General features: G+C 33.1%; 2 protein-coding genes, 1 long non-coding RNA gene and 5 other non-coding genes across 9 annotated transcripts; 4 read left to right on the forward strand and 4 right to left on the reverse strand.

Annotated features, from left to right (window-relative positions):
* Positions 1–1,858: 1,858 nt before the first annotated feature.
* LOC103576589 (uncharacterized) lies at positions 1,859–2,585 on the reverse strand. Its single transcript, XR_549377.3, has 3 exons — positions 2,487–2,585; positions 2,258–2,365; positions 1,859–2,182 (listed from the first exon to the last, which is right to left on the reverse strand). It is a non-coding gene; the product is annotated as an uncharacterized LOC103576589 (long non-coding RNA).
* Positions 2,586–49,344: 46,759 nt separating this feature from the next.
* Positions 49,345–68,585, forward strand: LOC103576590 (uncharacterized). Of its 2 annotated transcripts, none has more exons than XM_008556881.2 (4): positions 49,345–49,404; positions 67,595–67,831; positions 67,911–68,259; positions 68,341–68,585. In XM_008556881.2, the coding sequence occupies exons 2-4, from the start codon at positions 67,620–67,622 to the stop codon at positions 68,515–68,517; spliced, it is 738 nt and encodes a 245-aa protein (XP_008555103.1). In that variant the 5' UTR covers positions 49,345–49,404; positions 67,595–67,619; the 3' UTR covers positions 68,518–68,585. The 2 variants fall into 2 exon arrangements, with proteins under 2 accessions (XP_008555103.1, XP_008555102.1); XM_008556880.3 differs by lacking the exon at positions 49,345–49,404 and adding an exon at positions 67,441–67,530.
* Positions 68,586–74,851: 6,266 nt separating this feature from the next.
* Trnal-uaa (transfer RNA leucine (anticodon UAA)) lies at positions 74,852–74,935 on the forward strand. The gene has a single exon. It is a non-coding gene; the product is annotated as a tRNA-Leu (tRNA).
* Positions 74,936–80,620: 5,685 nt separating this feature from the next.
* Positions 80,621–80,692, reverse strand: Trnaa-ugc (transfer RNA alanine (anticodon UGC)). Its single transcript has one exon. It is a non-coding gene; the product is annotated as a tRNA-Ala (tRNA).
* A 459-nt stretch (positions 80,693–81,151) lies between these two features.
* On the forward strand, positions 81,152–81,223 carry Trnaq-cug (transfer RNA glutamine (anticodon CUG)). The gene has a single exon. It is a non-coding gene; the product is annotated as a tRNA-Gln (tRNA).
* Positions 81,224–81,983: 760 nt separating this feature from the next.
* On the reverse strand, positions 81,984–82,063 carry Trnal-uag (transfer RNA leucine (anticodon UAG)). The gene has a single exon. It is a non-coding gene; the product is annotated as a tRNA-Leu (tRNA).
* A 2,261-nt stretch (positions 82,064–84,324) lies between these two features.
* LOC103576621 (uncharacterized) lies at positions 84,325–86,721 on the forward strand. Its single transcript, XM_008556925.1, has one exon. It carries the CDS (start codon positions 84,325–84,327, stop codon positions 86,719–86,721), a length of 2,397 nt encoding a protein of 798 aa, XP_008555147.1.
* A 9,707-nt stretch (positions 86,722–96,428) lies between these two features.
* Positions 96,429–96,500, reverse strand: Trnaa-ugc (transfer RNA alanine (anticodon UGC)). The gene has a single exon. It is a non-coding gene; the product is annotated as a tRNA-Ala (tRNA).
* Between the last annotated feature and the right edge of the window lie 7,776 nt (positions 96,501–104,276).

Genomic DNA, 104,276 nt, shown 5'->3' on the forward strand with positions numbered 1-104,276 from the left:
ACCGACAAAAATTTTTGATGATTTGTTTGCTGGAAACAAATTTAAAATTTTATGATTCAATTTTTAGTTGGGAATAAATAGAATTAAAATATTTGAATTACTGTTTGAATTAGGCAGACATTTACCGGCATAACCATAAAGTATCTGGTGATTTGCTGCCGCAACAACCAAAAGTATCTGGTTTTCGTCAAAGCATTAAAGTGAAATATAATACATAAAATATACCCTCGTATTCTTATCTTGACGTCTCACAAGTTTCATCATATCCTACCTAACGTACACCAACTACTATTTGAGTAGTCTTCACGTCGTCACGATATATAAAGCATCCGCAAGTCTCCGTCTAACTTAAGCGTGACAACTCGGCATCATTTTTTATCCCTCCGAGTGTCACGCGAAAAAGCAAATTAACTTCAGTAGGATACCTCGAGTATTAAAAAAGTAAAAAAATATTTTTTCATTTTTTTAGTGATACGAGAACCCTCGACGGAGGAGTCTAATGACGTTGAACGACTTTAATACGAGGGGGTGGGCCCGAACAAAAAATGTTTTTCCCTTTCAGTGAAAAAAGAGTGTGGAGGCGTATGTGGAGACACACGAGCCACTAAAGATATTCTAGCGAAATGGGAAAGCATCCTAAATAAAAGCAAAAGGGAATGGGGATTGGTTGAAAAAAAATTGTAAAAAACGAAAGAGCAGCAGTAGCAGTGATTCTATATGCTTTATGGTTTTATAATGTGAAAGGTTGACCAAAGGGTCCGACAACTCGACTCCTATTTTACTCTACTCTTTTGGTACACATGGCAATAGCCACGGTCAGTACATTCCCTATTATTATGTATACTGAATATACATTCAACATTCTCCCGGAATATTCTACATAGAAGGGGTCACATCACTCATCTCTATCTCTGTATATTACTAGATTTTTTTTTGTCCACCACGAAACTGGGTAATGATCCGTCACGGTACTGGGTTTACCCTATCAATAAAATCTATATTACGATTCCGAGGGTTCAAATTTACGTTTTTACACTAGTTTTTTTTTTTATTATTTTTCCCTGTCAGCTAAATATATATATTTATTTTGTAATATTTTATCTTCTACTATATTTAATTGAAAAACAAAAAATGATATCTCAATTTCAAAAAAAAAATTTACCTATAATATTTGTTTTTTTTTTTTTAATAGTTTTTGAAATTCTCTCCAACTATTTTTGACAGTAAAAAATTGTTATTATCAAAATATAAATTTTTTGGACATTGAGATTTTATATGTACTTAAATTTACAGTAAGCAGATGATAAATTTTCATGATCAAAAATAAATAGGAGCATGAATTCGTACAAATACGTAAAATTTTTGAAATTAAAAAACTTTTGAAATAATAAAACATGTAATTTATGGTTTCTTTTGAAGAAAGATTTATAAGCGTACTCCAAGATAGAGCAAAAAAAAAAGTGGACAGATGACCACTTGAAATTGAAAAACACACTAAACCGTAAAAGCTCGTATCATATTACACTTTGAAATATAAATTATTGTAAGTGAAAATCCGTGGGCTGTTTGTATCATCATTTCATTTCATACTTTTTAAACTTTTTAAGGGAAATGAAGAAGGGTTTGCAATGTCATTTAGTCACCCCTGATGTTAAGGCTATATAATATATCCGTATCCACAAAGAAAAATAAACTAAAATAAAAAAATGTGCATCTGTCATTTTTTAAACAAGGGGTAAAAACATTTTACCTTCTTCTTATTCATTTTTTTTGGTTGTTTTTACTTACACTATCTGCCATTTACAATCCACACAAAAGTTAAACTATTTTTAAAAGCTATTAATGTTTTGACAATAAATAAGTTTTGCGTTGCCAGGTTTTTATTATGATTGATTCTGTCGTGATACGACAATCATTTTTTTTATTTTTTCAACATATACATTAACCAAATAACACTTGTCAAATATAATATTTATTTAGTATCTACTAGCTTATTTTTCACGTAAACGTACCGGATATTTATTGAATTAAATTTTTGTAAATTAAGATTTCATATTTTTCTCACTTATTTCTAGAAAACGCCTTTGACCTCACCAGGACGCAATACTATGGAGGGGCCAGTGTCACAATAAGCGTGACGATCATGACAAAAACCTGAGCAACAATCGTAATCCCTGGAACACTTGAACAAAAAGCAGTTTTTACAATTAAATTTCATCATTGATGCACTATCGATAAATAACTGTTTTGTACTTACGAAAGTCCAGATTCCTGAGCAACCAGCCCTTGAAGATACTTCTACTGTGAAGATGGCAACCATCGTAACGATGAACAAAAGTATAATTTTTGACATCTTTAACGTCAACTAGTAAAAATGAAAATTAACATCAATAATTATATTAAATAAGGTAAGGCTATTTTCTATTTATTGAGTATTGAATCTCTAAATTATTAAGGTATTGAAATAGATAAATTGGTTTACTTACGATTTAAGATTATTATTAAGTTGATTGCACACTTGTTAATGACTTACTAATCAGAGAACAATAACAGCGTACTTATATACCAAAAAAATGAGACGTAGTAAATACTTACCCCTCCTACTTACTTGGGAATCCCAAATTCCATTAATTGATTTTTATTGAACACAGATTATAAGAAAATAACCACAATAAAAAAATAATGTATACTTATTTTCGAAGAATTTCTATCGGAACATATCAATTTTTGAAATAGTTTTCATGATGAAACTAAAAAAAATGCAACAGTATTTCTTATTTCTGGCAATTATTTTTTTTCGCGATACTTCCAAGTCTCTGCTTATTTTTACGTCTTTCGGTATTTTCAAATTATTTATTAAAAAATATTCTATAGCTTGATATTTTTAAATGTATGATAAATAAATAAATAATTTATTTTACAGTAAATTTTACCGAATTTTTTTTTTTGTTATTTTAATTTTCACATTTAGAAAAAAACTTTATAGATGCTTTGTTATTTTCGAGATAAAAAAACTATTGCTTCATAACAGAGATAAAAAATGTAAAATCGATATCTGAAGAATTTCAGTATTTATCTAAACTGTTAAAAAAATTACATGATAATGGCATTAATGTCATTAAAGACTCTATTAAGTGAAGGTTATACGAGGATTTATAATATTAATAAAAGCAAACATTAAGTTTTAATGATACCCTGATGGGAAAAACAAAGTCGTTAGTGACTGAACAAAGATATGTATTTCGATAATTTTTAAAAAAACTTCTAGTTCATATCTTATTTTTTAATAATAATGATAATGGAGTTATAAAACTATATCTTGAATAATTGGGAAATCTAATAAATAAAGAGGTTTAAATTTATAAAGACACAACAAACTACGTGGGAGAGAATGTTATTTTTGTATGACATACGTATTATTCTCTTTTTAACTGTATACACTCCATGAGAAATTAAATTTAGCCATCTTGTAACTTGCAACTCTTTCATTTCCATGGCTCTTAACTATACTTTACACTTTTCTTCACCATCTTAACTGTGCTATTTTAAATCTTTTTTTCGAAAAAAAAATAAATAAATTATCTTGGACACTAATTTTCAATTTTATTTTGAGAATTTAAAATAAAATTTTGATCATTATGATTTTCAATATATTTCTCAAAAAATTTCTTAATTTCGCAGATCGATTTAATAAAAAAAAAATCTCATTTTTTCATGAGTGGAAAAAAATTGCGATTTTACCAGAATATGAAAAAATTTTTTAATAAATCACAAAAAAATATTCCTATATTTTTAAAAAAATTTGCATCCCACTCATGAAATTTTTTGCGATATTTTGAATAAAAAGTGATTTCAAAATCCTGAAAAACTAAAAACAACATCTGCCTATTTGTGTTTGTAATTCAAAATAAAAAAGAAGTAAATCGAGTGATGTGGACTTGTTTCAACAGGTGCTCTGTACGTTTACAAAGACAGTATTCTTATATATACATGTTTATATGTATATATGCAATGCAAGTATGCATTGGGCACAAGAGAACCAGAAGCAAGCACTCGTGAGCTTCAAGACCTCTTCTGCCATGCACAATCCACTCATTTTACAAAAGCGTACCCGTATATTTCGCCTTTCCTCATCTCAAGCATCATAACTGCTCTCTATTTTTCTCTTTCTACATCCAGTCTTAGCATCTCTAAACTCCAGAGATTGAATCTCTATACTAAAATATATACACGTATGTACTATTGTCATTGTTATCTTGCAAATAGAACAGAAGTGGTCGAAGAAGCGTGCGCGAGTAGTGTCTACGGTAACGTTCTCTACACATCACAATGTGAGCGTTCTTTTGACCATATATCCACTTGAACCGGTCTATTGTCTCGTCTTACTTTAAATCTAAAGGTGTTCTAGTGCGCGTTGAACCAGCCCTCTTTGTGGCTAATTCTGTTGGGCAAATATGCTGGTCATTAGACAAAATATTTTTACGCTTATGAATTTGTGATTCTTGAGGTTCTTAAGTACATCCTTGTGGTTTAATATGTTTTTTTTTTACCTGCACTTATTTACACATTATCACTTTCGAATACTACATAAAAACTTGAGTGTTATGCTGGTCATTAATTTTTGTTTTTTATCGACGAAAAAATTTATAATGAACGTCTATAAATTTTTATGAATAAAAAATATTTTAAGGAAATATAAAAAAATTTATTTTCCAGTATAATTTTGTTTAAAAAGTGAACATATCAATGAAACGACTTGGAAAAGAAGTACTTGAATTTTTTAACTCTGAAAATTTCAGTCAGGCCATGAAATGACAAAAGTAAAGTTAAGTGTCGAGTGGGTAGGTAGGCAGCCAGAGAGTAAGTCAGTTGCCGAATACACAAGAATGAAATAGAAGTTGAAGTGTAATTGGCACTGAAGAGTGCCACTCGTCTTTTGGTTCATTAGAGAAAATATCTTCCCTATTGTTGAGGGCTTATACCTAACCCGTGTTACTGTTATACACCGAGGACAGAATTATTTTTGTTTCGAGTGGATACGGTCACTCGATGCCCTGGCTCGTCAACAACATAACCAGGGGAAACAGAGTCGAAAGAAATAAAATGAAAAAAAAAAAAAAATAAAATAAAAAAAAAAAAAAACTAAATCAAGTTGAAAAAGAGTAGAATAGAAAAAGAGGGACCGAAAGTTCTTTCATTTCGTTTCTTTCACTCACAACCACGCGTTTGCCCGCGGCTTACTTCGAAATGTGGAAACGTAGGAAAGCTTGTGACAGTCTAATCTTCTCGAGTATCCAACAGAATAGACCTTGATTCTCGAGCGTACACGACGTCAGAGAAAATTGACCCCAGTACATAACGATTTTTTTTTTATTTTTACCCCTTGTCACTTCAATGGTTGATTGTCTCAAGCTTTGTTTTCACTTTTAATTAATTAATTAATTAAATTACCAAATAAATTAATTCTACCATAGAGTTACCGTTAGTGAAAACATTTGTCAATAATGAATTTAATTTGGGAAAAAAAAGCATCCAATTAACAAAATGGATGCAATGATATAGGCGTAAGAGAAATGATAACGAGCGGTTCGGCACTCCGGTATTCGGTTCGTCTTAATTTACCGTAGATTACGCAGATCACAATAAACCAACATGATAGGGTCACTCTCTGTACGTAAGCCTTGATTAACGGATTTAATTATAGGATTGCACGTGTATTGGTGTATACTCGAGGATACAGAGCTAGCAGGACGATAACCAACGCAGTGGTCAAGTCCAAGGGTGCATGAGAGACACTAAATCCGGTCATGAGAACCAACACGAGTAAGATGGAACACTACTGAGATGGAGGGTTTCGTGGTCATTATGGTAAGGGACTCCAGCAGATTCTGTCCACACTCTGCATGTCCACATCTACATTAACTCAACCTTACCATGCACACACTTGATCTACACACACACACGTACACACACACAGTAGAAGTTGGAAATACGGTACAGATTGTAGAGATCCAGATTCATAACGGGCAATCCACCGCGGAGAGTATTATAACCCGATTCGGATTCAAGTCTACTGGGAGTATGGCTTTAAATTTGAGGATCAAGTTTGTTTCTGTCCATACCCTTTTACAAACTTTGCCTGCTCTAATATGATAATAATTGATACATTTAATTAAATAGCTATTCCATGTATATGTTGGTTAATCCGATGGAAAATGTATTTACCTTTTATCTTAGTCATTAAAATTAGTGATGAAAAAACAATTAATAATAAAAAAGTTTTTGAATCACATACTGAAGATTAAGTGACAAAAGCAATCGGTCAAAAGAACACAAACCTGTGAGCACGGAATGCGGATTCGAGTATCAGAGAAAAGTGATGGAGAAGCTCACGAAAACCATTAAGGTCTCGACATCATTTGTTATATGAGGACACGTATGAAGGGGCCAATATATTTGTAAAAGACGGGAAATCTAAGTTAATACTAACGATTTACAGAGCCAGGATACTCGATCCGCCCGAAAAGTAAGCGTATTAGCGAATATAAGAGAATCAGTAGAGTGTTACCGAGGGTATGGAATATCCAGAAAAAAGCAAAATGTTTATCTGAAAGATTAAGCAACAATCTCATTCCGTCTTTTTTACTCTCTGATGTCAGGGCAAATTAAATTGTCAATTTAATTCACCCTAATTATTAATAGTGCTGTATAATGCCATGATTAATTGATTTTCATGAAAGTTTTAACGAAAGTTGTTAACGAAACAACGTGAAATTGCGTAAACATTGATGGTAAATTACATTCATTGTTACATAGCTGGGTAGTGGTGCTAAAGATTTAACGATACAGAAATGGGAGGTAAGGGGGACAGATGGACAGACGAAAGTGAAAAGGAAGAAGGAAATATCTCAGACGAAATTCAAGGCACTCACGTTATAGTGTCCCTTGAGACGAATAAGAAGGACAAAATCACGGTAAATCTAACGTTATGTAAATTTAGTGGTCACTATCCGGTTGAATTTAGCATATGAATGCAAGAGAAATGCGTCCACGACAACTTACGATGGATATATAAAGCCCTCAAGATGATGCTAATCGAGAACTTGGCTCTATTCTGGCTCTCCGGGTCCCTGAGATGTTGATAGCCGAAATGTGGACATGCTTCGTTTGATTTAGTGCACGAAAGGTCCTTTATTACTCAACATCTAACAGCCATCTTAAAGCCACTGCTCAAAATTAAATTGAGTTAATAAATTTTTGAGACTATATACAAAAGTCGTGATTCTAAATAATTGTAAATAGTCTTTTTGCTGCCGGAAGATATTTATTAGGATTTACGAGGATATAAATATATTAAGTCTAATGACAACAAGCGTCTTTGATGATACTCGAGGGGTGTAATCTAACAGAATGACACCTAATGTAATATGCTAGTGAGATTCTGTACCCGCAAGTCCTAGTGAGTCTTGGTTTTTAACGAGGCAAAAATATTGTCCTGTCGCTTTATTAATATATTAATGAATTACTGTAGAATGAAGGTGACAATTGTTGTTCGCATTGGTGTATTGTAGTTGAATTGAGACTCTCTAAAAGTGTAGAGGAAGAGGATACTGGTGATAAGGGTGAAGAAATAAGAGAGATGCTACAGAGCTATTGCTGCTGATGCTGGTATTACTACTGCTCTAAAGGGGTGCGCACCCTCTGATTAAAAATTCTCGCGTGGTTAAGCCTCTGATAATGATCTTCCCCAACCCCTTGGTAAGAATCCCCGTCGGCCCGTGGGGTTTAATACAGTATGGACTAAAAACGATTGTACTTATTCAGTCACCGTGTACCACAGAGCGACGAGTAAAGAGGAAATGGCTCGCAGGGTCATCGTTGCCAAGAGTTAACGATTGAACAAGTTATTTCTACAGTAACTTTAAATAATTTTATGTAAAAAGTGTTCTTTTTAGGAAGTATCATCATTTTGAATAGACGAACGCTTCGAAGCTCCAAGTAGAGATGCTTTTCAAAAGATTAAAGTCAAATTTAACATCAAGGCATACTCGGTATTTTTTAATTTATGGCGCGCAGATATTAATTAACAGGACAAAGAAGACGATATTAATATTGGATGAGATTAATAGAATTCCGAGGCACTTTGAAGGTTATAATCCGTCACGTGATCGCGGTCCATGAAAACCGGATGGCTATGAAATTTGTAATAAACCTAACGACCCTCAAAATGAAAAGTTACGTTTCACTGGTAGTAATAGAGCAGGAGGATGAGAATGCTGATGATCATATTCCCTTACACTTTTGGTGTTCTTGCTGGCGTCAAATCTGACACCCCAATAATTCAAATAATTACACGAGATTCATCATACGCCTGATAAATTAAAATATTTCATATTATAAATTAAATTATTTATATATTTTTTCTAGATTTTTTATGATAAAAAAATTGTTTTAAAAATTGAATTTTTTATTTAATAATAAATTCTATTAATAGAATATTCAATAAAAAATTTCATTAATCCCTCGTTTGCCTGATGCAGTATTTTTTATCCAGACCGACGAATCTGCACGGTTTAAAATGCCCGGCTTAGGCAAATGAAAGCACCGTGGTAACCCCCATGCAAATACAATTTTATGAGAATCCATCGTACGCCTAATAAATATTTCCACGCTTCCACACGTCCATAAAAACACACATAAGCTCAAATACACATTTACATAAATATATACACATATACACACATAATAAGTACACCGCATATAATATGAATATTAAATATTTTGCATACGAAAATATGACGTGTGACTAACTGAACAATATGGCATTCCACGCATGATTCATTAAAAATACCTGGTAAGATCGTCAGTTAACAGACTTTTTTTTACGATAAATCAACATGAGTCTAAAAAAACCATCAAAATTATACCTACACCACAATATATACTAACTAAAATGAAAATCATCAAAAAACGTTTAAAAAAATTTTCGACGCGTCACTTTTTCATCATGACGAATCGCAAAAATGATCAATCAAACTGACAAACCAAACAGAAAAAAAGAACAAAAGTTAAAAAAAAATTGTGTATAGGGTTAATATCTACCTGTTTTCAAAGCTCGTTCAAATCCCCATTGACATTCAAATACGAAGTTAACGAACAAGGTGGTTTCGTAATAAATGACACGGGCAAAAAGTCGTATGCAAGCGTTCTCCCTTCCAGTTAATTATTCAAACTAAGAGGGTTGTAAGCAGATTGGTTGCTCCCTAAGCCCTATCTCGGATACAACAAGGGTGGTGTCATTGGGTCCGTGGTACGCTAGACGTGTTGCATTTTAGTATATATATACATGTATAGAGTCGCTGGTAAGACTTGGAGAAGCTTTTGAAAGGGAGAAAGAAAGACAGGCGAAATGTTGAGCCGTAGCAAGTTTAACATTTGAAAAAAAGACTTTAAACCACCCTTACTTGCCGACTGGTGTCTGTGATTAGAACCAGAAATATGTTAAGCACCCTTTCCAATTATCGTGCCCACGGGATACAAGCAGTAGCAGCATCAGTCTTACTATTTCTTTCGTGGTTGTGATAATATCCCCGAGGTCTTTTTCGCAACCCCTTTCGTTGATCATTTTACTCTGATCCATTTGGTAATTATTTATAAGTTAATCTTGCCAGATTAAATCATACAGTAGTAATACTTTGTTTTACGTTTATGCTGATGAAGTATTAATTTAACTGAAAAATCCCTAAAGCCTTTTTAGAGATACCTTGTTTAATACTAATAATAAAAGCAATGCAATTTATTAAGTAACAAATAAGTTTTAAATTCAGCAATTTGCTAATAAAACTCAATGGAAATTGTTATTTTTGAGAAGACTCCCAAATGGCGTTCAATAAACTTATCGGATATCCGATACAATCACTCGGAATGTGGTTTTGCCGGCTTATAAAGATCCGCCAGACAAATCCACGGGGTGAAAGTTTATGTATTAAGTATAAGAGTATGTAGTAGAAATAGTAGCAGTAGCAGTAGTAGTAGTAGTGTTGGTATTAGTAGCGAGTAATGTCTGCGAAATTAATTCCACGTCCGAGAGCCACTAATTTAGGACGCGAGCGTGGTCTTTCAACGACGCCAGTCCGGGGGTCGAGTCAAAGGGGACGAACTCGGGTTTGTATAGGGGGTTAAGTTGAACGGCCAAACCGTCAGGATTCTCTATACAGCTATATAGGTGCCTCGAAAATCGTGGGTGGAACATTGTCGTTAACTTTTACGATGCCATTAACGTGCACGTCTTCCGCGATTCTAGAAAACTCATACTAGATCTGCTACGTAGACTACTGGACATCCTGACGTCAGAGCTACTACTGGTACAGCTACTAGACTGCTATTGCTGTGAAAAAGGAGAAAAGAATCGAGAAAAATTACCCTGAGGTTTTCCCTTAAAAAAACGAATTAGCTCTCGGAATGCGATGGTGACCCAAACCCAACCTTTTACAATCCTTCTCGCTTTCTGCGATAGATATTTTCTTTTTCATTCAGATAAAAAGAGAATTGCTGTCTAAATAAATTCTTACTACGCCAACATTTCAATGAAAAGGAAATAAAATGGAGAAAATTCTAGTTTTAAAAGTTTTCAAGTTAAAGTCTCCATCAGACTTATTTACATTCACATACGTCAACACTTGAGCTGTTCTTTGTTCAGGATGTCTTAGAGAAAAATATGTCGAATCCTTCGGGAATATAAAAAGTGGCTTTGGGCATTAAAAGTGCCTTTTAAATTCAATATTTGTAATAACAAAAAAAAAATATCAGTTAGTTACTGGAGTATATGCGTTATTTCGGGATCCCTAATACTTTGTATAAAGATGATGGTATTAAAAAAAATTAAAAAGAATAGACTTTGGCCAAGGCAGAATATACGACGGAAAAAAAAACAAAGAAGCTCAAACGGGTACGGGTTTTAAGGGAATAAAAATCGTTTAGGGATTCGCCACGCGTATCTAAAAATGCGTCGTGAGGGTCACGTGTCATCATCTAACGCATCACGCCTAGAGGTTGCGCGCACAGAGCCTAGCTGTCAAGACACGTGATCATGTGAAAGGGTTGAGATTTTCCGATGGATGCCAACTAACGACAACTGAATCCTGCTACCCTTATATGGGTTTTCTTTTCGGGTTACGATCTCTATATACATCAACCCTTCGTATTACCGTCGATATATACGCATATAAATCTATAGGTTACTACTCCAGCATACCGCGGTTGACGGATCGCCGCCACGCTAAGTCTGACTGATACCCCTAGTGTATCCCAACGATCCCGTTGTCCGCCACGGGCTTCGCATTGATTATGAGATATTATTTTCAACATACACGCCCATATAATCATCACCAAATGTAATGGCTTTTTAAAAGCACGAACGTACGTGTGTGATCGTGTCAGATAGATTATAATTCGTCGTGGATTTTACACAGGACGACATCTACGAAAAGTATGTATAATTATCCAGACTTAAAATCTTACAATGGTTACCCGTTGACTCGTGCATCAATTATTCAAAGTCAATCTTAATTGATGAATGCTAAATATTGTCGTTTATACATCAAAGGGTTACGTTAAAACGTAAATCCAAGATTAATAGTTCGCTTAATTATTCGTAAAGTTACTCAACGATTAAAAATATTCAGTGTGTTTAGAGATTGTATTTTATGTAAAGCTAAAAATTTTGGGCGGAAAAATTGCGATAAAAAACGTAGATTTTGTAAGGGTAAGTGATCAATCGAGGTGATCGGTCACCCGAGGTTATCCAAGCTTACAATGGCAGTCTACGTCTTAGCCAACGAATCCTGTTCCTTAAAATCAACCCCGTCGAAATAACACTTGGTAACAATACAATGAACGACGAAGCAACCCCGATTGTGCACGGCTGGATGCCGGTACTTTACCCAGACTTTCCCTTCTCTCTTATTTTCGGTGGCTGCTGCCGGTGACTGGAAAGAAAACGGGTGATGGATGCCCGCGGTAATCCGTGCTAACTTCCTACGGGATTTGCCGTGTCGTACACTGCCAACCAAGAGCTACACAAGCTTGCGCAACGTCTCTACATTTGCGTATCCTCTCTCGGTAGGTTGTAGTGGAAAGCTACTACGTCTTACCTACCCTAATTCAAATCTCGTACTAAAACCTCGAAATCAAGTCAAGTCACTAAGTCTCCCCAGATGCTTGCTGGGTTAAGGTGATGGAAATGGTTAAAACAGTGTGCGCTCGAAGACTCTGCTCTAATTAACATCGTGTCGGACGGCTTAAAATTCGACAGGGTGGTTAGCATCTTCCAAAAATCATTATATACCAGAGCTTATTTTCAGTGCCTAAGAACAGCAAAAGACGCATGCGGAGAAGCATTTACTTGGAACAAAATCGGAAAACAAGGTGAGAAAGAGTAAGAGAAGAGGCAGATGAAAGAAAAGGAGTATAGCGTATTGGGGTGGGGTAAATGAGGGTGGAAACAATTTCACTGGAAGCACTGTTGAGGATTCAAATTTTCGCGAATCGTTTTGTGCGGGGTTGGTAACCCCTTCTGCTGGATTAGTGTCGTGCCCCATGTGGCCGAGCATGCTGATGGCTCGTTACCAAACGACAAGTTCTGCATGGCGACCGACAGATATTACTATTTATGGCTACTGCTAAGCGATTCTACAGTTCTCTACGTGGGATCAGCCCTCGTCTGTCGATGCTCAATGCTTGTCAAAATGGACGTGCCTTTTTTTCTCCTTTTTTGAAAGAGGGAAGAATTACCATGTGCTCATACCAGCTGAAGCCGTTTCATTTATTTGGATTCTCTGCACGTAAGGGTTCACAACTTGCTTGATGTTTTCAGCTGATACATTTACATTTGATTATTATGAAAATAAAATAAAATTATATAATTCTAGTATTAAATTTCACATGTTTATTTGTAGCTTTGCAATTAGACTTGACATCTTGAATGTGTCTAATTTAAGTTCCGTGTTACAAATATCAATAAACCCTATTACGGAATTAAGTTAAGCAACCCTAATTATCGCAATAGCTACCGAGTCTCATTGGATGAATGGTTTTGAAGATGACCCAAACATTAACCGAGACAATTCTATTCTCTTAAAGAACGACTCCGTGTTAAGCTAGGGTGAAATAGTGGTGGTAGCAGAAAATCGCGTCACCCCTATCGGGGAGAAATAACTGATGTCCAGCTTAAGTCAACATGGCGCCTTGGTAGCAGACACAAGGACCACCAACGTCGCATTAAGATATTTGTCACTTCATTGTTCACATTCTCCTTCGCGTAAGCAGCAATCCAAAGTCTAAGTTTCATCGCGAAGTTTAATGTTACGCAATTCCTGGCAAGCGAAATAGCGCAAGACTACGCGATGATGATTATTCTTACTAAAACGGATGTCCTGTGATATATATCTTATTGTCAAATGCAATAGTAGTAGTAGCTGTAGCAGTACTTTCCTCAGCAGCTGAGTGTAGAGGAGCTCATTCGTAGAATGTTCAGGCACTTAGTTTACTCGCCAAGTTTCCAGTTATGTCATGAATTGAGAGAAATTCTCAACTGATGTGAATTACCCAGAATATGGCGAAACGTCTTAATTAGTTCGGGACGCTAAAATGACTCTAGCAAGCGAAAGATGACCACCAAGACGAGAATCATCTTCTTCCTCTATCTACCTATCCACCTAGTAACTCCTTATTCACCATCTCAATTTCCTTTGCTCATCGTGGCATTTCAATGACATTATTCTCTTCACCAACAACGATTCAACCAGTTTCACTTTGAGGCTATTGCACGGCGAAGACGACAGCAGTATGCTTCACAAGACACGAAATACATCCGGGATAATTTCATATCCCCAGACTATATGTCTCGAGAGATGCTACCACCCGATAGTCAACCAAGGGTAGCCCATAAGTCCTGATGAGAAGCCGAGCAATAACTGTTAGTCTTGCCGATGCAAATCCTCCGAAATATATATAATGTCTTTTGGTACTTCTGCTTCTGCTGTTACTGCGTTAAGAGAATGGAAATTTAGCTCAGTTTACATTCGTAAATTTATAAGTCTACATACATCTGTCTCGTTTAGGTGGCAGACAAATTTAACAGCCAAAAAATACCATACTGTGAAAAACCATGTACATAAATATAGGTATATAAGTAATGGATTATAATATGAAAAACTCCAAATGGGTAGTTGTTTATAATCTCTTGAAATTTAGGGAGAGTACTCTCGAAATAGGTAGAGTTTATCACTGAAATTATTATGTAGTCGAAAATATTCTTACATCCCTAATTTTCAAACTTTCGGAAAGTATCGTTAATTTTGTAAATTTACGGAGCTAAAGTGAAATAGTGGATTGTGCTGAAGGGAGAGAAAATGATGATGATGATGATGAGGAAGAGGAAGAAGAAAAGCCGAAGTAATGTGTGGAGTGGGAAAGAGAAATGTCGATCAAACATAGCGAGGTTGGTAACGAGCGCAGAGTTATCTACTAAACTATTTGTCTTCTGGAGCATGAGCGCTGACTACACTCCGACTAATGCCAACTCTGAGAGGGGTTGAAAGAGTATATCGCGGCGGTACGACAACGACGAAAATGTATCGAATAGAATAGGGGCAGAGGAGTGGGAAAAGAAATGTCCCGGTGGGACGTCATCAGGGAAATTGGATGCGGCATTTTTCAAACTCTGTCTTCAACAAAAGTATATTGCACGTCCCGTTTCGCAAAGCAAAAAAATCGAGAGACTCGATCTCTGGTAGCATTTTTATTTGTCTATTTATTACAGAGCAGTATTCATTATTATTCAGAAATAGAGAGGAAAGTAGAAGAATATTCACAATGAAATACGTAGAATAAAGAAAAGAGCAAAATTTAAATATTCGTATCAATGAATATAAACACAGACGCCTTAGTTTATTTATTAATTTTTAAAAGCTTTTTTTATATATTTTTTTTGTTGATGTAATAAATAGAGATGGTTGTAAAATGGATTGATCAAAATACAGTAGAGATTTTTATTCATGATAAAGGGAATACAAAAAGTAACAACGAATTGGATTAACTTTTTTTGTGTCTTAAAAGTACTTGTATATTTTTTTCCCCGAATTCATTTTTGTCAGAATTAAAAGTGTAAGACTATAAAATGAAACAAAAAACATTAAACAAATCCGTGGAACCAAGATCTATTAATCACTGAGTATAAATGGTAAGACCCTAAATGAGAAACCGGAACTGAACAAAGGACTCGAGAAATGAACAACAGGGAGGATTGTTATCCGAATCAACGGTGACATCGACTAAAAGACCAGATAGAGAGAGTAGGAGCGATTGAATGAGTGAAAAAGAGCAGACAAGAACAACCGCCAACACACATATACACACAAACTACTGCGGGGTTTCGTTTTCTCATGGAATGATTTTCCTTAGATGGCGACCCTGTGAACTCCAAGTGATCACTCACTTGGCGGTAGCACTCTGAGATTGAGATCTACCCTTGAGACTCGTGCCACAAGTTATACAGTCGTGTGGATAAAACTGATGCCATGTGCTTTAAAAGGTACAGAAGGTGCTGGTAATGGTGATGGTTATGGTAGCAGTAGTGGTAAAAGTGGTCGTCGTTTGATTTATATCTGATACTGACTTCCTCACAGCAATTATTCATATTTGCAACTCGATTCATTTGTGATATCGAGATACCCACCACTGGGAATTAAAACGAATTGGTATAAAACAGCTTTTGTCAAGATAAAACTTTTTGACAGAAACTTTTGAAAATACTTGACGAGGAAGCAGTATCCAATTAAAATGACAATCTTGATAGTTGTCTCAGTAAACGATACACAAGACCGCTCCAAGTTTCGGTATATCAGCAGCATGAGAGATAATCCGACACGTTAACAAAGCAACTGAACAACAACAGCATCAACATCAATGCATTAACTGTGTTCATGTATATATTGGATGTATTGCCTAAGGCAAGGAGTTTGGATTCTCTATCAAAGCAAAACTCCTTGTGAAATTCCACAAAGTTTGCTTTACTTAAACTCGACACAACAATTTTGTCTTATGAATTGGACCCGTGAGCACTATCTTGTTTCAATCTTAAACATTTTAAAGAGTTGATAACTTTTAAGAAGTTTATACTCTACAACTCGTTAACAAATTTTCTACAGCGATCCTGATTAAATGAAAGAGCTGGAGGTCGAGACAGTAGAGGTAGTTTTGGGATCAATTATAATAGCATGTCGAGGGAGTTTGAAAGTTGAATTTAACGGGAACTAGCTATATCGGTGATTAGTTTACTCAGAAGCCAGCAAGTTTCGTCCAGACTAAAGCTGTCTTACTAATATAGCCGTGGTTAGCTCACGGTTCTGTTGTTGTTTGGAAACTGAGGCGCGACCAAATTGCAAATGAAGATTAGCTTATAAGGGGATCGTGCAAGATTCGTTGAGACCCAGGCTTGGCAGAAAGATCCCTTGCTTACGTTCGTTTACGAGAATATGCTGGATGTTTACTAGAGCAAGGTCTTTTGTGCCTCGTAAAACGTAATGTAAGATATTTTCAAGTGTGAAATATTTTCCGTCTAATCCAAGGCAATATCGTAAAGAATTGTACATTGAGCCACCGCCTCGTAACCTGGTATTAGGGTGATGTTTACAAAAGAACAGATCCTTCGACGCGCTTTCGTCCATCGCTTTAGGTAAATTGTCCAACCACCTGCTACTATTCACACACCCTCGTATTTTATTTACAATCGTAAAATACATCAGTAAAAATTTATTCATTTTTTGATTCAATTATTTATTTTATTTATTTTTATTCTCGACATAAATATTATTAGTGATAAGAGGTAATAAAATTTTTTTTAAACATTTTTTCAAAATAAAAAAATTATCAGATGATTTATCACCGAAAGATAAATGATATAAAATCCGAAAGCTGAGTAAAATCATGTGGGCAAGGATATTGAAATGTTTGCTGGTATCTATTCAATCTCATGTTTCTGTCAAACTGACAAGATAAATGTTGTACAAGAAATTTCTCAATTCTCGCATAACAGAAAAGTCAAGTCAATTATCAAAAAAATTGGGCCACCAGTGAATACAAAAAAAGTAATTTGATTGAGAAAATAAGTACGAGTTAAAGAAACACAAGTTTAGTTTTGAGATAAGTGAGATAAGATGCCAGTCATCCCCTACTAATTAATCAAGGGTAGCTCCGAGTCTCCTGTGAGATAAACAAAGAAAAATAAAGCAAGCGAAAGTGTGTGTTAGAGAGCTTAAGCCCTTAAGATCCGACGATATCAGGAAAAACTTTGGTGTCACCTACCAGATTTGATTGATTAACCTCCGGCGAGCTTGTCACGATTGTTTCTACGTTAGGGTTAGGGTTCCCTTTCACTTTTGTGTATTATATACACTCGAATTAATTTGGGCATTTATTATTTGTGTATTTCAATTATTTTTCATTACTTCAATAGTCATCATTGTGACAAATAAATGGGGATCAACCAATATATAGGTCAATCAGTAAAATGAAAGTTATTGATTTCGCTAACTCTTTTCAAAAATAGTTCATTTTCTCAAAATATATAATTTAATTAAGAAATGCAAGTAAATGATTCAAAAAATGAGTAATGTGTTGATTTTGGAAAAAAATTATTGGTAAATTGAAGTATTAGTTGAATAATATTTTAGTTATTATGAGATAGGTTTAAGTGGAGCGTGACGAAACAGAAGGGGGAACTAGGCGTTTCCAAACTACAGAATTTTAGTTATCGTTATGCCGCACACTGGGATGATGAATGAATGGATTGGCATTGCCGGACTGTAATGCTACACACCTACCACCCTATTTTACTTTGGACCTTCCTCTCCACCTCCGGAGCATTCATAGCGACACTTGGTTTCTCCAAGTTAATCAATCAAATCACAGAGAAGATAGACGTAAAAGTTTTTCCTCAATTGCCTCGTCAGACTGACTTTCGCTTGACTGGTACCAATGCACGGTTATTATTGTAGTAAGCTGTATTTAGGGGATTATATTCGTAACTACTATCAATCTTATTCATCATTTTTAGTTGCTTCAATCAAGATATTACATTTATTTTAAATTGTTTTCTTAATTATCTTGATGATTTTTTTTTCATGTTCGTTGATTAGAACAACTCATTACGATAATAATTATTTTTATTACTTCTATTTAATAGCAGAGTAAATCAAATGAAACTATTTGAAATCCTATTAAACCCTTTTCAACGAAAGTCAAAGGTTAACATTTTAAGAGTGTTTGGGATAGTATCTCAAATAGTTTGACGCTTACCCTAGTTTATTGTGTTCATTGATAATACTGAAGGTGAAATGTCAAGAGAGTCTAGAAGTAGAGACAACAGGCAGGCAGACGAATGACTGAATGGTTCGAACCTATGTCATCGGAAGTCGGACGTGTGACATTTCGTGGTGTATTCGTGGCCAATGCAATGTCGGATTACCTATGTACGATAGACACTCGGTTTAACCGGAATGCGTAGGCGCTTGAGTACACTGTACGAACGAGGAGGACTAGACGATACGCGAGATGTACTATTGGATATAGTGTAGTGTTTAGTATTACGTAGACATATATGTTATGTAATCTAGCAGTGCAGAGTGTAGGATGTAGTGAGGAGACTGAGTACGATATTGGACTCTCGGACACTGGTCATTTGTCACTGTCAACCCCCCAGTCAGAATACCGTCGCAAGAAGAACGCCAGAGGGTGGATCGAACCCGACCCCTTTGCTCTACTATAGCACGTGCCGATGTCCATGTCTATGGCTATGTATTCGCGTATATGTAATACATATATATACATCTATACGTTATGTACATCTATTTACATATAAGCTTTTCGTATGTGTTATATAACGTAATCCTCATGTACATAAATGTCTCGCGATGGACGTGACTCCTGTTTGACAACTGGTATTGTACCAGTTTAACGTTCACGGTTAATGGTATTTTTTATCTTTTTTTTTTTTGTTTGTTTGTTTGTTTATTCAGGCAGCGACTGTGTTCTGTACTTTTATGATTAATTTATTTAACGTTTTCTATCTCATGATAAATTAAACATTTTACTGAAAAAATTGCGATAATCAATCGGCTTTGCAGATCAACTTATGCTGTTTTTGAGCTTAGAGATGTTAGTATAACAAATATTCTCAAACCTTCGGGTTGGAATCATTATTCCATTAAAAACTTCTATAATAACGCTGGTACATAAAATGAAAAATTTCTCAAAGTTTTCTCTAGGATTGCTCTAGAATTTGTCTAGAATTTCGAAAATCTGAGCGAAACCCATAACTTCACGAATTTTCGAAAATTTTAAATTTTCATAGCGGGAAGTTAAAAAAATCAGATAAAAATATCAATATTTTATGAAAGAATGAATTCCTCGAATTTCTTTTAATTAAATTTAAGAAATAACTTTTTTTTCTTCTAACAATAATAATAATAATAATAATGATATAGATGATAATTGAAATGGAATGATATTTAACAAGAAAAAATATTTTACGCGTTAAAGTCAACTGAAATAAAATAAAAGTATAAAAGGAGCAAATGGCCTTTTGGTTTTGTCGCAACAATATTTTACAATCTAACGTATTTTATGAGCAATTCACTGGGGTATTGTCAGAGCTCTTCAATCTTCCTCAACGCGTCTATGAATATAAACCCGCGAAGGCGGTAGTGATTTATACTAACCAGAAAATAAAAGAGAAAAAAAAGTTTTAAAGTGTATAAGAGGAAGAAGAATAAGGTTAAGAAGGAGAGAAAATAAAGATCAGAATATAAGTAACAAAAAAAGTAGTTTGAAGAGGGACGATTTGATACTTAGGTTTCATTTTTACGTCGCGGTCAGTGTTTATGCTCCCGATTTTAGCACCGTCTTGAGGCCACTCGAGTGCCTTATATACACTCTTATTTTTTTTTTGTTTGAGGACTTACCGATTTTTACGACACCTTCGGCCCATCTTTCATTCTTACACGCCCTCCTACGACCCCTTGATCATTTTATCGCCTTAAAACTTGTATGGAATGTTTAACTGAATTATACAGTCCGGCAGTTTAAAAACCAATCTTTTTAAAATATTATGCTCTTTAAATAGATCAGTTTTAAAAATATACTTTAGAATAATAGCAATCACTTAATTCATTGAAACAAAATTTTTAATAAATCTAAAAGCTTGAAACACATTAATCATGAAACATTAATATCTCTTGCCGTCACCGCATAATTTCATGAGAATTACTCTCAAAATCTCTCTTGTGTATTGTAGTACATCTAGAAGGGTTAAGCTTCCGAGAGACTCTCGTACTTTCCCATACAAAGCCACCAACTAAAGTAGATAAAGTCTTTGTATACACAGTACTCGATGATGAGCATTTGCACATATCAACAGCCGACTAAAATCCAGAATGAGCAGTAGAGAAACAAGCGATGAATTTTCGACTCTTGATAACATCCCAAAACACCGAAAACTCGATAATAACATCCATTATTAAGTTTTGATCCTGTATCAGGATTTTGCGGTGTGTAGTATGTTCCAAGCTTGGTTCTATTGTTCCAACAAAATCCAGCGCTAACATCGATCAACATAAGTATACGTACTTTTTTTTCTTTGATCGACAGGTAATGGGAGTTATAGCAGAGTTTAGAGACGTTACCGCAGTGCCGCTTTATATGCGTTCAAAAGTAAGAGTAAATATCCTGTCCCATGGCGACAAATATTTCAGTGGTTTTAACGTCAGTACTTTTTCCATCTAAATTTTTTTTCTGACGTAGCACACGAGTTGAGAGGAATAGAACCGGAGGAGGATATTAATCCTTTACGCATACAGTTTGTAATCCGTGTATACTTACTGCGATTTAACGGTGTATGTATAGATCTACATATACATGCACATTTCTGTTTCAAGGGGCAATGCGTAATGCAGTTGATCCGCGTTAAAACGCATTCGGTTGTATAGTTCCACGTTCATGTGCTTAAATGTCCTTTCTCTTGGCATAAAAAAAGAAAATAAAATTCGATGAGTTTTTTTTTTTCATCTTTACTCACTCGATGTATTTTTCTGTTTCTCTGTGGTTTTACCGAACTACATGAGAACAAAACTCTCACGGTTTAATGTGAGAGTTAAAAACTTGAATAAAAGAGGTACGAATAAAAGTAAAAATAATAGAAAAAAAAAAATCTTCTGAAATATGGATAAATTTATTTTTACTTTGAATTTTTCATTTTTCAATTCAGTCATTTTTTAAATTTTGGTTATTGCCAAGTTATTTCCATGGTATACATATTAAATAAAAAATGTATATTAATATTTGAAAAGTGTAAAAAAGATAAATAATATCGTTTGAGAATAGCAGGACCCTAACCAATGCGGTGTGTCTGGATATATGTTGCTACCCTCGTAACACTCCTACGCACATTGAAGAGAAGAGATCGATCCTAGCTGACGAGCCACACGCTTAATACAAATTGTATGTGAAAACCAGAAGCGAGGATCTCACAACCGTGCGACAGGTTTTGATAAATGACACACCAAGAGAGAGTTTATTTCGCATGCAGACCATCAGAGAAAGAGACAGAGTGAAAACTCGATGTAATCAACCGTTGTATTATATATACAACAGGGTGACTTTGGCATTATACGCCAAGGGGTGCGCGCAACCTCTATATGAGTTTCAATCATTTGAACATCGTTTATGTTCATCACTCTCCTCGCCACATTTAAAACCCACTAAATATAAATATTTTTAAAATAAAATTCAAATTTAAGTATAACTATGAGTATCATTCAATGAAACGCAGCTTCTTTATTTAAATTTCAAGTAATAATCTTTAAATAAGCAGCGAAAAATCTGCATTTTAATATTCTTTAAAATTTTAAAATAGTAATTAAGAGTAAAAAAAAGGCATAATATCCATGTTTATGGAGGTAGAGAAGTCTGGCCGACAGTGCTTATAATATAAAGTCCAGTACCAAAATCCTAGCAATGAAACCCGACTATTCTCTCTTGTGCCGAGATTAGGCGATTCGAGAAAAGTTAATCTTAATAAACGAGGGTAATCAACAGAGTTTCAGCTCTATATATTTATATACACATAGACACACACATATACACAGCAGGATGGCAGAAGCAGGCATTCTTGGTCGGAAATGTTGAGTCTATGCAAATGCGCAAATTCACCATCACTAGCTCCTCACCATCTTTACCAGCCGGTATAATTTGCATACTACTCACTCGATTTCGTGGCCTTTTGTCCGCTGTAAAGAGTGAATGTCCATCAACTTTTTGTCGAAGCTTGAGAGCGAAGAGCCCAGTCTACAATTAAATAGAAGAGTCAAATGACCAGCGGGGTTTAAGGCCAGTGTAAATCCTAGTGGTAGTAGTAATGCCTGAGTGAACAGGGTATGTCCCTTTTATTTGCTGATTGCGTTCGGATTGTTTCGTGATTTAGCATAAATGTTTGATTAGATTACTCCAAGTTCCACTGGCACCGGTAGGACCATCGCCACCCTACATATTCTCTACACTCTATCTGGCTTTACTCTATCTGGCTTTCGGTCTATCGCTTTTGTTTGTCCAAAGTGTGTCCACTGTGCGCGTTGAATTGAACCTAACCCCGTGTAATTATTTATCTTACAAACATTTCGTAACACACTGGCATTTCATCAGCAAATTCATCAGTTTTGTCATTAAGTAAAATATTTATTTTTAATGTTTGTCAGCACAACAATCGACGATTGTTTTCTGATCAATGTTATACTTTGAATAATACGTATATATGTATCTTGATAAACCCATTAACAAAAGGATAATTGAAATGAAAATTAAACTGAGTTTAAGTCTACAGAAATAGCTATTGGAAACATCAGTTTTCGCTGACAATGTGGAGCTTAAACGTTTAAGGTAATCCCTCGGTGAATGTGATGGCACTTAATACATTGTCTCGAGTCCTTTACAATCCAGCAAACCCAATCCGCATTGAACGGTAACAAGACGGAGTGCATTAACACCTAATGTCCTAGGACCTAGTAGTGGACGGATGATAGTTGAGCTAGAGTTAGATAGAGAGAACCTGCGGAAACTGAAGCTGAAGCAGGAGGAGTTGAACCCCCGGGCGTTGTAGTGTTTACTCAGTAGGAACCATTGCTAATGCATCAACGTTATTAATGGCTAACGTTTGATTATTTAGCTTTCCGATCGGTTATTTGCTTGTCCATTGCAACTGTTATTTGTTTTACTTTATGCTGGGCAAATATTTACGTTAGCAATCATTATCAACAGGACCGAATCATAATTGAAAAAGATCAATTGGAAAGTGATGACAGTGAATTAAATCTAGTCACTAATCACTAACTAAATTTGATTCTATTTCGGTAAAGGATTCGGTCATCACTCATTATTAATTTCTGTTACATATGTTACTTCCTTAAATCCAAGAATAGGATCACTAAATAAATTTATTTATATGTGAACATAAAGATTGTTCAGTAAAAATTTATAAGCGAGGAAAAAAAATAGTTCAAGTATTGATATATAAGTATTAGAAGAAGTCACAAGAAGTCTCGAGGGTACGATATACTATGGACAAATGACTGGTCAAGAGAGAGCAGAAAAATAAGTAGGAAATCAGCCCTCTAAGTAAATTCGTATCAATCCCCAGACGCTGGGGGTGATCGATCATGATTGTCGCGGTCAATATGAATGAGTATATACATCCTAACATATATACTGGACAAAGCATTGGAACTAGGGAAACTTTTTATTTTTTTACATTAGATTATAAGCAAATTTATAAAACGATTATCCTTTCGATCATTCACGCTTGTTATTTTTCTTTTTAATGCACGTGTAATTTTTTTCAAACGAAAATACTGTCAGCCCACGAGTAAGGCCTTTGTTGAATTTTTTATATACTGAGAAAAAAAAATACGTGACCCCGTATCGACGAAATGCTTATCACAATTTCACGGAGACGGAGACAGAGAACAGTAGAGTAGCATTGATATTAGGAAAGTCGAGGGAGTAAAGTCTTTCCGGTTGAGTTGCTTGAAGGATTAGATAGATTACCGGGTCTATTATCCCAAAGGCCGGAAAAGACGACTGCGTTATTCTTTGATGCTCGAAAAATAAACCCCCTGTCGCGAAAGTCTACAATTCTGATGCTATTAAACGACTTGTAGTTTATTTTTGTCAACATTGAATTGCTACTGCCATTACGCTAACAAATAATAATAGATCGAGCTACTTTGTTATGAATATTTATAAGTTAATTAATGATTAATGGTTATGGTTACGACTCCAAGGAAAATAACTCACCGCAATTTAATTACAAGTATCTAAATGAACAAAAAGCAAAAGCGTACCAATCAGTCAAATAAAGCTTCGGTAGAAAAAAAGTCATCAATTTCACTAATTAAAAATATGAAATTAATGCAAATGCGTGTGGAAATATACCGTGGGTGATATTAAATTCGTTTTATTTAACTTCATGATACACGAGCACGACTTAAATTCATCATAGTCAATGCGAGTATTTGTAAACATGTTTGTTAATTATGGATTAAACAAAATTAAAAATTTAATGCAACTATAGTTATTATTATCGAACATACAAATTGAGGAATGGTCAACTCAAAATTATAACTCGATTGCATATTAAATAAATAACCGATATTGATAAATAAATTAGCTCGCATAATATAATATAGTGTGGATATACAAATATATGTATATATACATAACTCAACTTATATAATTTATCATGATGTATTATTGACGATGATACAGTAGATTTTAGTACGATTATAATGCAGTAAATAATTCATTTATGTAAAAGTCCAGTGACAATTCGCAAGATTGATTGAGTAAATGAGTTTTTTTTCTTTATTTTTTTTTTTGTCGATGAACGTCGCATTTATCCACGTTTTCAAAGTAATAAACTATTCCAAAGCTCTTCCTCCTCTTTTATTTCAGTCCATCTCACCACGAATAAGCATTTCAATGGGCCAATCAATCACACAACTACAGTTTTATTCTCTCTTACTCTTCATCTCCATCTCTATATATACATACATATATATTTTTTTTTCGTTTCCATGTTGATAGTGACGTCAGTGTAGTCATTCCCCTATTAGTGGGGTGTGATACTGCGGGGTTCGCGAATCGCTCGATGGAAAACCGGGAACACTGTCGTAGTTGTAGTTGTCGGTTTAGGAGTAGCAACCTTCGAGGGTTGGTAATTATATATTCTAAGGGCGTCTCGCCGATCAGTCAATGCTTCCGCTGCAGCGCACTCGACTACAACAGACTATATAGTGAAAAAGCTTATCTGTCAACCGTAAAACAAAGTTTTTAGCCAACTGACTGGTCGATGGAGTGAGAACCTGATTAACTATCAATTCTCAATACAGTTATATATACATTTGATCACGAAAACTTCAAAATAATTCCAACAAGATAAAAATATTTTCGAATTTCCGGTGTAATAATTTATCATCAGTTGACTGGACGTTTATAATTGAAAACGGTTTATATAAATTTAATTGACGAGTAAGGTAAACGTCAAGATGAAAAAGAGCCAACAATTTAACGCATCCCATTACTATATTCTGTACAAACGATCAGTAATGGTATTTGACGTGGAGCACAAGCCTTTGAGCAGTACCGATTCCAAGAGAGGATGTCGCGCATGAACGAGTTGATTAAATTCAAACACCTCAGCACACAGATTCCAGAATGTAATGCACGGCAGGCCAATGCGATGAGTAGAGAACCAGATGAGAAATACGTACGGGGGAAGAGTAACGTGAGCTCAAATATGTTCATATAGAGATCGGCTTTGCTCAAAGGACAGACGGCAAGCGACACAGGAGACTCACAGTTCCCGACAATGGTCACGCATCATAATAACATCCCTACAACTATTCTCTGTCTTTATCGTCTCAATCTCTCCACTGTCCATCCTTTGATTAAACAACCGTTTAGTAATTTTGACGACAAAAAAAATTTAATATAAAATTTATCGGTGTAAGAACACAATATCTAGGAAAAATAAAGTTAATTTAACTACCCGTTTAAATTTAAACCTTGTAGAGGCTTCGAATTTTTTATCATGCAAAGATAGTCGATATCGAAAGCTTGACAAAAATATAAAATGAAATAAAAAGATTTAGCTTTTAAAGCCAATCTAAAATCTGTCAACCGTTTGATGGATGTGTTAGCGCACTACACGATGTTTTAGTGCTTTTACTTTCACCAATATATAATGTAAGAGTGTTTTGTTGCTGCTGTTGCTGTTGGTAGAGAGTCTGAGTAAGAGTGAGGGCAACTTTTACGGAAGATAAAGAGAAATGTAGATATATTTTAGTAGTAGTGGGGGTGAACGAGAAGTTAACGCCCTTGGGTTAGATTTCTCACCCTCATCAAAATGTGATCATCCCTCGTCAATATTGAGGAATTCAAAACTTTGCATCGTGTGAAAATGTTTAAAATTACATTGGGCAACTGACTAGACAGGCGCGTGTATATTGATGATCACGCAATCTACGAACCACCTAGCAATTCACCTACCCTTACAGTCATTATCGATGATCGTTATCACATATTATATATCTATAGACAGTCTAGTGTCTAGTCATCATCACTTTTCTAATAATGTATTTAAGAATGAGTGTGTAATCGATTTTTAAATTTAATTTTTAGATCTATTATCGACACGTGTTATATATAAATATATTTTTTTTGTATTGGTTTAATGGAGATGCCTTTTTAAGTAAAAATTATATAAATAACGATGAGTGATAAATTTTCAAATCAATATTTTAAGTCTATTGTTCAATGCTTATTCAATTACTTTGATCAAATATTAGACGTTTTGTGGGAAAATTTGACTATTTAATGATAACTAGTGTTTCTAAAAATGATTCACACGAAATCCCTATTATAATTGTAATTAAAAAAATTTCTGAATTATAGTTCTTTAATACAATTTATGAACTGCTATTTAATATCAAAATCATTTTTTACTTCTCCGCGATAGAATTTATAAATTTAAAAAACTACTCGTTGATATTTGCTAATGTCGTTGACATTTAAAAAGTCATAACTCTATTCTGACTATTTGAACTCTAATCAATCTCATGGTTTTTCCCATACGTATTAGAATTATAAATACTTATATGAGCGCTTGAGATTTTCAATTGGACGCAAATGGTTGAGTAGGGGTAAAAACAATTCATGATATCAATAGGAGAATTTAGTTTCGAAACATCATTAACAACACAAAATGAAGTCGCGTCTTAATCATCTACTGCCATTATTTTTTCATCGAGTTTAGTTTCTTTTTCGATATTTATTTAAAGTAATATCAATTAAGAAGAGTTCAGATAATTTTCAAATTAACTTATTTCAACGATGGTGAAAACTGCGTTTTTTACTGTAACACGATTCTTTGTCGTCATTATGCTAATGCTTTGTTTCATAACCACTACATATTGTTATTACTGTGTTCACAACGGAAAAAAAGTATACATCAATATTTTTTTTTTTTGCTTATTTGTTCGAATTTTACAAAAGTACTAATTCAATTTTTTAATTTTTCCGGTTTTAGTGTTCCATAAACATGGATTGCTGTTCATTAAAATGTAATGCGACGAATTATTGTAAATAACAAAACTGCTATTATAAAAAAAAAAAAATTTCTATGTAATTGAATTTAGTTTACAATGAAGTAAAGTGTTCACGTATCAAACTCTGTTTTGTTTTTTTCAAACCAATAATTAGATTTTTATGAGTGTAGATAAGAAAATAAAGCTATTAAAAAATTAATTACCAGTATACCAATAAAAAAATGACACAATTAATATTTGTAAAAATTAATGGTCGGCGTTAAAAAATATGATAAATAAAAACTACACTAAAAAAATTGATGCAATAATGACTTTGAAAATTATCTCTACGCATATTTTGTTGTGAAATTAAATTATTGTAACAAAATTTCGAAAAAAAAAAAAAATTAGCTGGTTTATTTTATTATAATGGCAATGGATTCCAATTACTACAACACGATTATTCGATTTGTTGGACACCGTTCAGCACGTGATATAAATCCACGAGCAAGGGTATCGGTTGTGTTTCTATCATATATGTATCAGTAATCGGAAAAATATTATGATAACCCAATTGAACAATCTGACCAACCACTATAGGGTCTATCGAATCATCGTTATCGGAAATGGGATTTACGATGGCGCAAAAAAATATTTTTTTCCTCAATTCCATGTGGACTGAGTGTTATAGCGCCGCCTAATCCTGTAACTGAATTTATAAAAGACTTTTCCATTATTCGATAAATCTATAGCACCTTCATTTTATCCACTCATATAAATATACATGTACATATATTTGTATAAATGGATGTATGTATAATGATGCTTTCATTTTAACGTGGATTAAAGTAGAAAAGCCGTGTATATTTTAAGCTTTGGAAAAAAAAAAACATGAAATGAAATAAATGCTAAATAATAAGGGTTTTAATGTGTACGTATATAAATATCCATATAAATGTCCGTATATATGAATGATTAATTATCCCGTGTCATACATAAAATTGCATCTATTGCTGTCACCGATTGCCTATAAAATATTCCGCATCATCATTTATTTATAATGGCAATGGCATAATATTTTTCCACGGATGCGTAAACAAAGTAATGATAAATAATGATAATAATGAAATATATTCTTTTAATCAAATGAAAAATACGACAATAAATAGTTTGTTTAAAAATTTACAGGGAAAATTAACACAAACGTAGAGAATTTAATTTATATTAATTTTTATTTATAATTACTAATTACTAATGAACTTTTGTATATATATTTATCAACTTTGAAGGAAAGTTTTTGAGTAAAATTGAACAAGTAAAAAAATATAAAGGATAATAGAAAAAAAAAATTGATAAAAGTTGTGAATATTGTGGAAATGTTTTTAAAAATACTAAGGATCTGTGAGGATGAAAGTGAGTTGCAAAAAGAGGAAAAAAGAGAGGGTCGTGAAAAGCAAGTCAAACCCTCAGGCGTACTTTTGATGCGTTAGTCGTGAAAATTTCACCCTCTATATTTCTAAATGTGAAATTCCACATAAACAGAGACCCGATGCGAATAAGTTAAATATATATAATATATATGTGTACACATATACATATACATATTTTTAATGTATATAAATGTGTAGAATACGGAAGACTAGAAAATACAAGTTTAAATATTTTGAAACATGAGAAAACGTTTTAGCCGTAATGTCTAAAATAAATAACGAGCTATGAATTTATAAACCAAAAATACTGAGTAAAAACATCCATTATTTTTTTTAAGAATCTGTTGGAAAAAAACTAGTAATAGCCTCGGGTTAAAAATTAAAATTTAATTAACGATAAATAAAAGACTTACTTTTCATAACAAAAAAATTATTTCATCTAAAATATCTGTAGAGTAAAATTAAATATAAAAAAAAAAAATATGACCCGGAAGTTAAAAGTGTCGCGACTATGATCATTTGTAATGTCACCCTGCTCATCACAAATATTATTTTTATTTCTTTTTGGTTTCACGCTACACATTAATTGTCCCTAAACTTATGAACTTATGTGAGTGCCAAGAAGATTGATACACATTAGTATCCGGAGACTGTACCAGATTGCGTCTATTGTTATGATAAAAGTAGACAAAGAGTGTGTACTATATTTATATGATTGTCTTAAGCTATTAATCAACTCTGACACTATTTTTCCTCATGATATGATCTCTTACTTCATTAACTGATCTTTTACTGTCCATTAATTTGATTCATACATCTAATATCTATTTTATAAGATATGAGATAATTAATTTATTTAAAAGGATTTGATCAGTACTTGGCCAAATAGTGGTTCTAAATAAAAAAAAAAAAATTTAATTACAAAACGATAAATGTATATGTCATATTGATCTGAGTAATCATATACTCATTGCAAACATACTCTCCGAAGTTTATTAAATTATTCAAGCGCGGAAATGGCAATTAACTCGAGTACTGGTGACAGAAGCAGACTGCTGGCCGACGGGCAGACGCGAGTCCACTCGCGCGTATATACAGAAGCATGTCGGAAAAGCCTCAGGCATCTGTGTATGTACATAGACATTGCCTGTACTGATGCTTAACAGTCTATATACTATTTTATGTATTGCAAGTATATATATATATATATATATATATATATATATATAATAGTAATACTAGATCCTAACCACCCCACCCCTAAAACAGGATCCCACGTCGAACTAGCGCTCGATCAAACACGCACGTTTGTAATTTACTCTGAGGTAAAATTATTCATGAGAAAATATTTAAAAGAGATGTCTGTTTGTGACAATCGATAATATATTTACGTTTGGATAAAAGTTAAATACACGTGATCAATTTATTGACACATACGAATACCTTATTTTTTTTTTTAATTGCGTAATCCATGTAAAATAAAATAAATATTTTTTTTTATCAGCAGAAACTTACGGACCATTAGATTAAACAAATAGTGGAGCATAATTTCGACAATCTAATCAGTCGGTGGCTCTGTAAAACGAGTTGAGGCTGGCACGATGAGCCGATTTTACTTCCAGTTGGGTTGGCGAATTAACAACATTGTTAACAAGTACAGCCCTCGCCGATAGTTGAGGAAAATCACCCCGTTAATTTCCACCCGATTTTGTCACTGAGTAGTGTCAAATAGGGACACGAGAGTCGTGACTGTGACGCGTGAGAGTAGACGACGAGAGAGTCTAAAATCCCCCCGTAGAGATAAGTGTGACGACCTGTCCAACGACTCTGGGCAAGGGTTGACTCGCTGGCAATCAACGTAAAACGTAACGCCAACGGTAAAGGGGATTAGTTTATCTTCAAGCGAAAGCTCGTCACATCACAACTAACACTCTCTCTCTTTCTCTATCTCCACCCCCAAGCCTATAGTCCTTCAACGTCTAAGCCTTCAATTTAATATTAAATTCCCAAGCACAGTATCGAAATAATAAAAAAAAATTTATAAAGTAAAAATATAAAAATTAAACGGAGCATATTCAAAGGGTCGAGTTTTTTGTCTGTAACAATAAATAAATACAAGGAGCAAAATAAAAATAAATAAGTTGAACTTGAGATTTACGGACTAGACTGTGTACACTTTTATACGAAGCGTTAATCCCTTTAATTTGAGCTGGAGCTCGTCGGAGCGTGCAAAAACCACAGACTACTGTCTACCGTAGACGTATAATACTGCGGTATGTATTACAGTGTCCTTAGTCCCTTTGACGTATAAGCATACTGAGTATTACACCCGTATCCTATATATTCCAAGCAATATTCATTCATCCGTCCATCCATATCCAGCGAAAGCTCGTTCGCCAGTGTCCACTTCGGCGTGACGTTCTCCCGCGCGTATCAGAGCATCTCTCACTCATCGTCGCACATAGATATATGTGCGTATATATTTAGTGTACTTGTATGTACCGCACATTACACGAATTCCATTCATGTCCAACATGGAGTGGCGGCGGATAAGTACCCGAGAATTATACTGGACAGTGTAATAAATAATGGACGCAAAATTGCTTTTGTATTCATATTAAGATACCTCGAGCACTCATTTTATCTGTCGAGTGAGAACCGAATATTTTCCTTCTATTCAGGATTAATGGCTTGGATGGATTTTATACAGGGAGTTTGAGTTCAAGGGTCTCTTCATAGATATACGTACATATATATATATTTTTGTAACATGGATGTATACAAATAAATATGCACCGAGAGAAACTGACCGTTGACTATCGACATGATTAATCGTTTTCTCCGGAAGTTTAAAAGAGTACGATGGAAGCGGCAACGAAAAAAATAAAACGAATGGTCAAGTTCCACTTTATTCAGTCTGATCTATCTCCCGGGTCTTTTGGGACATTTAAATTTTAAAATTTGACATTTCACGTACGTTTAATGTACGAGAAATAAATAATAGCTGAGGAAGCGTAAGGAAAAAAGTAAAAAGAAAAATGGAGATTAAATGTCTTGGACGACGGGTACAGCTTATCGACACTTGAGTAATACGATTACGTCCAGTCTGAAAGATGAACTGATGGACTCTTAAGATCGACAAATAAGGGGGTTTGAATGGATGGATGGTGGATTTTTTGTGCTTTATAAAAGAAAAAGTTTTTCTATTCCCGTAAACTCCCATGACGACTATTTATCTTGGATTAATTTTCTACGGTGTATTTATTTTATTTTTTTTTTCAGCGAGTCAACTACCTGCGTGAATTTATTTACGTTTTACGTGTGATTTTTCATGAGTCTTTGAGACTAAAAAATTAATTTTAGTAAAATTTTACTTTTATTTTGAAAATGATAATCAGTGGGTGGGCTTTTAATTTAACGAATAAAAACCTATAATAAGAGTACAAGGTCCTTCGAGCCAGCAGTCACCACTAGCAATAGCAGGAACATCACCACCCGGGGCGCAAGATGCCACCGACAATAATCCCGTTGTAAACAGCTCGTAACAACATAATTGCTTGTTCAGAGTCAGAGAGCCTCGTGCCGCGGAAATCGTCCTCGTTGGTCCAACGTTGATTCAACGAGCGAGCAAGTAAGAGCCGGACCGGTTAGACCGGGTAGCAAGAATGAGATAAGACGAGGGTGGAAAAAAAATAAATAACGCCGGGGGTCCTTTTAAATTGGCGACTTTTCGGTCAACAATCGACCCTTCCGGAGCTCGGTTGCCAACCGCCTCGTGTTACTCTCTTTCTCAGTTTTTTATTTTTTGTTACTTGGCTCGCTCTGGTTCCAGTAGCCTGTGAACAGAGTAAAGCCCCACGTAACACCCTACGGCTACGCTATAATGGTCACGGGGGTTGAAAAGAAACCGCCTTAAAATACGTTCCGACATTATAGTATAGATATAAACCTTCTATTCTGCTCTGACTTGCGCGAATATCTTCAAAGGCATCCTGACACTCTACTCATTCTCTTTCTACTTCCTTCCTCTTCGTGTTAGCGAAAATAAACTCAACCGTGTTCCAAAGTGAGACACTTTGGTGCGAATAAAATTCTTTTATCTTTGTATTTCTAACACTATTTCTATTTTATTTTACACCCGTTTTATTGAACTTGTTATAGATTTGTTAGAGTTTACATTTAAAATATTAATTGAAAAATAAAAATAAATTAGTTTGAGAACCAACATATGTGCAGCTTAACGCGAGCAATCGGTGGCCGAGGTGATTGAAAGCAAAAATAAAAAGCAAAATCGTGAGAATAAAATACAGGCAAATAAGTCAAACCAGACACATTACAATCATTGACACTTGACATTTTTTTCCACCAGTAATTTACTTATGATTTTTTTAACCCGTACTTTAGTTTTAATAAAACATGTCACCCTTATTTTTTTGATAAGTCACGAGATCGTGAACGACTCACGTCAGTTACACTACTAAAACTTTGGTTGTACAAATAAAAATACAAGTTTGCGTGTCTTTTTTTTCACCCCAGACCCAGACACGAGGGAATCACGGAAAAATATAAAATAATTACTATGTTTAATGTTTATTTTACTAACTGCCAATTTAAATGCTCATTTAAACAGAACATAAATTTATTTTTCAATGGCAAAATATTTTTAAATTAAAATTAATAGCGAAAAAAAATTTTAATCATTTTTGTGGTCATATGTGTGAATTGAATGTGACGTAGATAAATAATAATGCTTGGTACGGTAAGTTAAATTTGCAACGTCAAAGGTCCAAGTATTTGATTGCCTTTTCGCTCTTTTCATACACGTTTAAATGTATACTTCCACGTATACATACATGTATTTAATATATATGAACATGTAAGCACAATGAAAAGTGAGGAGTGTTGGGTGGGTTTGTAAAAGAGGTAATAAGCGGTATAGTAGCATGAAGCAGAAGCTCATTCATTGTCATGAAGCAAGTCAAAAGGAATTGCTCGACGAAATTTTTGCGGGAATTAATTTTGCGGTTGCGCCCCCGTGTCTTTCGCTGACGTTCTTACGGCTACTACTGTATATTACTGAACAGTACAAGAGTACTCTAGTGTGTAGTGCTGATGATGCACACAGCTACCGCACACTTAAACTTTTAATACTCATCTTTCAGAAGAGTCATAAGTACAGGGATTAATTAATACTTCTACTCACCCTTACACGTGTTCTGCTCACTTTTTCTTCTCATCTCAAATCATTTCACTTCGCTTATCCTCTTATTTTACTTCATACTCTTTATTTATCATCTTCCAGCCTTTCTCGGCTTCTTAGTCCGTGTTCTGTGTTCTCTTGATGAGTACTGCGGCATCTCGGACAAAGGGTAAATCGCATTAAGACTGTGGCCAACGAACGACGGGAAGCTAAACTCTGATTTCACGCACTTGGTTTACTTGAAATCTACTGGAATAAATAAAAAGTTTATTCATTTATATGTTAATGACTTCTTTTTTTTTTTTTTTTTTTTTTTTTTCAAATTAAAAATATTTTTTTTTTTTTTAATAGATAATAAATTTTTTATATATTTTTTTAGGTATAATATTGATTTATTGACATATGTCTGACCCACTAGGAAGTATTTAGTGGGATTATTTTATTAACACATCTATAAATATTGAGTACAAAATTAAAGAAAAAATCGAATTCTCTAAAAATATATTTTTCATTTTTAACTGAATTAATTTTTTTTTAAGACCATGTCAGTCTACGTTTTGAATATTTTTCAATGACTGGTTACTTGATCAAATTGTATGAACTATCTAATTATTACAAAAAAAAGTATTAAAAATTTTTAATCTATAAAAATGATAAAAAGTTCAAAGCAAAGTTAAAAACAAAAAATCATCCATTTAATTTAAAATGGAGTAGATTTTTGTAATAAAGAGAAATAAACAATAGCAAAGATACCCTCAAGCGATTTAGGTCTCAAGAGTGTCTCGATCCTGTTTCCTATACATTATATTCATAAGAAATACGAAAAATGACTGTGTGGCATCCCTTGATCTCTTTCTTTAATTTACAGCGCTCAAAGTGTCGACCCTTGTCCGTTAGTAAATAAAAAGAAATAAAGAGCAACAAGGGAAGGGAGAAAGAAAGTAATAAAACCAAATGATCTCAAAAAATAAAGAAAGTTGGTGATATGAGTAGAGGCTTTTTCTTCAAGCTTGATTCTGAAGTGCTGGTAGTTGATACCTAAGAGAGCCGAATGGCTGAGAACATTGTGCGTGGATGACGCGGTACTGAGGACATCAGCGAGTGAGGATGCACTAAACTTAAAGTAATATTTGCTTTGATACACCGCCGGGCTCTTTTGTGCTCACCCAAGTTGAGGTTCATCCTCTTACGTATGACGACCAGATAATGTCTGTCGGGGTACACTCATCATACATACATGTATATGCATACATACATTTAATAATGTATATCCTACTGCTACACAATACGCCACTCTACATATATATTTAATACTTTTAAAAAAGTTTGCGTCGTTATAGAAACGACGACGATGAAAATTATTATCATTCTGCGGGTATTCTCGTGTGTGTAATACTCTCAGCTCGAGCCATAAGCATCGAAAAGATATTTATGACTAAAAAAATATAAATATATATATATGTTATATGCATACCTATGCAGCATATATGTATTATAAAAAATAAAATAAAATAGTAGACACAATTCGCAACGGTCACATTCCAATTTACATGACATCATGACAAAAGTGTATGATGTTTTTTCCATGACATTTTACTTATAATAAAAAAATATCGTAAAATGTAAATAAATTTTTGTTTTTTATAAATAAATTTAAAAAGTCATTTTTATTATTAATACTTTTGTATATATTACTTAAAATGTTTAACAGACGGTTAAACATAAATGTCGTTATTTATTTTTTAAACAGTAATTTATATTTATCTCAAAAAATATTTAACAGGTAATTGAATTTTTTTGAGTTATTTAATGGATAAATAAATAGTTGTTTGCTTAGAGATTGTTGAGTATTTTTATAATGAAAAAGTATGTGAGGATGTTTTTTATTTTAAAAAAAAGTGTATGTACTGAGCATTCCAAACGCCAAGTTCAATTACGGTGATACGTTGACAAACGTCCTCGGTAATGCCTCAAGGCAAGGGGTTTAAAAGCAATGCGGTAAGCGTTTAACGTTCAACGAGCAAACCGAAGAAGAAGAAACCGCGATAAACCCACGAAAATTATTGCCTCACTTGGCGGTGACCGCTTGCGATGGTTTTGCGCGCACGTTTGCAATTTGTTACGTAGCGCAACAACCCCCTGTGACACCCACGACCTTACCAAGGCGACTTGACTCGGCAACTCAAACTTCAGTCTTGGCCTCACTCACTTTTTTGCCAACACATGTATGATATGGGTGAGTGTGTGTGAGTGTGTATTATATATAATACGACTATAACTATAACTGTAAGGCATGTGGCATAACGTAAAAGCAACTCGAGAATTCAATGAGACGTTTGTCGTTCTCGACGCTCGTATATGCACCACATGACCACCACGAGCCAAACCGCAAAATCACCCGCCGTGAACGAAAAAAATTTAAAAAAAAAAAAGAAAAAAGAAAAAAAACAAATGAAAAAAGAGTTATTCAATCGTTCGCGCTTTACGATCCTCGAGGTGTTCGGTGTCGAGAATTTTATATTTTTTTTATCCTTCATGGAGGTCTTAGGAGTTTCTTATTGTCACGTATTACACCCTTTGTGGCATCATTTTACAATAATTCATACATTGAAATACTAATTTCCAATAAAAATATAAAATAATAATCAATAAACAAGTCAAGGAAAAAATTTGTCTCAATAATTTGTAAGCTTAAAAAAATATAAAATTTTGTTCGAATAAAAACACTTTGGCTTTTAGCTTCCCCGTTGAGTGTTGAGGTGACAAAAGTGTCGAGATCCAGAGTATAAGTCATTGAGATTGATGCTCGGGTCATCTCAGCATCTTTTGTCAAGTCACCGAGCATTAGAGGGTTATATTTGATACTAGACTGCCACGAAAGAGTATATAAGTAAAGAGAGTAGCGAGAGCCCCTAAGGTGGATCTCAGAGTAAACGGGGTGTAAAATGCATTTAATTCGCACGACAATCTATAGGAGTAAAAAACCCCGAGTTTTCTCGTCCACAAATAACGATAAGAAGAGAGAAACGACACGTGATATTGCCCTCGTGAAATTGGACGACTTTAGGGTGGACCGTGAATGGCTTGATGGAGATCGTGACGTCGAATTTAAGATAAAGAGCTATCATTAAGAAGTATATATTCCATGAGAATTTATATACGTGCCATTGCAAAATATATATACATACATACTAGTCAGCAATGACGATAATAAACGTCAAAAAAGATTGTCAGGTTGATTCGTCTTTAACTGTTTTGATGTGACGAGAATATATGTTCGTCAAACTGCATGGCTACTGTAATAAACTAAACGTTCCGATTGGTTTTACAATCGACGGGCAAATGGATCGATCAATCTCTATTTCAACATCGCACTGTTTAAAGTCAATCATCATTACTATTATCATTGTCACAATAAAATTGGAAAATAAAAAAAAAAAAGGAACCATTTCATATTGTATAGAAGCTTTCTCATTAATACAGAAATGAACATTATATCGATACTTTTATTAGCGAGGTTTCAGTATCAATTTGTCAATTTACGATAGATGTTCTGGGCATATATTCATTATTACTAGGGACAAGATTTTTGCCTCAATTTCAAAGTTATAGGAAATTTAATTTTATAAAAAAAAATGTCTCTTATGATTTTTTCATACGACCCATATTTCCATCGCTATTCCAAAATTAAGATTCTTAATGAACGATTTAAATTTTTGCTAATTATGAAAATCTTAATTTTGAAATGACGGCTTTTTTATTAGTCCGATGAAAAAATTATAAGAGACACTTTTCTCATAAAATTGAATTTCCTACGACTTTTGTATGAAAAATTTTTTTATACGACCAATATTTTCGTTGCAATATTAAAAATTTGACAGCATTAATTATTAATTGTTATTTTTAAATCAAAGCAAAAATCCTGGCTCTATTTATTACACATAAGAATTAAATATAAAAATATTGTTAACAAAGAAAATGTTTTGCAGAATAGATTTCCTTTTAAATGAATCATTTAGAGGTTGATAAAATTTTGAGACAGAATATCTGGAACATCCGCGCGAGCATTGTTAATAAACGGCATCTGTCACCGAATATGTCGAGCGTTGCGTTGCATTTCACATTTTATGTTTTATGTCGAACGGATGTGAGTTGGGTTTATAGACCTTGGGGTTTATGTTTCACACCACGCGTGCACTGGTCACGCATGTGCATAATGTCGAGTAAACGGTTTTACTTTTTTACTAATAGGTAATCATATTTTTTCAAGGTTCCATTATACATTCGTACATAAATAAGTATTTTATATTGACATATATGGATGAATTAATTTTATTCGCCCTATTTTCTTGGTATCTGAGCATTTGTGTCCCCTAGTAGACATACAGATATCACGTAGTAGTAAGAAATGACTGTGATTTTTAGTACCAGAGATTAAATTCGAACAAGATCAATCACTGAGCTCAGTTGACCAATTCATTTTTCAAAAATATCTTATCTGATGCAGCTAAACCAAATCCATCGGTCATATGTTTCTCATATATATAAATATATACAAGTTTTTTTGGTATTGTTGTTGTTATTAATATTGTTGTGGCGATAAGGGAGGTGAGTAATAGAGCACAGTAGAAAAAAAATAAAAGAAAAAGGATGACTTTTGTCACTAAATGATGGACGATCTTGTACTAAACTGAAATATAGTAAAAATGTAATCCGTTCGACCGTAACAACTGTCTAAGAAGTTTTACAAAAAGAATAATTACATCGATAAACTTATTTTTTTATGATAAATATTTTGTATTACTATATAATCGTATTTTAATTAAAAATTAATTTTTTAATTGTATAAAATTAAAAAGCCCGAAAATATATAAAGTCGCCGGCTAAAATCGATGGTTGAAAAAAAATAACGACGAAAAATACTTGAGGGATTAAAAAGAGGCTTCTGAGAGGTTCGTTAAAAATCAAGGGCATCTCTTAAGAAATATCAGGAATTTTAAATTTAAGAACGTGCTGTGAAACAAAAGAAAATTCCTTCTCTATTACAGAGTGGGCACAGTATATTTTATACTGTATGTTATAAGAATGCGAAAAAATAAAAATAAAATGGAATGGTTAGAGGAAAAAAATACAAGTGACCGTAATCGACTTCAAGTATACGAAGCGTATAAGTAACCTTAACGAGGCTTTGCTAAATTTAAACTAAAATATTTTTTCCAGCCAGCTGTCGATCCAACTCGGGTGAACTGGCTCGTGAAATCCATTCGCGTATACTTGCTTGTCGTCATATTATAATCGTAGTTGTTGTAGTAGTAGTGATTCTCGGACCACTTCACAAACCTCCCTTCGTGATCTCTTGCCACGTCTCTCATCGTCCACCCTCAAAATCCTACCAAGCTGACTCGTGTTACTCATTCTGTCTCGCCATTGATAACTTATAGACAACCTTTAGACTTTTTAGACTCACCCCAATGTAGACTAATAGATCTCCGTGCGATATAATCCGTAGCCTCCCTTAGGAAAAATTCAACGAATTAAAGAGCATATGAACACCTGATCGTGACCCTTAGATCTGGATATAAAAATCGGGGTTACCAGATTATCAATTTTAGTAAAAAGATAAAATTCGTCCAGATGTTTCTAGACGATTTAATTTAATTAATCTTAATATCTTTATTGTTTACTAACTATCTGATTTTTTGCCAGACATAGCTTTCAATTGAATAAAAATCCAAGGGGTAAATTTAATCACTAAAATTTTTTCGAATTTTTAGTTCTATTTTATATATATATATATATATATATATATATATATATATATATATATATATATACAACAGATGATATTTAAAATAGTGCAGTGGAGTCACTCTGATAGCATAATTTCCTCAGGGACCGATTAAAACCTCTTTTCTCTATTTAAGTTGGGATTGAAATAAAAAAAAAAAGATGTTAAACCGTTGATTTATATTGGAAGGTACAAGTAATCCATGCGAAAGCACGTCACTGTCTGGAATCAATCTAGTTGATGCGTAAAGAAGACCGAAAAAAAAAAAATAAGATACGAAAATAGAGTGAAATTTGTGTCAAGACAGACAAAGCGGCAAAAAGTTATGCAGGTGTAAGGCACTAAATCTATTCATATAATTCAAATACGTGACCACGCATCCGATTGTACGATAATCCGGGCCTTTCAATCCCGAAGTATTGAAAGGCGAATATAAAGTACAACGTGAACCAAAGATATAGACCCACTGAGACAGACAACTGAGCCCATATGCACTCGACCGTAATATCTAAACAGCAGAGGGATAATATCCGCATTATTGCTGTCGTTAAATTTAAATCAATTAACATTTCGATTTTCCCGTCTGTCATATTTAACATCACCACATATTTTACATATTATTATTATTAATAATTTATGTTGGGAAGTGTGTAACCTCATTATAGAACATCATTATCATAGGAAACTCACTATATTGACCATAACTCAACGATCAACGAGATAATTATATGAAAAAGCAATTAGCGAGTCATTAATTTGAGTAAAAAAAAAATTTCATGTCGTCGATTGACTCACTTTTAAATCAACATAATCCTAATATTAATAATTATTCTAAAACTCGTTTGTAACGATCAACCATATGCTCTCGTCAGTTTTATCACCGATACAAATAACCGATTAACGGATTGTAAAAAAAAAAAAAAAAAACACATAAATTTAAATAAATTAACGCATTAATTTTTTCCGTGAAAAAGTTATTTCTGTAGAAAATAGAATTAGGTCAATAGTTTGAAGAAAATCCAATCGTACGTTGAATCATGCTTTAAAAAATATTAAGTTATGACAGTGACGTAATCGAATAACGTGGGAATGTGCAGCGCAATCTTGAAAAGTACAATCCAATACACTTGGGATATGTGTCTTGACAAATAGCTCATCTCATTCAAAAACTTTTATACCTAAGCATATAAAATCTGACCTCACTTATCCTTTTATTATTATTATTGTCATTATTATTCTATGATTTTTTTATTGACGAGAATCATCAGTATTATATTATATAGATCTCTATAAGGAGTAGAGGGCTTAAAAAAATTTTAAAAGCTTTTAAAATCTTAAGCCTTTTAAATTTAAATTCTGAAATGAAGCATTTATGGAGGTTATTATAAGTTTGTGTGTATGAGATTGCCGTAGAAAGATGAGAGACTAGATGCCGAGCCATTTTAATGGATACAGAAGTGACTACGATTTTCTATGAGGTGCAATAACACCACGCTGATTTATCACCGGTTTAACCCTAACTTGGGGTTACACAGCAATGAACAGTACACCGATATGCAGTAATATACAGTAATACCAGGGAATATATATGTGTATACCTATGAAATGGGAATATATATATCGTTTAACCTGAGCATTGTTGAGGGCAAACGTATGTAAAGTCACCGTGACGATCGTGACGTTGGTGCAGAGTAATATTGACTGGAAGGTTCGCCATTCAAAGGTCGAGTTTCCTTATTGTCGTGTCAGGGTTGATTTCGAGTCTTCAATATACTCTTTCTTTAACGTAACGTGCTCACAAAAGAAGGACTTTTTTAAATTTCTTTAGATAAAAATTTAAAATGACAAAACAGTAAAAATGTTTGTGAAAATAAATACGTTGGCAAATTTTATTGGAGAAAAAATAAAAAAATTTAAGAATATGACGAAAGAGAATAGAAAATGAATATGAGAGAGTAAGAGAGAAAGAAGGGTAAGCGAAATCTGGTAATAAACTAGAGCTTTTTAAATAGCCTTGGATCATAAACTTGGTATCTCTTGAATAAGAATGACATTGTCTGTCTTTGTTATTTTATATCATTGCGACTGGGTTTTTTTTCTTTCAACCCCATGGTCTTTTTTTCTGGTTTAATGACGGTAATTAAAAATGCCACAACGCCTGGACGAAACTAATTTTCGAGAAGCTTTTTTTTATTAGCTTATCACTCGTCTGCACTGCTGACTTTTTTTGTGGTTCATTCGTAAAATTTTATTACATATATTTAATATAATTTATTGTTTAATTATCATATTAATTAAGATATTTCAGAATATACAATATTATTAGATCGTCGGATATAGAAATTAATAAAAATATCCATCAAATCAGTGTTGAAAAACAATTAACGGAGTGACAGAAATTTTATTTTATTGAGAAACCCCATAAGCCAATGATTTATGGGGTTTTTCAAATAAACATATGCAGTTTTAGTTTTATGGAAATAATTTTTGCTTTTTTATTCAAAAGTCACGCTTTTTTCGGAAAAGAAAAAAATAATATGACTCATTAAAATACTTAAATTAATTACTATTTTTTGAATTTCTGAGTCTCAGAATTTAAATACGTTTTATATACTTCATTTTATTAGTCTACTAAATTATTTAAGTGGAAAAAATAAAAAAAACAATGATTTTATAACTTTTTTTCCCGTTTGATTGAGAAACCTCATGTCAATCAACTTTAAATAATTTTTTTAAGCAGTATCAATTAAAAAATTGAATTTTTCTTGTTTGAATATTAAATATTTTTGGGAAACGCTAACATTATTCTCTTCAATTATTTATTTATTATTTCAATGGCAATTTTTTCCAGAAAAATATTTTTTGTGTTTTCTGAGAAATTTTGTTTTCTCGACTTATGGGGTTTCTCAAATGAACGATCAAATATTATCATCATAAATTGATCAATACTGTGTAACTTTTGTGATAAATAATTAATAAATGCATTGCTGTGATAAATAATAACATTGAATTAAAAAATATTTTTCCTGTGATTTAACTATTTTTCAATTAAATAAATACTCAGAATCTGCGTTAATTAAAAAATATAACTGAAACCTAAAACTCATACTTTCCTTATTTGTAAAAAAAAATAAATTTTCTACACCGGAAATTAAAAATAAATATAATTAATAAACTTACTGAAGTTTAATTTAAATAAAACTCTCGTTAAAATATTAAATGATAAATCATGAGTAAATTTAACCACTGCCATCAATACTAAGACTCAATTTCACACACTAGTTTATAATTAAAAAGCATTTGCCTCATTAGCATATTATCTTGCTGTTGGTAATGATAATATAGTGTAGCGTAGTATAGCTGTATATATGAAACACGCACATCAGGATGTAACGTACAGCACACACGACTAACTCATCCGATAAAGTCTGTCTCTTTCTCATTATCTATTTATGTCTATCTTTTAAATCCACTAATACTAATGCTAATACTATACATGTACATAAATATATACATCTATCCTATTATATACGATGTGTGCAACACGAATAAAATATATACGCTACTCATCACGTTCACCAATGTGGGAAATACACGATTAGCCATCGCTCAAAATTAATTAGTACTGGCATCCGATTAAAATGCTTCATCAAATAAACGTGATACCAGAGGATATAAAAGTATATAGGGGAGCCTGGGGCACGAAGGCCCCCTTAAGCCGGTTTTTTCTTTTTGTGGCTTTTAACCATAAAATTCATTTATTTTCCGTCGATATCGAAAGAATAAGTAGAAATTTTGCAAAAAATCGAAAAAAAAATTTGTTTTTTTTCTGGGGCACGAAGGCCTCCTCTCCAAAAAATTATCAACAAAATTTTTTTTTTTATTTTCCGTTAAGTTATGACCTTTATAATGTTTTTATGACGTTTTAGGCCAGTATGTGATGTATGAGGTAAAATAGACCATTAAAAAAAAAAATTGTCACGAAAAAATTAACTTGACGGAAAATAAAAAAAAAAATAATTTTTTCTTTATAATTTTTTTTTCGAGTTGTCCGTTTTGCCCCTCATATCACGTATTGACTTAAAATATACTAAAAACATTATGAAGGTCATACTTTGACGGAAAATAAAAAAAAAAATTTTACCTAATTTTTGAAGAGGGCCTTTATGCCCCAGGGGGGCCTTCGTGCCCCAGGCTCCCCTATACATATATATTATTCACCCAGTATAACATATATCCTCGCTGTAAATTGACGTGATCCTTTTGGAAACTATCTGTCCATAATCATCATCCATTTAAGCTCGCTTCAATCGACTTTACATATTTATGTATGTATATATATATATATACATTAATTTTTGTTAAATATAACACTAAAAAAAGGCCATTTAATTTTTCGCGGTTGTGTATTGATATTAAATAATTGACATAATAATTGACAATATCCATTGAAAATTATTCAGCTAAAGTTAACATTATAGATATTTTATTAAAAACCTTTTTAACATTCTATTGACACTTTTATTAATAACTTTAGAGCACAACGTGATGTACGTGAATATTTAAATAAATTAAGTATTCAATTTTCATAAATAAATTCATATACGTCATTGTCGTCACATCAATTCATTTTTGTCATGCAAGAATAAAACTTTGATTTAATTAAAATTTTAATTAATAATAAATAATTTACATTCATTTATTATATGAGCGTATTAATATTTAGTGTTTCTCTAAAGTCTAATGACCAGATAGTTTAATAAAAAATTAATTTGCGCCCGTTATAACAAGTTCTGTATGTATTAGACGTGTTAGTATTCATTTGTAGTTCCCCTACAATAGGTACTTGGTTGAATGGGCGAACGCCCCTAAAAACAGAAAATAGAATTCTCTAGTAGTGTAACCACACAGTGGACTTGTACATCTGTAAGAAGGATACTCAACTACTCTTGCCCTTTATTCTTGCCTATTCCAGGACTTATATGGAAGCATTTAGAGACTGATAGAACTCAGGACCTCACACGGTATCAGATGTGATCTGTCGTCGGTGCAAAATGAAATCTCAGGAATGTAACGACCTCAAGACATCCCCAATAGAAAAAAATAAAAGGAATCTGAATCTCTTGGGTAAAACAAATTTGACGGTTGACTATACATGTAAGGGTAAATCTTATTTTTTCCGTCCTCATTCGTCTGGTCCCAAGTATCATTTCGACTAAAGAAAAGAGAAAGAAACTATTTTCTTTTTACGCCCTCATTGTATCTAGTCTCGCCTTTTTCTTTTCTCAGTCTCAGATAAACTATCAGTCACACCCTGCGACTTTTATTTCTCGCAATCATCCTTGCTTTGTGTTTATACACTATATGTATATATACATATATCTATACGTAAATACATATAAACACTGGTGCTTCGATAGAAATCTATACTGACAAAAGTCACTTTATACTTGACGAATATACTGAAAGGAGCAGAACGTTTGATGGCAGTCGGCTTTTATTGCGTTGTCTAAACGAGCCTTACTAACATCACCGTTGATTGAAAAGGCATTCCAAATTTTCTTTTTGTCTTCAATAACACAAAAAAATTGTCTATGAACAATTGTTAATTTTTTTTCCAAAAATCTATTAATCAGTAATTCAAAAAACTTTCTATCATTTTATGATAAATAAAAAAATTCCATCTATTATGACTCTATTAGAATTTCAATGGCCTAGATGACCGGAAATGGCGGAAAAAAATATATTCAAGACCAATTTCATCCCTTTATTTATATAGTTTTTTGTGAATATTAAGCACTTTGCTCTTTTTCAAGACCGTAGATCCTAGATGAGGGTTATTGTAGCAGGACAGAATAAAAAATTGAGCGATATCCTGGCACGGGTTTTACAGTATCGTGTGGTGGCGGCGTCGACGGACATGCATATAATACATACGAAAAAATACAGTGGACAGAAAACTATGGACTTTTTTTATTATAAGGCATTTGCGTGATGTAGTCTCTCTGTCTGAGTATTGCTGTTTCTATCGCCATAGGAAAATGAAACCGGTAATGCTTGGGCATTGATGGATTCGTTGAATGGGGGGATTATGCGCAGCATAAATACGCAATTTCGTCACGAATGTGAGAGCGAACGGCTTTAGTCCGTATACGCTTGTTTTCCTCCTGTTATATTCTGTTTTCCTATTCCAATTTATATATATACATTTCTATATATATAATAGATATATGTAGAAATATCTATATATATACATACAGCATATAAATATATACATATATATAAATATAAATATATATATAATATATACATATGTGTACATATATATATATGTATATATATATACATTCAAACAGCCGCAGGCATCCACCGCAACAAATTAACACATCGCTCTTTAGAAGTAAAACTAAAGCTCAATAATTCTATGATTGCAATGGATTTAATGATTTAAATTTATATTTAAGTATCATCCAACTATAGTTTAAAAACAATTTTTTATATCCTTATTAGCTTTTGATATAATATATGTACACATATATATAATAGCCTTTCTTTGCTATGCAAACAACTCATTGGATTTTTTACGAGTTACTAGTCACGGAATGTGTACCCAAATTACTGATTGTTTAGAAAATATATTCTCAAAAGATTTTTTCGATAACACTAGCTAATCCAAATAAACCCAACAAAAAAAGGTATCCTGAGTCTCAAGTTAAACATGGTATGAATTAAAAAGAAACTTAATATAATATATGAAAAAAAAACGTATGATCACTGGAGGCATTGTGAGCGTTGTTTGGTTAACCTAGCTCTCGAGTTGGTGCATCATTCAGTCCCAAAGCCCTTTTGTAAAATACCTCCGTTCCGGCTATTAGACGAAGCGAGCGTCTGAACCTGGTAGGGGTTCCCGGGCCATTATCTCTTTCACGCTGGTGTTCATTTTTTTACTCTATTCACTCACCCTCGGATTCCATCTAGCGTGACCTCATTTCCATACTTGAGGATATCGTTGGTATAATGCACGAGTGGAGGTCTTATGTGTTACAAAACACGAGTGTACTGTCACTAGTATCGGAATCCAACTTCCGGTGGGACGTGCGACCACCTGGTCGATTATGACCAACGGTGCGTAATACTCTCATCTAGAGGGTTTGTCTTTTATTTCATTTTTTTAATTTTTCGATGCCAGTGACGGAAAACACGTGATATCTGGTCACTGGGCTTTTATTACTTGGTTATGTGGATTTAATTGACCAACTGATGCTACTTTTCGTTATGGTGTGACACCAGGGGGTTGGGGTTTAAGACCTCGTACGAAAGGGTTTTTGTTCATGTCATAAATTGGTTTGTTTAGATTTTTTGCAGATAAGAGCGATAAAAGTTTTACGTATTTTATTTTTGTACAGGGTTAAAAATCCGTTTATTCGTTCACTATCCGATTTAAATTTGGATAGTAATACGTCGTCTTCGAGTTTTATTGAGGGGAATCAAGAAGATGGCGGGAAAATTCAAAAATATGATGAGCAAAATTAGGAAAAACTTTTCTTTTAATTAGATGAGAAGTATTAGAAAACCTGCATTCTAAATTTCCGTCCGAAATTTAAACGAATCAGACTCCAAAATTTTTTATTGCTTTATATAAAAAAAAATAATTCTAATAACTGATTTTTATTTTGATTTATAAACTCATAAATCTAGTTTATATTTTTTATGTTCGTTATGATGATAGGGTTATAAAATTTGTCATTTATATATACGCGTGCCTTGATTCGAATTGTGAAGATTTATTCATACATCATCCACCGACTGGTGTAGTATAGCCGTAGTTTTCGCAAGTGGTGATAAAGATCAAGGGACATTATACAGATTTGTCGGTCGGATTGGTTTTATGATTTTTCCGCCGGCGTCGAACGTCATCTCCACGTGTTTTCTTCCTTGTTTATTTTTTATTATTTTCCTATATATATCTCTCTATACTATATTTTGTCACACCCAAAAGCTTCTTTGCAGCTTTATTTTTTCGTACTTTTATTTCTTCCTTTTTATTTCCATAATTTAATTATCTTCTTTGAGTTTATGGCTCGCGGGCTTCCGACACCATCCTTCTAACCAGGGTCAGACCGTACACTATTTTCTTCTTCGCATAAATTCCATGAGATATCAAAATATCACATTTGCTTTCGCTAACACACAAATTCACTTTATTTATGAATTTATATATGTATATATAGTCATATTTTTATTATATTTAAATCAAATCTACACTTATTTCCTCTCTATTTTATTGCGACAAAATAACAGTAATATAATAATTTAATAATTATCATCATGACTTTGATGAAAAGGATAAAATTTATCAACTGTCAAGTAATTTCATCTAATGCCTGATTATTAAGTTTTGAAAATACGTGAATAGTGATCATAATTTCGTCTCCGTGAAATAATCTAGTGTTCAAGTCTAGTGTGTACGTGTAGACGATGTATTACATACAAATTCAAAGTTAAGTATGAAAGAGAAAGTGATATGAGCAAAGGAGATTGCAGTAAAATAGAAGAGGGATTTAAAGCGCGGCGAAATGACACACCCCATTATATATTATATAACATATACTACATTTAAATGCATATACATTTAGCAACAAACAGGTACATGTACAGATATAGCTCTGTATTTGTATACAGGCTAAATATATAGAGCTATAAAATCGTATACTACTGCGATGGAAGGGTTAAATCTTGCGCGTTAAATGGGACAGGACAAACTTCCGCGGAAACTTGGAAAATCGTAACATTTCATAGCCATCTACATTCTGCTTATAAAGCTGTACAGAATATATAATATATAAAGTAGTATATGTATATATATATATATATATATTGTTAAATGTTAGAGTCCATTGTTCTTGTAGTACCATACATCTCTTATTCTTTAGTAAAGAAACTAAGAGCATTTTACGATGATGCATAAGAGAAGACGAGCTACTAATTCTGGAAAAGGAATTAACGCCAGTACATTTGCATCCTTAAGAGTTTTCCAAGGAGTTATGGAAGATACTATACTATTGTAAAAATTATTATTATTATATAATAGACACTAGAGTCCTGAGACCAGTTATTTTCCATAGAAATGCAAATAAGTTCATCTGCAAATAGAAATATTATTATTATTGTGAAAAATTAACGTTACTGCTAAACTTTGATCTTTCTTTTATACTATTGTTGTTTTTCTTTCAGCGATTTGCAGAAATAAGACTACAATTGTTCAAGAATTGTCATCATTTTCAAAGTTTTAACGTAAGTCAAGTTTTCTGTGTTTAAGAAAAATTAGTCGCACTTATCATAAAAAAAAATTAAAAAATAAGTAATGAATATATATATTTTTTTTTTTTTTGTTGAAAATATATTTGTTCGAATAACCTAGTTTTTAGATGATTTATTACTGAAATATATATTTTAGACTTATGGCATAAAAAAATAATAATTCCATTATCTAATTTTCTATGGTCAGTTGTTACTATATAGAACATAAGGGTACTCATTTATTATATCACGTGTATTAGTTCTATTAAAAAAATAGATTTTTTTTCTATATGAATAATATTTTTAAAATGTCATAAGATCATTAGTTAGAAATTTCATTTTCTACGTATGTTTAATCGACTAGAATGAATAATTGATTTTCAGAAGTCAATAAAAACCCACCATCAATATTATTATCTTTTATATTGGCTTTAATTCTTTGACTTTTATTTTTTACACCGGAACGAACCCTTTCATGGCGTTTTTTTTTCTACTACTAACAATATCTGTTACGCGCGATCGACTCGTAATAATTGCCACCATGTTTTAAAAGTATATAGAGACAGATAGATAGTTTCTAATATTGAAGTAAAACTCTCTTTTTCATTGGTTACAGTAGCATCCGTACTCTCAACTTGACAGGGTTATTTTAGCCCCCTTCAACTTGTTAGCCAGTAAGTTCCGCCACTGACTTTAAATTCATTCGCGCGCGTTGATTGTTGAAGCAGTAGCTGTACAGTAGCACAAGCAGAAGCAACTGAGAAGGATTCGTGCACGCACATTGTCCTCGCATCTGTTAGACGATCTGTCCGTTTAAGAGGGTCTATGAGGGGAATTCAAAGACAGAAGAGCAAGGGGAGTAAGCCAAAAAATATGAGACTAAGAGGATGAGGGGTGAAGTGCTAGTTCAATTTCATTATCGGGTATAATTTTAAAGTGGCTGTTAAACCCAAGGGGTGATGTCTAACATTTTGAAACTTTACTTTCTCTCATGAGTGACTGACAGGCTCAGATGAATCCGCGACGAATCACACGCTGAGTTGAATCATCATTTATGGTGTATGTGTTTTGTTATCCTTCGATCGACTCTTTTATCACGGCCAGTATAACAAAGGGTCTATGTTTAATTAATTGAAAATATTTTTTGATTCATTCATCTTAAATCCTATTCTTTTGTATATTGGACTCAAATGTGTCATATTAGTATTTAGAATTTAAATTTAATTTCATAAAATATCAAGTTATAAAAACTTTTTTCAAAAATTTTTTAATTTTTCATTGTTTGAGAAAAAAATTTTTAACCACGAGCAAAAATTATTTATCAAAATGTAGTTTTTATCACTCCCATAAAAATTGGCTTATTGTAGTCAAATAAAGATCAAATAATTATTGTACACTAGGTCAACTTACACATACTCTGTATGAATATTAAATCAATGTAACAGCCTAACAGGTGGCGAATAATTTACCCGGATGAAATGTAATTATAAGGTACATTAATATATATATGTGTGTAATTATATCATGAAATTGAATATTATTTATCGAAATTAGTAACAATGGACATAATGTCGCATCGCTGTAAGCTATAATGAAAACAATAACCATTTCAATCAATTGATAATTAATATACTATCTCATACAATTAATAATCCATTGAAAAACCATATGGTACAGATAGATAATACGTACTAACAAAATTATTAACATCAAACGACAATTGACCCTTGTAATGGGATTTAACAGCTTTTCGTGGCATACAACAGATAATATTTATTTTAATAAACGTATTATTAAAAAACGTACGCGAAAAAAATTACTCAAGTGTATTTGGCATAAATAAATTTGAAAAGGAAAAAAAAATTTGACATTGACAACGAGCTTGTTATTTTCACACTCACTGAGAACCGCACATAGAAAGATCAGAGCTTGCGGGAGAAGAAAAAAATAAAAGAAAAAATAAATAAAAGCGAACGAGTCGAGCAAGGAATCCATTGAGTTACCCCATGCTGACATAACAAGGGGGTGTCGTGAATTGGTCGTAGCAATTTTCCTTTGAGGTTTGTCGTTTTGAGAAACGGTAGATCGGAGATCGCGAACGATGACACGTCAGAGTGAACTGACACAAAAGTGACCATCAAATGGTAACTGATATAAGCAGTCTTGAATTCGACTTATCTTGGGAACCTACTGAATCAGCTTCTATTATCTATTATCTATTTTCTCACAATAACGTTATTTATATTTTATTTATGTGTGTTTCCAGTTGTCATAAAGATAAAAGATAAAAGGAAGTTAAGTTAAATGCTAAATTCTAATGTCGCGACAATATTTGTCTTGAGACAATCCGAGAAAATAATAAATGAAATTGGGGTGGAACATAACGGTGTTATGGAGCGTAAGAAGGTAGTTAAAGTTTTTGAATTACACTGCTATCTAAAAATATTATTTCTATTCAGTTGAGTATTATAATACCTTGACTCCTTTATTTATTGTGTTTAAATTAAATTTTTATTTATTTATTTATTCTTTTTTTGGTTATTGTATTTTTATTGCGTTTTTTAAATTCTCAAGTCTACTTTTACTTTACTGAAAATCTATTACTGTATATACGGTACATAAACGCCCAAGGGAGTTTGTCGTAAATCCAAGTTTCAAGCTAAATTGCCGTTGGCACTCCATCATCGGTATCGTCGCCACATTATATTGCACCATCGCGAGTAATATAATAATCATGAAAATAATAATTGCCCGAATGGATGAGCTAGTTTTGTCGGTTTGGTAATAAAATAGTCGTGATTTATTAATAATAACAATTAAGAAACAGGAATAATTAAAGAAACGACCCCAGCGATGGATTATATTTTTAATTTGTTTTTTTAAGGTTGTACACAAATAACAAAAATTATTATTGTGTGATGATTTAGCGAAAATAAAGCCAATTTAATACGACGCAATCTTTTGTGTAAGAAGGCATCATAAGCCGTAGTATATACAGGGGAGAAATGGACAGAGACAAAATCATTAGGGCGAAATGTTGTCTTTGATCCCGTCACGATTCGCGTATCACGATGCTTTTAGGATCATGTCCAAGATGAAACTGAGGATGAATCAAAGAGAATAAGCTCTGTGAATTGATATTGGAAGGTTTGTCTCTACTCGTTTGTGCCCCGATCGTAATTATAATCATAATAGTTAAGAAAGTAGTAGAACGCTATGATATCACACAGGAAATGTTGCGGTGAAATTCTTAGCCCGCATATTGTGGCACAACAACAGCCTTCTTCATAGCCCATCTTTCCTCAGCTCACGAAGAAAAGCTAAGAAAATAGAAATGTAGGGCAGCTTGAAGCAGCAATGATGGAAAAAAATACGAGAAAAGAAACTGCGAATTATGGATAGGGGCTGAAGGACTATCGTAGTATTATCATTAGTGGATTCTCGAGGCTGTTAAAAAGAAGCGGGAAAAATCTTGTAGAGCACGTTATATACCCTTGTTAAAAATAATCCTCATTGACCTATATCTACCTAACAATATTAATAATTACTTATTTTACCAGTGTAAAAAAAAGTCATGACTCATGACCAATTCCTCGGGCTTTAATTACATTTTATAATTTTTTTAAAATTCAAATTAATTATCATTTCATTTAAATACCGTATAATTCTATGTATAGATAATACATAATTAGATGGATTGACATGAATATGACAGAAAATAAATGAAAAATAAATTAGAATATTTTTGTCTAAGACCATGTAGTCCATTACTCAAATTTTATGCGAAAGAAGAACAAAATAGTGAAATAATTATTCAACGAATTTCCTAAAATATCAGACTGAAGTTAAGAATGAATTGATGACATGTTCCTCCGAAAATTCCCGAAAAGTAAATCATAATTTTTTAACATCCAGGACATTTCAGATTATAAAAGACATATATTTGAATTTATGTGCAATGTGTTTTATGAGGAATGCAACACATGATTCGAGTATTCAATTAACAAAGTTGGCTGCTGGACACACTGTTGACTAAAAAGAAATTTTAAAATGCGCGTGCAACGTTGCAGAGTAACAAATGTCGCGGTTAATACTGCGGTTTGTGATAACGCAAACGAAAATTCCAGAATATATGTTACTCTGGAATATAGAAGTGGTGATAGTGATGGTGATGATGATTCGGTGAGTACCACCAACACTCTGGTAGGTGGCTGGTGAAAATAAACGTACCAACGAACGCACCGATGAACGCACTAACCAACAATTAATCTAACTGTCACAGGAAGTTAATTTATACGACGGTTAGACCGTTCATCACGTCGCACTATCTTCTTCGGTATATTCTCTGGGGATGCAAGGATACAACAGAACGATTTCCCGTTAAACATAACCTACACAGTAGGAAAGGGTAGTAGTGGGATTTTGCTAGTGTTGTAGTAGTGGAAGTAAAAGTGGGAGTGGGAGTGGTGGTGAATGAGGCTTTATCAACCCTTCACCACCAAGGCTTTCATATCGTCGAGACGCATTTCATGCAATCTAAATCAGACGCTAACTTGATAAATTATTGCCGCTGAGTATCTCGCTTTTGTCTCTCTAGATATTTTTTTTCATCCTTTTTGTTACACATTTTAATTTATCATTAACATTTTATTCAGTATCTTAATCATTTAAACTGACAACTTAATTTAGTATTAAATCAAGGAAAAATAAAATTTATTCATTGCGAGTTTAATAAATATGTTAGTGTCAATAAATAAAAGTTTAGTGTTTTTTTTTTGTTTGCGTTCTTTGAATCTATAAAATAAAAGTTTGGCATAATTTTGGGTAAAGACATGTTATTTCATGCAACGTTAAATTTCCATGTCTTTAAAAAATAAAAACAGAGAGTAGAGAAAAAAAAATCGTAATAGTATGCTATTTGATCGATTCACCGCGATAAAACAGAGCCATAAAACCGATCGGAATCACATCCGGATAAGTTTTAAGTTAACTGAGAGAGAAGAATCTTTAGAGCTTGCATGGCGCAGTCAAAAAGTCGTTGAATTGGACGCAAATATACACACTTTGCTTTAGTCTGCGAAATTCTCGATTACATTGTAAGGCAACAAAACTATTGTTAACTTCCGGAATACTAGCAAGAGAAAACGCGTTTTCCAATTCGCGTACATTGTGTAGAAAAGCTAAGGGACAAACAAGAATGAAGTCGTAATTTTAACGGTTACACTGCTCGTATTTTAACAGCAAGCTTGTCTTTTTCATCAATTTGTTTGACTAAAAAAAGGCCGGGTCTGATATAGATTTTTTTTACAGAAAGATACAAAGAACGATAAAAACGTCAGGGTTAAATGAAGATATTAACTGTCCCCTGAGCAAATATTTCTAATTGCCACGCCGCATGTCCTTTCATAAAAATGTTTATGTCCTAATACGAAGCTTCTTTGTACAAGAAATAATAAATTTATTTATTTTTTCGGGTGTCATATTGAAATAGTTATACCATAAAAGAAAGTTTCAGTTAATCGTAACAAACGAGTAAAAGTTATATCTGTTATTAAAACAATTATTAATTACGGATAGATATATTTATATATATATATGAATTTTTATTATCTTTGTGGATTTACCAAAAAACCTTTTATGTACGTTTCATAAAATTCAATACTAACAGAGAGTTATTCAATGTGAAAGTTATGTGACGAACATTAAATTATAAGTATGAAAAAATAAGTACAGACGGGAAATAGTCTTGGTCTTACTTATCGTTTAGTCAGACGATAAGATACAATAAAAATATTTAATAGCCTCGAGCTCAGTTTAAATGTGTATTACTCGCTCTTATGTTATTCTAATAACTGTTTTTTGTTTCAGTACTATATAGTTTTTTATATTAAATTTCGGATTTTCAAAAATTCCTAATTTTATTTGACAGACTAACAATGTGCGGATTGTTTTGCAAATCTTAACCGCAGAATTTCTCAGAAAAAAAAAATTTCACAAAATAAAAATAGTTTATAGTATTCTTGTACTATCTTTTGGTTCAAATCAAATTCCGTGATGAGAAATAAAAATTATTTAGCTACTTCATTAAAGTCTATTCCAACTGTACAAGAAATTAATGCCAAAACTCAAGATTATTTTAATGCCTACTCGAGAGTTTAAAAATACAAGAAAACTAAATAAATGTATGATAAAAAAAAAAAAAGTTAAAAATAATCTAAAGTCATTGATGTTTACGAGCGATTATTAAATTGTCCATTAAAGTAATTACTCACCTATTAACGTTTTTCCTGTGGCAACGCTGGTGGATCTTGATCCGAGTTATCTGTAACAACGAAAAATAAAAAATCATAAATGTGTAATATAATAAAATATAAGATAAGAGAAGAGAAGCACCCGAGGTTATGATCGTAAATAGTCGAGTATTAGTCATGGTGTGTCTTATGTTTAGAGATCGAAAAATCGTGTTGTAGCATTGGTCGGTTAAAGTTGCTGAGTGGAATTCATAGCAGTAAAATCTATATATATATATTTAATATAACAGCAGTAGCAAAAGAAGTAAAGCAGCAGCAACAGAGCACCAGTGTAGTATCAGTCTGACGGAACAGAAGTGTCAGCTGTAACTTTTATTGGTTATAAAGCTCGCGATATTATGCTGAGCCGGAGTAAATACGTTTATGCGTTCTCTTATCCTACTTGTATCCTTTCAACCTTGTTGGGGGATCGTCTTAACTTATTCTTTCTTTAGGAGATGAGTGGATCGAGTTGAGGATATCCACGATATGCCGCGATGGAGAAGAATATTTTTCATCGTATCGTGCGCCCACTTTACTTGCATTCTGTTTTGTTCAAGAACCCAAGGAACCCAAGAGCTACGAGAAAATCGAGGAGAAATATTTTAGTGAATGCATGGGCAAGGAGAACGAAGAGGAGGTGAATATGGTAAAATACACAAAAGAGATAGTGAGTAAAGAATAGAGGGAAAAAAGAGAACAAAAGTCTTATCAATCTAATACATTTCATATTTTATGGATGGGCGACTGTCTGACCCGCTCCAAAGATGTATTTATGGCTTCCAGACTATGCACCTTGTGCTGCTTTGCATTCTTTAACATACATATAGATATAGATGTATATAAATGTGTGTATATAGCACATAAAAAGGTAAAGAGGGTACACTATACTGTTACTGTTAGTAGAGTGAGAAAAAAAATATAAGGATAAGAAACTCTGGAGAAACGTAAATTGAATCACGCGAACTAACCAGTCGATGAATCACACACACACACACGCGGTTTCTTTCCCTGGCATTCGTGGTCAATGATCTTTTTCTCTAGAAGTGCCCTGTTCTTAGGTGTTTATTATGGTTTTTCTTTGTCATGTCAAAAATACATATTTTAAAAAATTTAATTTAAGAGCTTAAAAAATCAGTCGCTAATAAAATGAAAATAATTTAAAGTTTTTAGTGTTATTATGGTCTTAGCACGGAAAAAATAGACAATAATTGGAAAGCTATAAATGTCGATAAAAATATACATGAATATCAATAAATCATAATTTTAATGACGCAAATAATTCAAGTGGAATATAGCAATGATCGGAATGACATTAGTAACAATTAAAATATCCGTTATATTAACGATACGAGCCAGACAAACAGTAGCCATAGTCTAGCGTAGTGAACGTCATCAGCATAACGCGAGCGAAATTTGGCCTCGTTTCGCCGTCTATACGGCAATACGAGCATTCAAGTATATCGCCCCGTCATATATGTATATATATATATATATATGCATATATGTGATAATACTATAGTATTCATATTATATATGTTATGTAGTGCAGTATAGTTGCACGGTATAGTATGAAATTTTAGCCTGTAAATTTGGTCTGGTCGTCTGGTAGTTCCGGCGACCGATCGGCGCTGCAGACGAGCAATAAATCGAATGACAGGTTTCGTCGCTTCAATACGGGCAATTGCCTCCAGGTGCTCATGCCGTTATGACGTAATAACCCCAAAGCAAGCGCGGTCACTAATTCACAGATGTGTACGTGTGAGATAACTCCCATCATGAAACGCCGTTGGAATACATCAATACCATAGTCTTACTCGGTCTTCACTAAATATATGTACTACTCAAGGAGATGTGCATCTTGTAATCCGGATCTATACTCAGACACTGCCACGTCTTTCTATTCATGTACCGTACACTGTCATAAGAGAGAGACAGATAGCGAGAATGAGAGTTTTCTCTCTTCTCAATAGTATTTAGTGTCATGTGGGTGTATCCCATAACCTGGACAACGATCTACAGTTGATGGTTCATCCCCGATACACCTGACGCCTGTTAACGCGCACTAGACATGTCTAGCTGAGTTACCAACTACAACTTTCTGTTCTCCTAATACAGATATACATATATATTTATATATATTTATATATTATATATATAGAAATGTATATCTATATATGGATTTATATGTGTATTTATATATATATATATGTATTAATATATCTATATGATCACATGTATCTATCTATATATATATATTTATATATATGCATATATAGATATACATGAATACAATGGTTGATTCTAACTGTAATCCCGCAGGCTAGAGGTTGCTCGGAATAAGCTCCTTCACTCAACTAAACTCTGTTCTCCTCTCCACTCCATTCTACCAACAGTGTCTCATATGTTCTACTACTACTGCTCTGCTACTGATTTGTCGTAACGATCATGACTAGGCTACCGTTCGGGCGATTCACTCAATCCTGATTAGCTTGTCGGAATGATGACGCTTTCAACTTGATCTAATCTCGTGAATTAAGCTTATCAGTAGTGAAGCCGATTGTCTGACATTTTAGTATGATTAAACAGGTGACTATTTTTTTTTAAGAAAATTAAATCAAATTAATTAACTATAAATCGTTTATAGTCTGATTTAAAAACTTTTACCGAAGAAACATATTTTTCAGCTGAGTTAAATTATTATTATTTTTTTTTTTTTTTTTTTTTTTTTTTTTTTTTTTGTAAGTTCTTTATAATTAAATCAGTGATACTGTATCACATATACCATAATACCCTAACAAAGTGTATCTTTTACCAGACTTCCGTCATTTGATTCACGTAATAATTCATTTTAGCAACTCTCAAGACAAAGGTAATTCAATTTTCATAATAAAATTTAAAAGTTTTCTCTCTCAAATAATTGATTCAATTTTTATTTCTTACTTACGGCAAGAAAAATAATAAAATATTACATCCTGTTTTCGCATATAACGGCATTACTATTGATCTGAATGTATAAAACGTAAGAAATAAAAAAAAAAAATGTATAATCAAAATGATCTAGTTATTTATTTCCTTTGAATAGAGCAACAAACGTAAATACAAGAGTACTTTTAACGACAAAGTATTTTTTGCTCGTTGATCTTGCAAACAGCGGCATCGCCTTGTAAACTTGAGCCAACGCGACTGGTACCAAGGCCAGTGAACTTGCCACTTGAACCTTTAGCATCATTACTATCGTGGCAAGTTGCTGTTGTTATTTAAAATATAAAATTAAATTAGTTAGTGGTACTACTGGTAATATTGATGATACTGCTGCTGGTTTTGTTCTGTGCTACCGCTAACCACTTTTCTGTGGTTTTTGTGGCCAGTTTAGATTTTATAACGCTACACTGGCTTTTGCTCTTATTAACACGGGACACGCCATAATAGAGTAACATTGGATAGAGAGTAACACGCCATCATCCACCAACTGGGTATAATCTTTTAGATATATACAAGTAATGATAGCTCTGTGTTTATTTCCTGGTGCGGTTTGCCACGGCACGAGCCGTCATGTCTACCGCGTGCGTATGCACACACTCACATACAATAAAAAGTGCTGGTGCTAGTAAATACTCAGTCCGACACCAACTATATGTAATATCGAAGAATATAAGTACAAAATACTCAATAAAAAAATAATTATTTATAAAAAATGTGTGTAGCTGTTCCATGGCATTCGCGATTTCTCCAGTCACGCCCTTAGCTGGCGGGCAAAATCTTCCGGGAAACGATTATAATTATAGATGAAACGCGATGCAAAATGTGGAAGCTCTCTTATGCTCCGCCTTCTTCGTAATAGACAAGCGGCTCTGTTGCTGCTGATGCTGATGCTGTATAGCTGCGAGTATTAATGTCGAAGAAATAACTGGAAAAATATTTACTATACTACCAGATTATAGCTCAAGTGACTTTAACTGATTACAGTTTATTCAAGTGTATTATTATTTAATTCATTATTACCAATCTAACTGACTACTTCAAAACAAACCAATGTTTATTATGCATTTATTTTAATCATATATATTTTTACTCATTTATTTATTTATTTTATTTTTTCGACTGATTTCCAGGTTATCAACCTTTTGACAATATATATATATATATATATATATATACTTTCGCCAATCGCGATATGTTTTTGTTGCGATACATTAAGATAAGATATTTTATTGGCTGCACAGAAAATTTGCTGCAAAAAATTGTAGGAATAAAAATTAATTCGGGACGCTACCGTTGGCGCTAGTTGGCTTGTTACAATTTTTCAAAATCAATATATTTATTTGTCGAAAAAAAAAAATTCAGTTTTAAAAAATAAAACGCAACCTTATTATACTCGAAACCTTAAATGTGGCGGGGAAAAAATGTACGGTACATAGAACAGAAATCGGCCGTCAACTTAAGGAAGCATCCTTCAAGATCATCTCCGGCTTGTTTATAAGTCACGTCTTTTCTATCTCTTATCCTCATTGAATGTCCGTTGGCGCATGCGAATATTTAACCCCTCACGACTATCGTCACCGATCCCCGAGCCAACTCTCGAGATCTCAATTCGTTTCTCGCGCGCTTCATTTACTCTAACGTAAAGTGCAACCACCCCACGTGACATAAAAAAAAAGTTTTTTCAACACACGTCGAAGGGTGAGAGGGAAATTTTCGCGGAATTTTTCGACGCCTCATTTGACGCTTTCCATCTCTTTTTTTATTTTTAAGGGATTTATACACAAAAGTATCCAAACTTGGTATATATTATTACAGTTGGCAATGGTAATGGATATTGCTTTCAATGTACTGCCAGTACGTGATGAGTCCGTTTGTCGTTTTTTACAATCACTTTGTGACTCTCACCCACTTTCCGAAATATCATTTCTTCCACTCGATTGTTATGACAAAATGAAAAAATTCATTTCACAGACTCGCCTATTCTTTACTCTTCCATTGACATTTGTCAGATCATCTGAGTCAGTAAAATTTTATATATCCAACATTCTGTATCCAAATATTGTCTTGACGGCCTTTATAAGAAATTGATAAAGGAAATAATAAAAGAAACCAGCAGCCCTGACGGTAGCGTCCTTAATTAATTTCAACGGCGGGCTTTTTAAAAAAAATTAAAATGTTTTCGTACAAAAAGGAATGCTATAGCTGCACTTTGACGTTCAAAATAGTCAAACAACTACGAAATAATTAAAAAATATCATTGAAAGACCGAAAAGCGAAATGCATCATAGCAAAAGAGAATTTGAAGACTAATAGACCGGAACTCGTGGTTCTGCTCAAGCAGGTTGGAGCCCAAAAGAATAGGATAAGCATCAGCGAGTGAAAGAGCAAAGATACATTTTATCATCGAACAAATGCCGCCGTAGGTAAAATGCAAGTCAACCCTGTCCTTTTAGTTACAATATACCTCTCAACTCTTTTTATATTTTTATTATTATTCATTCATTTTCTATAGTCTGAGTGTATATATTTGTCATCGTATATATCTCTGTAGCCTGCTTAGTACTCTTTTCGATGATCCCACTCCAGTGGGCACGCGGATCGTAATGCCAAAGAGCCCGCGTTCATTTTCAAAGCAGCCGAGGAGCGCTTGTAATTAACGATTACAAAGTATTTCGTTCAGATGATTATCAGTCTGCGCCGGATGCACGGAGTTCGCCATCCCCCATAACTTCCGGCACTTTGATGTGCAGGCCTTCCCTTGTTTTCTGCCCCATTGTACAACCCACGGTCTTCTCTATCGTTGCAATAGCATATCCAAAAGGATGATAAACCAGGGGGAGAAGGAGAAACTGGCGGTATAGGTATATGTTTACAGAGCTAGAGGTAGAGGTATATTATAGAGAGATCTGATAGAAAAAGTAAAGAAGGAAGAGGACAACGGGAATATATTTTAGCATACACTTGAATCCCTCTTACTCTGTGTACAATCATGAGAAATCTCCGACTGCATTGCAGTATTTTAAATCGCACTCAGGGATGAAAAGCCGGTGTGGGTATAGATTGTATACACATGCATAATAGTTGTCGATGTACATTTATAATACACATATAGGAATACATGTAACTGAAAGAGAGAAAAATAAAAGTAAGTGCACGTGCAGAATCGACAAACGTCGAACGTTAATTGGCGCCTCGGGTGAAGTTTCCGCTTCTCATTTCTTTTTCTCTTATTCTCATAGTTTTTTTTCTCCTCTTACTTTTTATTTCTATTTATTATTTTTTATTTTTTTTATATATATCAACCTCGAGTGCAAGCAAAGAGCTGACAAAGAAATAAAGTCTTTGCTAGTTGTTTCTTTCTCCCAGTCTTTTTCTCATTTCGTTGGGTTAAAGCGAAGAAAACCGTGTTTCCGTGAAGGGATACAGCCCCGAGGCAAGTTGTTACTTTCTTGACACGAAGTGTAGTGCAATTAGTTTACTGTCAAGGCTACTATCCAACGATCAAACGGTTTCTCGAGCGAGATAAAAAAGATAAGCGCGCGGTAAATTTATGTAATTGGGATTATTGTGTTTAAAATGAATGAAAATTTTGGGTGGCGCCCGTTAGGAGTGTGAAGAATAATTTCTCTTCTTGTAATCAACCAGCTCTGTTGTTTAATTTATAAAAGGAAATACTAATGATGAAATTTGTATAAAATCTTTGGACAAGCTATTAGTTAATTTATATAAAACAAAATAATAAAAACCGTTGACTCGGCGCAAGTCATAAGTTAACTGTTTCTCATCAACTATAAGTCCAATAAATAAAGCAATAATATTTTTTTCCCCGTGTAGTTTTAACGGTTGGCTGTTTTTAATGTTGTGACATGAAGAAGAAAGGGTTTCCAACAACGAATTATATGATCCTGAGGAGGATTTTATCGCTTAAGCAGTGCAGCAGATAGCGATGGTTGAGCCAGTAAGTATAAGTCTCCGTCGACGGGGTCGTCCAGTTTATAAGCATTATAGTGGGTTTTCAGTTTAGGACTTTCGTTTAACGTTTAAAGTCTCGATATAACGTGTACCAAGTGAACCTCTCGTTCCACGTTTAGTTAATGACGTGTCAGGATAATAATAGTCGTATCATCGTTTTGCACCAACGACAAACGACGATCACATCCCAGGCTGACGGTACACAGATCTCGCCGTCATTCCATGCATGATACTGACGGTGACGGTTTAGCTTATATTGCTAGCTTTTGCTTTATAGTTTATGTGTGGATACGTCTCTCTTCCTCTACTTAATATGCCCTTACAGGCATATGTTTTAAAGCTCACGAGTAATTGTCTATTAAAAGTACGCAGCCGGATCCTGAATACGAAAGACCGAGCCGCGTCACAATGGACAACGAAGTCGTTAAAGGGGTGAGCTCGATTAAATTTCATTATCAAATTTTACGATTATTTGGGGCGCGATAGGTAGTAAGTATATATTGTTTGCTGAGTAAAGAATAGTAATGCTGTTATATATTTTTAGATATATGTAGATATATAGTGAGTAGAGTTAGAGATTGGCTGGGATGAAAAAAAATTCATTTGAATTTTTCACGCTAGTTCTACACCCATAAACCCATCAACGTCATAACGTCATGCTCACTGACTACTCTTGTCGCCAGTTCAAAGTGCGATGGAATACATGAATTGAATATTTTTTTTTACTCGAATAAATATTATACAGAATTTTCACATTTATATTTTATAAAAAATAGTCTTTTTCCTTTAACTTTTTCCAGTTAAATTAAATTGCTGAAAAACTAATTTTAATTGATATAAATTGTAAAAAACTTTGTTATTTTTATCTACATTTTATTTTTTGTGAAATTGTCGAAAGCATTAAAAATTTTAAGGTAAACAAAAAAAATTTATCACCGCTTTAAATTAACAAAAAGATAATGAATAAATAACAGAATAAAAACGCATCGAAACTCAATGCAATGTAAATAAATATACATATATACACTCAGTTGATGTAAATGTTTAATGAGTGCAGGTGAATTTTTCGCCGGATGATAGCAAGCAATGTACCGTAAACGACTCAATAAAGCACGAGAATTCAAAATATCCCGGGTATTTCGAATTAAACGAGTGACCTTTTTACGAGCGTTTGTGTCCACTGGACTCTGTTCATCCTGCTATATACCAGAGGGGACACTCGCCAACGAGAAAAATAAAAATAAAATGAAAAAAAAAAAAAAAAAAAAGAAATATATATATTTAACGAACGCTATTTGAAACATGCTACGATTCCTCGGAGGCTCTCTCGCACTGGCAATAAAGCTGCCTCGAACTTTATTGTCCAGCCATAGAAGCGAAAAGACTTATTGTCACACACATTTATACAGATACATTTATATACATATACAACAATATATTCCCTAAAGTAGTTATACAAAATGTACGATTCGAACATAGCATGTACATCTGAATGTCTACCTTTGAATTTCCGGGGTTTATAAGCGTCATGAACCAGTGTTACGTTTGCAGTTAACGATTAACGATTCATTTAAGAACATTTAGATTTACTGCTAAGGTTATAGTATACGTCTTAGACATTATTCACTAGCTCCATCTAACTGGCGTTCTGCTACAACTTGACGACTCGACTACTACGTTCGCTTTCCGCTTTTCTTCCCTGCAACTTATGTGATCCTACTCACTGATAAGAAATCTTTATCTTTGTCGCTTGGCATTCTGGTGCTTATTGGTACTTGCCGAGCTACGATTTAAGATATAGAGGAAATAGACGGGGCAAAGCGAAATAGGTTAGAGCGAAATTTTCACGACAAAGTAGAGTACTAAAACACAAAACGTTTTCTTTAAACATTTCTTCATATATATATATTTTCATATTATTTAGCGAGAATAAATTTTAAAAAATTTCGCTGTTCTCTTCATGTCTTCAAGTTTTTTTCACTAGATCTTGGACTTCACTAGGGATTTCTTTAACGTCGTCAATACATTTGTCTTGAGCTAATTTCTTGTCATCCATGAACGCTGTACCAAGAGTGTAATTATCGTAATTCGTTGTAGCTGTTAGTAGGACATTAAAACTCCCGAAATGCTTATACTTGACGTCCTGCTACTTGGAGAGTTAAGCCGATGTCGAGGACTCGACGAGCCGATAATGTTCACTTGCGAGGCCATAACGACCAGCCTACTTTACTGTATCCTATAGACTGTATATATTTATATAGAATGCTATATAATATATACTACAACTATAACACCCTACACCCTATACTTGTTATACAACAATAAGAGTTGAGTGTAAAGAGCATTTCGCAGAGCAACAATGAAACTTGATGGTAAATAAAAAATAAGTCAGACCACTTGGCGATTTTCATGATCATGAAAATCGTTAAGTGACCAACGAGAAATATCGCTTCGTCAAGGTAATAAAATTCCAATCGATAATAACTTAACGCTGGTTTTTTATACATACTAAAAGTAAAAAAAAAAAAAAAAAAAAAAAAAAAATATTTTTTTTCCGTATACTAAAAGCAGTGAGTGTGCTTTTTTAAGTATATTGAAATATCCTCCACGTAAAATAAATTTTAAAATATCAATAAATCACAACCAATATATGCAGGCATATCTTTAATAAATTAAAAATATTTCTATCTAAATAAAATATATTATTGGTAATTTTTAAGTTAACTTTGAAAGGATAGAGCTTAATAAATCTTGCAAGTTAGTAGATTTAACATTCCTCATATTTAAAAGTAAAAAATATATATCCTTGTGCACTTAATGCTTAAGTCTTTACCTCCCAACGCTAATCATATCTCGCAGTAATATAAATATATATAACTGCAAGTCAAGATGGAGCTAATGTCTCTCAGGCTGTTCTATTAGTACTTCTTCCATGCGTGCACTCTAACATTCGCGTATCCACATGTCTTGATATTATAAAAATATATCTGTATATAAAAGTTGTTTTTATTTTTCAAACATTCAATAATCACATACAGGTATATGGGCGTTATGAGGCTTTTATCGCGAATAGACCGTCGAGTCACTTGACACCTATCAGCATGCTACTGATGCACATGTACAGTCTGTGTATCCCACCTTATATTACCTCTTAAAAGATTCCAGATGAGTACTTTGTCTAAGTACACTCTTATGGGTTATAAGTGCTTGTGATATCACATTGACTTTGTAAAGATGCGACAACCCATAGTCCATAATATCTATTAGGTATATTACTTGCTTAACTGCTTGTTCGTTCGCTACTTTTGATATTTTTATTTTATATTTACATCCTTCCTACTGCTTTCTTGCAACTTACAACTGATTTAACCATTTACCAGTTTTCAATCCCACTTTATAAGAAATTTACTTCCAGTTTTATCGCTTATGACCTTTGATATTTTCATTTTTTAAATTTTAAGCATCTTCTTTTTTTAATATAAATATGTTACTTATTATCGTGTGTATTTTTTTACTTAGTTCTGGTGGATTTTGTTCTTTATTATTGTTATTTTTTTTTATAGTTGATGTTGCAAATCCCCTGAGAGGTAGTAGAAGAGTAACTGAGCCATAAACATCCAGTAGGATAATTAACCCTTTGAGAACTTCAAGGCCCGGACGGATTTTAATAATCTTAAAAGACACCGGGGGTTTTGATTAGTACTTCAACGTTGATGTTGACAATGCGACGCTCGCATCCAGTCACCAGCAATGAGACACGCGTACAGCACACATTTGCGTGCATTCCTTTTTTTTTACTTTTGTCTTTTTGTTACTCTTTTGCGTTTATTTTTATTTCCCTCGACAAAATATGCACCGTGTACAAAATGACAAACGCGGTAGTACGAGTACGTGGGTACATTTAAATGAACACAAGAGGAAAGAACGAGGGGGAAAGGGAGGGAAAAACAAACGCGATTACATTCAAGTTTTGATGCTATTGCTGCCTTTTTTTCAGACCACACTGCGAACTTGGAAATTTCTTTTTTATAAATTTTTTTGTTATTAATGCCATAATTTTTTTTTTATGCTTGTCTAGAAATATTGAAAAGGGTGGAAAATATATGAGTACATGTAAAATAAATAATAAAATAATTAGCTCAATGAAGATTTGAAATAAAAAAATTTTTTTACAAACAAACTTGCAATGTAATGTACGGTACATACGTTCAATGTTGTTTATGTATGGCACTTTGAAGTATTGAAATAAAGGGCAGTCCCAAAGGGCACGGTTACAACAATGAGCGGAGAACATGAAACACAGAGCCCTTAATGGCTAATAACACACGTGGATTATTTCAAAAAAATAATTTTTTTTGTTTTACGTTTACAAAGTCAAAGGATCGCGCAGGTCTTTGGCTTCTTTTTTTATGACTAGTTGCAGCTAATTTTTTTTCTTTTTGTGGTTAAGACCGACATATTGTGTAATGTCGCGGTTTTTAATTAAAACTATGGCTTCAGATATTTTTTAAATAATTTATTTCATTATTTTTATAATAGTCATTATCACTAAAAGACATTAAATTTTTTATGGAATATAAAAAAATATAAATTACTAAAAAAAAACTTGCTTTTTAAATGAAATATTTTTAGTTGACGTATCAAGCTGATTGTAGCTAATTAAAGCAATTAAAGTTAATGATGTAATAACTTATTATTATCCGTATTTAATTAATGTATAATCACTTTTAAATACATCAATTATCGCTTTCAAAATTTTGATAGTGACTCTTGGACATTGTGTATTTTATAGCTCGAACTAAAAATATAATTTATCACTCTAGTTATCGTAATAATACAGAACTTGAAAGACTATCCCGGAAGATCGTTAGAAGCAAGTCTATAATAATTTTAAAAATTTATATAATTAACTATTAATTCATTGGACTTTTTTTTAGATTTGTTGAAACTGAAGGCAAAGAAATGGTTATAAATATAGCAAAACAATTTTTTTTAGTATTTTCTACTGGATTTATAAGTGATTATGTATTGGCTGGAGTGATAATAAATGGAAATAATAATATACATGGATGGAATGTACTGATTGGTAAAAAATATTTTCAAATATTTGGCGAGTGTGGTGGTTTATTTATTAACCGACATGTTTTTATTACCGATGCCGAATGTTTTAACTAGTAATTATATTTAAAAAATTAATTATTCATGATTTATAAATATTTCGATAAGTATAAAAGAAAAAAATTACTATTGCAGTATGATAAGAGAGGGAGATATTGAATGTATATATTTTTCACATCAAAACTCTAAGAACACACTTTACAAAGTAGACAAAGATAACATTTATTATAATGAAGATTTGAGTAAAACCTATGACAGTAATAAACGTCAAATTGTTGTATTAATGTCTAAGATTCCGATAACTGAAGATTACTTTGATCTACATAATGATATCAGTGATATTAATAGTCATAAATGTTACGTGTTTAACAATCAAGATTCTCAGTTGGATCTTAGTCCTTGCACGACAGCAACATTACATTATATATCGAACGATAATATTCATGACCCAACGTTTCTATGTTCTTGGACAGATTTTACTGTGGTATGTTAAGAAAATGTGTTCTAAGATTTTTTTCCTATACATCAAATATAGAGATTGGTAAATTGTTTTAATTTATTACAGATTTCTGGAAATGCAGTGATTTGTGATTCGAAAAAAAACCCTCAAAAGAAAATTGTTCTTGGATTATTGTCAGTACATAGGAATTTGAATGATGATGAAGCTTCATCGATTGGAGTAGAAAATGTAACTGATTTGCGAGATAAAATTAACGAAAAACTGAAACAACTTTTGCAGTAATTTTTTGTTTGCGTTCATGAATATCTAATTAGTATTTACTAATAATGAATCTGCTATGCAATTTAATTAAATTGACGTCAAATATAAAATGTCTTTGTCACATAATAAATGGCTATTAATTTATATAAATTTTCCTATACCTCGAAAATGCATCTAAAATTTTTTGGCTTCATTTACTATCATTAATATTTTTTTTCAATAGATTATATTTTGCTATGAAAATATTAATCGAGTGTGTATTGATTTTAAACAAAATTTCAGATCTGAACACCATAAATATCATGTACGTTATTTTTTATTAATATGTAATAAAGAAAAACGTAATGAGACTAACAATCGTGAAAAATAATGGGATCCTATGTTAAAAAATAAAATATTACATTATAAATGAAATCGTGCGATGTAACACGCGAAATGGATAATAAATTTTCAGTATCATGGGATTTATCGGACAATTTGTTTGTAAACAGGGCTTAATTATCAATTAAATTTAATCGCTTGTAAATGTAATATAGAGAACGAATGAAAGAAAAAGTGAAATGTTAAGAGAAAATGTATGAAGAGAAGAGAGAAAAAGAGTAAAGGTTATCGCATCACTGGCCTTTGAAAACAGTCCCTTCATTGTGCGCGATCATAACCCAATATAATTTTTTTTCATCCCTTATCTCGACTGCGGTCTCAAGTATAGTGTAAACATGAGGCAATTAGGATGAGAGACGTAACGGAGATCGTAGATCCGTCGACGATTCGACGGGGCAAATACTAGAGAAATAAGCGAACAGTATTATAAATTGGAGTTGAGTAGTAAGAGTACACTCCCATTATATTTTATTGTATTATATATATATATATATATACATATATGTGTGCTTGGGTTATATAAATCGAGTATAGAGACCGTCGTATTTTATTTGTGGCTATTAGTCACGAGTACGATTAATGTTTAGTCGTGAAGAACAGGGATTCATGAATTCAATATTATAAGAACGTTTTCAACATTTATCTACGTCCTTATATTGATTTCTTGTATGCTCACTTCTTTGTTTTATCATATGACTCGTATCGCAACTATTATGGTTAATTCATTCCATTGAATATCAATCATAATAAATGTATGTGTTATGAAACAAAATTGAATATTAAATTTTTTAGTCGATATTAAATGAAGTGACAGACGTTTCTTTGTCATCTGTGACATGTAAAACAATAACAATAATTTCTGAACATATATTTGACGTATTTCTGACATATTTGCGACACTTTTCAAGAGACATGCGACACTTTAATACTAAAATATATATACAATACAGCCCGGACTCGCGACAACAGACGCGGGTTATTGTCATATGGCGACAATTTATAAAAATTGTTATTTTTACAACTCCCTCACACTATTGAGCAATATCAATTCACCTCCGTTTGTTGCTTTTTTCCCTCGATACATTAATTTTATTCATTTATACGCTCGGAAAAAAAAATTAATTAAATAAAATCAATATTTGATTTTATTGAATGAATTTCTTTTTTTTTCTAGATATGAATGTGTTTTTAAAGGCCAACCATCCGCATGTTTTCATTAAATTAATACTTTTAATCCTTCGTCAAACAACTGCAGATAAATGAGTTTGGTATCTCTTTAAATCTGAAGTTATTTTAGAATTAGTTGAATGAGTTATTTATGAGTTATAATTTAAGGGCACGCCGAAAGTTTATTTGAACCAAAGCTAAAGATGTTCCTAAATCTTGCTATCATATAAAGACAGATCGTTTTAAAACACACATATGTTCAACTGTTAATACATTACTTACTAAGTTCTATAACGATACGCGAGAATAAAAAAAAATAAATTTAAAAAACTCGACTCGTGTTTCTTGTCAGTGGTTAAAAGCGTTAAAGAATGAGGTTTATACATTCAACTATACTAAACATATGTGTCGAAATAATGGTGAAGAAGAAATAATAATTAGTCTTTCATTTATACAAATGACATGTTTTCACCAAGAATTCTATCGAAAAAAAAAAAAAAAAAAAAATTGGAGATAAAAAAAATCTAAAGAAGATGAAATAAATCGTTTTAAATAATAGCAAGACATTGCTTTGAAGTCTGAATTTAAATTACACGACGAAAGAAAAAATATAAAAGTAATAAAACACTTCACCACAATCACAGTGAGCATATTGGTAGAGTCGTTGACGGCGTATACGTTGTAGGAGTTTTGTAGGAAAGAAAGAAAGAAAGGATAAGTAAGAGTTGAATAACAATAAAAAAAAGAAAAAAAAAAACGGAATATAGGCTCTTAGCTCTGTGGCTCTTCCGATGAAAATCCCCAAGCTCAGAGAGGACAATACGTCGGGATTCCACGTCCCTCACAATCTCTTTTCATACTGCGAAATCGTCCTTTATCCAGACGAGTCATATAGCACGCGATCGTGGCATCCGGGAGCCTCGAATTCCGATCCTCTCGAGATCACCACCCATCTCTCTTTCTATACCTATAACTATACTATTTCCAATCCCAATCGAGCTCGAACTGAGATAAGAGTGTAGTCTCGTTGACGAGATCACAAGTTACACACGATCTTGTTCCGTCTCTAGTGAGCGTGGACGTATATACAAAAGTATATGTATATGTATACATCTATACATACCCACGTTTATCACTAAAAAGGAACCTTTTTTTGATTACTGTGATATTATAAAATTTATGATCTAAATAAATCGTTAATCAAAATTAATAATGTTATGAAATTTAAATTTCACCATATATGTATATAAATATAAATATAAGAGAAATAATAGATTTTTTTTTATTTTAACCCAAAATAAAATTTTTCTATCTTATGAGATTCAATGAATGAGGATCAAAAAATAGTTATTATTAATTAAAAGGAAGAAAAACAATTAATATACGCGTGGTCAATCAGTGATTAATAATTAAATTTATCAGTAGAAATATCAGATCTCTGTTGAAATTGAAAGCTGTCTTTTTTTGTTTTAATATTCACTGATTAAAGTAATTATCTCAAATAGTTTAAAATTGTTAATTAGTTGTATAGTAACGATTAAAACTAATATCAATTTTAGTAATGGTCACTAATAAATTTTAAATGTATGCCTTCAAATGAATTCTCAAGTGTGGTACAACTCTGTAAATTACTAGATTATTTAATTTTTCATATTTTTAATTTTATATTCAACTCGTAGTTAGTTATCTAACATTAAGTGTCATTTTTGAGAAATATTAATATTAATATTTTATTTTTAATTCAGCTATTCATTTTTTGAATTTGATTATTTCATTTTAAATATTATTGTGAACAGTTAAAATAAATAATAATTTATTAGTTAATAAAATTCATGCAAATTAATAATAACTTGATTTGTTTTTTAAATTTCCTATCCGTAATATCTCTATTTTAATTTATTTATTTTTCCGTACAACGATTTCTTTGTCTGAATCTTTAACGCAACCTCTGAGGTGTCCTCTTACTCATATATCGGTTACTTTAAAAACATCTAACGCGTCCGAAATTTCAAGTAATACAATATAGTCTACGGTTATGCAATATAGTAATACAATATAGTTTAGCTTACGCACGTAGATATAGATATAGATATAGAGATCAGACTCAAGCCACTTTAGTGGCGTAAACATCTCAACCAATAAGAAAAATTATACACCCTCTCCTAGCCCTCACACCGCATCTTGGTCGTAGTCTCATATGCAGTATTTATTTAAAGTAAATATTTGTCAGTCTAATTCAAGCGAGCAAAGTGAGAACGCGTCGATACTCGTGTAAAATGAACGTAACTAATTGTATTTTAGTTATTCATTTTTACATGTGTTGTCTAACCTCGTGGTCAGCGTTTGGGATGACATTTTTATTTTTACATATATATGTAGAAATAAATTTACAATTTATCTTGGGTAATTAAATAAAAAATTTGAAAATTGAACAAGTCAAATAAATGTATATACTGATGAAGTGTTAAAATATATAAATATATATATGTGTACAGTAAAGTTGTCAAAGCATTGTAACAAAGTTTGTAGGTAAGTATATATGTATATATATAGAATGGTATATATAGTTGGGGAGTTTGTGTGCGTGAGATTGAACAACCCAAGGGATCTGAGAGAAGAGAGAAGAGAGTGTATAGTAGATTTACATATACAAAGGTGTTGATAGTAGTAAATACTCATTCGTATTTGTATAGACAATTGTTGGACGTTGCGCTGTAGAGTTTCTAGGCAAGGGGTTTGACAGTAAATTTGACTGTTACATGAGGTTCTGAGGGGACATTAGCGAGACTACTATAACTGCTGGACTACTGCTCTACAGAACTGATGGCTATTGATAATATAGCAGAGTGAGATCGAAGAATGGAGGGATTGTCTAGACGTCATCGTATTTATACTATATATACGACCTATCCTAAAGTAAATCTGCATAATTGATATAGGAGAGCTGAATGGACGGTCGTGTAGAATGAGAAAACCCATTAGTGGCCAATGGTCATTTATACAATACAATTGTATGCTTTATTGATTTATTATTAAATTGTAATAATTTAGTTAAATTAAATTTAACATCTACTCAATTACTTTTAAAAGCATGTATAATATATTATTTTCAGTTATTAGGGGACTTAATCAAGCGAATTATTAGTCTTATGTCTCATGAAAAAAACGATTAGAAAAATGTAGTGACATTTTCTGCTGATTGTACGGCCGATTAACTCGTTTGTTAATTAATGTAATATAATTAATTAATTTACGAAGGAAGTCAAGTATTGTGTACAGTGAATGGGGATATCTGATGACAATGACTTGTCTAAGAGATAACGAGAGTAAAATTACCCTTACGGATAAGATATACATTATACATTTGAAATACTATCATTACTTTATATATTTCTATACATTCGCGTGTCGCATTATCAGTATATGCGGTATTAAAGAGTATACATAAAACAAGTTCAAAGTCCCGTGATGAACGGAAATTAAAAGTCAAGAAATGTATGAGATATATGAGTAAAACTGTAGTATACTCAAGAGACCATGATACTATTATAACTAGAAGATAATATATATCGAGTATGATGACGTTATACTAGAGCACACATCAAACATCAACTAAGTGACTGAGAATTATTACGCTAATGACGTATATGTATGGGGGAGTGCTTGAAAATAATAAAAATATATAACATGAGAAAAGATAAAAAAGAGTGCAGACTGGTACGACATCATATGCTGCCAGTAAAGCTAGACGTTAACACGCAATATCGGCATCAACGTCGTCCTAATATTGTAACATTAACAATTTTCAACAACTCACTGTAATATAAAGCTGAGTTTCTTTTTATTTTAATGGTGTAAAACAACTAACCTTGCACCTTTAGCTACTTCGGTAACATTCTCAAGATTATACTTCTGAGGTTAATTCAACTTTTTTTCATTCTTATTTATTGAGACGAGTACTTTGCATGCTATCCGGTTTAACATCTGTCGCAGTTCATAGTACTCGAGCTGGGTAATCAGAACCGTTAGTCAACGTGCAATAGAATTAGTGCTACTTTATATGTACTTGAAACAAGTGTGATTCTAGTAAATTAAGTTATGAATGTCATTAAATATTTTTCAATTTCATTTTAAATTTATTAACGTTTCCGATATGAATTAGTATCATTTTTTAAAATTAAATCCATTATGTACCGTAATAAAATGGATTAAAATAATAATTGACATAAATTTATAGTTTTTATTCAAATGCAGCGGCCAATTGATCAAATGATTGGTGTCTATGGAACTGTCTTATTACGTCGATTAATCATAGCGATTATAATACGTTGGATGAATAATGACTATATTATTTAAATCGGCGGAATATTTACTTTCCTACTTTCTTAATCAATTGAATCATTACTTTTGTAACTAAATTAATACTATATATTAGTGTCGGATATGTACCTGGAATTTATTTATATTTGAACTAAAATAATACATACTGCAAAGTATCCGTCTCTATTTTCAGACTCTTCTTTTATTTATTGATTATGGATTTTGTCCGATTTTTGTCCAGCACATGAATTTTTTCATGAAATAGATCAAACTATAAATTCAAACTGAATCGAAAGATTTCCTCAAGTTAAATAGTGCTTCTCCTAATAGTAGGCTATTATTTAAGTCAGAAGCAAACTATTTATGGTGTGGACTGTCGATTAACATCAGAGTGTGTTTTTAACTCGTTTTTCACAAGTTTTACAAAACTCTTGTTTATATTAATTGTTGAATTAATATAGCGGTAGTCGGGTCGCCTCGAATATCAGCTAAGTTGGCCGAGCGGTCTAAGGCGCCAGATTTAAGCTCTGGTTCCCATATGGGAGCGTGGGTTCGAACCCCACACTTAGCAAATATTTTTTGTTTTTTTCATTGGACAACACAAATGTATTTTTATTATAACAGTTGTAATCCATTTTTTTTATTATAAAAAAAGGTGCAAATTAGAAAAATGATTATATTTAATCAATATTATATGTTACTGTTTCTCAAGCATTTAAGCATGAACGTTAATAAGCCGTAAAATACATTTTAGTAGTTTGAACAATTGCTCGTCTCAAAATAAATACTGCAGCACCATTATTGAGTAATTTACAATAATCATTTGATGAATTTAAACTTTTCCTCAACCTGCATTACCTACAGAGTAATAGAAAAAACTCATGGACAGCAAATAGATAAATAGACGATAGTAGTAATTAAAAAAAAAAAAAAATTACGCCAGTTGCCTTGACATAAAAATAGTTAATGATAATTATACACTCAAGTAAGCAAAGATAAGTCGACACTTAAACTAAAGAAGATAAACGATTCGAACGCAATATCTTAATCTTCCACACCACGGGACTACCGTGAAATACGTGTGTTTTTATATGTATGTATATACGTACATATACAAATACTTATACACTTATACACTTATAAAAGACAAATGATAGAAGCTTTCAAAGTTGAATAGCAAATCTAGTCGAAGTTGTAGATCTACTAAATCGTCACGGAACCGGTAATTACCAAGTACGATATGTACAAATGACTCGTTGAATAATCATGAATAAAAATAAAAGGGTATAAAGTAGTCTAATGATAGGGATAAAGATAATATTTAAAGCTCAACTAATTCACAGACACTGATCGTCAAATATTTTTGCTCAACAACACACAAAAGACATTATACACATTTGCATATTGAGGGTATTCTACTTAGATGATGTTACTGTTGATATTTCTATTATTAAATAGTATGATGATCGACATACGGTTTTGTCAGACAGAAAAACGAGACGATTAAATGAGATTAAGTGCACAGGGAAAGCTAGTGGTAATATTAGGAACTAGGACCCTTTTCCCAGAAGACCTAACATACTATACAGTGGGTGATTCTCTTTTCTCGAGCTCGTAAAAGTGCCGAGAACCCTGTGTTACCTAACTCAGAAACCATCACACACATATCACATGCTCATCCAACATACCAGTGACAAGAGTGAAAATAAAAGAGACAAAAAAAAAAAGAGAAAGACAAGACCCGTCGTTGAAACGCCTGTCACAACAATTTCGCGAAAAAAAAGAACACGACGTCGACACTTGTAATTTCGTTTTGTCGCATCTGTTGTGATTCTCACGTTACCGCGTGCTACTATACACTATATACACTAGTAGAATCATGTTAGATGATTGTAAGGTCTCGGAATTCTTTCTTCTGATGTGTTCAAGTAGTACATACAGTAGGTGTGAAGATAAAAGACCACAGATCACGTGTCTTTGGATGTTTCAGTCAACCCCTTTAAGGTATTACATACTCACACACAATAGCTATCATGTGAATTCTCCAAGTCAGGGGTACCACATTCTTCACAATGGTTGTTTATGATTAACAGCTACAAGTCTTCATAAAAAATAAATTAAGTGAAAAAAAAAAAAATTTATTTCAAGTATGAATAAATTTTTTGCGAATCTGAGAATCTAAATATATTCATGCTTACTAAAAAAAAAAAAAAATGAAGAGATAAAGAAAGCTAGGGTGTCTGATGGTAAATAAGAAGTACTTGATTCTTGTCTGCTATAACCTCTTATCTCACTTTTATTTGACAACTTGTAGTCTATTTACATCTATTATATCTTTTATTCCTTGTTCCTTAGTCGTGACAAAAAAAGGAATTAAGAAAATCAAATTTGAGACAAATCCCGCGGTAATTCGATCTCACTGGTTGAATGCGAAAAACTGGAAAATGGATCTGGTTAAAGTGCTTTCCAGCTTTCCCCAACTATACCCATTCCCTCATACTCTTGAATACCATCTACCTCCCATTCGATTTATTTCATCTCTCTTCGCTCTCAACTCAACTCAACAACTCAACTCGACTTCTTTTTTTTTTATTTTATTTTCCCCACAAACTCTTGACGGACTCGTGAAAATCGTATTTGTAATGCTTAGGCATTCTGAAGCGACGTCGCGTGAAATCGGGTTAGGAAAATTTCTGAATATTAAATTTTCAAATCTCCTCAAACCTTGGTTTCTATCAACTTATTTACTCACACATTAGAAACGATGGTCAAAAGTGATATGTTTTAACACTATTCATATAATATATTTATTTTATAAATTTCAAAAGAGTAAATCACTAGATATGCATTAAATTAATGGAGAAAAATTTAAAGCCAGAATCAACTAATGCAGTGCATTACAACAAAGTGAACATAATCTCCAATAAAAAAAAATTAATCAAGCAACTAGCTATCATAAATAACGGATTAGAGACAGGCGTTGGACATATATGTGCATGTGTGTGTGGTCAGACAATAGATGACAAATTGCATGACGGCAAAACAAACCGAGAGCACCGGTAGATTGAGTTCACACGCACATTGACCAGCTCTCTCGTCACTACATAATACTATGTGCACTATAATTAGTCTTCATATCACTACATATACACTCCAACTCTGCTACTGTCATCAATATAACCTGGGCGTAACTATAATCTCTGAGCTGGTATCGCGAAAAACGTCGCCAAGAAAAATGGTTTAATGTGTTACCCATATCTTAGTATTATTTTTTACCCAGTACACATTCCCTTTTCAAATAAAAGATTTTGTTCCCCTTTATTTGCGGTATCAACCAAATCAATTTTTGACTTGATCTTGATCGCTTAAATATAGTCTTTAATCACAACCAAAATAAGAGTGTAAGAAAAAAAAATTAAATTAAAAACTTTCACTTTTTATTTGAAATGAAGAAAACATTTTTCTCACCATTGTAATTTGAAGTTACACTCGTTGGATTTTTAATCACCGGATAGTGATGGCAATATCTCGAGAAAGCTTATATAATATCTATATTTATATCTATACAGACCGCTCTTCTGGGCATTTTCGCTTGACGCTCCGGTACAAACGATAAACGCGCGAAGCATGAATAAGATGTGAAAAAAAATAAAGAATAAACAAAAAAGCGAAAGTAAATTCTTGACGTAGTGATGTATAACCCCAACAACAGCTAGATCAGATCAGAGCTGCGTGAAAAGTCTTAGGAACTTCCACAAGTAGAAAAAAAGAATGAGAAGAAAAATTAAAAAGAAAAAATGTAGTAGCAATCGTAAATGTTTAATATCGTGATTAAAGGCGCCAGGCGTCTTTCATTATTATTTCAGTCTAGAGGACATTCCGCTCGTGGACCCGAGCCACCAAGTTCCTTTACAATTCTCACTTTCTCCCTCTACTAAAGATTCTCTTGCCTCCAACACCACCACCACCAACCCCTCATCTTTTCTATACTATTCTCTTACTGTACTTCTTAACTTTAAAATCCTCCGGAAAATTAGCCGCCTAAATATTTAAAGCCCTGCCCGGTTTCGTACGTTAGTCCAACAGAAAAAAAGAATGAAAGAAAAATAAAAATGAAAGCAATGCTTGTTGACGCTTGGTATTATTGTATCTTACTTTGGTACTTTGCGATCATTCTTTCTGTTTTTTTTATTTTTTTTTTTTTTGCCATTCTCATTTTTAGTTGCCCTGTGAAGCTTAGAAAAGCAATAATACAAAAAGGAATTTCTAGAAAAGATGTTTTGAAATTGTTTTCTTAATTAAAATTTCAATTTCTTTTAAAACTAAATTCAGAAGAAATATAATTAAAGAAAAAAAAATGTATATGGAAAACAAAGAGCATGTTTTGTTACATTTAATTCATCGGCATCGATGTAAGCAGAAAAAAAATATTCGTAAATAAAATTTGTACAAGAGCGACAAAAATGGTCACACGCTCGAATGCTAACCCCAAAGTCCATGGATCAGAATTCGATATCTGAGTTTCCTATATATTTATTATTATATATACTTATACTGTGATTTCTTTATGTTGTTTTCACGTAGTTACTCTTTTTTTTTCTCTTAACTTACATTCAACGGAAAAAATACACCGTTACGCGTATATATCAATAAATATACTATATGTTCCTATATGTATTTATAAGTAAGAAATATGTACATACATGTATATGTATAAAAGGATACAGAACAAAATTATAACGCTCCACTGATAGGGGAAGGTCACTCCTACTTTGGATTTCTGCCCAGAATTTCCGAATACCACAGATTTCTCACGTGCTACTACAGTCTATTAGATTTTATAGTGTGAAACGAATTTGTGATTTGTTGTAATAAATCATATATTTATAAGTCTACTTGAATGCCAAATATAAGATTATTTTTTGAGACAATTTTCAAACTAATTTTATATTATTGTATAGTGTCATGTAAAGTTCTAAAAGTTATATAAATTTTTTGATTTCAAATAATATTTTGTAACCTTTCATAATTTTATGTTTTATAAATGTATGTATGTATCTTGCGTGCTATATTTTTGTCATCTTCAAAAGATAAATATACAAAAATGACGTCAAGCACTGATCACAAAAAGGGAACTTCACAGTGTATCAAGCGCGATTATTTTTCATATATTCGATCGAGATATATACGTATATAAGACCGACCACATCATAACGCTAGCAATTCAAATGATACCATCTTTCTCGAGCGTTGACAAGAAAAGGGTCTTTCTTCATTTTTATATGGTACTTTTGCATATGACGAATCGATACCTATATTATACTATTCAATTTTTTTGACCGGAATAGTAGCTATTTTTATCCTCTTTTTATTTCCTCATACATAACCCTACTTTATTTATTCAACACATGGTGTTATATAAAGGTAAAATATTTTAATAGAAATAAAATATGTGGTAGCAGATCAGGAAAATAAATGAAATAAATACAATGTAGCAAAATAAGTCAAATATAATCAATTGAAAGACATTTCGAAAACAGTAACTCATGAGATGACATGAAATTTATTTAGGATGTTCGCTAGGAGAAAAGTGAAGTTGATGTATAAGGGTTGACAACATAATACAAAAAAAAACAGCAGTAATAGAAAAAAAATTTAATCTAATAAGAAAATCCATAATTTTTAGCCGATCGAATCAAACGTATCATAATGACGCGACCGACAAGGTCTCACATTCGTCGTCTGTTTATATTGATATGCGGAACGTATATAATGAGGGAAGGATGAAGAATAACGATGACAAGAAATCAAGTGTACCCGAAAGTAGCACGATTTTGTTTATTATTGTTGAAGACCTGTTGCTATTTAGGTGCTTTCGATAAAATAGTTGTTAATGCATCCAAAACAATAAGTATGTGAGTACTTTCTATTTCATGTTAATTATTATTATACGTCTCTGTCAATATCGAAGAATTTCGACAACTCATGTATATTCGAAAAATTCAGACTTCATCGACCATGGTTAGATTTGGCATTTGAAGGAAAAAATTAAGATTTTGCATAATGAAAAAGAATCCTTGCAGATTCTACGACATGTTTTAATCCTATACTATTCGATATTTTTCATGTATAACTACAATATATCAACTTATCAATAGTGAAAAAACAAATATTTTTTCAAAATCCAAGTTCCAATTTTTTTTTCTGCTTTTCATTTAAATAATTGATATTCATATGAAAATTAAAAAAAAAAAATTGGAGATGCCGGGGATCGAACCCGGGGCCTTTCACATGCAAAGCGAACGCTCTACCACTGAGCTACATCCCCAAGTTATTGAATTTCGGACTCTTTTAATGAGTACAACAGCTAAATCAAATATTTTTTATTGATTTTGTATTAATATGTAAATTTTAAAATAAATTATAAAAATATTCAAGTAATTTGTAAACCATCACATACAAATTCCTTTGAAGAAGCTGTGAATAAGAATGTTACCGTCTCAATGTTGTAAGCTCTTCAACACAATGAAAATCCATTATGGTTTAATCCAATCAATAATTTTTGCAAAAATAGCTATTTCATAATCAATTCGCCAACAAATTTTTTGTTATCTACTCCTTGAAATTAATAGCAATCACTATTAAAAATTCTAATGAATAACAGTATTCAGTTACTTGAAAAAAATGGCCCAATTTATGCTTTTTAAATATGTGAAGTATGTTTTTTAACGAATTTCACGAAAACGCTCTATGATAATAGATCAATCTTGGCAAATTTCAATATCAAGGTCCTATGGTGTAATGGTTAGCACTCTGGACTCTGAATCCAGCGATCCGAGTTCAAATCTCGGTGGGACCTATAATAGTTTTTTCTATACGTTTTTTATAAATATTATTCAATCATCATCATTTGCTTACTTTATCATTATTATTCTTTAGCATTCATAAATTTTATGTTAGGATTTGAAAATAGAACTTTTTTCAACTCGTAGCCAGACCTACATTTAATGATTATTAATACCTGTCATTGATTAATCTCAAATTTTATGAAGCTTGAAAAGAATTCATTTTACTGCCTTAACAATATCTCATAAGCATTTAAATCAGTAAAATAATTGCAATCAATAACTCATTTGAAGTAGTTTCATATAATCAATAATCAGGTAGAGACTAATAAATGGAAACCAGACTTCTTGCATCAGTCTATCTAATTAAGGATTTCGACAAACTACAGAAACACCCTTACAAAGAGGTTCAGGTACCCAGAGAAGAAAAGAAAGGTGACAAAGGTAAAACGCTCAGAAAATTAATACTTTGTGGAGTCTTAACGTACTCAGCACTGGTTATTACTCATGACATTCATGTCTCAAGTGCTGAATTAATTGATAAAACAATCAAGAGCTAACCTGATAAGAAGAATCAGATAAAAATAATTCAAAATCTAAACAGACATCGAATTTTTTTACTTGAGAACAATTTTTCAAGTTTTAGAACTCACAATTGAGAAAAAAAATCTATCTAAACTCATTTTTAAGGATTACTGAGCTTGAAATTATGTTTATACTTATTGAATAACCACTATATCTAGCATTTCAACTAAAAAGATGAAAAAAAATAACTGACAGCGGTGGGATTCGAACCCACGCCCTTTCGGACTGGTGCCTAAAACCAGCGCCTTAGACCGCTCGGCCACGCTGCCTTTGATTGGCCGCAGTTCCATGTGTGACTTGAACGTGTACACATCGTACAACTCTCTCTCAAGTGAAATTTTAAATAAAGTGATCTATAAGTGCTTTTCGTATGCGGAAAAGTAATATATTATTAATTTTACATTGTGAAATTAAACTCATTATATTAAATTCAATAATTCATAATAAATTGAACGAGTTAAAACAATAAAAACACGGCGTGGGCAGGGGCACGCCACCCCAGTCCACGAATAACCTACAAAACAAAATGAACAATAAAAGAAGGCTGGAGAGTAAATCTACGGAGGATCTCTCACCGTGGTATTGGAAAAAAAAAAGCAAAAGAATTGGATCGGTTAACCACTACGACCAATTTTGAAAAATTTTTTGAAACCAACAAAAAAAAATACAAGCCGAATTTAGAAAAAGCAAGATCTCGATCATCGTCAATAGACTCGACAAAAGATGGAGACAGCAGACAAATCGACTCGACACCGACAGAAGACTTCAAAACACCTAGGAAAATGTCTAAAAGCAAAACAAAAACCGATAAAGCAGGTATCCACACCTCAAATAGTTATGAAGCCCTCAATGATGACATGAGCGTCATAGAAGACGACGGGCCTGCCCCCACGGCAACGAGAGCCTATCAAAATAGGGACTCTAGACCCATTAGAAATCCAAATAATAATAATGCAAACCAAATAAAAAATAACCAACAAAAGTTCAAACCTAGACCAAGGCCACCACCAATCCACGTTTACACTATAAAAATAAAAGATTTAATCACGTTAATTACAAATTCCAGAATACCGGAAGGCGACTTTTGGGTAAGACAAAATGATAAATCATACATAACGGTAATGTCAATTAACATTGAAACTTACCATAAGATCAGCAATACCCTCCAAACAAACAATATTCAATATTATACGTATACTCCAAAGGAGGAAAAAAAAATATCACTAGTTCTAAAAGGCATCAAAGAAGAATACGATGAAACAGAGGTAAAAGCATATATGGAGAGCAAAAACCTCCCTAACGTCAACATTGAGCGGATTACAAAACTCACATTTGATAAAACAGACAAAAGTAAGTTCCACCTTATTGTGCAACTCGCCCCCGGAAGTAAATCGGTGGAGCTCACCAGGTTAAAATACATCCTCCATCAACAGGTTCGATGGGAAAAATTGAAGAAAAAGACTGTTTTCCAGTGCAGAAGATGCCAGAGAGTGGGACATTCAAGTAATAACTGCCACCTAAACTTCAGGTGCGTAAAATGTGGCAAAGAACACGGGCCCATAAAAGAGGGCAACAAATGTGAAGTGGAAAAAGATAGTAGTAAGGAAATGCTAAGATGCATCAACTGTGGCAATAACGGACACACAGCGTCATATTACGGGTGCCCTTATTTATCAATGGCGCAAAATTTAAAGAAGCAGTCACACGAAATGAGAAAATCACTCAGAATAAATAAAATCAATAAAATAAGTAAACTAGTCAACCCAGGCACATCATTTGCTGAAATGGCCTCCAATAGGAATCAACACTTCCCCGTTATCACCAGACAGTCAAAAAATAACCCGGTAGCTGAAGATCCAGATAAACAAGTTTTCAATGGCAGTACAAGAAATGAATACAATTTTACATCAATAGAGGACACTCTAAATCAATTCAAAAATAGCATAATGAATATACTAAAAATCCAATTCAATGAAATGAACAAAAAAATTACAGAAAATTCAAGAAATATTGAATTATTATTATCAATTGATGACGATTAAAAATGGAGGACAATGAACAGCCCCAACCTAACAGCAGGAGTCAACCAGGCTCTATTAATTACAGTATTAAAATATGTGCAATAAATGTCAACTCTCTGGCATCAAACAAAAAAAGATTTGATTTAGAAGATTTCATCAACACCAACCAGATTGATATAGCACTGATCTCGGAAACGAAACTTAATAGTAAACACAAACTAGGATTTCTAAACTATTCACTCATACGAACGGATCGACCAAATTCCAAAAACGGTGGGGGTACAGCTATACTCATAAACAACAAAATAAGCTTTACAACTATACCATTCCCAAATTCACAAACTAATAAAATAATTGAATACACAACAATTAAAATAAATGTCAATTCTAATAACTCACTCATTATATTCAGTCTCTATGCCGCTTGTAACAACAAAAGAACATTTATTAATGAACTTAATAAATTATACACTGAACATAAATTGCGAACCTCCAACGTATATTTCATCATGGCTGGCGACCTTAACGCCAGAAACACAAACTGGGGAGATCACCACACAAATGAAAGAGGAATGCTATTAAGCAATTGGATTGAAGAGCTCGGTATCGAAAACAAAACAACTTTATACAATCCGGATAAACCAACTTTCCCTAGTGCCGGATCATATTTGGACCACTGTTTAGCGGACTCCCGCATCAAATTAACGGGATTAAATAGCAACAAACTCACTACCTTGGCATATGACAGCGACCACAATGCTATTACGTTCAATCTTGAGACTGCAGAAATATTCAACGGAATCACAGAGCCTCCAAGACATAATATCAAATTTAACTTCAAAAAGACAAACTGGCGTAAATTAACGCAACATCTCGATGATAATTACACAGAAAAATTACCACATGACAGAAACTTAACAGTAGACGAAATCAATTCAAGTATCCTCAAAATAGAAGAAAAAATTCATGAAGCAATTAACAAGATAGTTCCCAGAGCCAAAATAGATACTAAAAAAGGATGTCAAAAATACACAAACAATAAAATAAAAAAATTACACCACAATAAAACAATCCTAATCGCTGAGCTATTTAAGAATAACAATAACAGAGCACAAATTAAAGAAATAATAAAAACCATCAATTTACAGCTTGCAGCAGAGTTCAGAAAAGCAGAAACTGCATATTGGGAAGCCATGGCCAAGAACATAAATTATAAAGACTCAACAAAATTTTTCCCACGTATAAATAGGTATTTCCGATATAAAGAGCCCCCACGCATTGACACAATTTCAATAAAAAAGGACAACAACATATTATTAACAGATGAAGTACTTAATAACACGCAACTTGAAGAAAAAGACGTCAAATATATCATCACACAGCCGATAGTAAAATTGAACATGGTGGGTAAATACTTCGAAACCATCAACTCTCCCAGATACACCAACCAAGGTACGATAACAAAGTTTCTGGCAGATACAGCAGCAGAAGACGTTAAAACAAATCTCCAAAACAATAGGATCAATAATATCACCTACACCACATTCAGTAGCACCAACCCGGCCCACTATCCGGTCCAAGAACCAGATAAACCAAAACTTCTATGCACATATATACAAGTCGCACTTTTTCTGAAGAAAGCAAAAAACAAGACATCTAGTGGTCTTGACAACATTCCTATGATTGTTCTTAAACACCTACCCGACAATATGATTAAAGACTACACAATTATTTTTAATAATTGTTTTAACCACTCGTATTATCCAACAAGATGGAAGAGAGCCAAAGTCATTCCGATAAAAAAGAAAGATAAAGATTCATCAGATCCAGCCAGTTACAGACCAATCAGTCTTACCATCAACATAAGTAAGATTTTTGAAAAGTTCATTAAAATCCAGCTCATGGAACATGCAAACGCAGAGAAAATTATTCCAGATAATCAGTTTGGTTTCCGAGCGAAACACTCTACTGTCCACGCAATTAATAAATTTGCATCAGACATCAATAAACATCTCTTTTCAGGCAGACTGGTTGGCACTGTATTACTGGATCTGGAAAAAGCGTTTGACTCGGTGTGGTTAAATGGTCTGATATACATATTAATCCTACTCAAATTCCCATACACTTTAGTATTATTAATCTGCGACATGATACATGGTAAGTCCTTCATCACCTGGGACGGTACTAACATATCATCATCTATTTTTTATATTCTGGAAGGGCTCCAACAAGGCACAGTTACATCTCCAGCGTTATTCATTATTTATAGCAGCAAAATATTAAACTTATTTGACCTAAACTCGAACAATAATACACACTCTGGGGCTTATGCTGATGACGAAACAGTTTACGTTGCAGATAGTAAAATACCGATAATACAGTCAAAACTCACCAAGCTAGTTAATCAGACATATCACTACTATAAAGAATGGAATCTCAAAATTAATCCACTGAAATGCGAGACCATCCTTTTCAGAAAAACAGTGAACGAAATTTCACCAATAACGGTCCCACTCATCAAAACATTCAAGATCACAATTACGGATAGGGATACAGGTGAAGAATACGAAATACCTAATAAAGAAAAAGTCAAATACCTCGGAGTGCATTTTGACTACTTACTAAGAATGAACAAACATCATATAAAGCAGTTGGAAAAAACAAGGAAAGCATTCAGAGCTAATCACAAAATATTCTACAACAAAAGCATTGAACCGAAAGCTAAACTAATCTGCTATCAGTTAATCGTGCGTCCAATCCTGGCGTATGCGGCTCCAATTTGGTGGAACGTAGGACCGTCAGTGATGGAACTATATCGAAAATTTGAAAGATCATGTATAAAAGCATGCCTGAGTAAATATCGCTCAGCCGAAACTGACTATACCATACGCCTAGACAAAAAATAATTTATGATCTTGCTAACATTCCAAGATTTGACACCTTCTGTCTAACATTGACAAGGAATTACTTTAGTACCATCTATCAAATAGATAACGATATCATCAAGAATATGAAAATTATTGATAATACGCAAGTAATAAGGATGGCAAAAAGTAACTACTCGCCCCCTGAGTTATTTACCAACCTGGACAGATTAGGCTGTATCCAGGACGAGAATAACGTGCCAGTGATATATCATCTACAAAGACACCGAGCTAGAAAAGCAATATACATGGACATAGAAAACATCCCTGACAAAAAATGGGTGTATTCTAAAGCACTGCCTGACAGAGATCTGGAGTCTCTGGATAGACTGGCAGAGAAATACTGGTGGCTTCAAGGAGAAGCCAAACACATGGATGAATTGAGAAGGAGAACCAGACTGAAAAAAGCCCAGCAAAGACAACAGCAAAGAGCAAGGCCAGCAAACAATCGCAGAACGATGCGAAATGAAGGATAAAAGTACAACGTATATTCAAATTTATATGCTATAAGTTATACTTAAAAACTATTTTATTTTATTAAGTGATAGATAATGCCTTAAGCAGAAATTATTGTATATATGTAAATAATGTCGCCCTTACCCCATCCACCTTCCTGATCCCCAACCTCTTTCTTCTCTACTTCTCCCTCCCCCGCCATCCCAATACCTTTAAAGGATTGTGATTGTGATAATGGTTTTTATTTAAAGTTTTTAAATTTCTCTTTTTTTTTACCATTGAAACTAATATTATTGTAAGCAGACAGCTGATACTAAAAATGTCAAAGATCGTATAATAACATCAAATAATGAAGAAATATAATTATGTTAACAGAGTTTTAGATAAGTGCATCAATTGGTGCCAAATCAAAATAATAGACTATATTAATGATTAAGTTGTTCTAAAAAATTTTGTTACTTATATATATACAATGTAAATCGCTGATAAAGAAAATTCTTTTTCATAACCAAAAAACCAAACCTCTGATTGGCCGCATCGATATTGTGTTAAAAAAGCAACATTCATCAATATAGATAACATTCTATTAGAAAAATGGGTATTTTCTACTATACTACCTAAAAAAAACCAAGGCAGTCTCGAAAGAATCACAGAAAAGTACTAGTGGCTTCAAGGAGAAGCAAAACACATGGACGAGTTGAGAAGAAGAGCTAGATACAGAGAGTACCAACAACGAAGACAACAGCATCAAGAAAGAAAATCGGCAAGACGATCAAAGATTCTGTATTAAAAGGTGTACTCTATTACGAACTTCTGAAACCTGGCTAGATAGCTACTGCCGATTGCTATAGCTAGACGTTACTACATTTGCTTCATGACATTGCGAGGTTTTATGTGGATAAACCCCTGAAAGATTCACTAGGCATAGCTCCGACTAACTTTTACTTGTTTCGAAAAATGCATTCTCTAAATCTGAAACAGTGTATATACACTACTTTTCAGTGGTTTTCACTGTTTCAGATTTAGAGAGCAGCGAACAATTACACGCACATTTAAACTACTATTTTAAAGAAATTTACGTTAAATATATTTCATAAAGTGCGATCTTACTCAGATAATAGATATAAATAAATGTATAAACATTGTCGGCACTCTTTTGTCTTTTTATAAGTAGTTTTAAACGCTATCAAAAGATGGCGCAATAAATCACACATTATATTGTCTATTGACTGTGAATAGATACGTAGTCTGCAGTATTGTCTTGTCTATTTGAAAGATTAAACATATCAGTATGACTAATGTTCATGGTTACACCAATTATATGTGCCTTTCTTTAAATGCAGCACGTTATTTATTTGTAGCGTGACGATGACGCAACTGTTATATTCATTTCAGTGACTTGACATTGCACATCAACTATTACTTATTTATTTTGATCATTTATTGCATTTAAAGTTATTATTGTGAAAAATCCAATTATAACTATAATCTGTTGTACTATAAAAAATTTAGATAACAAAGAAAATGTGTAATATTATATAAATAAAAAATAATGATAAATTTATTCCTATACAATTATTTTTTCCATATCTCGTATACGATTCATTAAAAAATATGGTTATCCATAAAATTTCAAGTATCTTTTTTATTTCTCCCTCCACAAAAGTAAAAAATAAAAGTAAGTGTACGGCATCGATGCCCGGCGACAGAGGTAATTGCTTTCTTTCTATACGACCTCGTCTTAACTTAAAGAAAAGAACATCGAGGGACTGTGTATATAGATACATATATATTTTTTTTTCTTTTTTGTATTCAACATTCCCGATTACTTTCTCGCGCGATAGGATCGCGTTATAAAAATTCATACTAGCGTAACGTATATACACTCGGAAAAGAAGACAAAATGAGAGGGGAAAAAAAAAGAAGAATGTACGGTAGCAGGAAGAGACTTTTCTCTTGCATTTCGTCTTTTCTTATCGCGTCCCACGGGAATGTACATAAAAACTCACGCTACGTACGCTTTTTCAGTCGGTATATATACTAGAATCAATAAATTTGCGTGAAATATTTCGCGGATAAAGTCAAACCTATTTGTTAAAGGTTTTATTTACCAATTGGTTTAATTAAAAATTTAATAGTTGCATGAAATTTTGTTTTGAATTAAATATTGTTTTTTTGTTTAACGAACGCATATCTATAGTTTAAATCAATTACATACTTTATGATTAACTTAAATCTATAAAGTATATTGAAGTCATAGATGTTCAGCCGAATCACGCCACTACTTTAAGCTTAATTCTCGTGGCTGTCATCATGAGTGATAAATGTGGCTAACGATGAAGATGATCCTGGTGACTTGCAACTACTGAATTACATCCGCATGTTGCGCATCACAGAGAATATGAGTGGGATATACTGTATAATAAATTAATAAGGAAAAAAAGTCGTGCTTATGCATCACCTTGAGTACACAACATCATAAATAAAAAAATGAAGACCGTGTATTTTATCCTGAGTCAAAATAAACTAAGCATGACAATTAAGAAATGATAAATTCAGTTAATATACTCATAAATAAAATTAAAAATATTATGTATAATCATAATATATGCTCAAAATCTAATACAATACGCTAACCATTAGTGTAATCCTCAATAAGTATCAGGCATCAATCATCACCGGGACTTTGGTCCATTGCCCATAATGGTCTGTAGCAACAATAATCGTCTCTCAGCCCACTCTCACGCAATAATCATGACATTTAATGACAATTGATGTGGCCCCGGAAATGCGAGCATCACTACTACCCCCCCCCCCCCCCCCCATTCAAACCCACGTTTCGCGTCATCTACGATAGAATTTCGTATACAACATGTGTCCATGTATTCACCGATGGCCAAGTACTCTACACCTATGCTTGTATAGCACAAATACTGTATCTGCTATAGTCTATTATATTAACCATAGCATGAATATAACAATCGTCCATTATATATACGTGATTTATTAATATTTCACCACATTTATAAATATATAATATATTAAATGGCATTATCGATTTTCTGGTGGTCGGCAGTTAGATAACAATACTCCACATAACCGTGAATTGTAATCTAAAATAATCTCAATAACTGTTGCCTTGAAGTACATGAACAATAAACTTGCTAAATTCTCACTAATTGCTATATGCCTCACTACTCTACTAGCTTAAACTATATCTCTGAATAGCCAGAAAATTTGGAGAATACCGGAAATCTCGGGAAATCCGGATTTTCCACGAGGATGAATGGCGAAAGATACGAATAGAGGAATATATTTTTGCAAGAAACAAAAAAAAATAATAAAAGTACGGAATGTATGCACTTCTACTATTTGTTTAAATGTGTACGCTGTTGGGTATATTGACAAAGTAGGTTTTGGAATCCGCGATAAAAAGTATTGAACGACGTATACTCTACCCAGCGGTAGTGGCAAATCGACGGTCGGTTGTTACTTCAATAAAATATAAAAATATATATAGACACAAATTTGCTGAAGTTATATAGCAGCACCTTTCTCGTTTGCATACACAAGACCCAGTCGATACAATGCACGAAATCGATGTATGTGAACTGCGAAATATAGTAAATATATTTACTATAACCCATGATAATATATATGTGAATATCGAAACAAATATCAAATCCCTGGTATAGAATGGTATGAATATTGGACACGATGAAAGCCCAATAAGCGTCAGCATATGATGCAGACAAAATTCATATATATATCGTGTTTCGAGAGTCCTAAGTAATTGGAGGTAACTTTGCAATACCAATTTATACGGAAATTTAAAACCAAAAATTTGCCCTCGAGTATATATTAACTTTCAACCTCACAATCACCGTAGCACCAACCACGACTACCATCAAAATTTTCACTCTCATTCACTCAATACTGAACTTTAATTCATATATATGTATACTATCATCCAAGTTAACCGTGTTTTCCTATAATTTTATTTTCACGTAGATCCCACCGATCGTATGACTCGATTTTTCGACAATTTTAAAGGGTTCACGTACTCGACATCGAATTACCTCTTTTTCGCTCCCCCTCGATATTCTATCTACCACCTATCGCTCCTCTTTGCCCCTCTCCTTGTATCCACGTACTTTTGCACGCACAAAAAAATACATTCGAGTTTCTGACTAATGACCCGCGATTGTGGACGATAAATCAAACCGGCTGAATTTATTTTGAAAGCTAAAAGTCATCGCAACGAAATCTCATTAAAATCGTATGCATCAAAATGTTTTTCGTCATTTTTAACTTTTTTTCAACGGTTATTAAACAAAAAATCTGCCTGGGATTTTTTTATATCCGAATCATTAAACGATGACGTATATATAAACTTAATGGTTTACATATGACAACCCTTTTCAGGGCTCCCAATTTTTTTAAAACATAAGATGAGCTTTTAGTCTATCTATCAGCAATCTGATAACCACTGAAGACCTATACATGTATACATATATAGTTAGTGCAAACTTGAAGTGAAGTAGAACGAGGAGTAAAAGACAAACCATACTACTTGTACTGGCTGTCGTTTTGAAGCTTTCGCAGAGGGTTGACATCTAGGAATTCCCCAGAGAATGAAAGCATGACGTGATGCTAAAGGAATGAGGAATAAAGCGAGGGAGAACGGTTATTGTATATCGTGTGTACGTATACATATAGATATATGAAGAGGTTGGCTGTTGCATTAGATAGTTCTCCGTGTGATGTTGATAGTCATGATGATGATTTCGTGCTAGCTAACTTTATATAAGCCTGTCTCATACGGCTATTTCATCAAGCTTGCACTCTATATCAGCGATAAATGCATTTGTGCCTCAGAGAAATGCTCTGTTGCAACGGGATACAAACTAAATCGGAGGCTTTATGATCCCCGTGACGAAAAAGGGTGAACACCGCCTGTCAGAGATGTGTGTTGGTGGGTAATGGTGATCCGGAGGAGGTCGATTGGTGATGGTTGACTATGATGGAGAAAGAGGTTCAATGCATCAGTTAAAAGAGAGTTATGCAGTTTAAACTTAAATGGATTATAAACGCGATACGATCCTACAATTTTGTTATTCCACTGCAGTTGAGTCAACCTTATATTTTGCAGTTCTGTGCATTTTTCCTATTTTTTATAACCCTATTTTTTTGTTGAAGGTTTTTTTTTTCATGATTAAATTTTTATTGCACATGCATCATATTTCAGTTAAAACTGTTTTAAGGCCTTACTAATGCTTGATTGAATTTAACCCTCGAGTAGTATATGCAATTTTTTTGCATTGTCAAAAAATAGAATTGCATACAAGCAACTTTTTTTCCAAGTTAAGAGGTCGGTTTAAATGAATAGGAAAAATAATTGTAATGAAAATATGTCGAGTGCCACTTTTTATACAATGTACTCAATTTTTTTTTTGTAATTTATATGTGTAATTGTCTGAAATTCATATATTTTTATTTGAGTATAAAATGAACATAAAAATAAAATTTGTGTTTTTGTGAACCACAAAAAGCATCGAAAAAGCAATCTTCTGTTTCACGTTTCTTTAATACAAAAGAATTGGTAGAATAAAAAAGAAAGAATAAAACAATAAAATAAAAAAAAAAGTAAAAATGAATGAATGAGCATAGTACAATTGCACGGCAGGTTTGCCTTTTTCATTTCTCCACTCGTCATATAGTTAGAAAAATTAAATCTCGGAAACCTCTATAAAATATATATATATCCTGACGAATTTTGCCGACAATTCTGCGGCTTCGTAAAAGCTAAAAAACATTAACGAGGGGTGGGAAAGAACAGAGAGTGACCAACCGATGGACGTGGCTTTTAGTTGGCTTCCAAATAATAATAAAAAAGGCGCTCACTCGTTTTGATTGTTTGGAATCGGACAATAGCTACACAAACTTTAAGGATTTCTTCAATTTATATTTTTTCAATTATTAAAAAACCAAAGTAAATAAATAAAATAATTATAATACCAAGGAGCAAAATAAGGCAAAATAGATAAACCTCTTGAAACAAAGTGGATAAAAAAATGGAAAGTCATCAAGCAACGCAATTGCGGCATATTATTACAGCTGTCTGAGTCCTCTTCATACGTGCTCGAGTATTACAAGAGGGTGACTAAAGTCGGCACCCCCTGTAGTGTGTGTGACTTATGCACCCGCCTCCTGCAAAACCTAATGAAGATCTATGGCTCTCTGTGGTGCCACTAATTCCCTGCAATCGAAGCTGAGCTTTCAATGCAATATTTTCCTCACTCATATTTCTAACAACGTGATATCTCTCCGTTGTTTTTATCTTTTTTCCATCTTTACTCACATACGCACGCACAAATACACTCTCCTGCTATCTACACATTCAGGAATCTTTTATGAGTTCATGTGTGCCTCAGGGCATTATTTAAGCAATAACGAAGTTCGAGTTATGGGTTATGCAACGACTAGATTTCACGCACATCGTACATACATATATATGTATATATAATCTATATGTACAAGTTTATTGATGACGACGACGACGAGGAGAACGACAACAGTGATTCTCTGTGGGAAAAAGACTCCAAGTATGAGTCGAGCTCGTACATGATTCATGTATTAGAACGGGAAAAGGCGAATTAAATCGTCGTACTCTTATAATTTTTTTTACTTTTTTCTGATTATTCAAACTTTGTGCAATAGAAATTTATCCCTGTTGTATTTTATACGCAGAGTCGAACGATAAACAAGTTAAAATGCTAATAAAAATTCAAATCTCAAAGACATAGTTGCTAATTAAATTCATTAATGATAATTATACGTCATAAATACGAAGTTAAACGACAATTGGCAGTAAGAAAAAAATTAGATAAATATCACTTAATAAAAATAAGTGTTTCGTGCCAGAGTTTTTTCGTAACAATTATTTATACAATAAGAATGAAAAAAAAATAAAATAAATTAACGAGCGATGACTACCCAAGAGTAATCCTCAATTTTCCAGTAGGCTACATCTTGATATAACCACCTTCATGTCTTCTTCTTCTTCTTCTTTTGCTTCGCCTTCTTTCGAATCCTTTGAGAATAACAATTAGCAATTTTAATCCTTACAAAAGTTTAAAGTAAAGATGAGTGAGTAGATGCCCATGGGGCGAATGTTACGAGCCTATCCTATTATGTTTTAGCACTCGAAAATGTTTCTCTCGTAAACATTCTTTCAAAGCTTATACTCATTTCTACTATCGGTGTATAATGGAACGGGGCAAAAGCATCAAACACAAAACAAGTATATATAGTAAAAGGAATATAGCATGACTATAAAGTAATAGTAAATGTATATATAAATGTATAGGATGTGAGAGAGTGAGGTAGAAAAACGATGACAAGGAGTGGAAAAGAGAAAGAAAAGACGACTACGACGACGAGATGAAATACCTCGACTTGGGTGCACAATTAACAGTGTAATTACTGGGAAAACATTATTCGGTTCTAAAGAGTCATCCACTGTGTACTGTATAGTCTTGAGTCTTTCAGATATAAAACAGTCTTGCATATTTCATCCTTACAATCCTGTGTACCCTTCTAAGATAAAAAGCGAAGACAAGCAAATAATCCAAGTCGCAGCTGGAAAGTTTGAATATAAAAATAAGTTTAAGCGCCAAAGAAAAACTAAACAAACAAATTTAAAGAAAAGGGGTATAAATATGATTCTTTATTCGCATAGCTAATTGAATTAATAAATCACTAATGAAAAATAAATATTTAATCTGATATATAAGATGATGAAAATGGTGGAAAAAAAAAATTTCTCACACGTGTTAAACCATAACCGGATAAACAGTATAAACGTTTGAGATAAACGTTTAAGCCATCAGCTAGCGATGAGTATCACGCAAATGAAGACGTAACATTTGATTTCACGATTGGCCACGCACCATGCAAATTACTGTTCTTATGTTATTTATGGCTGTTAAGCCAATAACCGGATGTGGAGAAGAAGGTGGATGATGATAAAGACCTCCTGTTGTGTTGGAGGAACGTGGCATGATGATGTGCTCGGCTACCGCTGTTTTCTATTCCCTAGTCGTAATTTTACTACTCGAATCATCCCAATTGCCGATCGCTTTACGTCGTTTATCCGATCATCTTTTATCAAGAACCAAAATCACTTGATTTGAATATTATAGTCGTCGAGTACATGCTGGATAAGCTAACAGCGTTAATGGTAGTATTTTTAATGCTTTATCCATGTCCAATAGGATTTATTATGTCGTTTTTTTTTTTTTGAGTTATGATTGTGAGAAAAACTCATAGGGTGAATTTGATTTATTTAATTTTTTTACGAATAATGTGAAAAGATTTGACTAAAAAATTACTGCATAGATTTACGTGGAACGATACCTAAAATAATTTTTGAAATTTAATCACGTGTATCATTTATACGAATTCAAACCTTTGAAGAGGAATTCATTGAAAAACCGTAAGTCTTATAGTTTTTACCTGGAAACCCAGTTCCAATATTTGCCAAAACAAACTTTAGCGACACGTAAAAAAAACAGTAACCCCTTTGAGGGTTGTGTTACATGCCGAGTATCAACTTGCGGCAATCCGAGTATTATTAAGTTGACGACTGTACGTATATTGGTTCCGAGCAAATGCATTTGAATCATATCGACCCTTCTCTATAATCTTTCTCACCCTTTTTTTAACATTTAACTTGTGTATATTTATAAGTGCTATTGCAATTTCTAACCCCTTTAAACCAATCTCGATTTGTAGAATGCTTACTGCTATAAATGTTATATTTATATATATGGATCCCTCGTATCCTTTAAATTTTCATTCGCAGAATCCGTTTCCGTCGCGTGCTGGTTGTAAAATCAGTACATCCGGGTGTCAAAGCGGTGTCACCCGATCGTCCCGACATTCAGTTTTAAATTCTATCAATGGGTGATACCAACCGTAAAACACTTTTAGGGTTGAAATTTAAAAGCCTTAACGGGTGTCTAGCAAGAGTAGTCGTCAGTGACTAAATCGTTGTTACAACCGTGAACGAATATCAGAATTGAAAAAAAAAACTGAGTATGACGGCGAGACAGCAACTGTGACGATCACAGTGAAGTGTATCAGTGGAAAGAGGAAAAACAATTAGAATTCATAACGAAAAATATTTTTTTGCTGAACGATGTGTTGTAAAAATATTTCAAAAAGTAATTTGGAGATGCCGGGGATCGAACCCGGGGCCTTTCACATGCAAAGCGAACGCTCTACCACTGAGCTACATCCCCAATGCATACTGGACTTTATCAGAAGCAAGCTTAGTTGATTTACCTGGTGAATGAATGGCCCACTTTCGTTAGTCCCCACCAACTCATCCACCTTCAGTAAAAGTAGGCTTGAGCCACTCACCGAAAGTTTCAAGCCGAAATGTATATCATGCATTCACTATCATCTCGACTTTGACAGAAATTTTGAATCGTTGAATACATCTGCTATAGCTTGTCAAACTAGAAACTAGACTACTTGTAAAGCTGTACAAATATTTAAATACTTAAGCAACGTCAAAATAGATGATAATTGAAATATATAGAGTGCAAATAAACTAAAAAAATTTTTTAATATATAACAACAATTCAAAAAGGCTTTATAGTAACGTAAATCACCGTTATATTGGATTTGAGGTTGCCCAGCAACGGGGCAAATCCTCAATAGTGTAATTCATTTCAAGCCTTGTGTGTTCGAATTCACAAAACGTAAATACGAGAGTAGTACGACCACGTTCGAACAGTATCGCTTGCTATCGGCGACAACTATATTCCCACTAACACACAAAACCTGCTGTTTTGATGCACACGAGACAGTTATATTGAAAGAGATAGAAATAGGGAGTAGATGATGCACCCCAATATACATTGCCGAAACAGACTAACGGTGATCTGATTTTAAATCAATCAACGGTGGTTTCGCGCTCAATTTACAGTCCACTCGGATTTGAGTGCAATATGCACTTATATAATTGAATTGGCAAAAAAAAAATAATTACTACGAGTAAAAGAAAAATAAAACAACTCAACAATTTATAGAATTGAAAATTTCTAATCTCTGCTCAATTACTTTAATTTCAAATAACATTAAAAATAATTATTCAAATTTATCATATAAATATTTTTTTTTCCCAATGGAAGTATGTCACTCGATAAATTAATATGACAGTTTATAAACACAGAGTGACAACACAAACCAGTTTTTACACTTGATTACACAAAACGAACGAGTGTAGTTTTAATTTCACAAGACTTTAGAATTTTATTAATTGAGGACTCGTTCATTCGTTCAGTAGTCTCTCATTTCTCGATAATATCCATGGAAAGTGGAGCAATCACGTGTGTAAACGCATGTTACTGATCATCCTCATCAAGAAATCAGATAAAAAACTGTTACATGTGTTACAGCGTCACTTAAAGATTCATTTAAAGAAATAAAAAGAAGAATAATTTCCATCATTAATCACGACTCACATTAATAGTGCAATTAAACTCATACTTTTTACATCAATTATCAATTCAATCAATCATGCTTTTAGTTTTTTTTGTTAAAAACATCATAAATATTTTATTAAACCCTTGAAATAAAAATCATCTATCATTTTGAATAAAAAAAAAAAAAAGAAGAGTACAAAAGTTACAATAACACAACAGTACAATTGAAAACCAATGCTGCATCCCCTTTTTCAAATTATACGAATGAATTCATTGGTTTAACAACCCTTAAAAAAGGACAGAACCTTCACGAATCGACCCTTTCTTTATTAAATTATCCAAAAATTAAATAAATAATTTATAAAAGATTCTGTCTTCATGCAGCTAAAGTTATTAAATTTAATTGATTGAATAATTAGAACTAAAAACTGACAATAAGTGTTTGTACCAATGATTATATGTACAAGATAAAACACAATAGTGTAAATATAGACTCAAGATTAACATCTAGACACGGATAGAGAATGGAGATTAGCCAGATCGATCACACGTGCTGAACCAATTCCTCTGGTCAGCTGCTCATCAATAGCGTAATAGTACCTTTCGGCCTGAAACCACGTAGTCCACATCCTCATCCTCGACCACCCAATTCACCTCATCCGCCCTAACCATCTCCTCCTCGTTCCTGGTACTACATGCATATACATAAAGACATATAGATATAGGCTATGTACCCTAATACATATGTATTCAACAGTGCTCCTCTAATAGGCATATAATCGTTATGCATATAGCGTACATACATCTACCAGTATGCTGTAGTTGCCTGTACACCCACCAACAACCGAGAGACAACTACCTGTATACACAGTGTGTACACTGACTCCTGTTGCGTGTATATATCTTCAATGCACATCATGCGTATCCTATACTCGAGTCTATACTATGTTCGACATGCGACACGATTACATATGCAATGCGCTCATCCTCTGTGAGCCTATATACGATATTATGTTCAAGCGTTACATATTACCTAGCGTTACCCATCATTATGTTGAAGTGATTTGGAAATAATCTTATCAAATTCATTTCAGCTCCAATTTCAAATTTATCAATGCCATTGTACATGTTTAAAAACCGATGCCGTAATTAGGATCAGCTAAGAACTCATCAAATGTTTTTTTTTCTTATTGTCTTGAAGACTTTAAAAGTTACTTAAACTACTGAGACAGGGAAACCCTTACTACCGACTTACTCTATACTGTTTCGAGTCGAGTCCTTGCACAAGAACTCATTCAAGGATCAAAGTAAGCCAAGATGAATGAAACTGACTTGGCACTTTTCAACTTAAAATGGGCATAAAGTTCTTTGAAGATTTTTCGTATTCTTCTTCTTTTTCATTTTCTAGAGGATTAAGACTATTTTCTGACAAGAGGATAATGATAGATGAAATTGTAATTCAAGTTAGATGCTTGCTACTAACAAACTGATATATATATATATATATAGATATATATACGAAGATTTAATTGGGGGTATCAGGATATATAGGATATAATATTGAGGTCTTGGTAATTTGCATAACATGTCATGTCATTACAACGGAAATTCACAGAGGGATATATACAAAGGATAAATTGATGAATTATTAATTGATTTGATGTTGATAAAGTTTTCATTAACAATAAGATGTGCCAATCACTAAATAGTATTAAATGTTTATTTTATTTGTGTTTAAAATAAATATATTTCAATCAAAGGATCATTTATTGAATAATTTGAAATCGAGCCAAAAGAGGGCGACACAAATCAGAACGGGCTTGTGACCTGTATAGGACTTGATATTATAAAATCGGAATATTATTATTGAATATTATTTATTATTATAAGTAAGAATAAGAATTATTCTTGGAAATGGCTTAGATTTCGTTGGTATAGTAAAAATACGGATATTTGATGCATAAATCTATAATATAAAGGCAATAGTCGATTTTATGTAAATATACGAGTGAGGGATATAGAATCAATGGAAGCACATTACCATTTGATTTTGTGAACATGAGATACTGTAAAAGTGCAAAGAAAGTGGTACCCTCAGCTTCAAATCATTCACGACAGGATTACATACTCTTTACTATGAAGGTATATGTATATATATAAATATTTGAATTCCTCTCTCAAGTTCTTCTCGTCCGTTGGCTAGGGTACTATTTTAGATATAAATATATATATCTACAAATATATTCTCTAAAAGACTATTTTCCAAGATGGATGCCGCCACTTTGTGAGATATACGCCGAAAGTTTTAGTGCCCACTAAATTTCAACTAGTCCGATATATTCACGGGTGTGAGAAAAATAAGAGAAATACGACACTTGTTGCTCTAACATTAGGGAAAGAGGGTCATTTGTAAGAAGAGCTTCATACTTTTGAAAAATTCAATTGTTGAACTTTCAAACTTTTATGTACCTATATACTAACGTCAAATGAATTTTGCAATTTATTTCAAAAAATGTTTTTAAAATTTTTAATCTAAAAATAATTGTAAAACACGAAAAACTACAATAATGTCATATACTCGTCAATAACGTGATGATAAAATGTATATTCATAGTTAAAAAACCCATCGATCACAGTCGAAAACAGCGTAATCAACGTCGAGTGATCTTCATTTTGAGGGCGTCGAACGCACGATATAAATTCGAACGCATACAATTCCGTTGTACGCAAAAGAGACAATGGATCACAGTAGAGTACAGAGACTAGTATCTATATATCGATCTACAAAATGAGTTAGATGGAGAGAGATAGTGATATTGAAATGAAAATGGAAATGGGCAACAGGAGGTGGTGGTATACAGATAGAATGTTGGGTACAGCGTAATCGTGGAAGGGTTCCGTTACAGCGGGTGTGATTGTCGCCCCATCAAAGTGGACAGTTTACAGATGGATTGAACGCCAGCGTGTCGTCGTCCAACCAACACCACCTACCCAAAACCCAGTGCCAGTGCCAGATACTGACCCTTTCATCTGCTATTGCTGCTATTTTCTCTCTTCCTCTTCCTCGCCTGCTAGCAATCGCCTGTAACGTAGTTCCCACCAAGTATTCGCTCATCCTGCTGCTATTACTCAGGTGTAATTGCGTTCAGAGGCATATTCAAATCCAATGGTATTAAAAAAAAAATTGTTAAAGGGCGGTGAAGGGAAGAAGAAATTCTATCGTGGTCGCATATTCAACACCCACCTATATATTTTTCACATCTCTTCTTTCACACGTGGATATATTTATATGTATACAAGTTTATACTGTTTGTATACTGGTTTGGCGGTGAGTACTAGTGTGTTCGATGGGCTTAACGTTAAAATGTAACCTCTTCCTCTCTTTCTCATTCTGTTGGTTGACACCAACTGCAATACTGCAACCGCCGGGCATTTGCCAGTTTCCATCACCGACCATAGCCCACCCTCGATTCAATTCAATGCCACTCAATCAGTCAATGTAACGCCCTGGATAACATGTGTGTTGTATATGTACATACCAGAGAGAAAATATAGAGACTAGTGACGCACGCGGATATACCTTTCGCATTGCACCGCAATGAAAACCCGGGCACGACCTCTCGCACTTATCCACCCATCCATCCATCCATTCATATCCTCTCTCTCTCTCTTTCAATATATATGGTCGTATACACATACCTATGGTTCATGTGATGCAATATTCGTGAACAGGTATTTTTTCAACAGAATAACGGAATCCAGCAAATGGTTCAAACTTTAATGAATGTCCAATCGTTTGCAGATTATTTTGTTTTTCCAATTTCCACTCTTACATTTATGTGGATTTATGTCTTTTAACGTTCAATATTTGATCTTTTAATTTTAGGTTTTATCAATTCTTTGGATTTTTCCCTTTACTAAAAAGTGAAAAATATATTTGATGCACAGAATCTTTGAATTATGAATAATCACTACTGAGATGTGTAATCCATATGAATAACTTAACTAAATGTAGCGTCAGACCAAAGATGTACCGTGCCAAATGATCCCCATAACCATGCAGAATGAGAAATAGTAGTTGGACGTTATACGTATATATATGTATGTACTCGTCATCGTTATTTTGGCCATCTATATTCCTGGGTTAGTATAATCTACGTTAGTTAGATGATGCCCCACTAGACGCGTGCATCTATAAATTATCACACAGGAAACCACGTCGTGGCACTTCTCGCTCATCTGTCGTATATTTCTGTCCACATATTATAACCTCGAAACAGAGAGAATACTGTATGTATATATTGGGGGTAAACCACGAGAGTACCCACTCATTGGATGTATATCGGGCGTGCGTGTATCCTGTGGCCGGCGTCCAACGTCCAAGTTTACATACGAATGTTCCGATTTCCACGAGATCTCTCCCTACGGTCAACGTTCACCACCCCAACTTCACCCGGCTTCAATGATACTACTCTGATGGTACATCGTCATGTGTGTACATGCATACATGCATACGTGCACACACATCGTACTAATTACTCTACACATGCATAGACAATAATATCCAGTACAAATACTGCAGAGAGAGAGGGTGACATTGGATGGTGCCACTTGCCTGCACTCTAATTACCCGTGCCAATTAAGTAGACCCAGAGAGTCAGAGTTAGTTGTAAGAGAGGGATACGTTGATTTTCACCAGGGACCGCTGAATACGCAATTCCTAGGCAATACTGTTATCTCTACGTGAATTTTGATTCGGTACAGAGAGACTAAAGAGCCCAAAAAGATAAATATATATTTGCATATATATCCTATATGTATAATCGCGAATAATAAAAAAAAAGTAATGAATAAAAATAAACATCTCCCTTTTAAGTAATAAAATTTAACAACCTTTTTGATTGAGCTCGACAAAAAAAGTATGCGGAGATGATTAAATTTTAATCACAACATTAGTTTTCAATTTTAATTTTACTTTACTCAATAAAAATTTATAATTCTTTTTTATCTAAAGCAGCAATCTAAACCACTTCGCACGGTTGGTAAATTCAATTTTGTTGTAGACCGTTAGCACTCCAATGTTTGTGCTGTATTTTGATTTCGAGATATTGCATTATAGACAAATCATATCATCTTAATTTTTCCCTGGTAACAGCTCGATGTCAAAGACTCGACTTTCTGGCGCCCTATAGTCGCTTAATAAATACCTAAACACCTACATACACAGCTACCCTCTGAATCAGAGAGGATTAGTATACTTTTGACTGGCGTACCAGTGACACAACAGCGGAAAAAAATTTTTTATAACTAAATTATTCAAAAATTTTCAAAATTTGTTGAGTGAGCAGCTGTATTTTTAAATTAGCGTGACTCAATAAAGTGGGTAAATTTATTAATTTTCATGCGTGTAAATTATAAGAAGAATCTATTCAACTCAACGTAAAAATATTTTCGGGTTTCCAAATAGATTAATTATTCAAATTTTTATGTAGAGTTGATCACAATAATAATAAAAAAAATAATTCCTTTCATTAATAAGAAGTTGAAAGGACTTTTGATGTAAGAATAAACGAAAAAGGATTGACAAGACAAATTGACGTCGTTATCCCTGATGAAAATAAATTAGCAAATAGGCTGTAAACCTTTAGATATATTCATAATATACGAAAGACGTATACTCGAAATGTGTGTTCACAGCAGGTAGCGTGCGGTAATTGCGGTCGATTGTACGACAAATATAGTCACTTTGCACATTGCCATATACGCGTATATAATAGGAAGGAATCGCGAATAAGAGGGTTGAACGAGAAAGAGAAATGAGATTTATACATATCTCTCTGTATATATGTATATATTCTAAAGGCTCCACGAGGACGGCTATGCGACTACTGTTATATACTACGAGAGAACGATGGCGGTATTCGTGGTACCCACTTCCCATGCTAATTGGGCCAATTAGCATAGCGAGACGTCATAGGGTCGCGTAAGTTCACAGCTTCGGAGTCCGTTTCCTCATAAATTCGTCGATATTTTAGTGAGCCTGCTAGAATCTACAACTATTTGTATGTAATATAACTACATGAGGGGGTTATAGAGAATAGAGTATTTCTAGTGTGTCTGGGATGTTCTATACGGTGGAGTGTAAAGGGGAACGGCGGGAATAGTAATGCAAGGAATCTACATTCAAGCATATACATTCGCGTATGTCACACTGGCGCGCATTCGGACAGCGAATTAACATAAAAGGGAAGAGTCAATATCGTAAACAATCTTCTAGCTCCGGGGTGACTATCGGAGAGATAAATGGAATGGGAAGAGTAGTTGTAGTAGTAATAGTAATACATTTCTGACGATAAATTCGTCGATATAACGATCAGGGGTAAGTTGTATAAGCTTACTGTTTTCATTCTCTGGTGCGCTACTTTTACAGTGTTGAGAAAGAGAAAACGAAAAACATTGAATGAGAGAGATGGATATTGGGAGTCTGAATAGAGAGGGGAATATTTGAGGCAAATAGAATAGAGGAATAGAGGGTTGGACAACGGCCGAGAATAGTGTATGAAGTCAATATCTCTTGTGTGTTGA

Source organism: Microplitis demolitor, chromosome 3 (genome assembly GCF_026212275.2).
Source record: "Microplitis demolitor isolate Queensland-Clemson2020A chromosome 3, iyMicDemo2.1a, whole genome shotgun sequence".
NCBI classification, from domain to species: Eukaryota; Metazoa; Arthropoda; class Insecta; order Hymenoptera; family Braconidae; genus Microplitis; species Microplitis demolitor.

Bases quoted from the DNA above. Each gene is read 5' to 3' on its own strand.
- LOC103576590 (XM_008556881.2), top strand. From the start codon at position 67,620: ATGGTTATAAATATAGCAAAACAATTTTTTTTAGTATTTTCTACTGGA. The intron at 67,832-67,910 runs GTAATTATATTT...TTACTATTGCAG, and splicing joins GATGCCGAATGTTTTAACTA to TATGATAAGAGAGGGAGATA. The intron at 68,260-68,340 runs GTATGTTAAGAA...AATTTATTACAG, and splicing joins CTTGGACAGATTTTACTGTG to ATTTCTGGAAATGCAGTGAT.
- LOC103576621 (XM_008556925.1), top strand. From the start codon at position 84,325: ATGGCTGGCGACCTTAACGCCAGAAACACAAACTGGGGAGATCACCAC.